At 37.8% G+C, this 144,179-nt stretch overlaps 9 protein-coding genes and 2 long non-coding RNA genes across 17 annotated transcripts; 5 read left to right on the top strand and 6 right to left on the bottom strand.

Moving 5' to 3' along the window:
• Positions 1-16,109: 16,109 nt before the first annotated feature.
• Positions 16,110-18,854, bottom strand: LOC135782476 (uncharacterized). Its single transcript, XR_012336584.1, has 3 exons — positions 18,186-18,854; positions 17,978-18,089; positions 16,110-17,095 (listed from the first exon to the last, which is right to left on the bottom strand). It is a non-coding gene; the product is annotated as an uncharacterized lncRNA (long non-coding RNA).
• A 9,923-nt stretch (positions 18,855-28,777) lies between these two features.
• On the bottom strand, positions 28,778-31,988 carry toporsa (topoisomerase I binding, arginine/serine-rich a). The gene is made up of 2 exons (XM_065254812.2): positions 31,625-31,988; positions 28,778-31,326 (listed from the first exon to the last, which is right to left on the bottom strand). Exon 2 carries the CDS (start codon positions 31,321-31,323, stop codon positions 29,026-29,028), a length of 2,298 nt encoding a protein of 765 aa, XP_065110884.2. The 5' UTR covers positions 31,324-31,326; positions 31,625-31,988; the 3' UTR covers positions 28,778-29,025.
• A 1,386-nt stretch (positions 31,989-33,374) lies between these two features.
• Positions 33,375-35,430, bottom strand: pla2g12a (phospholipase A2, group XIIA). Its single transcript, XM_065254810.2, has 4 exons — positions 34,991-35,430; positions 34,688-34,764; positions 34,395-34,560; positions 33,375-34,178 (listed from the first exon to the last, which is right to left on the bottom strand). The coding sequence occupies exons 1-4, from the start codon at positions 35,211-35,213 to the stop codon at positions 34,060-34,062; spliced, it is 585 nt and encodes a 194-aa protein (XP_065110882.1). The 5' UTR covers positions 35,214-35,430; the 3' UTR covers positions 33,375-34,059.
• Positions 35,431-36,366: 936 nt separating this feature from the next.
• ndufb6 (NADH:ubiquinone oxidoreductase subunit B) lies at positions 36,367-39,866 on the bottom strand. The gene is made up of 4 exons (XM_065254811.2): positions 39,586-39,866; positions 39,344-39,436; positions 36,720-36,764; positions 36,367-36,528 (listed from the first exon to the last, which is right to left on the bottom strand). The coding sequence occupies exons 1-4, from the start codon at positions 39,763-39,765 to the stop codon at positions 36,457-36,459; spliced, it is 390 nt and encodes a 129-aa protein (XP_065110883.1). The 5' UTR covers positions 39,766-39,866; the 3' UTR covers positions 36,367-36,456.
• Positions 39,867-40,622: 756 nt separating this feature from the next.
• Positions 40,623-70,177, bottom strand: mxd4 (MAX dimerization protein 4). Of its 3 annotated transcripts, XM_073814419.1 has the most exons (8): positions 70,050-70,147; positions 69,941-69,967; positions 69,414-69,513; positions 66,246-66,275; positions 62,393-62,607; positions 53,781-53,895; positions 52,945-53,104; positions 40,623-45,894 (listed from the first exon to the last, which is right to left on the bottom strand). In XM_073814419.1, the coding sequence occupies exons 5-8, from the start codon at positions 62,470-62,472 to the stop codon at positions 45,719-45,721; spliced, it is 531 nt and encodes a 176-aa protein (XP_073670520.1). In that variant the 5' UTR covers positions 62,473-62,607; positions 66,246-66,275; positions 69,414-69,513; positions 69,941-69,967; positions 70,050-70,147; the 3' UTR covers positions 40,623-45,718. The 3 variants fall into 3 exon arrangements, with proteins under 3 accessions (XP_073670520.1, XP_065110887.1, XP_065110888.1); XM_065254815.2 differs by lacking the exon at positions 62,393-62,607 and having other exon boundaries at positions 69,941-70,177; XM_065254816.2 differs by lacking the exon at positions 62,393-62,607 and having other exon boundaries at positions 69,414-69,510; positions 69,941-70,177.
• A 5,992-nt stretch (positions 70,178-76,169) lies between these two features.
• pdcd4a (programmed cell death 4a) lies at positions 76,170-90,991 on the top strand. Of its 2 annotated transcripts, none has more exons than XM_065254808.2 (12): positions 76,170-76,404; positions 76,560-76,633; positions 81,479-81,778; positions 82,014-82,111; positions 82,642-82,755; positions 82,982-83,203; positions 83,385-83,482; positions 85,260-85,374; positions 85,544-85,651; positions 85,884-85,994; positions 88,995-89,134; positions 89,229-90,991. In XM_065254808.2, the coding sequence occupies exons 2-12, from the start codon at positions 76,588-76,590 to the stop codon at positions 89,281-89,283; spliced, it is 1,407 nt and encodes a 468-aa protein (XP_065110880.1). In that variant the 5' UTR covers positions 76,170-76,404; positions 76,560-76,587; the 3' UTR covers positions 89,284-90,991. The 2 variants fall into 2 exon arrangements, with proteins under 2 accessions (XP_065110880.1, XP_065110881.1); XM_065254809.2 differs by having other exon boundaries at positions 76,171-76,404; positions 89,232-90,991.
• A 5,797-nt stretch (positions 90,992-96,788) lies between these two features.
• Positions 96,789-107,505, top strand: gpank1 (G patch domain and ankyrin repeats 1). Its single transcript, XM_065254806.2, has 5 exons — positions 96,789-96,886; positions 97,302-97,593; positions 103,133-103,407; positions 106,028-106,137; positions 106,346-107,505. Exons 1-5 carry the CDS (start codon positions 96,833-96,835, stop codon positions 106,791-106,793), a joined length of 1,179 nt encoding a protein of 392 aa, XP_065110878.1. The 5' UTR covers positions 96,789-96,832; the 3' UTR covers positions 106,794-107,505.
• A 143-nt stretch (positions 107,506-107,648) lies between these two features.
• On the top strand, positions 107,649-109,685 carry LOC135736151 (ecto-ADP-ribosyltransferase 4). The gene is made up of 4 exons (XM_073814418.1): positions 107,649-108,290; positions 108,481-108,553; positions 108,675-109,399; positions 109,504-109,685. Exons 1-4 carry the CDS (start codon positions 108,229-108,231, stop codon positions 109,604-109,606), a joined length of 963 nt encoding a protein of 320 aa, XP_073670519.1. The 5' UTR covers positions 107,649-108,228; the 3' UTR covers positions 109,607-109,685.
• A 1,238-nt stretch (positions 109,686-110,923) lies between these two features.
• On the top strand, positions 110,924-118,771 carry kcnip4b (potassium voltage-gated channel interacting protein 4b). The gene is made up of 8 exons (XM_065254807.2): positions 110,924-111,147; positions 114,241-114,365; positions 114,471-114,540; positions 116,594-116,664; positions 117,138-117,245; positions 117,409-117,513; positions 117,588-117,650; positions 117,740-118,771. Exons 1-8 carry the CDS (start codon positions 111,060-111,062, stop codon positions 117,785-117,787), a joined length of 678 nt encoding a protein of 225 aa, XP_065110879.1. The 5' UTR covers positions 110,924-111,059; the 3' UTR covers positions 117,788-118,771.
• Positions 118,772-128,639: 9,868 nt separating this feature from the next.
• On the bottom strand, positions 128,640-132,531 carry LOC141282090 (uncharacterized). Its single transcript, XR_012336660.1, has 2 exons — positions 131,717-132,531; positions 128,640-131,444 (listed from the first exon to the last, which is right to left on the bottom strand). It is a non-coding gene; the product is annotated as an uncharacterized lncRNA (long non-coding RNA).
• Positions 132,532-134,033: 1,502 nt separating this feature from the next.
• On the top strand, positions 134,034-140,539 carry synpo2b (synaptopodin 2b). Of its 4 annotated transcripts, none has more exons than XM_065254805.1 (3): positions 134,034-134,165; positions 137,309-137,411; positions 137,516-140,539. In XM_065254805.1, the coding sequence occupies exon 3, from the start codon at positions 137,593-137,595 to the stop codon at positions 139,561-139,563; it is 1,971 nt and encodes a 656-aa protein (XP_065110877.1). In that variant the 5' UTR covers positions 134,034-134,165; positions 137,309-137,411; positions 137,516-137,592; the 3' UTR covers positions 139,564-140,539. The 4 variants fall into 4 exon arrangements, with proteins under 4 accessions (XP_065110877.1, XP_065110876.1, XP_065110873.1 ...); XM_065254804.1 differs by having other exon boundaries at positions 137,309-137,421; XM_065254801.1 differs by having other exon boundaries at positions 137,309-137,424.
• Positions 140,540-144,179: the final 3,640 nt, after the last annotated feature.

Below are 144,179 nucleotides of genomic sequence, written 5' to 3'. Positions count from 1 at the left end.
CCTGCTTCCATTTCCGACAACAAAGATCATTTTCGAAGTCCCCTGGAGGAAGAGAGAGCTGACCAACTTTCTGAGTCAAAAGAGCAGCTGGAGTTAACAGAGCGGGTGAGTTTGGGTCACTTGAGATGGGTGCCAGAGGTCTTGCATTCATAATTGCAGAAACTTCTGCCAAAATGTTGCCAACATTTCATGAGTGAGGTAAGAGTGACTGTTTTGAAGTAACATGGAGTCTAATATGCGACGCGCTACTCCGATAAGTCGCTCCCACACCTCTCCCATATGGGACGGATGAGGGGGATTAAAGATCCAGCGACATCCTTCCTCGTTCAAGTAGTTCCTTAAGTTAGGCTCCTCTACAAGCATTCCTAGTTCCTTACAAGCACCTTTGAAATTTGTGCCACAGTCTGATCTGATTTGGTTTACCGGACCCCTTATGGCAATAAAGCGTCGGAGGGCATTGATAAAGGTGGATGAATCAAGAGAATCGATTAACTCAAAGTGCACTGCTCGAATGCTTAAACAGGTAAAAATTAGTACCCATTTCTTGCTGTTGGCCAGACCACCTCTGGTGTGGCAAGAAGCAACCATCCAGGGCCCAAAGACGTCAAGGCCGACATAAGTAAAGGGTGGATCAGTGGCAAGTCGATCCAAAGGAAGATCTGCCATCTTCTGTTCGACGAGTCTTCCTCTGAGTCTCTGACAGATGATGCATTTATGAATCACACTATGAATACATTTCTTTGCCCCTATGATCCAGAATCCTGCATTTCTGATAGCACCTTCTGTAAATAGGCGACCTTGGTGCCTGACACGTTCATGAAAGTGTCTGGTGATCAGAACGGCTATGTGGCTTTTTCCTGGAATAATAGTGGGATGCTTTTCTCTTTGTTCTATAGGAGCATGCTTGAGTCTGCCACCTACCCTCAGTAACCCATCTTGGTGAATGAAAGGGTTTAAGGTTCTAAGTGTGCTTATTTTTGGTATCTCTTTCTCTTCAGAAAGGCGAACAAACTCCTCAAAGTAGCTCTCCTGTTAGATACATCGTAAGACCACAACTTCTGCTTGTGAAAGTTCTTCAGTAAGTGTTTGGTTGCAAAGATCCCATTTTTGCAGGTAGCTTCTGACTGAAACTTAGCAAGTTTGAATGACTGAATGACATGGATCAAGTTAGCTACAGCTCTTAAAAGACGTTTCCAGCTGGAGAAGCGTTCAAAACGATGTGAGCCAATCTTAACAGGAAAGTCTTAAGGTGTCAGATTCGTTAAATTGGAATGCACTTCAACATCCAAATCTGGATCAATTAAGCTGTATGTTATTTGGTCTTCATGAACCTCCTTGTCAGGTTGAGAAAGAAAGGCAGGCCCAGAGAGCCATGTGGAGCCATTTAAGTCTGAGGCAGACACTGAACGTGTCACATGATCAGCTTGGTTTTGACTTGTTGCAACATAATGCCACTGTTCTGGCCTTGTAGATTTCCGAATCTGAACTCTGTTACACACATATACATAAAACCGTCTAGTTTGGTTATGGATATACCCCAACACTACTTTACTGTCAGAATAGAATTCTACTGCATTTGCTGTGATGTCCAACTCAGTTTGAATGAGTTCTGCCACTTCTACTGCCAGGACAGCTGTAGTGTGAGTGGACAATGGAGCCAGCTTAGCCTTGCCTAGAACAAACCCAACATCACATGAACCATCATCATCCATCACTCTCAAATAAGCCACTGCAGCAATCGCCTTTGTGGAAGCATCTGAAAAGACATGTATTTCAGTCCTTTGAGCAAAAGACAGAGAAATCTTTGAGTACACCCTGGGTATATCAAATTGAGCTAGATCCTGCAAAGAGTGTTTCCAAGCTTCCCATTCAGCCTTCCTGTCTACTGGTAAAGGGGCATCCCAGTTCTTTGTGTTAACTGTCAAATCACGGAGAAGGAACTTTCCTTGTATTGTGACTGGCGCTGCTAGTCCAAGAGGGTCAAAGACACTGTTGACAGTTGCTAAAATACCTCTACGTGTAAAAGGCTTCTCTCCGGCATCAACACGGAAAGTAAAGGTGTCTGCCTTAAGATTCCACCTCAGACCAAGGCTCCTCTGAATAGGTAGTGTATCCTTTACCAGATCAAGATCCATGAGGTCTTTCACATGATCCTCAACAGGAAAGGCTTTCATTACTGCAGGACTGTTAGAGGCTATTTTATGAAGCCTCAGGTTTGAACTCGCAAGCATCTCCTGAGTTCTTTTCAACAAATCAACTGCTTCCTCAGCCGAGGGCACTGATTTCAGGCCATCATCCACGTAAAAGTCACGCTCTACAAAAGCTCTTGCATCTTTCCCAAACTCAAGTTCTCCATGTTGAGCCGCACAATGAAGTCCATAGATTGCTACCGCAGGAGAGGGACTATTTCCAAAAACATGGAATGTCATCCTGTACTCCATGACCTCCTTAGAGGGGTCATTGTCCTCAAACCACAAGAAGCGCAGAAAATTGCAGTGATCCGCTCTAACCACGAAACTATGGAACATCTGCTCAATGTCGATGGTAAATGCCACTGCCTCTTTCCGGAAACGCAGCAAAACGCCCAGCAAGGAGTTGTTTAAATCTGGCCCAGAGAGAAGTACTTGATTCAGAGAAAGGCCTCTGTACTGGGCACTAGAGTCAAAAACAACTCTGATCTGTCCCAGCTTACGATGGTGATAGACACCGAATATAGGCAGGTACCACACTTCCTCATTTTCCTTTACAGGTGGGGCTAATTCAGCATGACCTGCATCGAAAATCCTTTGCATGAATGTCACGAAATATTCCTGCATTTCGGGCCTTTTCTTTAGTGTCTGATGGAGTGAGTGGAGACGTTTCATGCTTTGTTCCCTATTGTTAAGTAGTCGTTGCCGTAGATTACGGACAGGAAGAGGTGCTACCCAGCTGTTAGAGCTGTCAATGAACATGTCCTTGTCCATCAGTTCCATGAACACTCGATCTTCAATGGAAAGGCCTACCATTTCATCATCTTGTGTCCGTTCAAAGATAGCATTACCTAGTGAGTAGTCAGGGCAGGTAGATTTTCTCTTTCACCTGTATCTGGTTAGGACACGGATCACATACACAAGGACATCCATTGAGGAGTATGTTTGTGCGGAACACATCGACTATGCTAGGTTTATGTGCTGACCCCAAGCAGACATTTCCAACTATCACCCAACCGAAGTCGAGTTTTTGAGCATATGGTGCTTTGTTCGGTCCATTGAGCAGTTTCCTCACTTTGTGGACTTGAATGATGTCTCTCCCTAAAAGTATCAATATTTTGGCAGATGGATCAATCTCTGGTACCTCGTGAACAATAGATTTCAGGTGAGGGAACTGCCGTGCAATGGCAGGAGATGGGATCTCAGAATGATTATCTGGCATTTAATTACACTCTACAAGTGTTGGAAGTAACACACATGTCTTTCCATCTATAGAAACAGCTTGAAAACCAGTGGCTCTCCTTCCTGAAGTTTCTGTTACCCCAGCACAAGTTCTGAGAGTGTATGGATGCTCAATGCCTTTCACTTTAAATAGATAAAAAAAACTCGGGTCTAGCCAGAGATCTATTACTTTGCTCATCGAGCACTGCATACATCTTTACCATAGCCTCTGGATAATCCTCAGGGTATACTCCTATCAGGCATATCTTAGAGCATGATTTGGGTATTGGACTGTCTCCACAAATCTCTGTGCATCGTGAAGTGACATTAGCAGGAGAGCTTTTATCCTCCTCCCCGCCATGATTTGTTGAGGAGTCTTTGATTGCCCACGGTGGAGGACCAGGATGGAGTGCAGACACTTGCTTATCGCTCTCACATTCATTGCATTTAGTTACTGCCTTGCAGTTCTTTGCCAAGTACACCGTTGAAGCACAGCACCTATAGCACACATCATTTTCTCTAAGCAGCATTTGCCTTTCCTCTAAAGTCTTTGCTCTGAACCCGCGGCAATGTCTCAAGAGGATGGGGTTTGTCCTTATGAATAGGACACTGCTTATCTACATCAATTGGCTCATTATTGGAACTTCTTGTAGAAGGAGATCCTGCTGGTGATGCCACATCTGTCTTATGAGTGTACACGGCAATCCTTCTTTGCATTTGGCTTTTGACCAGTGATTCTGCTTTGATCTGGGTTGTGCAAAAACTTGGATCATTGCAAGCATGTGCTTCTTGACAGACAAAGTCAGTTAGAAAGGAGAAGGGAGGGAAAGTAACGTTATACTTCCTTTTGTACTCAGAACCAGGGGCGATTCTAGGATTTTCATTTTAGGGGGGCTCAGCCCCCAGTAAAGGTATGATTAAAAAAAATATTATTTGACTATTAGGGTAGGGTTGTATACTACTAACCTTATTGCAATCCACTATTCCATTGTATTCCCTGTGTTTCATATATGGGACTAGAAAAATTTCAGTTGGGAATGGAGATTTTTTTACAATGAAGACTTCCTGATTCATTATTCACTGTGCAAATACACGACACACGTTTCCAGAACAAACCCATCATTTTACTGTTTTTACTGTCATTTTATCTTACAGGTTAATATTATTAATTGATATTGTGTAACCACTGTGTTAATCTGGAAACAAATTTATACAGATCTAAAATATAGAAAAGGGGACTGACCAACAAGTGATCTTCCTTAATACTGAGTTGTCAAGATGCATTATGATGTGGTTTTCAGGACAGGGTTTAGATTAATCCAGGACTAGGCCTTAGTTATATTAGGATGTTTATGTAGTTTTGACAAGCATACCTTACAAAAATATTACAGGTGTGCATCTTGAGACAAAACAATGTGACTGGTGGTTTTTTAAGATATGTTAGTGCAAGCTACTTTTAGTTAAGAACTAAAACTCAAACAGGCATTTTAGTCTTGAACTAGACTTAAGCCCTGTTTGGGAACCAGCCCCTATATGTCTATACTGTAAGGTGAACCCTCAAAAACTTACTAGGAATACATAATGTATACTACCATACCACAGACAAATACACAGTTGGCATACACTTTTTAATAGGAAGATGTTCAAATGTTGAAATGTTAATATTTTAAATGAAACAAACATAGGCTATTTAACAATCTATACTTTACTTATATTATTAGATTAAAAAAAAAACTTATTTTAAAGAACTGCAAATTGTGAGGACTCTGCCATAATCTGGTTTGGTAATTATATCTAGTTGTGTATGGCAGGGTCCTGACAGTACAATGTTTTGTGTGGGAGAGCGTGGTTTTGATATTGTCATATCAGACCACGTTTTTCCCATGTCTTGTGACTTTTCCCCGCTCCCTTGTATTCTCTTGTCATTGTGTGTTATTTTTCCCCGCTCCCTTGCATTTTCCAGTCTTTTATGTCTTGTTTAGTCTAGTGTTCTGTTTTTATGTATGTATATGTGCATGTGGATGTATGTAGGTGTGTATATATGTATATGTATATGTATATATATATATATATATATATATATATATATGTATGTGTGTATGTATACATGTATATATATGTATGGATGTTATATATATATATATATATATATATATATATATATATATATATATATGTGTATATTGTATGTATGTGTGTATGTTTTTATATATTTGTATATATTTATATATATATAGATATATTTATGGTTTTGTCTTGTGGGTACTGTGGTTGTCTTGTGTTTGTATGTGTTTTACTGGTTCACTTGTGCTTCCCTCACAGGTGTTCCGGTTCAGTGTGATTGCCTCCTCTCGTCTTCCTCACCTGTTGCTTGTTATCCTCTCGTCTGATCTGTGTATTTAGTCCCTGTGTGTCTAGTGTGTCTTTGCAAGTTCGTTTGTCAATGTCAGTACTGTGTATGTACTCGCCCGTTACTAGCTTTGCTAGTTTCTAGTTTAGTCTTGTTGTGTGCTTTTGATACGTCTAGTTTGTTCATTTATTGTTTCCCTTATTCTGTACTCACTGCTGCCCAGGAATCATTCTCTAGATACTGTTTCTGTGATCGCTGACTGTTATAGAGACTGCTTTCTCCATCTTCCTGTTTAAGGACTGCAGTGCTATCTTCCAAGTTGTCCACTGCTCTGCTCTCCTCCTCAGCTCTGACTGCCAGTTGGTTGGGCGCTGTCCAGCGTACCCATTCAGGGCCTGCAGCCGCGGTCCAGCTTGGCTGGTGTATTCACCGCGGCATTGGTTCATCTCACCCTGTTTTCCCTCAGAGGATCATTTACCCCGTCAGTAAGCAGTGGAACATTTTGTGGTGTTGTGGAATTAATTAACTGTTGTACTATACTCTCTCCCACCGTTCGTTTGTCTGGCCGGAGCCCGAACGTGTGTGGCTTGTCTCCCCAGTGTCTGTGTGTGCTCCTCGTCCTAGCCGTCTGCCTCGGAGTGGCCTTTGCGCCCAGACGTGCCATTGTCTGTTTACATTTATTTTCTGTTAAATAAACATTTTCTGTTATCCGCACTGGGATCCATTTGCCTGTTTTCCCCCACCCTAACAGTACGAACTTGCCATAACTGGATCCCGCGGAAATGGACCTATCCTGGTCTGACTACAGAAGCTGCCAAGCGCATGTCCTGTTCGGCCTCCGGCAGAAGGGGGCCAATGTGAAGGATTTCGCTATGGACTTTTTGAGATCTGCCAAGTACTCCGGCTTCAACGAGGCAGAGTTAAAGGTAATTTTCAACAGCTGCCTCGACAAGCCCCTCACTACGGCAGAGCAAAGAACCCTGAAACCCCTGGGCTTCCCGGATACAGTGGAGTACTTGATGAACCGTGAAGAGCCAGGGGATTCTACTGACACCTCTCATCCTGTCCCTTTGCCTTCCATCCCGGAGGGCTGTGTTGTCGGGGTGATGACCCAGGAGTTCTCTGCGCCCTCCACATCGAGTCCGGTAAGCTCCGCCCTGCCAGTCAGCCTTCGGGGTAAAAGAGAGCGAAGAGTGTCCTGGGAATCTGCATCGGAAGGGTCTTCTACCGAGCCGATCGTTCCCACCACACCACTTCCTGCCATCGCTCTCACTGCACCGCGCCCAAAGAAGAAGAAGAGGAAGAAGGGCTCCTCTGCTCTTCAGCCAGCTGCCACCCCTCAGTCCTCTGATAAGCAGCAGCCTCTGCCTTCGCCGGTGCAGCCTCAGCCAGGGTCTATCCAGCCTGTGACGTCTCCGCAGCCGCCCGCTGCGCTCCCTGTCAATGACCCTGTGTCGTCTCCGCAGCCGCCCGCTGCGCTCCCTGTCATTTATCCTGTGTCATCTCTGCAGCCGCCCGCTGCACCCCCCGTCATTGTCCCTGCCTTGTCTCCGCTGCCGTCCGCAGCCTCCCCTGTCATGATTCCTGTCTCGCCTCCGCAGCCGTCCGCTGCGCCCCCTGTCATTGTCACTGTCTCCATGTCGTCTCCGCCGCCGGACGTGGCGTCCCCCGTCATGGTTCCTGTGTTGTCTCCGCAGATGTCCGCTGCACCCCCTGTCATTGTCCCTGCCTCGTCTCCGCTGCCGGCCGCAGCGCCCCCTGTCATGTTTCCTGTTTCCCCTCAGCCGTTAAACCCTGACCTTGTTGTTCCTGCCTTGCCCCAAGCTGTTTCCTCCCCACGGAACCCTGTTAGGCCTGCCCGGCCTCCACGCACCCAATCCGCAGCTACTCCCCGGGGTCAGAGGTCTCGTCCTGTACCCAGTCCCATCCCTCCTCCTGTGAACGTTGTTGTTCCCCCGCCCCCCCTCCCTTGTTTGTTGTTCTTGTTGTCCCACCCTAACCCTCTAGTTGTTCTATCTTGTCTTCCCTTGTTGGTGTTTGTCATGTTTTCGTGGGTGTTGTCCAGTGTCCAGTCTGTCTTGTCCTGTGTCTCTCCTTGAGGGCCGCCAGGTGGCGTCCCTTGAGGGGAGGGTCCTGTGAGGACTCTGCCATAATCTGGTTTGGTAATTATATCTAGTTGTGTATGGCAGGGTCCTGACAGTACAATGTTTTGTGTGGGAGAGCGTGGTTTTGATATTGTCATATCAGACCACGTTTTTCCCATGTCTTGTGACTTTTCCCCGCTCCCTTGTATTCTCTTGTCATTGTGTGTTATTTTTCCCCGCTCCCTTGCATTTTCCAGTCTTTTATGTCTTGTTTAGTCTAGTGTTCTGTTTTTATGTATGTATATGTGCATGTGGATGTATGTAGGTGTGTATATATGTATATGTATATGTATATATATATATATATATATATATATATATATATATATATATATATATATATATATATATATATATATATATATATATATATATGTATATATATATATATATATATATATATATATATATATGTATGTGTGTATGTATACATGTATATATATGTATGGATGTTATATATATATATATATATATATATATATATATGTGTGTATATTGTATGTATGTGTGTATGTTTTTATATATTTGTATATATTTATATATATATAGATATATTTATGGTTTTGTCTTGTGGGTACTGTGGTTGTCTTGTGTTTGTATGTGTTTTACTGGTTCACTTGTGCTTCCCTCACAGGTGTTCCGGTTCAGTGTGATTGCCTCCTCTCGTCTTCCTCACCTGTTGCTTGTTATCCTCTCGTCTGATCTGTGTATTTAGTCCCTGTGTGTCTAGTGTGTCTTTGCAAGTTCGTTTGTCAATGTCAGTACTGTGTATGTACTCGCCCGTTACTAGCTTTGCTAGTTTCTAGTTTAGTCTTGTTGTGTGCTTTTGATACGTCTAGTTTGTTCATTTATTGTTTCCCTTATTCTGTACTCACTGCTGCCCAGGAATCATTCTCTAGATACTGTTTCTGTGATCGCTGACTGTTATAGAGACTGCTTTCTCCATCTTCCTGTTTAAGGACTGCAGTGCTATCTTCCAAGTTGTCCACTGCTCTGCTCTCCTCCTCAGCTCTGACTGCCAGTTGGTTGGGCGCTGTCCAGCGTACCCATTCAGGGCCTGCAGCCGCGGTCCAGCTTGGCTGGTGTATTCACCGCGGCATTGGTTCATCTCACCCTGTTTTCCCTCAGAGGATCATTTACCCCGTCAGTAAGCAGTGGAACATTTTGTGGTGTTGTGGAATTAATTAACTGTTGTACTATACTCTCTCCCACCGTTCGTTTGTCTGGCCGGAGCCCGAACGTGTGTGGCTTGTCTCCCCAGTGTCTGTGTGTGCTCCTCGTCCTAGCCGTCTGCCTCGGAGTGGCCTTTGCGCCCAGACGTGCCATTGTCTGTTTACATTTATTTTCTGTTAAATAAACATTTTCTGTTATCCGCACTGGGATCCATTTGCCTGTTTTCCCCCACCCTAACACAAATATAAGGTGAAATGGCCATAAAAGCTTGATTTGCACTTTTGATCCAGTTTTTTAACAAAAACCAAGTTTTATAAAAGGATAAACTTCACAATCACCCGGTGAAATTATCTCCCTGATGCGTTCAGAGCAACAACTGTACATAAAGCAATGCATCACGCCAGCACCTGACTTTAAAACATGTAAAGTTAATCAGCAATAGATGTGTGCTTTTAATGGTAACTTGACTGACCTGCTCCCTTCTTGGCGAATATTTCTGTGATTTTGCAGCATCTTGCGTCTATCTCTCTCTGCTTCTACTTTGCGCTGCATATTTGTTAGTTAAAGCCAAAAAGGCAGCGGGTTGCTGCCATTAGGTCATGTGGTGACATTTTCGCACCACGATTGATTGACTCTAAGATTTTAAGAGGTCCGTCATTCATTCTTATCATATTATTTCACATGTCAACCTGAGCTGACTGCACAGCAGGTCAGAACAGCCGCCAGTCTGCCCTGCACACACCTTGTACTCCTGATGTTCGCTCTGCTTGGCCCCCCTGTGGATTGAAAAACGCGCTAAATCCATGCTGACTCAGATCAGGGGAGGAGCCGAAACTTGATGCAGCATGCCGTCTGTCATGGGTGAAACCAGGTAAGACAGGATGAGGCAAGATGCAGATTCAAATGCAGTTTATTCCAGACATATAAAAGTAAACAAGGCCAAAAACAAAGAGCTAGGAACACACTAGGGACAGCGACATCATACAACAAACCACAAACCAAGAGTGAACAGGCAGGTTATAAATGCAAGACAATGACCAATGACAGAGCAGACACAATCAGTAACTAAGACAACAAACAAGGGGAAGAGCATGAGAACAATGAGTAACCATAGTAGCAAACAAGGGGGCGGAGACACTAATTAACACAGGGAGAAGGGCATACATAAACACCAGTCAAACACAGGTACACAGAGACATAAGTATAAACCAAAACACAAGTGTAACAGAACACAGGGGACACTACGTTACATAGCCCCCCTCAAAAGGGCGGCTTCCAGAAGCCCACCATAAAAACCCCAAAGAATATAAGTCCAGGTGGGCGGTAGTATGGAGGAGGACCCGGGGGAGGGATGGTGGGCCAAGGCCATGACAGTCCAGGGGCAAGGGCCAGGGCGGAGCCGCGGGCGGAGGCAGGGACCAGGGCGGGGCCGCGGGCGGAGACTGGGACCAGGGCGGAGCCGCGGGCGGAGGCTGGGACCAAGGCGGAGCCGCGGGCGGAACAGGTAGCCAGGGCGGAGCAAGCAGCCAGGGAGGACCCGGCAGAGCAGGCAACCAGGGAGGAGCCGGCAGAGCAGGCAACCATGGAGGAGCTGGCAGAGCAGGAAGCCTGGGCAGAGCAGAAACCCAGGGCGGAGCCGGCAGAGTAGGAAGCCAGGGCAGAGCCGGCAGAGCAGGAAGCCAGGGCGGAGCCGGCAGAGCAGGAAGCCAGGGCGGAGCCGGCAGAGCAGGAAGCCAGGGCGGAGCCGGCAGAGCAGGAAGCCAGGGCGGAGCCAGAGGCCAGAGAGGGACTGGATACCAAGGTGGTGCTGGTGGTATCAGGAACCTGGGTAGAGGGAGACAATAGGCAGAGGCCCTCAGGGACAGGTTAGACAGGGCAGGGAGTTCAAATTTGGCCCTCTCAAACCAGGCAATAAGAGCAGGGAGCTTGGGGACTAGTGTTGCTTTCGTCAACGAAAAGTATGACGAAATATCCTCGTCAACGAACCTTTATCACGTGACGAAAACGAGACGAGACGTAACGTAAATGCTGGTCATGTGACGAAAACTATAATAAAATATTGTTGACGAATAAAAACGAGACCAAAAGTGGTTTACTAAATAAAAACTATGCTAAAATGTGTCTTCATTTTCGTTGACCAAAACGAGACGAGACGAAATGTTATAACGTTATTTCGTCTAGCCATCTCCTGGCACCCCGCCACAAAATACGTAAACGTACCGCGAGAGCGATTAGAAAGCATGCAGAGCAGTCTGTTCTCGCGACGCTTTGATATCATACGCAATGCGTTTGCGCAGTAACACGCGTCACGTCACGTTTGATGGCCAGCTGCGCCCGCGAATACACCGCCGCATCAAGTCTTCAAATGGAAATGAAAAGTCCAAAATGAAACCTGTGCATCGTTTTCAGGTGAGTTCATAAGCCTGTTAATATGTATAGCGTTGACTGCTGGCACCGCGAACTTATCTATGTGATTTAAATAATATAACAATGTACCAGTTTGCATCTTCAATCGTTTAAATGACATGTGCTGCGTTGTGTTTTGAAGCATGGTAAATATATATATGCTAAAGACGTTGTTTTATAACTTATATGCTAACAACAAGGGTCTGTGTCCTTATTTATTATTTGAATTAACTAAACTTGCTTAACTGCTTGAGTGTTAAATCAATCAAACAGCTGTATTATTTAGAACATAAACCATACATACAAACTTTTGCTTTTGTTAATAGACATCTGATGTTTCTTAAAGCTGGCTTTTAATTTATTTACAAGAAAGATATTTAGTAATTTTCCAAAACTGCTTGGATTTATACTGACACATAAAATTAGCTTTGTCACATTATAGTGCCATTAGCTACACAAATACAGATATACTATATTGCATATTTGTATAATTGTAGTTTGTGTTGCTGTCAAAATACAATTATAAATGGTAACAATAGCATTTTAATAAAGTGCTATAGCATTTTAATAAAGTGCTATTCTCACACATAGCATACTATAGTTGTGATTTTGTTGTTGTTTTTTAACTAAAGGTGGCACCACCGTAAAAGTCAGCTTATGGCACCCATCTGACCAGCAGTGGCCCTGTGTGTGTGTTTCTGCTTAGACTACTCTGTTTTGATTATGTAGACTTTAATGTAGACTCTTTACCTACAGTCAAGTCACTAGCCGTTTCTCAATATGCGTTCTTGTCTGTACTTGTGTTCTTGTGGACTTGTGAAACGTCATCAGTCGCGGCCCAAGTACTGTTCCAATTCAAAGTTCGCATCAAGCCCAAGTTCACATAAAATCCCCGGATGTGTTCTTGATCCGCCCATTTTATCGAGGATGGATCAGATTAGACTTGTGTGGACTTATGACAGCGAAGTTTCCCAGAATGCATTTCGCGTCAGGAGTTCGTTATTCCGAGTCTGAACTTGCAAGTTCGAACTACGAAGGACACAAGTCCGAGTTCGGCGTACTTGGTTTTGAGAAATGGCTACTCACTCAGAGGTTAAATAAAATTAAGTAAAATATATATCTTCAAATCAAGTAAATTCCAATCAGAGCATCTTCCATGTCTGAAATGGATGTATTCTTATATCTATAAGGTATAGTATAACAAGATAACTTTGTTTAATGGGTTTGGCTAAAAGAAAATTTTGGTTTTGTCTATACTACTGGTAGGTACTTATACTATATTGACTGGGTTAAATAGAATTCCATTACTAAAAAGAGACTAAAATACATTTTTCATTGACTAAAACTAGACTAAAAATGTCACCAGTTTTCGTCGACTAAAACTAGACAAAAATAGTCAAGGATAATTCTGACTAAAATAAGACTAAAATGCCCAGACTTTTAGTCGACTAAAACTTGACTAGACTAAAAAGAGTATGAACTGACTAAAACTAATAAAAACTAAAATGTCAGCTTGACACAAAGACTAGACTAAAACTAAAATTAAAACAGGCCGCCAAAAACAACACTATTGGGGACAGCCATCTTGTGACAGGCAGAGAGTTCAATACTGGCCATAGTCTTGGTGACAATAGAATGTCTCTGGAGCTTAGTGGTGACCACACTACCTGACCAAAGAGGCACAGATGACTCACTCGGCTCAGGGGAATCAGAAGACTCACTCGGCTCAGGGGAATCAGAAGACTCCCTCGGCTCAGGGGAATCAGAAGACTCCCTCGGCTCAGGGGAATCAGAAGACTCCCTCGGCTCAGCGGAATCAGAAGACTCCCTCGGCTCAGCGGAATCAGAAGACTCACTCGGCTCAGGGGAATCAGAAGACTCACTCGGCACAGGGGACTCACTCGGCACAGAGGGCACAGGGGACTCAGAAGATTCAACGGGTTCAGATGACTCAGTGGGTTCAGATGACTCAGTGGGTTCAGATGACTCAGTGGGTTCAGATGACTCAGTCTTAACAGGCATCACGAAGCTGGAGACCACAGGACGAGGAACCCCAGCCACCCGTACAGATACTAACGGGGCATCCACCAAGCTGGCGATGAGACCTCGGAACCTGGGCAGTGCTGGAGAGTTCATAAATGCAGTTTGGTGAGGAGGAGTGGTTGTGGCAGTCATGTTGTAAAACGGTTTGGGTATGGGAGCCATCTTGACAACGGGTGCAGGTGGAACTACTGCACCTTTAACAACTGGTACAGTGATGATGGTGGCTTTTTGACAAATCGGAGCTGGTATGATTGTGGCAAACTCAAAAACTGGGGCAGGTTTAACAACAGCGAACTGAGGCATGGAGTGGGATGAAGTGGCGGCCATCTTGAGCACGGGCGCTGACACAGGGGAAACAGGACTCGGGAGAATAGCGTCCGTGCTAACAGTGGCTCGCTCGGTCGTGGATTTCTTCTTCCGTCGCCGGGGTCGTGAGCAACGCGAGGGAGTAGCATTCACTGGCACGGAAGACTCAATAGGCTTATGCACAGGGACAGCGGACCTAAACTCAAGTGTCTCTGGCGTGAATCGTGCATACCTCCCGCTACGCTTGTCCACGTAATGAACAAAATTCGAAAAACTCCATCTGTTCGAGCCCAGCCATTTCCCAAAGCGGCAGAAGGTCGTCCAAACAGTTGTTAAATGCGTAGTTTAGCTCCGTAGCACTGTAGCCCAAACCAGACACCAATGTCAAAAAAACTTGAGCGAGACTCCTCACAGTCTGCCCCCGCTGACGGAGGGCGTCTAAGTCCGCTGCTCTGTCCCACCACTCCTGCTCCGTGGAGGGAGGACAAACCTGAATTCGGACGCTGCCACCACGCAGCATAGGGACACTCCAAGGAACTTAGAAAAACACGTGAGATGAAGAATTGCTGCTGGATCCTGAGTGATGGTTTGTTCTGTCACGGGTGAAACCAGGTAAGACAGGATGAGGCAAGATGCAGATCCAAATGCAGTTTATTCCAGACATAAAAGTAAACAAGGCCAAAAACAAGAGCTAGGCACACACTAGGGACAGCGACATCATCCAACAAACCACAAACCAAGAGTGAACAGGCAGGGTATAAATGCAAGACAATGACCAATGACAGAGCAGACACAATCAGTAACTAAGACAACAAACAAGGGGAAGAGCATGAGAACAATGAGTAACCATAGTAGCAAACAAGGGGGCGGAGACACTTATTAACACAGGGAGAAGGGCATACATGAACACCAGTCAAACACAGGTACACAGAGACATAAGTATAAACCAAAACATAAGTGTAACAGAACACAGGGGACACTACGTTACATATAAAAGTAAACAAGGCCAAAAACAAGAGCTAGGAACACACTAGGGACAGCGACATCATACAACAAACCACAAACCAAGAGTGAACAGGTAGGGTATAAATGCAAGACAATGACCAATGACAGAGCAGACACAATCAGTAACTAATGCTTAGTTCACACTACATGATTTTAAGCCAGATTTAAGCCCGATTTGCAAATCGTTCGCTCGCCGACAGGTCGGGGTGTGATCGGGTGCAAATCGCGGGGGATTAGCGGGCGATCGACGTTCGCCAATCTGTTGGTATGAAAGAGCCAACAACGCATCGAAGACGCTCGCAGACGGCTCGCAGACGCGTCGCCGACACCAGAAAAATATCTAGCTTGTTAGATATCTGGAGCTGTCGCGCGACTCGACCTCCTATGATGTCACGAGCTACAGCCAATCCGACGAGGGGTTGACGTCACACGGAAAGATGAGCAGCATGTCACCAAGAAAACATTGAACTCAGGCATAAATGTCTGTATGACGTTTCACATATATTTACCACAACTGCGCTGAGAAAAAGAAACGGTGGAGAGAAAGAGCAAACGCTGTAAAACAGCCAGGTGAGCAAATGTTATTATTACATTATCTAAATGTTATAGGGTAAAATGTAAATTAATTGGTCATATTTCCATATACATGCATATTATAGAAGCTAGCGTAATCCTATTTTTGGGATATGTCTGTAAAACATTATAAAGTGTATAATTCTTTTTACTGTAATTCTGTTTATTGTTATATATTGTGTATTAGAATATATTCAGTTGCATTACAATCTGCCTTTTGTACCAGTCGAAAGAGCTTGTAAACAAAGGAATAAATTATCATATTTAGTTTGAATAGACAAATAAAATAAAGTGTGGAGGTAAATATTAACTGAAAACATTGCATTTATTTATTGATTTTAGACTTTACTGTTGCACAAGTGGACTCACAAACAACTCGGGATACATTAACTTCATTTGGGAACCATGGCTTTGGAATTGAGGAATATTGAAGACCCAGTTCTCTTATCACATCTCAAAAGAAGCATAATGGTGATGATATAAATGCCCAGGAGACTGACAGAAGCGGATCAATGTTGTCACCTGAACAACCTACCCTATGCATATATCATGCATGACATGTGCGGTCCGGGCGGTCCCGATGTGTTTTTGTTTACAAACTATTGACTTTACTATGTATTACATTTATCAATAAGGTGATTAAACTTGTTGAAGGGTTTAGATTGAATTTCCCAGTGCTGTTTCATGAAATAAATGGTCTATCGAAAGTAATACATTTAATGCAACAAAGTATAAAAGTATAAAACACATTGTCATATTTTACAAAAAACGCCAATATGAATAGTGCTTTATAGCCTTGCATTGTTGTTTGTGCAACTTGAAAACAATGTAGTACATTTGAATGTATATTATGTGGACAGACAAAATATACATTGTTAGAACACGTGCAGTGCACCACATTAACACAATTAAACATTACAAAAATCCCTATGTAGAGCCCTTTTAAGGGCTGGGTGATATATAAATATCGTAATATAATTGTGTGTGATTGGCTGTTAGATTAATCCACATTGAGTAAAAATACCCAGAGCTTATCATCACAATCCCCATAAATTTTATCATGATCAGATATGTGGATGTTTAGCGCCGTAGTATAGAAACATTGTTAATGTTCTGTGAATAATGAGTGTGGATCACGAAATAAAGTTAGTATAAGGCACTTAATTGCAACATGCAGATTGCCTTTATTTGTTACATTCCTGCACCTTTTGATTTGTATGCAATTAAAATTAATTGAATAATAACACAACAATAAACAGAATACTTAAAACAATGAAAAAGTGAACCACATAGTGTTCTTTACAAATACAGGACTTTAGAACACACAAGAAAACGAATGTCCTAAACTGACAATAACTGGCTTTAATCTGCTGTTTGCAGGGATAACTCTACATCAGTTCCTTTTAAAATGTGTTGAACTTGCCAATAAACACTACACGCTGGTGAGACAAAGTAGTCCCGCATCAGATTGCGTTGCACTTTTGCTGTTGCCATACAATTGCGATGTGAGGTGGTGTTCATCGGTTGAAAAGCACCCGTCCCACGATTCTTCCATTGCCCATCAACCATGTTTTGGTCAGCAGTCTGCTACAGCTGGAGTGGTAGCAAGTACCCCAAAGCAATGTGGAAACTGCCACTTCCTTTCGAAGTCCACGGCTATGCCGCTCTCCTTCCGTTGATGGTGTCTAAAACAATAGGACACACCAAATGTCACTGATTAAATTATTATATATTCAAGACTACAGTTTCCAATGGATTTATTTGCATAGTTATATGTAGAACAAACACCTTGGGTCTCATTTATAAAACTGTGTGTAGGATCCTTACTAAAAGTCTATGTATGCACAAAAGCCAAAAATGGCATACGCCAAAAAATACAGACAAAGCAATGTTCCCTTTCTGCAAGTGTGCGTACATTAATTATCTTCTGATCCCACCATGCAAGCCTATTCTCCCATTAAGTTTTTTTTTTTTTAAAGATCACAACATTTGTGTGGTAACTGGCGTACGCATGTTTCCAGAACTGTTTTGTGCATACGCATGCTTTATAAATGAGACCCCTTCTTACTTAATCCATATAAATAAGTATAAAGATAAACTAGGGACTAAACAACATGTAGAATAACAAATATTACAATATAAGGTTTGGAAGTAATTTTATATTTATTGCTGTATTAACATAATTCATGTTTATACACAAAATACTTTAATATACACATAGTGTAAGCTCAGATAAAATTATGAAATTAATGTATACAGGTATGTATAGACATACAAATAAATATTACTTGTGCTTTTCGGAACTATATCCCTGTTTCTAATAATAGTTTTTACTAAAATACTTTTTATCAAAGACAGTCAACTGCTGATGTCCACAATGTTATGGGTGTTCTTTTTTTTAATGAAGTAGTATATATATATATATAGATAGATAGATAGATAGATAGATAGATAGATAGATAGATAGATAGATAGATAGATAGATAGATAGATAGATAGATAGATAGATAGATAGATAGATAGATAGATAGATAGATAGATAGATAGATATTTTGTAATAACCCTACCTTCAAGAAATCGTCCTTTATAACCTGGTACAGAACAGGTATCCAAAACTATTTGTGGGATGGTGCTGGTCCCCCATCCTGGACTTGAACCTGAGTGACTTGAACGTGTCACCTGCATGACACCAAAAAGTTCAAAAACATACCCAGACAGAAAAAAACGTAATGACAACATTCAGTTCATATTCGTTTGAAATGAAATCACACAAACCTGTTGCATAGAATCGCAGGGTCAAAGACAAACGCTCTCCAAGTCATGCTTTGCGAAGCCTGTCCTATTCTATTTGAACGATAATTAAATCAAGAAACACAGCTTTTAAACACAGTAGACAACACGTTGATATTTTAAATGTGATCATAGCCAAACATAAGCATGCAGCTATATTTCCTATATAAACAAGCTGTACTCACCTCCAACTCTTAAATCCCTGCTGTCCGCGTGTGGTGTTGATCCACCTCTCCACATACACATCTCTTCATTTTTTTCTTTTGCGGCTTTGCATCGCGCAAACGGTTTGCAGCACGAATTTCTGTATGAAGTCTATATATACAAACAAAAGTTTTGCGCGTCGTCTTCATTCTTCTTCTGTGGGTTTACTGGTGCGCGTGTTGTTTCGCGTCATTTCCGGTTTGTTTTATCGCGTGATTTTTCGTGACAAAACGTGGTTTGTGGACAAGGTAGAATCGCCGGGTGATAGAGTTGTTCTCAACTCGTGTAGTGCGTTACCTCCTGTTGTGGGGCAGTCACGTTATGTCGTGTGGTGTGAACTGATCAACAACGTGAACACTCCTGATTTCACAGAGAGCAAGTCATGTAGTGTGAACCGCACAGTTCGGACCAACGTTTTAAAGTCATGTAGTCTGTACGAGCCTTCAGACAACAAACAAGGAGAAGAGCATGAGAACAATGAGTAACCATAGTAGCAAACAAGGGGGCGGAGACACTAATTAACACAGGGAGAAGGGCATACATGAACACCAGTCAAACACAGGTACACAGAGACATAAGTATAAACCAAAACACAAGTGTAACAGAACACAGGAGACACTACGTTAGTGATGGGAGAAACGAAGCTTTTCGAAGCTTCGAATCAAATGAACCAATTGCTTCGAAAATTGATTCAGTTTTTCGAAGCAGTTCGAAACAGCACACACGCTGGCGACCCCTGCTGGTCAAAATAGTGTAGAGCAGATATGGCCAAACATTTTAGACTTTTTTTTACAAAAAAATAGCAAGATTTTTATTAAAATATGTTTAAAAAAATTATTTAACTTAATTAAGACATAGTTAAAAGTTTATTATGTGTTTTTTGTTTTATTTAGGGCAAACAAATCATTAAAACGAACTACCCTTTTAATTATGCACATTTTTGTCATTAAATCTGTCTATAAACAATAAATAGACAAAATGGCAGTGTAATTAGTCAGAAGGATAAATGTTTTATGAACTTTTATAATAAAACTGACCCGAGTTCACCGAAACATATTAGACACTGGTCATGTGATCAACTCCCCCTAGTGGTGAATCGTCGGATTTTCGAAACGTTTCGAAACAGTTATGACGTAATGAAGCCTCGTTTGCTAAAATCACGTGACTTGGGCCAGTTTGAAACACGCTCCGAACCACTGATTCGAAACAAAAGATTCGTAAATGTTTCGAAGCCTCATGAAGCAGTGCTTCGAAAACGACCATCACTACACTACGTTACACCGCCTTTTCTAAAGAGTTTTTAATAGGGGACTGAAGCGATCACAAATTAATGAATCAAATATTTTTTAGGGGGGCTGGGCAGAATTTGACTCCCTTGCTCAGAACCCTGATAAATCCATTTTTCCTGCAGGTGATAAGGTAACTTCTCTATGATAGGATTGACTCCTCTGGCTGTGTCCAGATAAGAAAGCCCTGTCAAGTAGCCTTCAGCTTTAGCTGACTGAATCTCAAATAGCAGGTCTCCAAACTCTTGTAATTTCAGAGGATCTTGTTTACTGATTTTTGGAAATTTCTCAATTTTGTCGAAAAGAGCTTTCTCAACTACCTCAGGGGAACCATACATCTCCTCTAGACGGTCCCAAGCCATTTTCAGCCCAGCGTCAGGATATCTTATATTCACTGACCTGATGCGTCTTACATATTCAGCTGACTTACTGCCCAGCCACTTAATCAATAAATCCAAATGTTCACTAAAAGTGAGTTTAAGCCCACTGGTAGCATTTAAGAAGGAAGATTTCCAAGCCCAGTAGTTTTCTGGGTGGTCGTCAAATTTGGTGAGTCCACAATTAATGACCTCACGATGGGCAAGAAACCTTGTTAAATCACTCATTTCAGCCTCTCTGTGGGAAAGTGACTGCACAGGAGCACTAGCATTGTAATTCTGTCCAGTGGGCCAGTAGTTAACTGGGGTGTATAAGGCGGACTGGGGGTTTCCAATCGTGATGGCATTTGAATTGAAGACTGAATTATTGGTCATATCAACACAGTCAGGTGGAGTACTCTTTGGAAATCTGTTCGTTAAAAGCTTGTCTTGACTACAACAATTTACGAAATTAAGAGGTGGGGTAGCTAAACTTGTTTCCTCGGGAGGAGCAACAATGGAGTGATTTGAGTGCTGCTCCACATAATCACTGGTGCGCTGCTTAGTGTCTACAGGAGGAACGATATTGTTGGTGGAACGATAACTGCCTTCCTCTAAGCTAAGCTCTCTACAACTTCCTCCAATATTTTTGCTCCAGCCTTAGCGACAGCAGACTCCTTTTCATGTTCTAGTAATGCCAGGCTGCCTTCCATGCGAACCTTTTCTACTTTAATTTCTGTTTCTTTCTTGACATAATATGCATGTGTACGCTCTGCCTCAGCCCTAGCTCGCGCTTTTGCTGCAGCCATGCTAGCCGAAGTCCTATTAGACCTTTTAGACGATGTTGTTAAGTGTGTAACAACAGACCTAGTTTCCAGTGCATTCTCAGTCTCGGTTTTTCTCTCGTCCTCCATGACATATAATGCATAAATAGTACCCTTTGCGTCAATAAGAATGAGATTTGAAGAAAGATTTCACATGAGAGTGGACTCCATAGCTTGCTTAGAGAGGAAATGTCTTTTCACTATTCTGCCCCGTTGCAAGTTGCACCTCGACAGATAGCTAAACAGGTTGATGATGAAGTAAAGTTGAAACCAAAGAATTCCTTTTTGGTGTTTTACTTGGTAACTTCAGTCAAAACAACGTGGATTTGTGAAACTACAATATAAAAATAAAAGCATACATTAAGTACAGAAATATAAAGAATAAATATGCTTATTTTACATGAATAAGATAATCATGACTCCATCAGTTGAATATATAAACAAACTGTCTGTAAGCATAATACAGTTCTATGCACAGATAGCTGTTAGCAACACAAATGCTAAACTAACTTTAATTACAATGAAAAATTTATTTGTCAATCTAGTTAAGTAATCATCTTTAAATGTATGTATTGTGAACATAAATATGAACACTTACAGACAATGGCCTCTTTAGCAAGAAATAACAGAAGTAAAATAGCTTTCTATCAGAGACTGGAGAATCTGCTGCTGCTGCTGCATCATGCTGTTCAGAAATGAGAAACTAAAATGGCCGCCATGACCTCTGACCTATATCACATGATGCATCTTATCCAATGAAATAAACTCAAGGGCTGAATCCGAAATCGCATACTTACTGTGTAGGTACTGAATTTCACTGGGTACCTACTTAACGTGCGCTAAGACAGTACCTACTTTCTCGTTAAGTATGTACAGCATTCGCCATGTGGACGTTATCATGCGACATATGACGTAGTAGACTTGTTCGAGTTCATGCGGAACCACAAGAACCGACAGGAGATTGACATCACAATACCGCGAGAGCAACGCAAAATCAGAGTTCTCCGTGTGATTTCAGGAATCGCTCTCACGGTACTTTGATGTCATCCACCTGTTGGTTCTTACAGCAGTGCATAAACTCGAACAAACCTAATAACAGACATGAAAACGTATGCGTGTGTGTATGAGGGACAGGTGCACTAACACCTGATTGCATCAGTAACTTGACAACTCTACTACGGTCTCTGTCAGTGTTACAGATATATTACATAATTTTGTAGTGGACAAAAATAAGTAAAACAAGCAAATTGTAATTTAATATCTATTGTCAGATGACAGCTGTGCTTGAATACAAACTAGACAATGCAGGGAATGTGATTATATACATTTTAGTGAATCAATCTTTTGTATTTACTTAAAACAACAGGAAACATGAATAAAAAATGAATGAATAAAACCATCACAATAAATTAAAACATATAGAAGTGAATCCCATAAGAAACAAAACTTTATTCAAATGTATTTTTCTAACAAACCATCACATATTTACTGTAAGCTCAACACAGCTGTGACAATTCTACAGCTTTATTTTCATGAATCAGCTGAGCACTTTGTGGTATATCCTGGGTCTGTCAGGGTGCTGAGGAGTCCTGTGTAACGTATCGAAATCACCCAATTGGCTGGTCTCCGGTTGATTGCTTTGCTTTCCTGTGGCATGGGAAAGCTGGGATAGAAGTGTCCATCCGATCCACACTTCAGAAACTGGGCGGACTCAGTAGGGCATCCGGGGATTTCTCGCCTACTGCTTTTATGGATGCTGATGCTGAGGATTCGGACGTACTACTCTGTTCACGTGCTGTTTCCCCTACTAAATTTTCAGTAAGTATGCGGTTTCGGACGATACTTAAGTACACGTGCCTCTGAATCTCGCGAGAAATAGTCCAAAATCCCGCTAATTCTCGCCTACCCTTTTACGTATACTGAGGTTTCGGACATACTATTCGTTCACCTACTGCTTTTTGCCTACTATATAGTATGGCAGTATGCGGTTTCGGATTCAGCCAAAGTTAAATGAATAATTTAATAGCCAGAACACTTTAATAGCCAGAACATTCTTTTTAACTATCAGAGTTTCCTCTTTCAACTTATCACATCTTTGACACTTGTTCATTTCTTTACCACTGTTTCCAGATTGATTAACCATTGTCACATTTCCTGAAACCCTCTCAGCTGACTCTTTGTATGGCCTTAACACACTGTATTTCGGCCTGCCTTTTGCTAACCTCACATCCTCTATAAGCAGAGCGGTGTTCCCCACCACAATTACAACATTTCAGCTTTGTCCCCTCTTCGGATTTCCCATATTCATGTACTTCACTTTACACACTTACGCTACATGTCCAAATCTTTGGCACTTAAAGCATGTTATTGGCGGGGGTATATATAATCTCACATCATAGCACATAAATCCAATGTACACTTTTTCAGGGAGCTTTTCCTGATCAAAATAGATCAAAACCAAGAGACTATCTTGCACATTTCCATTCCTGTTTAAGCCGTCTGACTTCATTTACCCTTGCATCTGCTATATTTCTTTTGACATCTTCAACTGATACCTTTACCAGTAATAACTCCTTTTGTGAATTTCCTGAATGCCAAAGAACATTCTACTTTCTTCCCATTTATTATGTTCACTTTGATCGCTTTTGTTTGCTGTCTGTCATCTTTACAAACAATCAACAAGGCACCATTTCTTAATATCTTAGTACACTTTATTTCTCCAATATCTTTATTTAACGATTTTGTTAACTGTACTGGATTCATACCTGCAAATGAGTCTCTTTCATCCAAAAGTTAAGCAAAAACCACATACTCCTCTCGTCCCTTTTCCTCTGTAATCAATCCCCTTTCTGGGTCAGTTTCATCCGTTTAATTTTTTCTTTTATTTTTCCTTTGTTATTTTTAGTTATCTCCCATTTTTCATACACCGCGCCACCTACTTCCATACTTCCTAGGTCACTTCCTGATCCGTCACTTCCCTCCACACTCTCCTGTCCATTCACAGTCCTGCTGTTGCCAACCGCCTTCCCCATTCCTCAACCTCCAAGGCCGCCAGTCGGGACCTTCTCTGCTTCTCTGCTTGTTATGTTTCTTCTCTTTCTTTTTCTTCCTTATACAATCTTCACCAGGCTTAGAGTAGTGTTGTCACGGTACCAGAAATTCAGTATTCGGTACCGATACCGGTGAAAATTCAAGGTTCTCGGTACCAATTCCGGTACCAAAGCAAAACACAAAAACATGGTATTCAAACAAAACACTATTTTTTATTTATAAAGTTAAACAAAAACACACAAATTACTTAATAACACACTTTTCTTATAACATTAAACATTTTTATAAATGTAACAAAATATGCCATGACTGAGTAACACTGAAATAATATAAAATGTAAACAAAACAATGGCATTATTCAAGTACTTCAAGGATTGTAAACATCTGAGTAACTAAATAACATCTTAATAAATTACAAGCATTGAAAAGAACAAAATAAAAATGTAAACAAGTTTCACTAACTCTTTGCTTAAAGTTTCACACCAAACAATACTGGCTTACATTTATTTAAAGAACTTTGATGTCAATTTTCCTTGGGTAACTTTTTTGTCATTTCCAGATTTTTTGAAAGAAACACTAACATATCAACATGTTCCTGAGTCAGTCTTGAGCGTCTTGGGCTTACAATATACCCTGCAGTACTGAATACTCTTTCAGATGAACAGCTTGATGCAGCAATGCACAGATACTTCCTGGCAAACTCTGATAGTTGAGGTAGTGTACCCATATTTGTTTTCCACCATGAAAGTGGATCATCCTCAGAAATGACCTCAGGCATCTGACTGTACACCAAGAACTCACCATTTAACTCTTCACTTGCAGTAAGCTGTGTTTGACTTGAGGATGCTGGTTCTCCTTTTTCTTTCTTTCCCCCTGTATGGTGGAGAGAAGTTGCTTCAGGTCACCCTTATGAAAGGAAAATATATCCAGCAATATATCGCCTGTAATATATTGCAATATATTATTTTACTTTCAATTTTCCAATATATTATATATTGGTAATACATGGAATAATATATTGATGGTACATATATTCTATATATGTGTAATATATTGCAGTATATTGCAAAATATACACATTATTGAAGCTTTCAATATATTGTACATTAAATGTAATATATGTGTTTATATATTTAAAAATGTATGCAATATTATATTTATAAATATCCGCAATATTGTATTTCGATTTATATGCAAAAATGTATTAACAATATATGTACAGATATAGTGTCAGATGTATGTTTACTATATGGTGGAATATATTTCAAATATATGTAAAATTATATGGAAATATACATGAAATATATGTAGATATGTGTTCGATATATTGTGGAATACATTTTAAATATATGTGAAATTAGATGGAAATATATGTACATATTTATTATAAATGTATGCACAATATGTGTACATATATGAGAACATGCACATACAATGTAGTATGAACACATATGGGGATATATACAGTATATGTACATGAAACATATAAAATATATAAATACTTAAATATGCAACCTGCAATATACAAACATTTACACCACATATTAACACAGACTGATGGGTAATCTATCAAAAGCCAACTTTATTTTCTTTTAATCAGGCACAGATACTAAACCCAATTTGAGGTACAGAGCTATATAGGCCTATTAAAACCACAAAAGGTTTTGCATATGTTTAGTCAAAGGAAATGTGATTGGCTTAACATTCCATTACATAACATGAATGTGTTGCATTGCATTTACATAAATTACATTTTAAAAGAGTGCCATTAAAGAAGAAATATACAAAATATAAATTAAAGCAACTCAAATTATCAATGTCCATTACAAACTTTCAGCAGTGCCGTTATACAATGTAAAGACAATATCTATAAACAAAATGCACAGACAATAATGAATAAATAAATCATAAACAAACTTTCAAGAAGTTTTGGGAACCGTGGAAAAGCAAAGAAATAAATTGTCAAAAGAACAGTCCGTTATCCTGGTTAGGAGTCCATCTTGGTTCTTCACTGATTTAAATGACTTATATAACTATGCTTTTGCTCTTCACCTGGTATCTTAGCTCTCAGATTCTACTGTTGATGGATTTTCTGACATCAGCTTCCTTGGCTGTAGGAAACTGTTGTAAGACATTATCTGTGGAGCAGAACAACAAGGATTACTCTCTACTTCCTCCTGCTGCCCCTCTTGTTCACAAAAATCTTTCCTAGCAGATATGCAATAAAAACTGTAAAGCACCAGCTCTGAAAACGATGTACCTTGTAAAGCTTAACGTTTCCTTGGGTAGCCTGCTGACATCAGCCTCCTTCTTCTTCTTCTTGAGTTTTACTGGCAGTTGGCAAACAACTTTTAGGTGCATTACCGCCACCTATTGATTAGGAGTGTGGGTCAGGATCATGGGTCAGGACCTATCTAGCAGCCTCCTTGTTGCTGGTGTCTGTTATGCATCCTGTCCTCTCTTTGCGCCTGAATCTCAGCTTCCTACTTGAGCATTGTGAGCTACGTGCTCTGACGCCTAAATATATATGTTCTTGTTTGCAATATATTTTCTATAATATATATATATATATATATATATATATATATATATATATATATATATATGAATCTATGTATGTATATATATATATATATAGATAGATAGATAGATATAGATAGATAGATAGATATAGATATATAGATACATACATACATACATACATACATACATATAAAGACAAACTATTACATACATATAAAGACAAACTATTACATGTAAAAATATAGTGCCCTTTTTGGTCTTGATTGCAATATATTTTGTATCATATATACATGTATGGTGTATGCATATATTTCAATATATTAAAGCAGATAAAAACAAACTATTACATGTAAAAATATAGTGCCCTTTTTGGTCTTGATTGCAATATATTTTGTATAATATATACATGTATGGTGTATGCATATATTTCAATATATTAAAGCAGATAAAAACAAACTATTACATGTAAAAATATAGTGCCCTTTTTGGTCTTGTTTGCAATATATTTTGTATCATATATACATGTATCGTACAATATTTTGGAAAATAGAAATATTAAATCCCATATATGGGAATATGTTGCCTAATATATTGCATGATATTTTCCAATAAACTGCAATATATTTTTGTTTTGTAAGGGTGTAACTCGTGTTTTTACATCCTTCTACCGGTGAAAGTGCACTGGAACGGCAGTCAAACCCGTGACTTCCCACCCGTGAACTCGTACTAGATCGATGTACTCCCAGTTCAGAGTCGTGGTTTTGAAGTCGTGAGTTACGGGTTACAGGTTGCCTGGAACGCAGCATAAGTAGGCGAATTGGGACTCAGCACGTGTGTTGTGTTAAGAGCGAGTTAAGAGTCCTTTAACAATGACTGTTAAAGACAAATAAGAAAAAATACCCCCTTTGATAATCACTCGCAGCATTTACCGCTTAGTAATCTGTGCAAACACTGCAATTTTTCTTGTGCTACACTAAAAACAATGCAAGGTACTAAATGCAAACTACATACGTGCATTTTGTGTCAAACACAATTAAAATAGAATTATATAAATTCAATATTCGGTTGCACAAAACCCCAAGTATTGCAACATCTGCTTTGTCATGTTTGCAGTGACTTGGAAAACCCAGCTGTATTTATCTCTTAATCCTAGAAATCGTTTATTTTTCAGTGCAGTGTCATGTTGTATGATAGTCATATTAAATTTACCTTTACATGACTGTTCGATGCCATTTTCCTTCACGTGTAGCAGCACCGCTGCTTCCTAGTTTCTTCTTTCCTCCCATTTTATTCCGCTTTGTAAACTTGGATGTGCATTACCGCCACCTACTGTGCTACACGCCCAAATATTTGAATAAAGCACTTAAAGAGCACCTACTTCATTGCTACAAACAACGTTATTTTGTGTATTTGGTATAATACAATGTGTTCACGTGGTTTATGGTTGAAAAAACACATTATTTTCCAAATACCGTAAATTTTTGCAGCTCCAAATTTCCCTGTCTTCATGAAACGTAAAGATTTTGTACAAAACTGTCACTGATTGGCCAGCTAATCTGTACGTTTTGATTGGTCTGAATACCTCTGATGTCAGCCAGAAATGTGACGCTCCTTACCATGTCTGAAAGATTCGGTTGCTAACAGGAATTAACTTAACAGGCTGTGAGACAAAGAGGGAGAAATTCTGATAATGTCGGTTTTCATTACGTAACCAATCCCACGAAGTAGACGGTTCCCTACAAATCTGTGTGTTTTTTGTAGTCCAAGAAAAGAGATTTAGGTTGGAACCGATAACTCGAATCATCGTTTACTTTGGAGTATGTACCTTTTGCATATCATTAACAATGTAAAATGGAAATGTAAAATCATGAATCGGACCATTGGTGCTCTTTAAACATTCTGTAGATTTACATGTAATATGAATGTACACGTTTAACTAATGAAATTAACTTCTGTTAGCATTACATTGTGATCAAATCTGTCCAACATGGTAAGGAGCAGCACATTTCCAGCTGACGTCAGAGGTATTCAGGCCAATCACAACGTACAGAATAGCTGGCCAATCAGGGTCACAGAACTTTTCGAAACCTGGAGTTACAAAAATTGACAGTATTTGGAAAAAAATTTGTTTTTTAAACCATAAACCACACAAACACATATTATACCAAATACACAAAATAACGTTGTTTCAGCAATGAAATTGGTGCACTTTAACTTGCTTTTGAATAACCTATAAACCTATTAAATGTGTTTCAGTAGCACAAGTGGTTTTTAATAGTATATGTTTGTTAAACTCCCTTTGTGAGTCTTTAAAGCAAATATACACACCAAAATACAGTGTAAAAGGCAGTTTATTAGAACCAGTCACATAAAAGGGGTCTGAAAAAAATGTAAACCTTTGAGAATGTTGTACAAAAATGATTCTTCACTGAATTTTAGTCATACAATAACAGACCTATTAGCCATTTAGCATTTCATATATACGTTTGGCATTTATGAAAACATATTTTAAAACATTCATATGCTTTTTGGCAATTTGTTTTAATAACTGTTCATTTAAAGAGGCAAACTCAGTATGATGTTAATCTTTTGGGGGGTGATTTTCTAAATGCCCAATAGAACTACATTCAGTGGCAGCAGATGCTTGTTGAGTTTTTCTAGCACTGTCTGCAATAACAACAGTGGATCTAACAAAACAGACATTTCTGTCTGAGGGTAGAGTAGGGTCTGTATTGTCACTTTGACTGTCAGTTGTAACTGTTATGGGATCTGAGCTATTCGTTCTTAACCTCCTTTTACCCTTGTCTTTTTCTCGGTCTCTTTTGCTTTTCCTCCTGTGTTTCTTCCTCTTTTTGTGATGTTTCCTGCTGTGCCCATCAGACGTGTCATCACACTCAACGTCTGTACTTGGGCTCCTACTTTTCTTTTTGGACTTCTTGTGATGTTTCTTCTCTTTCTTTTTCTTCCTTATACAATCTTCACCAGGCTCAGAATATGATTTTCCAGAACTTTTTCTTTGGTGTTTCTCTAGATGCTTTGTTTTGTACTTTCTCTTCCTGCCGTATTCATCTTGTTGTGACGTGTTGATCCTACAGCTGCTCCTCGAGTGGCTTCTTCCCTGACGGATGGAGGAGTTGGAGCTGAATCTAGAACTACTCCTCGAGTGGACTCTGTCCCGGCGGTCTTTGCTTTGCCTTCTACTTCGTGACCGAGAACGCGAGCGATCATAAACATTTCTGTAATAGCTGGAGTAGGATGAGTGTGTCTCTGTATAATATCCAATGCAGCTCTCTTTATACTGGCTATACGAATGCGAATAAGATGAAGTGTTGTGACTGGTTTCTTTTTCTCGTCTCCTCTTATGCGTACCATCTTTAGATAATGAGTGGTTTCTGCTATGAGAGCAGGAGTGCGTCCTGTTACTACGCGAGGATCCTTCTCTAGACAACTCTCTTTCGTGATGTCTTTTATCATGTTTATCTCTTTGTCTATGGCGATTTGAGGTGTGGACACGTGTGGTGTCTTCAGGTGACCTCCCCGAGGGTCTTTGAGTGACAGACGGTGACTCTGAAGTAAAACGAATGTGTTGGGGTGGTTGAGGACTTTGTGGGTCTCCATTCTCTTCAGACTCTTCTGAATCAGAGGTAAGCTGGATCAGTTCTGGTGTCCTTTCTGTCATAGGCTTGACATACCCAACAATAACACAGTCTTCATCACTGCCTGAGGTATGATCCTGATGTGTCACAGCAGCAACAGACACTGCCGTTTCCTCTACACTACTATCAGAGTCTGAGTCTCTCACATGGAAAGGAAAAACCTGAGATGGCTCTAAAGAGTATGACGGCCCAGGAGTCTCATCATCCCATGCGGTTTGGCTTAAGCTGACCCTAGGAGTGGTAAAATCCTGGGGTCCGGGCACTAAAGAATCACTCTCATCCTCAGAGATGGCAATCACAGAGGTTTCGGAACTGCTGCTTTCTGTTGAGGGGCCAGGCAGGTCATAGACAACATGCCTGTCGTATGCCTCAACGTTGAATGGAGACTGAGCAAAGCTAAGAAACTCATGCAAGAAATGTTCTGTGTGTGACAGCAAGAAGGGCCTAAGCTCATGCAAAACAGCCTGATCATCCAAGTTGTGTCGAGTGATAAGAGTCATGATGATGTGCTGCAGTATGTTGACAAAAGAACCATGCGTGCCGTACAGAACAGTGAGCTCCCGTCTCAACCAAGGCACAAGCCTGTGAAGACAAGCCGGGTTCTTTCTGAAAAACTCGGCAGAGGTCTCTCTGGTGCGGCCACCATCTTGCACACTTTGAACTCGCAGGCCTCTTCTGTATAAGGCCCGTCTGAATTTAACTACTTCCTGTTCACGAAGACTCTGTACAGACCTGCCTTCAGTCTCTGCCCTATGCCTGGCTGCCAACCTCCTCATCATGCGATGGAAATCTCTGTTGTGCCGCTGAGGAAGGGGTCCACTAAGACTCTCAAATATGATCCCATGGTCAGGGGGAGGTGACGTTCGCCGTGGTGCTGGTCTGTGGTCACCTGTAAGTGTAGTGCGATATCTAAATCTTTGGCCTGCCACATTGCCGAATGAGCCATTTTCTGTTGGTCGCAGATCAAACCTTTTGTAGTCATTCTCAGCCTTAATGCTGTGATAGATGGAGTTAAATGGCTGTTTGCATAAAGGGCATTCTGCTTTGTTTTTTGACCACTCACAGATGCACAAGAAGCAAAACTTATGAAGGCATACATTAAGGTAAGATATGTTTTTAAAGTGATCCAGGCATATAGGACATTTTGATTCAGGTGAAGCGTCTTTGATAATGGCGTTGTTTAACGCAGCCCTGGATGAATCTTTAATCTCTGGTGATGCCATAATCTGAAAAAATTTTTTTTGTAGATTTGTTAATTAAAACAAATTACAACTGTTTTCCTGTAAGGTACTTTCACATACACTTTGAGTCTCTACTTAAGTGTCCTTTATATAAAATTAGTCTAAATAAGCTTACAGTACATGTCAGAATTCTTCATGCTTACAAAATAAAAGTAATGATCTGCTTAACTTGTTACACCCAATATTAATTCATGTCGCCTTGTACAAAAATTGATTATGTGAGCATATCTATATCAGTTTTTATATTAATAACAAAAAGTGCAGGATCTAGTTTAAAACTTACCCAGTCGTTTTGTTGAAATTGACGGTAATCATTTGAAATCTATCGGACGCATTTGTCTTAAATCTCCTTAAAAAACATCAATAAATAGCTGCACTTGTTAATAAATTTATTTTATGTAACTTAATCCACAGTCCATAGGCTTCTACGACCTGAAGATATGTTTTAGTTACTAAAAAACTGTGCCGACACTAAGATAATTATGTAGCATACAAAAAATCTATATATTTCAAAAAGCAAATAACATAAAAAGCCACAGGCCCAAAATAAACCCTATATTTTAAACATAAACAACGAATCTCCGTTGGTCGGTTGACAAAAGCACAAAGCACAGCTCCGAAGAGCAATGTTCTTAAACTTTCCGAACTTCCTGTTTCTCAATTTCAAAATAAAAGCCACCAACCGAATTGACAAAATAAAACGAGAAATAATTTCAAGCGGTAAGATTAATAATTTGAAAGAAGAGCAACAATTTATGCTTGTAGAACTTAAAATACCACTGGTTCATTTTCAATAACCAAAAATACTAATTTTAAGGAATAATTGACGACGGGCCGTTGATAAGAATTATAAGAATATATTTCAACAAGAATTGTTCTAAACGTATTTAAGCAATTCCAAACCACACCAATCTTGATAAATACCATTAATTTCATTTTGTATGTAATCATTTATAAACGATATATTATTGTTAATGATATCTTGAAGTAAAACACACCATCTTCAGGTGTGCATAATTTTTATGCAGGTTATGTAAAATATTCCAAAAGGGGTTAAATCCCACTAAAATTCATAATTCAATTCCTTTGAGAAAAATGCAATGCTATAGAATTGCATCAGTTGTGAAATCATCAGGATTCCTTTAGTTTCCAGTTTTCCAGAACTGCAAAAAAACTGAAGTCTCCAATGAGGTGCAAGATGTCAGAGACTTTGCCAAGGTAAAGAATCCTGAAAAATCATCCCTACTAAAAAAATCATAAGATGTGATGGAAAAGATGCTTTATAGACAGATAGGTTGAATTTTGAGGGACCAGCATTACTTCTCCTTGTATCACTGTGTGAAGAATTTATATTCCAAAATCTGGCAAAAAGTTTTGGGAGTTCATTTCAAATCCATCTCCAAACCTAAAAGGTCAGTCTTGCTCATTGTAGAGTAGCAGCTTACACCATGAGTTCCTCGCAACCGCCTTTATTATTGGAGTTAAACTGGTGCTGGTCAACGAGGAGTCACTCTTTTTAACTACATATTTTTTTAGTTTTATGGACAGAAAGGTTGAAATCTGTCTATACATCTATATTTAAAATGAGTCTTATCATGTATTTCACAACACTTCAGCTTGTGACTCTCATAACCTGACATCTTGTATATCTGGAGTCCCTGGTATGTTGCAGTTCTGGAAAATGGTGCACAGGAGACTAAAGGGTTCCTGAAGGTTTCACAACTAATTCTCAAAATCCTTTGCAGCTAATCAATTTCCCACCCTAAGCAGTAAACCGCTGCCCTAATCAGCATTTCTGGTTTAATGGTCACACCTAAATTTAGCACTTTCTACTGAACTGCATCATTTTATTTTGACCATTTTACTTGTAAAAGAAAACCTTTTGAATATAGTGTGCCCAAATTTCAGCCATCATTAACAAATAATATATTACTTATACATGATTATATATACAATATTACTGGTAGTTATTAAGATTGATGTGATTTGAAATTGGTTAAATGTGCTTGGAAAAAAATAACTTTCACACAGTGTATTAAATACTATTTTATTTGTGAATGAAAATACCCATTTATTAATGGTCAAAATAATTGCCAGCATAGTTTATGTTTATTGAAAAACAACATAGAAAGAACATTTCCTTTAAAAAGAAACAGTGCCTAACAGGAATAAGTAAAAATACAACACAGAAGGACTGTGATAAAAGATGGAACATTAATCAATAGTCAGAAAAAAAATTGTGCTTTGATAAGCAAATTGTGACATATTATCAAGATTATAGGGGCTTGACATTTTTAAGAAAATGTTGTGCTACTTCCATAAATCCAATTTCTGGAAGATGTCATAATATTAACTCCAGTTAACATTGCTCAGGGTACACTGAAAAATTACTATTTTTTAAGGTAAGTGGTTGCAATCAATTTATTTAAGCTACATTTAAACAGTTTTTCATTTATTTATTTTGTTTGTTTAAATGTAGCTTAAATAAATTGATTGCAACCACTTACCTTAAAAAATTTAGTAAATTAAATATTTTATTTTCAATGTAAGGTTTTAAACCTTTATTTAAAAAAGTACAGAGAAAAATTCACCTGAATGTCTGAATAAAGTGACCACCATAAACTGCATTTATGTTATATAAAGAACAATGTAGTATTTTATTAACTGTTTTGTATCCTACGACAACACCAAACAATCAGCAGTCTTTATTTCTGATGTTCACAAATCATTCTTCTCCTCATAGTGACAAATGCAAGATGTTCTTTGGCTATCCAGGTAAGGCTTACATCCCAAGTGCATGACAGCATCAAAGAGCAAATTCCCTGCTGATTCACAGGCTGTGTAGACAAAGATTGTACATTTTTATGATATCATAATTCACTCGAACAAGATGGGCCAGCTGTAAAACAAATGTACTGCCTGGGAGTCTGGGTGCAATTAAGCATGGTTGCTTAATAATAAAGATAGTGAATGTAAAATGGCAAATCATAGATTGAATAAACAATTAATGTAAAAAAAAAATGAATGGCAAACAATAGATTGTTTGAATTTACCTTGTATGCCTTTAGACAAGCCCAGTGTTTTTTGGAAATTGCTACATATAGACTCAAGGCAGACCTGGAATTGTTTATCACAGTAACTTTTCTCTTGTCCACAGGTATCATAGCATGCATCATGCTGATTACAGCATCTGTTCATAGATGGGATCCCAATATCAAACTGTGGCCAACAAAAATAAAAAAAAATATTAAGAGGTGGTAAGGTAACAACTCAACTCCTATAAGAAAAACACTCTCTCCCATTACAATTCAATGAACAATATAAAAGTGCACGTTTCCTTCCTCACCTTAAATCCAAATACTGGTGAGCCACATCCATTGGGTGGAAGTGGTTTGTAGTTAGTGCGAGGAATTGGTGTGTACCCTACAAAAAGCAAAACCTTGAATCATCAATTTAATTTAACTAATTTAACTGAAGGTTTTCAACACATTTAACAAGACTTTATCGACCAGACTACATAATGTTTAGATTTGTGGAAAAGGAAAAATGTAATATTGTAAAAAAAAAAAGGACATATCGTTAATAGATTATACATGTCGTTGGTATCTTAAAAAATATCGTTGGTAGTTATACATAAATCATGACCGACCATTACTACACTTGTAACGACACTGTCCATCTGAACCTCCGATCATGTCCAAAGCCAAATTAAGGTATTTGTCTATCTCGTGGATCCCGTTCCGGATTGTTTTCAAAGTCTTTCTCCAGTCTGGAGACTCCGGATCCCGTATATTATTAAATCCATTAGCTTGAATCGCAAAATTCAATAAACCAAATATCAAGAGCAGTGGTAAAGCCAGAGATGATGACATGACAGGACATAGTCCAGCAAATGTCTAGTAACTCTATCTGTAGTCTGTCTTCTCTATTTAATTTAAGTTTTCAAGAGAGAATCCCGAACTGTGTAAAGCGAACTCAAATAATGCCTTTCAATAGCTTTAGATTGGAAAAAAATCGACAAGTGCAAGTGACAACAACGTAGACACTCTGTAACAAGATGTGTTTCATTTTGTTAATACGCATGCGCACATTTTTCCCGCTTACGTCACAGGTCAGAAACTAAAAGCATTCTAAAAGTCTTAAAGAATAATAAAGATAAAATATTATTTTTTAACTAAATTTATTTCGTTTATACATTTTGTTATTTGCGTTAAATGTTCTTTTACCGTGTTTTATGCTGTTTATATCTTGTCAGAATTAATGCAAGATAACTCAAGACACGGCATTTGTTTATGGACGTGATACCAGGGATTTTTTAAATTTTGGAATTGAAAAGAATTATTTAAACAACTTAATATCATTTAAAAATGACTCCCCATCAATTTTTATTGCAACTGTTATTTAATAATACATAATCAAACTTGTCACATTGACACTGTAAGACTGATGTATCGGTTTCATTTAGAGTATTCCTTTTACTTAAAAATATCCATTAATTAAGTATCACACATTTATTGTTACACTGTTAAAAGTTCGATTTAAATGTAAAAACCAAACAACATATTTAAAAGGAAAATTTTAAACCCATGTAAAATCCCCCCATCCCTCAGTGAATTTCCAGCCCTGTTTGATACAAATATCAAATTTTGGACAAGAACAACAAAAGTAAGGAAGAATATGAATATAATGGTAATATTTAACTTCCATAAGAAAATATAAACTCTCCCATTGCAGATCAGTGTACAATATTAAATTTTCCTGCCTCACCTTAAATCCAAATACTGGTGTGAGCCAGATCCATTGGGTGGAAGTGGAACAGTCACATTTTTAATGGGATAAAAAGAAGACTCCAGCACTGCTGGTAGTTATGCCACTGGTCTAAAAGTTATTGATATAATTTGTCAAACCTTGTCAGGTAACATCTACAATCCCATGGCAATAATTTTTTACTGATAACAAAATGCATGCATAAATAATGTAAATTCAGCTTTGCAGTTCATAAACTAAAGGCACAGCAAAAGTATAGACGATCAATAATCTTTATTGACAATAATATACAGAGAAACAATTTACAACATAAGCAGATTCATATTTTTTTAATATAAAATGGTATCGTTAATGATGACCATGGCTCTCTGCTTCAGGAAGATCTGGGACAACTTCACCTGTTTCCAAAATGGTGTCTCCCTGAAAAACACACAGGTAAAAAAACACAGATGCAATTAATGCATGCAAGGAATTTCAGAAAAACCAAATTCAGAAATAAGAATTTGTTCATTGAACTGCACTTAAGGTTACTTAACATGCCATGTAAATATTATAGGGGTAACATTTTAAATGTTAGTGCGGTGATACTGTTTGGCCTATTATATACTTACAGGAAACAGTCTAGGTTTTAACTCGACAATTCCATATGGCATTTTCTGTGAAAACAACATATATTTAGGCATTTGAGCAGTACAATTCAGTATGAAAATAATCAACCCAAGCAAAAAGATATCAAGCCAGCAAGCAATAGCAGTCCTTTTAACATTTCGGTTAAGTATAGACCAAATATAGTCTGGCTGTGAGTAACCCAAATCTAGCCCAAATAACCAATTACGCAAAGTGTTTGGACATAAATGTGCATTGGCAGTGTGTGAACAACACAACCACCCTAAATGAAAAAAAAATACACCCGCTCCTTTTTATTTACCAATAAACCAAATCACTCTCATTAGACATGCCGTTTTGACTCTCTTGTTAATGTGATGTCACAATGATAAAGCCCCACCCACAGCCACTGACTGACTAGTTACTTTACCCAAAAGCTTTTCTAAATGTGTTTGTTAGCATGTTGTAGCACTAATGCGGCTAAAGAAACTATTTTCCCAGACTGTATTTACAGGAATCAGATCTATTTTTAACTGAAAGCAGTAGCTCATTTGCACTTAAAGGTACAGACATGAAAACAGCTTTTTGCTTCCGCCCAAATAGGGCTTGTTTGACATGCTATAATAAATGGTCCGTAGGGTATTTTGAACTGAAACTTCACAGACACATTCTAGTCACATCTGAGACTTATATTACCTCTTGTAAAAATTGTCATTATATTGGCCCTTGAAAGTTCACTGTGGGTAGTTTGTTGAAGTAAACCAACAGAATGCTTAATCTTTCTTTCTTGGGCTATGGTTAGACGTCAATTAGATTTTCACTGACAGCCCAAATTTTGCCTCGCTTTAGCCTAGACGCCAAGGCTGTGACGTCATGTTAGACTGCAATTAGATGTCTTTTAAATGCAAAATTGTTTGCTAGGGTATAGCATAAAGCAGGGGTCACCAATCCTGGTCCTGAAAGGGCAGGTGTCTCTGCAGAGTTTAGCTCCAACCATAATCAAATACACCTGAAGCAATTAACCCTTGTGCATCCTTGACGACATTTTTGGCTTTTTCAGTTTTGTTTTTTGATAACTTTGCCTGCGTTAATGCTAACTGCATAAAATTTGCCACAGGTGTGTATTTTTATTGGAATTTTAATATTTCACCTTCATTTCCTTTAAAAAAATCTATTTTCTACTAGGTACACAAAATACTTCCTCTCAGGACCTTTTGGACAAAAATGTCCCTATTGAAACCCATTTAAACTGCAATTTTTAATCCTGGTGCCATTCAACTATAAAATGATGCAATCTTTGTTGACAGGCTTTCATTTTGTTGGCAAGGCTTCAAAATTTAAATATTTACTATTTTTTACCAGATGGTGCCATTTTTTTAGGTTTGGCATATAAAGCAAATTATCGCTTTATTGTTGTTTTCTGCTGTTTTCGGCTTATGCATATTATAGAGCCAATTAGATATATTATGAAGCTATAATTTTGTGGGTGTGTTGGTAGGGATGTCAGAATATAAATCAAACAGAATTATGTTTCTTGAAAATGTGAAGTAGTAGAAGGGTTTCTGTGATGGTTGGGGTTAGGGAATGGGGTAGGTTAGGGGAATAGAATATACAGTTTGTATGGTATGAAATGCATTACGTCTATGAAATGTCCCCACAAAACATGGAAACCAGAATGTGTGTGTGTGTGTGTGAATGAAAAAATATATATTGTACTGAAAATCACAAGACTACAACCGCTGCAAAGGAGGTGTTGTTTTTTTCATAAAAAACAACAGTGGCATTGTGTAAACAAACCAGCATTTGAAGGGTTAAAATTCTGAAAATAAATGAATGTTTGGTCATTGTGATTAGAGCTGATGCTGGATAAAAAATGGCATCAGTGAAAGTGGAAAAAAATATGAATCTATAATATTTTTATGACACTTTTTTGACATGGACATTTTTGTCCTTTATGGACCTGAGAGGTAACTTTTTTTTAAATCTTATACTGCATAAAAATATGAATGCATAAAAATTAATGTTGTTGTTAATCATTGATTATTACAGCCTTGGATATGTCAAAGAAAAAAATCTGCTTAGCATTTAGTAAATTGAAAATAATAAAAAAAATTATTTTTTTCATAAAAACAGCAGTGGCATTATGTAAAACAAACCAGCATTTAAACGGTTAAAATTCTGAAAATGAATGAATGTTTGGTCATTGTGATTAGAGCTGATGCTGGTTAAAAAATGGCATCAGTGAAAGTGAAAAAAAATATTTATCTATAATATTTTTAGGACACTTTTTGGACATGAACATTTTTGTCCCTTATGAACCTGTGTGTAACTTTTTTTAATTGATGCACAAGGGTTAAGGTGCTTCACGTCTATTATACGTATTTTTATAGTAGTAGTTGGTAGGCCACATGCAGTGTTTATGCATACTGCGACAAGTTCAGATTCGTCCAAAACAAGATGATAAAGATAGATGGGGTATGTGATGGCTGACTAAAAAGTTAGGTCCCTTCTGGGTCAAAGCTCAATAGCAGATAAACGGTACCTACATAACGATATAAATTACTCTGTTCTGTACAATAGAGGAAAGCAGATGTGTGCCTGTAAACAAAAAGACAGCGGCTATACTTACAGCGACATGATACTTCATGTAGTAATGCACAACCCATGCTGGAATCAGAATGCGCGTGATGGCAAAAACACTTGCATTATAAGCTTTAAAAGTCTGGATGCAAAACAAAAAGAAAGAGAGACAATGACATATTATAATGTTACTTCACATATACTTTCAGTTTAGTGAATTTTACCTATAAACATTATACATGTTTCAATTTAGATGTGTATTCTGAGTTTTACAGAATGACATAAACTCACGTATAGCCTCCAGAGTGTCTTGGGCTCCAGGAATCCAGCCCAGAACCGGGCGATTCGGCCGGGTGCTTTGGGCGCAGTGACGGGCTCTCGGGGGCTTAGCTCCTGATCTTTTAGCCACTGTCGCCGAAGCTTCACCAACTGCTCATAGCGGAGTTTCTCATCCGCTGTGTATCCAGGCATCGTGGCTTTACTGCTACTATTTAAGTAAAGCTGAGTTTACAACAATGACATCTAAGAGGACAAACCTCCCAGAGTGCAACGCGAACATAAAGAACTCCACAAAAATATCTACATTTTTCACAGCGACACCTACTGATCTGGAGGGAACCACCCGACACGTACAGGCTTTGCGAAACACAAGTCATTTGAGGACCCGTAGGAGCAGACGTATCGGCATATGACATTCAAGTACTGCGAGAGCGATTTGAATCCTGTGGTTTGGACTCGCTCTCGCGGTACTTTGATGCCGATTGCTCTGCGCAGTACCGCATAAAGTCAAGATATTTACAAGTCATAAATATTTACCTATACTCTGTTGTTTACAGAGTTGTATACTACTTAAGTACTTTTACTTTCTACATAAAAGTAAATTTTCAGGAATTCGTATTTTATTAGTGTTTGTCTTTGGAAAACATACATTCCAAAGCATATTATCATAATTTTTACTCCACTACATTTCATAATTTCCAGTTTTTGGTTTATATTTAATATTTAAGTACATTAATCATCTAGTACATTTTTTTATTTTTACTTAAGTAAAAAGTACTTTTGTACTTTTACTCAAGAAAGTAAAAGTAGGCTACACAATTTTTATTTAATTAGGTATTAAATAAATTTTAATATGCAATATAAAAGGAATACACAGTATGATTTTATGCTTTAGAATGTAGTGAAATTTTTTTTGTGAAGTAAATTTTTTCCCAAGACAAACACTCTGATAAGCACAGATGCTTGGAAATATAACTAAAATACTATACACCTCTGGTTGTTTCTGCATTGTTGGACGGTTTAAGAAAAATGACTCAGTGGACCCAATATGTATAAAATATTTTAATTATTTATATTACAATACAAGAATACATAATTACCTTAAAGTGTGGTCTTAAAACATAGCCAGCACCAGGTAATATGTGCACACACAGACAAACACACAAAGAAAACCTTTCTAATATAATACAACTTTTAAATGCATTTTACTCATTTTCATAAGGAAACCTGTTCACACGTTTCCAGCACAGAACCCTCAATTCTCAGTCAAACAATGTTACAAGCTCTGACTTTCCTAACCAACAGTTTCTCTTTTACCAAAATGCAAGGGTCCTTGAACTATGAAAAACTTCTGACCTGGATAAACACAAAACAAACAGGAGCAGGGAAGAGGCAAACTGAGGCAATCTATATATTTATATAAATATATAAATCTAAAATTACATCAAAGGCCTCACAAAATCTGGAGGGGGTCAGAAAAAAAGAAGTAAAAATATCTCTATGGCAGGAATCATTTTGTTTATAAAAGTTATTTTAGTGCTTTTATGTTTATACAAAAGGTACTGGTAATATTTTATATCTATATTTTTTGGTCACTCTAATAAAATTTTTTTATATACAGAATACACTCCTTTCTTTGTCCCGTCCAGCTTTCCTACTGCACTGACTTTATGCTTTATTGGAAGGCTCTTTATTTTATCCCAGCAAACAAAAATCAGTATCACCACAACATAGCATAATCGGTTTCAGCTTACTTGTTGATAATAGTTTGATAATAACTTGTTTTTTGTCAGAAAAGATATTAACATTTAAAATCATTGTACACCCTGCAATTTCCACATAATTTATGCCAGTCTGACATATACTCATTTTAGTGTTTAAAATCTTTTTAAGACCCTGCATACTGGATAGTCTCTGTAACAAGTGTTACTTTCATCACAAATGACTTTTAGCCTGACTCCCATGCAAAATATGTGGCATGATATTTCTTGCGTTAATTGAAAGTTAAAATCATATAGATATTCTATAAAACCTCAAGTGTAACCCACAATTGCAAATCTGTAAACTTCCAACTACACCACATGAATGAGAGGTTCTGTGCAAGCTTGAGTTTTTTTGTCAATTGATCAACACACAGGTACACATTAAAAATAATATTTTGCTACAATAGTCAGGTATATCCATGACATAAATGTAAACTCTTCATGAAAAAACATTTTGCTCCATTTTTCCACTGTTTGAAAACAATGGAGAGGTAAAAATCAATATAAAAATAAAATGAAACCTCAATAAGTTGGTCACAATATGCACCATAGTATTGAATCAGTGCTGCTTACCAATATACCTAGTCCCCACCCCATTGCAAATATAAAAGCTATATTTCATATTGCTGTATCTTAGCTCCTATGGGGAGAAGATCCAATACTATGATCACCGCTATCACACAACAGAAACTACTACTGGTGGCGGGGAGAGGGTGTGTCGAGCTGCCATTAATGATTGATTCTGATGCTCTTCTCCCAAGTTTCTCCACTTCATATTTTTGAAATACAAAACAGGCTTGAGGAAAATGATATTGACAGATATTCAAAAACATAAAGCAAAGCCCAATGAAATAAACTGGTGATGAGAGTTATAATGATGAGCTGCCATGTGAGGAGATGATCAGTGTCGTGTGTCAGGAAAAAAGACAGTATGCTTTTAGAGAATAAAAAGGTGGAGCTTAGATGTGACCAACTGATGGTTAAACACACTCATATTTTCATCACTATCCTGAGGCCTGAGGATAGAGGTTGTGAAGTGGCAAAATTGGAGGGATGTGTCAACATGACAAGGAGAGAAACAGATATATGACAAGTCACCAAGGCACACGAAGAAAGTGGGAAATCTAAGGGATAAATGTTAGAGCCTGTCCTTATATTCTGTCATTTTAAAAATATATAGTATATACTCTTTTTTTATCTTTCAATCGAGGAACAAATATAATACAAAAGTTACTATAGAAAATATAAACTCCACTTGTTAACATCACTTTTAGTGAACAACACATTTGGCTTCTTTTTTAAATGTACATTTGTTTGTTGTCTTTTTTTAGCTGTTATCAGTCAAGCCTGCTTTGCAGACTGGGTCTCTTTGCAAAGTGTTGGAATTTCCAGCTCTAAAAACTCTCTTTTATAAAGACTACTGAATATTGCACACTGATTGTTAAATATACTGCTGTAGAACCCAAGCATGAAGGCTTGTAAAATTATTGCATGTTAGAGAAAGACACAATTAAAAGCAATGTTATTCTGTGGTAGTACCAACACCTTGACAAAGAGCTTTCACACCACACTGTAACACAAAACAGTTTTGACTTGTCTGTTTCAGTGCTGAGTTTAAAGACACACATACGTACAAAGCAAATTAACTAAGCCCAAAGTGCTTTACAATCAAAGCAAACTATATTTTTGATAAAGTTTAGGAGCATCTGACAGAAGATCTGGGGCCGGTTGCACCAGTTGTGTGTAAGCCTTACGTTAGGCTTAGCTACGTCCGACATTGTGAAAAATATTTACCCCTGTTGCACCATCTGAAACTATGAACAGTTGCAGCTATTTCAGCTTGAGAAGCCATTTGCGTTTACTATGGTTAAAAACGTACACTTACTGCCGCCAGCTAAGAGATGACAAATGAGAGCTTTTTTCACAAACCTCATGTTTAGCAGTGCGCTCTCCCTCAAGATCAAACACAACCTGCAAATTAACTTAACGAAAGCCTTTACCGTTTGCACAAAAGGTAATAATTTGCAGATTAATTCTAACAGCTCTGTATTAAAACGAAATTAAATGAAAGCTTTTAATAAGTTCTCTCCTGTGTCTTTGTAAATATGTTTATATTTTATGATATAATTTATTGGTGCATTCTCTTTGCCATGCATGAAAGCACACTGCTCGCGTATCATGTGCATTAGAAGCGCCAATGTCTCATCACATTTCATTATTTTTATTTTTGCCACAGAAACAAGTCAAGCCTCAGACATGCGCTATGCCTAGATGGTGCAACAGGTGTAAATTCTTCATCGGACTTAAATCGCATTTTAGGTCCAGACTAGACTTACGACCAGGTTACGCCCACCTGGTGCAACAGGCCCCAGAGGTGTGTATTCCAAAAGCATCATTAGCCAACTATCACACAGCATTTTGGTCCCAGAAAATTATCATCTTAAAATTAGCAGAGGCTTCTGTGTGAACACAAACACGTCCCGAAAATATTCTGGGATCGCTCCCGTTAAGAGGACCGAGTAACATTGCCGTAACATACACGGAAAGAATTGTGTGTGAACAAGACGCAGAAACAATGCCATAAGGGGAGTGCCGTAGTGAGGACGCATGTGTCTTTGCAACCAGAAGTTATGGTTCAACTCTTTAACACAGGAATTTAACTCTTTCACCGCCAGCGTTTTTAAAAAAAGTTGCCAGCCAGCGCCAGCGTTTTTCATGATTTTCACCAAAGTTTAATGCCTTCCAGAAAATGTTCTTCTTTAAATATATAAACATACAATATACCAAATGAAAGAACAGACCCTCTGCTTTCAAACAAAAAAAAACCGTTTCATCCTACCTTTAGTGGTTCTTTTGCAATCAGCATTTGAATATGGGTAGGTTTTTGCAAAAACACCATATTTTGAGCAAAAAGCAGATATAATTCCATTTTTATGACGGACTTTTCATAGAGATCCCATTCAGAGCGATCTTTAAAACAGACACGGACATGCAGCAGCTTGCCATAGGGCAATACTTCCGGTTTTAAAAAGTTGCGCCACCTGGTGGATAATAGCGGTATTGCGGAAAGACGGAAAATCTCGTCATTGGCGGGGAAGCGTTTTCTCTTAATTGACGAGATATCTCGTCAATGGCGGGGAAAGAGTTAAAGTCAATTCAACATTCACAATGAGAAATGTCGGACACTGAACTGAAGCAGAGATCAGGGAGCTCGTCACTATCCGCGCTGAAGCTGAGATCAGTCACCAGCATGACAGAACAGCGCATCACACACTCCTTATGACCTTGTCATAAACAAACATGCACGCGTGTGGTATCTCAAAAGAGAAATCACAGATAATTAGCAAACTTCAGATGCTGTGAAAAACCTACCAAGTGCAGGACTTTAAAGGGACACTACACTTTTTGAAAATAGGCTCATTTTCAGCTCCCCTAGAGTTAAACATTTGATTTTAACCGTTTTGTAATCCATTCAGCCGATCACCAATTTTAGCATAGCTAATCACAATTCATAGAATCTGATTAGTCCATTAGCATCGCGCCCTTAAAAAATAACCAAATATGATATTACGCAGTGCCCGAAAATAGTCCCCTTGGTAACTTTCAATAGCAGGGGACTATTTTTTTATACTTTTAATTTTCCGGCGGTCTTAGTACCATAAGCAGTGGCAGGCACATTTTTTGAATGATTTTCTATGGGCAGTGAGCGTTATGCGGCAAACACCTTGGCCACATCTCGCGGCATGCATTTTTGAAGGACCACTCAAAGCGGAAAAGCACCCGATGTCATTTGCGTTCTTCCATAGTTCAATCGAATAAGGGGAGAGGCGGGCCATCCATTGTATTGACAGAAGTTTACCGTTGTTTGGAACAACTGGAGACTCCAATCACTTACTGTCTCCTGCGTGTCTGTGCACCTCTCACCCTCAATCACCCTCGAAGAGCGCTCATGCTTCAATATTTTACTGAAAGGACAGCTGCCTCTGTCGTTGCCTAGCAATATTAAAGCTGTGCCAAATCAAAGGCAGTATGGGCCTTGCATTCACAGGCATTTAAAACACGTTTGGTCTTAAACCCCATAGAAGGTTGCTGCCTATACAGACAGTAGAAAGCCACAGTTTCTTATACACAAACAGACAAGTCAAAATTGCATAACTACACTAAATACGTTACCACTAAAACCGCAGATTGCTTGTCAATGCATTCCTGTGTGGTGGGGGAGGGGGAGGTGGTCTAATATAAGGTGCTGTAAAAGGTTAGGAGAAGAAAGAGTTCTCTAAGGAGTGGAAATCACGTGAGAAGGTTTAGCCAGGTGCTTCCTGCCAGCTGGTAGAGGCTGATGTGCATGTTGGAGGAGAAACACTGTTGCATTATGGCACAGACTAGTAGATATGAGCCTGCAGTCTGTGGGAATGTGAATGGTGGCCTCCGTCACTGGAGCTGCTCTGCAGACTGTAGTGGTCTTCACCATCGCTAATACTGTCCAGACTATCAATCTCGCCTGGAGTGAACTCCATACCCTCAATGTCAACGTCCACGTCCACGTCCACGTCCACCTCTGTACAAACAGAAAAAAGCTATTGGAGGACTGAAGGAATATATTGTATAATTGTCAACTTAATCAATAGCACAAATATACATTAGCTTACTGCTAGACACCACAGATAACTTGGACTTGGCCGTCAGTAGGTATATACGTACAGCAACATGTTTAATGTAAATAAACAGTATTTACTTTACAATGGTAGCAGGTAGGAAGGATAAAATGCAAAAATTTGAAGGTTGGACTACTTTTCTAGAACTTTGGTTATGCATTACTATTTTGTGTTTCCAGTAAATAGCCTTTGCTCTGTGTAAACAGTGCTTTAAAAATTGTTACACTGAGTACCTTTCCTTGTATCCTACCAAGCAAAAGCACCAACCACTGTGCTGCCTTTGCCTATCTGCTAAGCTTTCACTTAAAAAAATGCAGCATGAAGTTAAAACAACTTGGTTTGGCAAGACAATTTAACCTACTTTTTACAGTTTTGACTTGTGATAAGTTGACATAACTTATAAAAACAAGTTGAAATTGTTTAACTTTATTTGTCAAGTTAAAGTAACATAAAAATATATGTTGACTGGATATGAATGCTGCTTTTTTCTACAGTGTGTAGTGTGAGTAGAGTAAAAAGTACCGGTCTTTATATTTACTTACTTTAAAGTACAAAGTAGCTCTTTGAAAAATACTCATGAGCAGTGTTGGGCAAGTTACAGAAAATTAGTAATTAGTTACAGTTACTTCTTTTAAAATTAAGTGAATTACTCTACCAGTAGGGCTGTCACTTTTTATTAGATATTCGAATATGCATTCGAACATGACGTGAAATATCCGTATTCGAACTATAAATAAACCATCCGGTTTTTAAAATGCCATGGGTAGCGCATTTTTTACAGTAACACCTCGTAATAGGAAGGAGGCTGAGAGTGAGACCGACGACGGCAACTGTGCGCAAGAGAGGGAATCAAATTGGACCAACATGAACCTCATGTGCATGTCAAGATAGAATTATAGTTTGTATATAAAATGAAACATTATTGTTTATAGTGTTAAATATTATAGCAGAATAAAAAGGTTGTGTTAATATGTTTGCATTATGAAATTAGCATGTATGAAGATAATTTCTTCATTTTTACAACGCAATGTAAACTTTATATTAAACAACAACAGCATTTGTCTTGTAAACGGAATTTAAAATGATCATGTGCTGATTGTCGTGCGTCACATAGATGACAGTCAAGTGAGATCTGCTTAACTTAGCGGTAAGTTTAATTTCATCTCAAATGCGGGATAGGCTATGTATGTGTGCTTGTTGTCAATGAGATTCTCAGTGGGCATCACTTTTTTGTTAGATTGGTTATGTACTGCATTATTTTAGTAAAGTTTCTTATACAGATGGACTATTTTACACGAAAGACTCTAATACAGGGTTCCCCAAATCTTACCCTGGAGGGCCGGAGCACTACAGAGTTTAGGTCCAACCCTAATCAAACTTACCCACCTGTGATTTTCTAGTGATCATTAAGACCTTGAGAAGCTTGCTCAGGTTTGTTTGATCAGGGTTGGAGCTAAACTCTGCAGTGCTCCGGCCAGGGTAAGATTTGGGGAACCCTGCTCTAATATATCACATACTTTAGGAGCCTAGTTTGCTTTAGATTCAGCCTATAAATATTTTTATTAGAAATTATCTTAATATGTAAGCTTACTTTATTTATGTATATCATTAAGACCATAAAGACAAATATTCTGTATGTTTACATTGAAAATAAATAATGTGTTATAATTGTGTACGGTCTCTTTAAGAATGTGGGGACTGTGAAGCTTGCGGTAGTGCGCTCTTTGGAATACAGTGGAGTTGCACAGTTTTCTTTTCCGCATCCGTGAAATTTAAGATTTAAGATCAGGATAAACAAGATTAAAGGAAGATATTTAATCAGTTAACGGAGTATGTGGATTGTTTTGTCGGACGGACACAGAGCGAGTGGATTGTTTTGTTGGACACGGAGCGAGTGAAACCATAACTGAAACTAAACGCGCACTCACACATACTATGGAGTTTTAACAAGGTTGTACAGGGCAGGATGCATATTTTACCGGAAAGCAACAATTGCGGATGTAAACATCTGAGAATATATTAACAGATCTCAGATTTATTAATTTTGTGGACTACAAATGCAAGTTGATGTCATACTGGGATTGCTTGGCAAAGATCATTTAAAACATGTGATTGGATGGCGTTATGACTCACACACAATAAAAAAAAAGGTATGTTGTCCCGTTTAGATTTTTCATGTTCATTCTATACGCACCGTCGGCCATGATTAAGTTTAATGATTCATTGTGCCGCCCACCATGGTCCTGTCGGAAATGTGTTGTCTGCAAGTGTAAATTTTTTACAAGATAGAGTAACGCGAGTAATGAACTTATTTAAATTTCAGTAACTGTAACTGCGTAACTTGATTTTAAAAATAGTTCGTTACATGCTTGTTACCGCTAAAAGTAGTGGAATTACAGTTACTCCCATCACTGCTCATAAGTAGAGATTATTATGATTATAAAAGCTATTATGACTAAGACAGCACCCTGCAGTTTAAAATATAGCTTATATCAGTATCATTAGTGCTCGCAAAATTTCTAAATCCTAGTAGTAGCCATATACCTAAATTTTGATTTGCTAAAGACAAGGGAAGACGACAAGCATGAATCCCAACTGTGCGGAGAGGTTTGGCAGCCAGGCAAAAATTCAAGGACCTGTGGCTAACATTGTATACATTCATTTTACACTGATTTACTTGTCATTTTTCCCCTAGATATCAGAAATAAACTGTAAAATCCCTCCGTTATTGACTCTATATGGAAGTCTACCAGAAATTGTGTTTTAGTCCACAAAAAACATTTGTTTATGTTGTTACTGCTGTAACAGTCTATTCATGAATATCAGCTGACATCAGTCACATCTCAAACTTGTCTTCTGCCATTTTGAGTACCTGAAGTGGTCGCAAAAGAACTAGAAGCTATGCCTTCAATATGTTGTGAGCATCAAAATCGCTACACTAAAAAGAAAAAAATAAGTTACAAATACTACTATTTTTACAACACGAAGGCGCGACACAACATGATACTTTTCTTGAAGCATCACCTGGTTCTCCACACATGAACTCGAGCATTGAGAACAATGTTTGTGTACTCGAGTTTACCAAAAAGAAAGGTTTTGAACAACTGACTTTGGCTGTTTTGGTGTCCGCTCGCCGCCATCTTGCCAGTCAAGATGTATCGACCTCCGGATGCAATGTAAGTAGGGAGGAGAGTAAAGATGGATAGCTCCTAAAGCATATAAATGCACAGATAATTCGTTGTTTTATCATAATTGAAAAACAATATTGACCTTCTAGTTGAAAAAGGAGCCTCATATAAATTTATTCATTCACATTCAGAGATGGTGCACGGAAACCAAAACAGCCAAAGGCAGTTGTTCGAAACCTTTCTTTTAAATAAACTCTGTGTACACAAACAATGTTCACAATGCTTGCGTTCATGTGTAGAGATCCAGATGATACTTCGGGCAAAGTTTCATGTTGTGTCGCGCCTTCTTGATGTTGTAAAAATAGCGGTAGTTCAGTAGCAGCGGACAGCGGCTGGAAGAATGCATCAGGGATCGAGTAGGGATCACACCCTAACGATGATATTTTTTCGAAAGTAGTAAGCTGGAAAAAGAGCGGATGACCTGAAAGGTCACATGACTGATATTCATGAATAGAAACAAACCATGTTGTCACACATCATTATTATGTTAAGTAGGGCTGCTCGATTATGGGAAAAATCATAATCCCGATTGTTTTGATAAAAATCTTAATCTCGATTATTTAACACGATTACTTAAATGACTGTAAAAACATGTATTTAAACATGGGCTTGACATTCACTTTTTTGCTCACCAGCCAAAGTGGCTAGTTGTTTTCCGAAGTTACTAGCCACTCTGCATTTTCACAGGCCACAATTTTGTTGCTGGTAAAATAAATTTTATATGATTAAACTTGACTTTGGCATCCTAAAATGACTTTAATTCGAGCAAATTTACTTGGTTTAGCTAAATTAGATGCAGATTGAATCTCAAATGCAGTCTGACCACCCAAATTAGGACAACATTTATTAGCTGGTATATACCAGGTATATCAGTATAGATCATATCATATATTTAGGTGCATAAAAACAGTCTAGTAAGCCATAAATAGATTTACATTGAATGAATATATTAAAAGTGGAGCAGGGGTGTAGAAGATTAACTGAAAAGATAAACACAAAACCCCTCGACAACCACTTTAAATGTTTATTAACAACAGCAGTCAAGAAATGTACATGAATTTTACTTTCAACTTGTTTATGCAGATTGTATTTTATATGCTTGATCATGTTTTCAGTTAAAAGTGATTTAAGACTTTTAATGACAACTGTCGAGAGGGCATTATTGTTGCCCAAAGCAGCCTACATTAAAATGATGTGCGAACCTCTCAGCTGGCGGGTTTCCTTTGATTTCGTGTACATTCAGGTATGTGCTGAATTTCTCTTCGCTCTTGTACTGAGAATGTGCACGCAATGTATATCTCTCCAATCACTTCCATGAAATTGTTTTATCTTTCCCGAAGTGTGTATGCGCTCAGACTGCGTCCTCTTGTGCATTCGCAAATCCATCACCTCTCACGCGCTCTCTCTCGGAGGTGGCGCTTTGGTCCTCAACGCTCCGCTGAAACAGTCTTTGGGTGTTGCGCTCGGTGCAGGGAGTGCTCATGGGAGTTGTAGTTTCCCAGTGTCGAATTTTGCATAACTTTTAAGAAAACTACAATAAAAAATTTATATTCAACCAGCCAAAGTGGCTAGTGAGATTGGCTGTCTTACCCGCCGCAGCCGAAATCTACCCGCATTTGGCGGGTGTTAATGTCAAGCCCTGCATACATTCAATGCATTGTTTAGTGTTGCTGCAGAAGGCTACACGTGTCAAAGCAGTAGTGTTTAAGTGTTTAAGCAGAACGCGATTCACATTTTAAACACGATCGCTTGAAATGCATATAACTTTACAAACATAAACAGGATTATTACCTAGTGCTCTGACTTTAAACAGATGCCGGAGCGCGCAGCTCTCTGCACGTGTGTGAGAGAGAGAGAGAGACAGAGAGCGGCGCCACGATCCAGCTGATAATATTTTAAACGTGAGCGATAGTTTGCATCCGCTCGCTTGAAAAGCATAAAACTGAACAAATACATGAGGATTTCTACTTTGTGTGCGAGGCGCAGCTGCTTATGACGCGCTGGATTAATGATATAAAACGAAATAACAGAAATGCGGCACACTAATTGATCTCCCTCGATTATCTTGTTTTTGCAATCGAAATGTGCAAAAATCGAAATTGAAATCGAAAAACGATTAATTGCACAGCCCTAATGTTAAGACAGCTTTACTTCACTTTGCGTTGTGCCTAATATTATAAAGCAGCCTCTCGTACCTTACTGTTTACATAAATATGCCTGTTTTACACATTTAGTATCAGGTGGTCAAGCTTTTAGCCATGTACCTCATGACTGCACAGACAAATCGGCGTATAACATCAAAGTACTGCGAGAGCAGTTTGGTCCATATACTTCGGCTCGCTTTCGCAATACCTTGATGTCATGAGCTCATCAGTCTGCACTAGGGGTGGCACGGTCCACAAAACCCTCGGTTCGGTTCGTATCACGGTTCTATGGTCACGGTTCACGGTTCAGTACGGTTCTTGTTGTTATTTTTTCTTTACATTTTTAACACTCCAGAAATGTTTTATCTTATTAATATATTAATTATCCATTATTTAGGATACAGTATTAAAAAAAAAAAGTTATATCATGTAATCATGCACAAACTGAATTTGACTTTAAGCACATTATTGGGACCATTTCTGAGGAAAGCCAGGTGAGATTTTGATAGAGCAAGAGGGAAGACATTGATGATTTCAACATGCTTTTCATTTATTTGGCAAAAAAGAGAATGTGTATTCCCATCTACATGAACTTTATGTGCATTTTTAGCACACAAAGATAACTTGCATTTATTAAAATGCCAACTTCAGTGTAGCTCTTAGGTTTATAACTGAGAGGCTGCTTTAATACTGAGAGTATATGTGGACGAGAGAGAAACATAACGTTTGCACCTGTAATATTTAAATCTCTTTAAGTCTCTTTTGTCCACTTTTGACCACTTCTGTCCTGATTACTTTGAGGGGAAATTTCTGAAATAAGATCGCGCAACTTTCACACGCTAGCAAAATGAAACTACGCGGAAATCAGCCGCTTTAATTGTATCAATGAAAGGCTAAAAATAGCGCTGAATACGAAAAGACGTAAAACTTTCAGTACCTCAGATTAGACAAATGGTTGTAGAGAAGGCGATCTCCTGTCGCTGGCGCATCCTCCAACTGCGGGCAGACTTCCATTTCTCTCCCACTTGTCATTTCTACACGTAACATAACCCGCAGTACTTATACTCCAAACCAGTCACCTCTTCTTTCGCGCGAAAGGGAAACACGCTATCTGAGGTCACATACAGGGCATGAGACTACATTGCGCATGCCATGAACCGTTGAACCGTGCGGTACACACGCGCTCCGAACCGAGACAAGCGAACCGAACGGTTCGGATTTTTTTCATGGACCGTGCCACCCCTAGTCTGCACAGAGCTGTGGGAAGTCGCACACACCTTTGCCATACATAATTGAAGTGACTGAATATTCTTTCCTACCCGATTGCGACGACAGAAAACAACACGTTTAGAAACGACAAGTCGAGAAAAAGTAGTGCCGTAAAAGTACCGTTACAGCACTTCAAATGTACTCAAGTAAAAGTACAAAATGTTTGAACTACTTTATAATTCCTGTGAAAAAGTACTCTCTAGTTTCTTTTCTAATTCCAATTTTACGCTCACCAGGTGAATTGTACAAGTTAGTAAACAGACACTTTGCTCTTTGTTCAAAGATTCTAGCCTTCTAAAGCTTTTAACAGATGCACTGAAAACACAAGTTAAAATGGTGAACAGTGTTGTACCTTGCTCAGAGTCAGTGGAGATGGTGGAGCCCATGCTGTCAGTACGAATGCGCTCTAAGCCCTGCACAGAAAGCTGTTCCAGACGTCGTTTAAGGTAGCGATGTTCTCTCTGCAGTTGCTCTTTAACATTTACAGCCTTTTTGTCCTGTTCCTCCAGCTTCTGCAAAGCACATGTTTCCACTGATCAAATCACAAAAGACACAAAGACACCAAACTGCATGACATGCATCATCAACGTACATTCATTGCAAGAAATCCACAATCTTTGAATGTGGTTAAAAATAAATAATAATCACATTAACGCCCTCTATGCAGCATTACAGAAAACTATACACGTTGAGCTAAAAAAACAATTCTGAGTCAGAGGAGCCATGATACTGGGCTCTCTTTGTTTTTTAGATGTGCATTGACATTTTGTTAAACACTTTCCATTTGACTAAAGTATTTATATGGCAGAAATATAAAATGAGGCCAGACATGGTTCATTATTGTTTTGATATCAGGGCTTAAGCAAAAACTGCCTTGCCTTTTTTACACACTTTTACCATGGATATGACCTAACAAAACCTTGACATGCTAATGACTCACATGCACTTATTATGTGAATTTATTAACCTAAAATAGAGATGACAAAAGAACTATTATTTATGAAAAATAATTTCAAGAGAAGGTAAACTGCCATCCCTGTTGACGGGAATCGTGGATCATCTGAGTTGCAACAGAAAGACAAATAAGCTTCCTTTCCTGATTACTTTCCCTCTGACTCTAACTGTGCTAAACTGCCGTAAACTCTTATGTGGAAAGAGAGATCCTCATAAATATGATTTTTTTTGTACCTTGATGTGCATTTTGGCGCGTTTGAGCAGGCTCAGTGTGGTATGACGGGTGCTATCAGGACCCAAAGGCACAAGCTGTTTCAACTGCTCCAGGTACAGTCGCAGTTTGGCACGTCTGCAACAAATCAAAGAACAGGTTGGGGTACTAGACTATTACATTGGGGAAAAAATCAGGGTGCTGGTATAGTCATGGCCTGCTACCACTAAAAAGTTTTAAGTTTGTAGCCTTTCAAGCAGGCGTGACTGAGGAACTGGATTACTAAGGATTCGCTATTGTGCCATTATGTAGAAGGTCTGTCTTTGTGATTTATATAAAGGAAACCTGTTTCCAAGACATTGGCAATTAACCTCTAGGCTCAAAGAAAATTTGTTGACTTTCGTAAGACTGTTACTCATTTGTTTATAGTTGTTACTAGGACAACCAGAATTAGGAACGCCTCCTAATGACTTAATCGAAAGAGACTAGTAATGAAATACTATTTTATGATTGAAACTGCATGCGTGCATGTGGTTTCTCGAGAGAGAAACAGATAATAAGCACAAAAAATTAAAATAGTGCACAATTGTAATTACATTACACGTCATGTCACGCAGTAGCGGCTCCTGGCTATAAATTTAGGTGGGGCAGATTCTGGGTCGTATCGTAGTGTGTACAACTAAACTACCCTGAAAAAATAAAGGCTGGATTTACTTAAAAATAAAGTGCATAATTTTTGCATCAATTTCTTAAAATAAGTATTACATGGAATTTTAAGCAATTTATGCAATTGCTAAAAATTTCAAGTAAAACTTACTTTAAAAAGTGGATGCAAAAATGATGCACTAAATTTTTAATAAATCCACCGTTTTATTTTTAACATTGTATGATTTACTGCTAGGGGTATGAGTTTACATTTAAAGGAATAGTCTACTCATTTTCAATATTAAAATATGTTATTACCTTAACTAAGAACTGTTGAATCATCCCTCTATCATCTGTGTGTGTGCATGTAAGCGCTGGAGCGCGCTGCGACGCTACGATAGCATTTAGCTTAGCCCCATTCATTCAATGCTGCCCTTTAGAGATAAAGTTAGAAGTGACCAAACACATCAACGTTTTTCCTATTTAAGACGAGTAGTTATACGAGCAAGTTTGGTGGTACAAAATAAAACGTAGCGCTTTTCTAAGCGGATTTAAAAGAGGAACTATATTTTATGGCGTAATAGCACTTTTGGGAGTACTTCGACTCGCCTGAAAAGTCCGCTCCCCTTCTCACTCTCATAATGGGAGAGGGAGGGTGTTACTGCGCAAAGTCGAAATCCCAGGATGTCCTTCGAAAAAGAGTAGGGGTGTGCCCCGGCATCCTGGCCAAACTTGCCCATTGGCCTACTAATCATCCCTTCATACTAATTGGCTATATCACTCCGTCTCCTCTCCACTATTAAGCTGGTGTGTGGTGGGCGTTCTGGCGCAATATGGCTGCCGTCGCATCATCCAGGTGGATGCTGCACATTGGTGGTGGTTGAGGAGATTCCCCCATTCATATGTAAAGCGCTTTGAGTACTGAGAAAAGCGCTATATAAATGTAAGGAATAATTATTATTATTTATTATTATTAGATATCAGTATAAAGTTGAGTTTGTGGCAAAACCTGTGCTTTTTTTGTTTGAATTTCCAATTTTGTTAGTTTGGGAACTCGTATAAAGTCTGAGACGCGTTGTGTTTGTCTGTTATCACATGTGAAGTGTCTCAGAAGATTAAACCCTCACTCTCTGAATTTCCATAATTTAATGTCTGCATGTTCTTGCTTAAGAATTACAGCTTCTGTATCATTTCTATTGCAAAGAATTGGACAAATATTAAAAATTAAAAAGGATTTATATGTTTGGCCAAAAGAAAGCGTTTTCTTAATCTAAAGTGAAAGTAAAAAATCATGAGTCCGCTGGCACCCTCTGCAGGCATTTGTCATAAAACATAATGCTGGTTTTTATAACATATGTTGTTGTTTAATAAAACCATGTGTTTACTTGGTGTTTATACTTTATTTGCACCAATTATAATTGCATCATCATTTTCATTCAGGTCTAGTTTTATTACCAAAAAATTATCACATTACTTCATTACCAAAATATACCTAAATAATTGTTAGGGACAGTCATAGATTAGTAAAAACATTTAAAAATTTCAGTTTCCCATATAATTCTACCATTGAGGATTTCTTAAAAGGTATAAAAATATCATCTCTTCTCGTGAACCCAATTTCGTGTTTTGTCTTGTGGAATAAGTGTCTTGTCACACCCCTACAAAAACCACTGGCAGTGTGAATGAACCAAAAATCAAATGATACCCAGACTGACACATCCATGTATTTTGTCATCTCTGTGTGAAAAGGGCCTTAGTTTAGATCAGGGGTGTCAATCTCATTTGTAGGCCGGATGGTAAATAATGTCTCTAACGTCATCACTGGCGGCCATCTTGTCTCAGTCAGCTCGCTCATTCGTAGCATTGCGTTTTCATGGTGCATGTACTTTTAAATAACCATAAATTGCGCAATTTTTCTACAGATTTTTAAATGTTTTTTTTTTACAAACGTTATTAACGTGGCTGTAATGGATGCTTGAACATGTTTCATGAACATCATTCATAAGTTTGCAGTGTCATAGGTACATCTCTGACGTTTATAACAAACCAAACAGTTTGAAAATTGGTAGAAAATTGAGCAATTTATGATTATTTAAAAGAACATACACTATTAAAGCACAATGCTACGAGTGAGCTAGCTGACTGAGACAAGATGGGCGCCAGGTGCGGACATCGACCTCCATTGGCCAGCAGCGCGGGTGAGACATCTAGCCTTTATTATACATATCTATGGGTTTACTGGCCAAGCAGTTGCTTCTTTGGCAGTTGAGCTGATATTGTGGTTACAAGCATGTATACTGCCTACCAGCGGCCTGCATGTAGGTTTGCACGTCAACATGGACGACGAAGCAGAAGTATATGAAAACTGATTTATATTTGTAATAAGAAAAGAGTCCTGACCAGCCACAACATTTATAAGAAAGCGTTTCTTAACTAGAACCCACTGCTATTCTTGCATGTCGCCATTGCAGCCTGTTAAGGCACAAACTGATTCATGGGCATTTCATATACACGCCACGCGGCTGCTGCTTTCTCTGTGTCTGCGGTGAAGAACAATGGCAGTGGAAATGGCAAAATGTTGGGGTGCACGAGGACCTTTAGGGTCCATCTACGCTCTGCCTGAATGGGTTTTTAAAATATGTATTTCATAATAAATCATCACACACATCACAGGATTGGACACCTTTGTGGGCCGTTTTTGGCCTGCGGGCCATATGTTTGACACCTATTGTTTAGATCATTATGATACATACAGTATTAAAGGCGGAGTCCATGATGTTTGAAAGCCAGTGTTGATATTTGAAATCGCCTAAACAAACACGCCCCTACCCCAATAGAATCTGGACCTTCTGTTGATAGACCCACCCCACACATACGCAACCCGGCATTTGATTTGATTTGATTGGCTATAAGTGTGTTTTGGTAGTCGGCCCGTCTCCTTTTCCAAACCGTTTTTCAAACATCGTGGACTCCGCCTTTAAGGATAAAAATGCCTAGCAAAAAGTCCAGGGGACGAATTTATAATCTATATTGTAAGGATTTCAAAAACTGCTCTTAGTCAAATAAACAGTACAAGTAAAATAAGGGCTCAGCAATTAGGATTTATTCTGCCAGACTATCAGACTAGTAGTTCAAAATTGTACTTTCCCTGGAAACATTCTCATTGGCTATTTTTAACTAGACATTATACAGTATTACTGCAAATCTGTGATAGCTTTAAATTGAACACAGAATTGATGGGAAATGGCATTCAATCCATGTGATTTCCAAGACTTCCACAAGTCATTCTCTGAATTTTGACAAAACCTTTCTCTCTATCTATGTCAGTCTCCTAGATAACTTACCGCTTGTTTAATTCAGCAGAATTCACAAAACAATTTTGAAATTAAAACCATTTTCAGCGCATCACAGAACACCAAATGTGATGCCCTTTCTTTCTTTTTTTCAAAGACACACACGCACATTCTGGTTTCCATGTTTTGTGTGGACATTCCATACAGGGCTCCAGACTAACTTTTTTCACTAGGAGCACAGTGGCCCCCAGCTGAAAATTTTAGGTGCCTACCAGAAAATTTAGGGGCACACACCGTAAATCAACATGCTAACCAAATATTCACATTTCTACTAATTTCCACTGTATTACTAATAAATACTTTAAATGATAGATGCAGAAAGTACAATGTGCTGTTTCAAATTCAGTGACACATTTTATTGTGCACTTTTGGAAAAAAAGGTCAAATTTACTGGTTGCACATGTGCGACTGGATGTAAAATTCAGTGGCACACTCTCAAATTTTAGGGGCAAAATGCCACCATTTGGGGGCAGTCTGGAGCCCTGCCATAGATGTAATGGATTTTATACTGTACAAACTGTATATTTTATTCCCTTCACCTAACCCAAACCATTACAGAAATTTTTTTCCTACTTTTAAGAAACGTCCTGTTTGATTTATTAGCTTGTTTCCTCATGGGGACCTCAAAATGTCCCCACAAGGTGTACTGGTATTTCTATCTTTATCACAACGTGATAATTACCAGGTACACACAAACACATATAACTGCTGACATATTTACTTGTTATTGCCTGAATGTCTGTCAACTTCGGTTTTATACTGTCTTTAGGACAGTATTTTCAAAACACAAATAACATCAGACCTACAAGACTTCCTGTTTAAGCTGTTAACCACTGGAAAACGACAGCCTAACAAATGAGCACATCAACACCACAGCATCAAAATGGCTAAATAATAGAGATCTCTCCAAAGAGAGAAGAACAATACCTACAAAGATAATTATTAGCCGCCACAACCTCTTCTTTATTTTCTTTATTTATCACTGTGCAAAGAGACTTCAAATACTCTGGTTAATTTGGTCATACAAATAAGACTGATAAAATATACATAAGACAAAACTGTGGAATGTCTACTTTTATTTGTGTATACTCATAAGTACAACTAAACGTTGTGCTTTTTAAAAATAAAGAAAATATACATGGTCATCTCTCTATCTGCGAACCTCTTTCTGATATGTGTCAATAAAACAGACTACAACAATCAGCGTCCACACCAACAGACTATAAAGTTATGTTTAGTCTAAGCTGGTGCTTTACCTTTTCTCATTTAAAGATGTGAGCCCTTTAAATCAAATTGATTGAGATTGACCATCATTTTTATTCCTTTTGAGTGACATTTTCACAGACTACCGATTAGCTCTCTTTGTGAAGCTGCTTTGCTTCTAAGACACACAGATGACAAGACAATATGCACTAGATTCACGATTTACCATGCACACAGAGTTTGTAGGTCAGTGGTTAAATGTATAGATCAGCATTAAAACCACGTATGACTCATTCGTCTAGAGATTTTAGTGTATAGTTTAGTATCGTTTTGAGTGTAATCTGCTGTAGAAAATCTTCCTATTCTAATAAATAGAGTTGAAATAAGTGGAATTTAAACAGCACCTATTGAAATCATGTTTTTTTGGACTAAGTTGTAAACCGAGTTCTGAGTAGTCCTTCAGTTACTTCCGTAACATGTTGGCGTGGACATGTTACACATTTGCATAATGTCAGCCTACTGGCTAAATGTTGATGCAGTATTTAGCTGTGGGCTCACTTATTTCACAGCCTTTGTTTATCGCTCATAGTTCTGTTGATTAAAATTCAGCAACACCCGCTTTATGACAAGACAACTGACAACTGTGCATTTCATTATGTAGTGATCAGCACTACGCCCTAACAATCCCATTAAAGACTTCATCATCTGCTGTAAAAGCTATGCTGTGTAATACACAGATAATGTAAATGTGTATGGGTGTGTGTGTGTGTGTGTGTGTGTGTGTGTGTGTGTGTGTGTGTGTGTGTGTGTGTGTGTGTGTGTATTTGTCTGTGTTTCTAAGGGCCTGTCCACATGGAGACGCTTTTAACTGTATACTTATATATTTTGTATCGTATTGGCATTTCATTCAGACAGAGCTAATTTTTTCAAACTGGGTCCCAGAGTTGATAAATCTGAAACTGATAACCTTGCTTGTTCGTGTGTACAACCAATCTGTATATTTTCGCCTTTTTCAAACACAGATTATGAAAAATACACAGAAAAAAAATGTGAACGTTTGCTCATCATCTACCATTTCTCTCTGGATTTATCATCTGATCTGATCATGAATTTACGCATGACACACACAGTTATTTATGCTGGCAAATGACCTCAGTTTTTAGCATGGATAGTGGGGAGCTTCATGATCTCTGCCTTATTCCAGTTTGCAGACATTTCTCTTCATGAATGTTGATCTGTTTTTAAAATCCCGATGTTACAGAGCTGAATAACTTGTGGCGATGACATACACTTCCTTACTACGACATGCCCCTTGCGGCATTGTTTCTGCCTTGTGTTCGCACAGGACATTTCTTGAGACGTCGCCGTGTTGGATAGGGAAAGCTCTGGCTTCGTGTGGATGTGGCATAAATCTGTGTGAATATCGCTCCGCATGTTAGACTGATGCCTTTTTTACCAGCTGAGAAGTGCTTGTGCATTTATAAACCCACCTTAATTGAATGTTCACTTCACTCTTAAGACCTCTACATGTTTCCTCTATTTGAGATATACAGTATCACTGTCGAGAGCCATTTCAGAAAGTGGTGTGGTCAAAAACATCCATGGCAGCCACATGTCCCCACCGTAAATGATGTCTTTGTATGCAACCAATTTCAATGCAACAGTGAATTTTCTATTTTAAGTGCCATGGAGGAAGTCAAACATTTCAAACAGCTAGAAGAACGGCCCGACTGATGAGAAAAAGTGAAAACATTGATTCATGCGCAAAAATAAATTAGAAGGCTTTCAGATCTCACATCCACACCCTTACAACTATTTATAACAGCTTTACTGTATAAACATTAACTGCAGTATTTTGACACAAACTTTTAGATTCATATTAAGTGGAATATAAATTAGGGCAGTGGGCCCCCCTTTTGTAAAGAAAAATATTTCCAACCCACCCAATCCCACACCTACGTGCTTCCTTATAAAAACCCTCTCAGATATATTAGGGATGCACCGAATGTTAGGCAACCGAAATTATTTGTCCAAAAATAGCAAAAAATCAAATTTTGAGTGTTTTACTAACTGTGAGACAAGTTAGACATATATTAAAGATTAGGGCTGTGACACTTGTCATAACCATCACACCACACCACGGTGGTGCAGCGCCATCTCGGTGGTGAAGTGTGACCTGCGGTGGTTTGCACGTCACATACTATGAAAAATATAAATCTACAATCTCACCCAGGGAGATGTCTGTAAGTTCGTGTGAACGCAAACGGCCAGCAGACTCAGAGTAAATTTGCAAGGGGTGGCAAAAATGAGTCAAGATATTCTCTCGGTCATTCAAGATTGCGAAAAAGTTTCAATCTGCACTACCAGTACACCATCAGAATGCATTTTGAACTGGGTGTTGTTTCACGGATGGAAGTGCTACAATAAGCACGCACATAGGCGCCTTTCCTGTGGGTGCTCCAGGGCTCGGCTCAAGCACCCACCAAAATGGCCAATCACATATGCTCACTTGTTTCACATTTGCTTAACATTTTGCATCTAAAATCACATGGAAAACGTGACCGTGCTGCTTTGGCGCTCCAGAGCGTCTGCCATTGCTAAGTAACCTAAGCATTGCTTGACGTGGTGATGAACACCCACAGGCAGAAAAAGAAATTGGCGCCTATGAACACGCATGTTTGTTAAGAAACGTATATTCTCGTTAACATTTTTACACTTAAAATATGTATCCATTATACACCGATCAGCCATAACTTTTTGACCACCTGCCTAATATTGTGTTGGCCCCCCTTTTGCCACCAAAACAGCCCTGATCCGTCGAGGCATGGACTCCACTAGACCTTTCATTCAGAACCAGCTTTGAGGACAATTGTAGATGATGTATAAGAAGCAGAAAAAATGGGGAAGCTTTAGGATTGAAGCAAATTGTCAAGGGTCAAATTGTGATGGCTACACTGGGTCAAAGCATCTCCAAAACTGCAGCCCTTGTGGGTCGTTCAAGGTCTGCAGTGGTCAGTACCTATCAAAAGTGGTCCAAGGAAAGAAAAGCGGTAAACCAGAGACAGGGTCATGGGCGGCCAAAAAAAGTGAATGCTGTTTCTGATAGAAAGGTCTGGGGGAGTCCATGCCTTGACGGGTCAGAGCTGTTTTGGTGGCAAAAGGGGGACCTACACAATATTAGGCAGGTGGTCATTATGTTATGGCTGACCGTTGTTTATAAGCCTATATGCATCAATGCGCGCATGCACGGTCACGCACACACACAAATACATTCTACAACCACCGCGGTGAATTGCTGCATTACCATCGCGGTGGCAAAAATACTGACACAGACTTATTAAAGCTTTTGATGACATTAGTGAGATACAGAATATGATTTATATATTTTCTGCTTTAGTGCAGAAACCTGTGATGTCTTTATATCATACTTCTACCTGTGTCGACGAGTGTGGAACACAAGATTATTCGTGTCACTGATCAAACCACCAATCACAGGTGCGAAGACATCAGTCATTTGCCTGTCCCCAAAGTCACAAAAGTCAACTTGACGATGTGAGTGTTGTGCAGTTGCCCCCTTTAGTTTGGGAACCACTGAATTAGGGCAAGGAGTAAGTTCACTACATGTTCCATTCCAAGAGATGACTTAAATCTTTTAAAACAAGAGCAAGACAAAAGGACTACAACATACTGTAGGTTAAGAAACATGAAACAAACATTTTCAAATTTAAAGTACAGTTTATACAGTAATAAGGAGGTAATATTCATAGGGGCGGTTTCCCAGACAGGTCTTAAATGTTAGTGTTGTAGTGTCTTGATCGAAAACAGCTTGCTCTGACATATCTTAAAATATTTCAATGCGAGTAGTGTGTCTCAAGATGTACACGGCTCATGTTTATTTATAAATTATGCTTTTAAAAATGCCTTAAATATAGGGGTGCACCGATATATCGGCCGATGATGCTTGCTATGCTTCTCAATGAATTACGGTGAAATGCCGCTACACCCAAAAGCCGGAGGGCGCTCTCATGCAGAAACTCAATATGGGCTGCAGAAGAACCATCACACATGCAGCTATGGCTGTGTCCCAATTCAAAGGCTGCGACCTTCTTAGGACGTAATTTAAGACCAATTGCGTCACAGCAGCGCGACTTGAGGCTAGTAAGGCCGTCCCAATTCAAAGGATGCTTAGAATGAAGCCTCAAAATGCGTCCTCATTTCTCCGCGCTGATAACTCTTTCCCCGCCATTGACGAGAAAACTCGTCAATTAAGAGAAAACGCTTCCCTGCCAATGACAAGAATTTCCGCAATACCGCTATTATCTACTAGGTTCCGCAACTTATACAACCCGGAAGTAGCGCCTCATGTGAAAGAGAAAGAGCTCTGTGTATATTTTAAGGATCGCTCTGCATCTGATCTCTATCAAAAGTCCTTCACAAAAATTTTATATCTCAGCATTTTGCTCAAAATTGGGTGTTTTTGAAGTAACCTACCCTTCTTTGAGAGGTGATAAAAAGAACACTAATGAAGGTAGGATGAAAGTTTTTTTTGTTTGAAAGCAGAGGGTCTGTTCTTTCATTTGATATATTGTATATATTTTCTGGAAGGCATTAAACTTTTGTGAAAATCATGCAAAATGCTGGCGCTGGCTGGCAACTTTTTTTTTTAAACGCTGGCGGCGAAAGAGATAGGGGCTGGACACACCAAAACTTTTAAACGCGGCTGAAAACGCCTTGAGGACGCCGAATGCCAGCTGTTTTTCAGCTGAGTGCCAGCTTTCTTCAGCTGAGCACTTTGGTAGCTGTGATACTTCAGCTGAGAGCCGGTTGGTTGCTGTGGTAATGTCCCGCCCCTCCTCCACTGTGATTGGGCGGCCGTGTGAGAACTGACATTGACGAGCGGAGCTTTTCTACCAAAGTTGAATCTCTTTCAACTCTTGACGCTCAGCGCCGAGCGCGGAAAAACCGCCGAGCGCCGGTTTTCAGCGTGGAAAAAACCCGCTAGCTGCTGGCTTATTTGAAAAATGCCGAGCTTCCATTGGAAACAATTGAAAACATGCGCCGACCGCGGGCGTAAAAGTTTTGGTGTACACAACCCCTTAAGGATAAAACGAATTAATCCTTAACAGCCGAGGATATCCCAAGAGTCATTGCACGTCTGCAACGGTTGCATATAATGGGTGGATAATCTAAAATAAACAATTAAAACCTTTATTAAATAAAAGTGTATTTATCAAAAAAAAATTATTGTCACTGTTTTAGTATTATAGTATAGTATAGTATAGTATAGTTATATTTTGTGTTAATATTATGATTTTTATGTTGCGTATATTTCTAAGGTTGATTGATTTGATATACTGTTTAAAAGTTTAATCTACATCCACGTGTCATATTTTCTAAAATAAATGAATATTTTTCTGATTTCATATTTATTTTAATAAGTCAGAAACGTCTCCACTGTGCCCTGCTGACAGGCGCAGTGGGCGTGTGCAGCAGGTGACGCCAATTATGGGTCCTCCGAAGGTTAAACCGTCTCATTTCAGTTCTCTTTGCGAACTTCTGAGGCTTCCACCTTGAAAGACTGAGTGCTCACCTTTAGAGGTCTCATGCTTATTAGGTTGCAGCCCTTGAATTGGGACACAGCTTTCGACACATAGCTCCAGGAAATGGCTTAAGGATATATTTATATAGCTGTTCTTCAAACCTTGGTATCGATAAGGACTTACTGATCAAAAGCCATAGTACATGAAATAGCTGTGCATAATATCGGCTGTGCGATTCAGAATAGTTATTGGCCAGGTATCACTAGTGTATATCGACATTTATCATTGCAACCCTACTTAAATATCCTAATTTAACTAAGGCCTAGTCCTGGCTTAAAAATATCCCTGTCCGGGAAACCACCCCCTAATGTTTAACTGAATAAAAGTAACTATACACAACATAAATTCAATCATGTAGTCAACCAACATTACAATTTTAGAAGGCCATGTATGTCAGCTACCCTGAAAGACTACAGTGACCTAGGAAAAACCTGTGCTAAAAGGTTTCATTTAAAACATCTATTGCCCACTACAGTACGGCTAAGTGTAGATGACAAAAAAACTGTTATATTAATTATGTTAGTGATAATACAAATCTTTGTTTAGCACATTTTAAAATTGTGTTATAATGTTCCAAACAGAAGACATGCATGAAAGCAAACCCATGAGAGGTCATACATTTTTGTCCTTTTAAGTACGAAGTGTTTTGGGACAATACACAAAGCAGTGTCAATTAAGTGTAACTTGACTGTATTTGATGACCACACGACTACCCTCTATAACATATTTACCCCACAATAACTTTTGCCCGGCCTCAATTGCCTTTTTTATGGGAAAGTCATGAGATTTAACGAGAAAATACCATAAAAACACATACGATATAGCAAGGGCATCATTTTACAATAGTTGGAAATGAAAAATACTCTACACAACTACTTCACCACACACCTGATCTGCAAATCAATATATCTCATACAGTAGATTTTTCATTAAAACACTAATCCTGACTGCACTGTGAAAAATCAGCGGCAGATATTTGTTCACCAATACCAGTGTGACATTGTAAAGTCACCCTAATGATATTCTGACTTCACAATCCAATCACAAGCAGAGCTTCAGTGCACATCTACTGTAAAGACTAAACTAAAAGACGTATCATCTGAAAGGTAGACCCCCTTTTGTAAAAATGTACAAACATTTGATGAACCTGCCTGCATGATTTTCCTGTCTTCCCTGGTGCTCTGCCAATGTTTGTAATGTTTAACCTGAATCAGAAGCTCTGATCTGTGGAAGGACATGACTGAACATATTTCTCACCAAACAGTAGTAATCAATTCCTCAAACTCAAGCATGTGACTAGCAAATGCAAAAATATTAGCACAAAGGATCTATATTTCATGCAAGAATTACATTTATAGTCATCCTTGATAACACTGAAATCATTACTATTAAAAATAAAATACAACAATATTTTTATGTATTATACCTGTTAATTATTACAGCCACAAGTATACATGCAAATCTCCTACAGCATCTTTTATTGATTTTTTTTAATGTAAAACCACTTTAAACTGATGGATCATGGGACTGGTATCCACTTTTTTGTCATACGAGCTGTTGTATGTGTAGTGTTTTATCTTCTTTTAGTGATTAAATATGAAACCACATTTAACAAAGATTAATAATCCCCTTAAAAACAGATTTTTTAAACTGACAGTTCAGTTGAAAAAAACAGACAAGCTCTTACCTGTGTTTTTCCAGCTCATTATGTGATGACCTGAACAGGAAATAAACAGAGGAAGAGATGAGTTTGCTAAAAATGTACACTTGTGTGTATATATATTTTAATTATTTATTTATTTATATTTATTTTTTATTCATTTATTTATTTTAATTTAAACTATCTGTATGCCTGTACTATAAAACAGGCAAGCCCCAAGAGTGTGCTTTATAGTAAATTAAAAACAGCTAAGGGGCACTGTTTTGCACAAAGCTACCTATACCGTGGCGGAGCTAGAGGGGTGTCCGACATCTGACTGGCCACCCAGGGCTACTTTCACTTCCTCCAATAATTCACTTCCCGTTAATCGACACGTTTATTTCGACATGTGGCACCGTAGCACATTGTTCGAAACAAATATTAAGTCAATATTAATGTGTTACAAATACCACAAAATTATTTCATCATAGGCTGTTAGATTGTATACAGTATTTGTCTTTCTGTGGACTGAATAAAGCCTATGCTTATAAAATAAAGACTTTCTGTTTGCACTGTTTTTGACAGTGATATTTTTACTCTATGATGATCAGATTCACTGTGTTGGACTGGACCCAATAGCGCATGTGCACGGAGATTAAATCAGTTCATGTTTGCGTCTTTTTTACTTAAACAAACAAATAAGCATAAACACTTGTCAAAATTACTAAGTATCACAGTAAACAACTGATTATGCATTTGGTCTTATAAGCCTAATAAAAAGTACCAGCTAAAGTCTCTGTCAAGTTAAATAACAAAAGAAGAAGAGAAAATCATCCAAAAATGTTTAGTGTAAGGCTTTGCTATTTGAAGTAAGTTAACGGTTTATCAAGGATTTCCTGAACAACTTTACTGAAAGTTACTGCCCTTAACGAGACCTTTTGCTTAAGACAGTGCATTAGCTGTGCAAAACAGTAAAGCTTAAAAATTTAGCCGTGTTTAAATCTATGCTAGTAATGCATGCTGTGTGCAGCATGGGAATATTTATCTAATGTGGGTTAATGTGAAGTAATCAGACATCATGGGATTCATTCTTGCTTTTTTGAGGCAGGGTTACACATCGTTTTTATTCATCATGGACAATGGACCCCCTTAATTAGCCTTGGCCACCCCATTTATAAAATTCTAGTTCTGCCACTGCCTATATAACATATCTAAATAAATGTTTGTTAAACCTTAAAAAACACATAAGAAACATTACAAGAAAAAATGGAACATCCCTAATATATGATGTGATCGATCTGCAGACTCGTTTGCTTCAATATGTGCTGTTAAAAGTAAACTATAAACATACGTGAAAATATTAAATTTGCCTAAAAAAAGACAAGTGTAAACTGACCGTATGCACGCATGACCTAAATAGTTTCAGCTGACATGACATATCACATTTAGTGCCACTTCTCTCTTTCAAAGCAGATCTTTTAAAATGCAACTAACACAAACAGCAGCAGTCTCTGCCTACTTGCATGGGAATATATCAGTAATTAAAACATTTACTAAGCATAAACACAACATTGCAGATTTTGTGTCAAATATCCTGCACTCTCACTAGAGGCATAAAAAACTCAAAGGTCAGTGTCTCCCCCTCACCGCCTGCAGTTCTGCTCAGATTCTTACATTCTGAAATGAATGTAATCGCTTAAATTCACTGTATGTATTAGCCCTACTTCTCCCAACATCACTGCAAATAAAGAGCTAACAGCATGCACTCAATGACGCAGAGGAAATTCAGCACGCTACAACACGTTGCTATTTTAGACCAGAGTATGAATGCTGGAGTGTAGGATGGGGCAATACATTCTCTCCATGCAAACAAACAATATTGGGGGGCTGCATTTAGTGCAAGAAAAGAAAAGAAACATATATATCATATACTTAACTGTTAATCATATGTTAAGGGTGCAGGTGCATTTTGTAGATCACTACTAACACCAAACAGGATGGCAAAATAATTTATTTTCAATCAAATTAAAGCAATTTCGGTCTTCAACTGCTCAGACAAACTTCAACTGACAAAGCAGAACAATGTTAAAAGTACCACAGATCCACAGTGTTTATACTATAAGGAAACCAGCTTGTCTAAAAATACGGACAAACAGGGGGTAAAGCCGATTATTATGTTAAAAAATAAGGCTAACAACTGGCCTACTCATAGCTTTATTACTATATTCACATCAGCAAAACAGATTATTATAATTAAATGGCAATACCAGCCTCAATAACAATGGAGCTTACAAGTAAACAAGTTAATTCTTTTCTTTGTTTTTCTTTAGAACAATGCCTATACGTACATTTAAGCAGTAAACACAAAGGTTATTTGGTTTCAATTGTATACTGCCACTCAAATTAACCAAGGCCTCAATGCCAGATCTCTAGGTAAAAATATATTTTCATAATTTCCCTGCTAAGCACGAATTCCCTGGATTCCCTCAACTTTCAGTGTTTTTATGCTTAGGTGGGGGATGGTTGCTTTACTTTGAATGTCAAGGGAAACTGCAAGAAAAGGAGCCCAGCGCAGCAAAACAGACCCAGGGGTCAAAGCTCTCTCTAGCAGCTGACATGGGTCTTTTCACCACCACACCCAGCAGTGAGTGTTTACCACACCTAAAAGACAGACACTACTGCAATAAATAACATCTATGACGTGTGCATGTTTTACAGTAATGTACCTATATGACCTACCTATACACATAGGTCAACAATATAAAATCGTAATGGCATTAAATGCCATAAACATTCCTTTAAAACATTTTTTTAACTATTACAGACAACGTGTTATAAAAGATGTTAAATGTGTTTTTGTATTTTGCATGCAAACTTCAGTGAGGGGACATGCTTATTTAAAGAGGCAGAATAACTCGTTTTAGGAGTTAAAAGTCAGCAAGTATTTTTGAAAAGAAACAAAATACAATTGTCGTCTTTACACTTAAAATTCAACTGTTTTGGTTAATGAAGAGCGTTATTTCTGCACGAAAACGTTTAAGTTGAAGAGAGTGACAGCACTGTAAAAGGGAAACCAGCTACAGAAAGTTGATGGTGTACGCGTGGCAATGTTTATACACAGCCAAGCCCAACAACAAAAATGGCGATTATGTAGAACAAACATTAGTCTATTGAAAGTATCAGTCTATTGAGATATCGTCTAAAAGGTGTTGTTACCTGTTATTGTGAGGTTTTCTTGAAATTGGCGAAGATTTACTTTTCTTTCTTGAGAAGTCACTATCGTAAGGTAAAACCGACGCGTAACCGTGTTCAGCTTCTAGTAAGAAAGCAAACAGATTAAATGTATATACATTTATGATCTGGTGAATGGCAATGGAAAAGTTTTATTTTTTTATGTCAATCAATTCAATAATTTACGAAGTTTAATGTATCAACATACTGTAAAATAAACAACCAACCCCACAATTACATTTTCCTTGTGAATACATTTGACATTATGAAAGAATGACATATAACGTTACGTCATCTTATCCAAATTACTTAAGATTTAATTATTATGGTAGTAACCCGCAAGAATAATGTCATGCATGTAGAATGTAACGTTAGCATTAAGTGGCTTTTTAACTTGACATGAACTACAGTTGATCAGCAGGTCGGTTTTTAAAAGTATCAGAGCCGCACAACAATGAAATAATAAAACTACTAGTGTATTTTAGTAAAGACAGACAAACATCATTTTATACCTCTGTCTCTTCTTTCCAAATACTCTGCTGCCTCAAGAAGGAGAAGAAGAGAGTTAAGTTCCATCTTGGTAGAGTTATAGAAATAAAAATACAAAAAACGTATACACACAAATGATTTAAAATAAGTGAAGCAAAACAAAACAAAACAAAACAATGATGACGCCAGATGTATGCAATTGTGCTCAATTCTGAGTCGAAGAGACTCCGAACAGAAATTATTGCAGACTGAAAATAAACTAAAATCTGGAGATCGATTGATGGGTCCTTCTCCCAATCAGACAATAGACAAGTATGAAAGGCGGGACCTAAGGACATTTATATCCAATCAACGACTTCAAAGAGAAAAGTTCACTGGAAAAATGTTGACACCTTGTGAAATGTCATATGATTGGTTAGTCAGTGATAGTAACAAGGTTGAAGCCATGCCCTAGCAACAGTGCGTGTGATCCACCCCCTTAATCGTTCATTGGTCTGAGGTAAGCTTTGCTTCCCGCTGATTGGCCAAAGAAAAAACGGGGCGTGTTATTACGTGTAACCTTTTTCGCTGAACTGTGTTGGCAATGGTAAAGTTGTCTCTGGAAGAGCTCAGCGAACGGAAACGGGGTGAAACGGGGTTTTGTGATAGTTTGATTACTGCTTTATTTTACACTGTAAACATATTGCTTTTCAGCGGTTAAACCCAAGTTGTTAATTAGTTTTAACAGCCATCAAGTATAAATACAGTTAGCCGATACCATACTAACAGAAATGAAGTCTAGGGTGCGGTCCATTTTGGGGAGAAGTGTTGTGCATTTCTAAAGTTGTAGCTTTTCAGAGGTTCAAAGAATAGACTGAAATCTATTCAAAACTTACATTATTAGCAAATATTAGCAATAAATACATGGTTTACTGCAAGCCGGTGAATGACTGTTGTTGTAAATAGACTGTTAGTTAATGGGCCAAACTTTTACCATAGCAGGGTTCCTGATAGTGTAATGTGCTTTTTTCATTGTGTCTTTTTGAAGAGGTTGTTTTGAAGTTAACTATGAACAGTGTTTGTTGCTCTAATTGTAAACAACCCCAGATTAATCTGATTTATACCAGACTACTTTATTAACCTTTGGGGAAAATTGGTGGAATGGTAGATTGAAATATGGCAATGTAGTATATACCCAGCTGAAAAATGACACTGTTATTAGTGGGTGAAAGCATTATAAAAAATAACCATACTATTCAATAATCTAGGCAGAGAATACTTAAAACTTTGTAAATGGTCTGCCTTTCATTTTTGTAAAGTTCTGTGAATTATTTTGTAGGTATAGGCCTATAATCTTTCAGAAGCAATCAATGTGTCATATTGTTTATAAATATTGACATAGCAGCATCCAGGGAAATAACCCCTTACAATTTAGGTAAAACCAAGTAACAAATCTACAAATTTATTTAATTTATTATTGAAATAACCTAGAATTGACTCTGATTGGTCCGTTATTATATTTAATGATCATCAGGCAGATGATTCATAATAATCACTGATGTCAATGATCATATGGGAAGCTGGAACATGATGCTCCACATTCAGGTAATCGGAAAGACAAAAACAAGACAAGTAACTTTTATTTTTTAAAGATAATAATAAACTATAAATTGATATTGTTATATATTGTTGTAGTGTGTTTACCTTGTGTTCTTCAGTGTTTATCTTACTATGTCAACTGTTTTTAGTTTTGTCTTTGCAGAAGCTTTAAGACGATATTTACTCATATATTTCATGTCTACATATTTATTAAATTAGGTATGTAATGATGATATAATGCACGTTTGGTTCTTAAATAAATATTTTCAGGGCCTGATCACCCCTTCAGAAATTATTTGCTAATGATGATCAGCACATGGACAATTCTTAATTTATTTTTTATTATTTTATTTACATTGCTTTCATGGTTCTAGTTCTTATATGTCTCTGCTATGGATCCATCAGAAATGGAGAGCAGCTAAGCTAATTTTATTTTATTCTTGTTAGCCTATTGACTTTCAATCTGTCTAAGTTAGAAAGAACATCATGAGCTAAGGTTTATTATTTGAAATAACACAACTACAGATCTATTATGTTGTCCAATCTCATAGATCAGTGAAAAGGGACAGTTAATAATTTACGTTCTAGACTGGGAACTGATATGGGGAAGAAGCCTAAGGACAAACAGAGACTGAAAAGAGAAATCGCTGACCTGCACTCACTCTATGGTAAAAAAGAAAAATACACAGCTGTTTCTAATTGGAAACTCAGCACTGACTGCTGACCTACATTCTGCTTGAAATTGAGAGAGAGAGAGAGAGAGCAAATATAGTGAAGAAATATGAAGATTGATTTGTGGAACTAAATGGCTGGCAAAAAGAAATTATTAATTAACAACTATTTGTCTGATTTATTTGTATATAATTTGTGTCTCTTAATAGACCATTATAAAGGACTGATCTGCTTTATTTTATTGACCAAGTATTAAAGGCACAACCCGTAACTTTAGCCACTATGGGTCTCTGGTTTAAACAAATTTGCAGGATACTTTAAATATCTGTTCATGGATTGATAAACATTTCCTGCAAAATCTAACCTGACAGCAGTAACACTTTACAATTAGGTTGTATTAACAATACTTCTGCTGTATTAATATTAGTTTGTGTTAATTTCAGTATTTATTAATACATTTTAAAAAGTAAAAGTTGTATCTGTTAACATTGGTTAAAGGGGGTTATAGCGTGAAAATCTGACTTTTTCCATGTTTAAGTGCTATAATTGGGTCCCCAGTGCTTCTATCAACTTAAAAAACATGAAAAAGAACAACTCAGTAAACCATTCTGTGCAAGCATGTGAAAAAATAGGTTCTTCTGTTTTCTCCACTATTTACAATAATACGGCCCATTAAAGCAACACTATGTAGTTTTCATGTAAAAATGACTTACAGCTCCCCCATGTGGTTGAAAAGGGCAACAGTGCCTGGTATCAGACACTCTTCCGCAGGCAGGGGGAGGGGTGGGGCTGTGTTTCCTACCCTCCACCGCCACTTTCAGAGTTTGCTTGTAGCAGCTAGGAGGCTGCTCAGGTTGCAGCAACAGTACAATTTGTCCAGTTAAAAGTTGTTCTATCACTGAAATAATTTTAGAGACATTATTTAAAGGTCGAAAAACTACATAGTGTTGCTTTAATATTTAGAAATTTGATTATTTGATCAAATATATATTGGACATATAGGATAATTTGCATTGGTTATTCTCTGCTTGTAAATGTTTTTATTGTGCTTTCAAAATACATTTAATAGTAATGAAAGGCTTGTAGTTGTGCAAGTTTTTGTGAGTTTATCAGGGGGTGGGTTCATTCAATCAGCAAGGTCAGGATGTCTTTTTTCCAACTATTTTTTGTTACATGACATTCATAAAAGTTTCAATGTGCAAAGATGGCAGCAGGTGTGTATAACTAGAATATAAATTATGATGTTGGCATTTTTGCTCCAGGTAGTCCCCCTTTGCCCTGCTACCCCCTTTTCTGCAGTACATCACCTCACTTCTATCATAGGGTATTCGGAGTCAAGTGGCCTCTCAACTTTTGTGTCTGTGTTTGTTTCATGATATACTGGGAATTCTGTTATGATCACATAATAGCTACAATGTAGTACTGACAATGTTGACTTGCTACATTCATTTTGTCATGTATGGGATGTATAATCTATGCATAGCAAGATGCATCTTGGATTAAAATATCAAGCAGAAACAGTTGGGAAAGAAAAAGTTGATAAAATACTTAGTCGAGTACTTGTGAATGATAATGCAAAGAGAGCTTGAGAGGCCACAGCCTTTGCGTGCCTGGGAATGTGTTTCCACAGTCCACAATTGCAGCTGCTCAAATCACCAAATCAGAGGTGGGGGCTAGTTACCAGACTTAAAAAAATAACAAACATAAAAAATACAGAAGAGAAGTCTACACATTACCAGATATTTCCCTGGGCAAACTGTTACACCAGTGACTAAGAGAAAAATGCATTTTCTAGTTATTAATACTGTATGCTATTGTACACATTTGAATGAGCATCTGGTTGAATGCAGAGAAAATTTATTAACAATTCTTTGATAATGGTCATTTATTGTTTTAGGTTTATTATTGCTTTGCAGTTGACTGTGTGGTACTATATGAGGCAAATATTACAAGCAATTAATACAAGCTCTAAAGGATAACACCACAGTTTTTCAATGTTTTACTTAGTATTTACCTCAACTTAGATAAATTAATGCATACCTATCTTTTTTCAATCCATGTACTTTTAATCGTTGTACAGCTCTTCTTGAATGTGTTAGCATTTAGCCTAGCCCCATTCATTCCTATGGCTCCAAACAAAAGTTTTTATTGTGCCACCACCATACTTACTCGTGTAACTACTCATGTGTCTTTAAAAAAGGAAAACATGGCTTGTGGCTTCTAAATTCATCCCTGTTTGGAGCCATAGGAATGAATGTGGCTAGGCTAAATGCTAACACATTCACGAGGCGTTGTACAAAGATTAAAAGTGCACGCATTGGAAAAAGATAGGTATGTATTAATTTTTCTAAGTTGATGTAAGAACATAGTAAAATATTGAAAAATGGTGGTGTTTTCCTTAAACAGCATCTGAGTCTTGCTGTTAGGAAAATAATGAGTTTAAGTTCAACCTCAAACATGTGAAAATATTTTAACAGTTATCGCAATAAAGGAAATCATGAGGCATTGTACTTTGTAGAAAAAAGGTAAAACACACACACACAGTTATCTACCTTATGTATCTAGAAACAATTTAGAACACACACATTTTACTGGGCAAATTAACAAAATGTTTAAAATAAAATCTTCTTTTAAACTTGAATGTATTTAACTCCCATTTACAATTGTACTCTACATTGCTGTACATGTGAGTTTTGTTTGTTTTTACAAATAGGCAAAATATTGTAAAGCTTTCCTGTACTTGTTTTAAACAGTGAACATTGCTTTAAAATTCTGCACCAGGGGTCTCCAACGTGGTGCCCGCAGGGACCAGGTTCCCGCACAGAGTCTGTGAGGTGCCTGCCAAAGCACATTCTATTAATAGTCTCAATTATAATATTTATTTATTAATTTTATATTAGCTTGGCTTGGTTTACGTGTGTTAACATTTAAAAAACACTAAAACATATAAACAAGTGAAATAAAATAAAATCAACAGGTAAAACAAAAAAGTTTTGAGTAGACTATATCAAAAAGTAGCCCTCTAGATTGTTTTATCCATTGCCCTTGCTCACAAAAAGGTTGGAGACCCCTGTTCTACACTTTATATACTGACTGGTGGGATTGGACTTTTGAACTAATAAGTCAAATAATTCACAGAATTATACTATATACAGTTTTTTTCAACAAATATTTAGCCCGTTCTAGACGGATTAGTAGCTTGCTGGAACTTTCCTAGAATCTTGTGATACAGGCCAATAAATAATTTCAAAAAGGACCTGATACACATAACTGAATAAAACACTGCAAAAAATGTAATGGAGACAGCGATAAATATTGAGATTACAGCGACAGCTAGTGGTGGGCCAAGGACGTTACGCATATTTGGTAAATCGCAGAGTACTCTACACACACTGAAATCTAACTTTGATTGGGCGTAATACTTAAATAAAGCCCATTTATTTAAACTGTTTTTCTTTTTAGTGTGATATTATGTTTTACAAACACTTTTATAAAAAACAAGTCACATGCCATTGCTAGAGGGAACAACTGTTTTTGTCTGATTGCTTAAGTTTTGAAAGCTCACTAGCGCAGGGGCCAGAACATGTGGAGAACCAATATGTGGATATATCAGTTGTTATATCAATCATACCAAAATGAAAACAAGTATTTCAACAACCCAATTTTAACTCTCCGACAATCTCCTCCTAGGTTCATGTGGGTATGTGATTGGACGTGTTTTTTCTCTTTCCATTTGTCCACCACTCCCCTTTCCTGCAAATATGTGAGGAAGTGATTCAAGAAGTCAAATTACGGCGAAGACTTAACTCATGAAAATTCATTAAATGCGTCTGATCGACGATCCGTTATGTGTTTGAAGGCGCGAATTATATGTTATATATATGCGAATTATATGTAATTTAATTCATATTTATAAGGCAGTACTTTTCAACAGTGATCACGTCCATCACGTTCAACTTTTACGTAATTAATATGCATGAGCTTTACGTCACGCATCTCGTGACGTGTACTGAGCTGTCTGAAGTTGAAAACACAGTTCATGTTATTGCTTCCACTCTGCAACGTGCGTGCTGCACTCCTTATGCAAATTATTCATAGTTTTGTTTACGTTTCTTGATTTTGAGGTTGTTAAACACAATCATTATTTTACGTATTATTTTATTTTCCTCGAAGACGGTTTAGCCTACCAGCACACTTACTGCTAGATTTAAACTGACAACAGAGCCTTCAATTTAAGGTGAGAATAGGCTTAATACAGCACATGCACGATATCGTTAATTAAAATGAACCATACTATTTCGTCAGATCCAGTCTAGAAGTATGTCGATAATGTAAAATAAGTGATTTTGCACGTTTGGTGTTGACGTGGATACTTGTTTCCGTGATCTGCAGGCTTAGGAGGACGGTAAACAAGCGAGTAATGGCGACTGAGATTGAAGCATGGACTACTGGCCCACAAAACGATGGTACGAGCATTAATACTTTGATTCTAATTAGCTGTTAGGCCACTTGTTTAAGCATTATCTATGATGACTTTGGCTAATGCTTAAAAATATTTGTCGTTTAAGCTGTCGTCTTTGTTGACAAGATGGGCTTTTACGTTAGTTGCAGTCCTACTCCACCATGTGGTCTCATGGAAATGCTTGCATGTAGTGTTGTGTTTGTGGTATAAACTCTTAGAGGAAAAACGGAACGTTTACCAAATTACACATTTCAAGATTTCACTGCACAAAATTTGTGTCTCTTTAACCAAACAACTATTTCATGCAAAACCTTCATGCGGAGATAAGGTGCTTTTCTTGGAATTTTACATGTACACATACACTACGCTCCTTAGACGAGAAATGACCATTACACGTGTGTTAATCTGTCTTCATCAATGTGATAATGATAACTTAAATGGAGAAGGAAAAGGCTGTTAAGTGTGTGAGAAAGGAAAGTACGTACTTTGCAGCGATATAAACCAACAGAGAGCATCTTCGTTATTAAACCCGTTTAATTTTTGTACGACATTATCGTGTTTTATATCATAATAGATTAATGCCATAAAACGTCTTTGTTAACATTTGTTTAGTATTTCAAAAACCACGCCTCCTCGCGGAGATTCCCGGATGTTTTTTTTCTTGCCATGTGTGTTTCAAGCAACGTGGTTACGTTTAAACTGAGATAATTTACTAGTTTACTGCATGTTTTCCTGAATAATTCGCAGCATAGTGAGCATACTACATATTGACTGTAATTATAAAAATAGGAGTGTGTGCTAATAATAAATAATTTAAACGGTGGCATGAAGACCATAAACCACATAAACCATTGTCGTTAATACGGGCATAAAGAAAACAATGTAATTTTTTTACATAAATAGTGAGTGTACTTTGACACTATGCTGTTTCAGTTGTAGCTTGGCAAAATTTAATAAATCATTTATCTGTCATTTAATGTCTTCGATGAAAAATGGCACAATGGAGCTGGAGGGCCAGATCATTATTATTAATGTAGATCTATAGGTTATCCCTTGTAAAAGTTCTCACATTATCCCACATTTTTGTACAATCAAACTAATTATGAACTATAGATATATTTGCGATACATAAATGCAGACAATAATGCACTTCTCTAGAACTATATAAATATAATATATAGTTATAATAATATACATAATGTTTTCAGCGGATGTTATCATGCACAAGCAAAAAAGAATGCAACCATAAGGCATTTATATAATAAAAAATATTCTGGTAATTTTACACATTGGTGATGTAACATATGAGTTTTCATTTAACATTGTGTTATTAGGAAATAATGTGTGTAAATGTGTGTAAGATTGGAAAATGTTTACTTATACAGACTGACACTGATTTCTATATTTTGTTGCTTTTTATCATCAGGTCACTGTTCAGAAGCAATAACATTAATTTCTTTATTAAATTACTGAATTGGATTTTTTAGTTGGGCAGGCTTCACCACAAGCCTTAAAAAATAGTAAATATTCTAATATGACAATTTTTTTATTTGTTTTTGTTTATCAATTTATGATACAAAGTCTTAATGAATAATGTATAATGCCCAGACTAGAATATCAAGAAAAATATAATTAATGGGCTGCACATAATGGTTTAAATGTTGTTTTTAACAGATTTATGAAAAAAAATCCAGCCAAAGTCATTATTTTATGTTTTACTGTTTTCTAAATAAAATCTTTTACATAATGTAAAGAACATTCTCAAACTAATAGGTAAAAACAAACTCTGATTATTGGACTTTAGCCTGATTTTCATAGGCAGGGTCACATTTGTACTAAAATATATCCGTCACATGTTCAGTACTTAAATAAGACAAAGTTGAAAAAAGATAAGACGGCTTCCATTTATCATGCAAATGCTGATTTTTGACAGTTAAACTGTTGGTTAAGCACACCCACCACACCTCCCTTACTTTGAGCTTAGTACACAAAATGAAGATCGACATAATACTTATGTGACTTTCCAGACAAAGGTTTTCAGAATTCTGGTGGTGTGGGAGACAATACAACTGCAGTTTAGCTGTACAATGCATGTCTAAATTTCTTTACAGTAGGCACTATAATTATGTTAAAACTTAAAACTCTGATGTTAAAACCTCCCCCAAAAGTTAATTTTGTGCATATATATTGAGTACAACAGAAGAGATCAGTGTGTGTCACACCCAAAGCAAGGCATCATAAATGTTATTATCTGTTAGAGTCCTTTTCTTCCGTTTTGCAGTTATTAGACAGGAGACAAACACCTTGACCGGATTCTGTATCCCATTTCCTTCTGACCAATTGTTCATGACCACCCACCCAGCACTGGAGAACATTTAGGCTGCTTGCTCCACTTCTTTCTCAACACAAGTGTATTTACATGATGCTCATCACCACTGGCATTTAAACACATCAGGCTGGACCTAATGCACCTAGGTTGTGTTGCTGCAGTAGCCCTTGCACTAAGGGTATACCAGAGTATGTTTGACCCCAACGGACCCCATGGTTTGTTTGGCTAATGTGATCGCTCCATACTGTACAAGGGTGTGGTATGCTTTGCTAAGGTGGTCTCTGGTACGGTTCGCTTGATTTGGGGGCGGGCCATGGACACCGGAATGTGAAACTTTAGCTGTCGCTGTAAAACACTCTGATATTTGGAGGATAAATACTTATAGCCATGTGTCACCAGATCCCAAACGAACCCAGATAACAGAAGTGTGTTTGACACCTTGTGCACTTTGCCGACCGATCGGCTTATGATACCTTAAGAGTGACTGGAGAGCAGACTTCTTTTATGCTTTTAAATTTCTCTCGTGGTTATTCAATGTCAGATGCCAAACGTTCTGCATAGCGCACATGATTTCAAGCACACCTAATAAGCCATAAACTCATAGTTGCACATTTCTTTCAGTTTTCTTCAAAACAATCGCATCTTTTAAAGACGTAAGCATACTCGGGTATGGATCTTAAAGTTTAGTTTGAGTGCAGACGAGTGAGGAGTGGAGACAATATTCTGGTACGGTTTGGTTCAGTTAAGTATGATGTGAGCTCACCCTGATGCAAGCATGGTCATTTTATTTGTCCTCTGCCTATAGCTAGTATTTAAGACAGAGGGTATTTATTACCATTAAGGCCACTCCTACTTTGTTTTTTATGTGATCTCCACCCCACCCAAGCAGTCTTCACATAGCCATATGTAGGCAGGCTTGGCAGGAGCAAGAGTAAGGCATCAAAATCAGCTGTGTCAGCTTATCTGCTTCCTTATGTTGTTACACTCAGTCCTGTGCATATCATGATTGCTTTTGTGCAGTTCAGTTAAAGCAGATGCAAACGTTGCAAAAGCCAAGAATGTAAAATTCCTAAATCTTAGATCATATGAGATTTATTCAAACCTAGCTCTCGTTGCATTCACTCTGCGTTCACTCTGCCCTGTTTACAGTTCACATTTTCAATTTTTTGTGCTATCGGTCTGTGAAACCTCAAGGTGTGTTCACATTGGTTTTTACAAACCTCTGAAAAAAATCATATGTAACAATTCTGAATTAAGATCTTTTAATATAGGGCTTCTTTGGTGGCATTTATTTGCTTTATAAAAATGCAAAGGCAGCTAAAATAATTTTTTTCCTAGAATGTCCAAGGTTTATCAGATGTGATATGAGACTTTACCAGCTGTGCTGGAAAGATAAACATTAATGTTAGGTGGAATAAAATCACTTGCACAATGCACAACTTGAAAGAAATTTTACTGCGAACATAATTTAAAAAAGTGTACCTATTGGAATTGAAACAAAATGAATGGTTTTGAATGTTTTTCACTAAAATAAAATTTTGGGCGCTTTAAATGTACTAAAAGATTGTTTTCTTCAGTATCAAGTATCCATGCAGTGTTAATGGAAAGGTATGTTTTGGTTAAAGTAAAGGTTCTTAACACATTTTGGGTTTACTTGAGACCCACATTTGATGTACAACACCATGCAATATGATTATATATCTGCTATATCTGTATATGCAATATCACTCAGGGGTCTACAACCTTTTTGTGAGCAAGGGCCAAAACAATCTGGAGGACTACCTTTTTGATATCTATTTGTTTTAGAGGTTTTACTTGCTGATTTTTTTACTTGTACCATTGTTTAAAATGTTAACATACATAGAAGAAGCCAAGCTAATTTAAAAAGAAAATGTAATAAATAAATAATAAAATTAAGAATAATAACAGAGTGTGCTTTGGTGGGCATCTCACAGACTCCATGCAGGCTGTGTAGTGTTTTATATGTTTTATACTATTATGATATAGTTTTAATATCTCATATCACTAAAATAATCACAGTATAAACAGATTCTTATGAAAAACTTTTTCTCATTTACCTAAAATTTGACTGCAGAACATTTGACTGTACACACAGTGAAAACTTTCTTTTGTAAACAGACTTTTACAAAATATTAAGGTAAACAAATTCGTCTCAAGCTTGTCTCTTTTTCTTTTTGCTTTCTTATTATAGTTATCTAAAATGTGTCAGCTACTTTACACTCAGTCATATCCTTTGACATTTTTACTACATTTTAATTTTAAAATAAAACCATCATCACCTGATGTCAGTGCCTGGACACAGTGAAACTTCTGTCACAGATTCTGATAACATCTAATAAGCATTCCATGAGTGCGTATAGCAAAGGCTATTGTTTTGTTCTAAAAACAGAGGCTACAGGTTGTAGGTGTCTGGATGCTTTTGGCATTAAAGTGTATATCCACACAGCTACTAAATGGTTGTGCATGTGTGTTTGTCTCTTCTGTCTATGTGTGGTACAGGTGTTTTCTCATTGAAGCAAGATCTGGAAGAGGAGGATGGGTCATATGGCAGTGAGGATCTAAACGAGTTGGAGGTAAATGGAAACTGGACCCCACAGGAAAAGGCCTTGCATGAGGCCAGACTAAAAGCTAAGGCTAAGCGCCGCTTGCGTAAATCATCCTCCCGAGACTCCACCCGGGAATCACTGTCGGAGTCTGTTCCAGGAGAACCGTCTACTGATCCAAACAGTCCCAAGGGCAAAAATGCTGTAAATGACCGAAAGTCAAGGACGGGAAAGGGTAGAGGACTGCCTAAAAAAGGTGAGGCTGTAAAATAACATACGTCACCAACTACGTCTGTATGTAAATGGTTGCTAAATGCCTGTATAATCGAACTTTATGAGCTTTACGTGACCTGTGTCACTGTACTACTAACTAAGGCATACTGAAGAAGTCTTTAAAGTCCATATAAATGTGTGATTTTAGAATAAAAATTTCTTAGCAAGGTCCTCCCCTTGCTTGCTATCTTTTTTACATCGATTTCTCTTTTAAATAGGTGGAGCAGGTGGTAAAGGTGTGTGGGGGGCAGCGGGTATGGTGTATGAGCTGGAGGAGCCTGACTCTAAAGACCCCAATTATGATGAATCTGCACAGGTAAGAAAACACCTGCCTTTCAGATGTACAGGTTGCACTATGAATACCGGTACTTTAGTCTGCATGTATGAGGGTATTTAGTATATAATGTTTATTAGCATATAATTAGGACATAAAATATACATGTATGGTATCAATAATATATCAATAAACGGTACCTAACTTAATATGTAATGTATAACAAGACTCCTACTTGACACATAATTTTCTAGCATAGACAGAGCTTAGTTTTATCTGGATTGTGCCATGTATTTTCCATTTTGTTTGAAGGAACTTCACCGGGGATCTAGGAACTTGGATCGTGTATCACATTCTTGAAGTTTTTAATACCAAAACACTTTGTCCTGTTCCACAGACAGCTCTTTAGTCTTTAATACAAATATAAATCTGCTGTTTTGGTTGGTTTGATCTCACAAATTCAGGGATACAAATGTTGTTGCAAAGTTAATAATATATTTGTTTTCATGCGTCTCCTTTAATGGTAAACGTTAAGTTGTTGTTCTAGTGACAGACTCTTGTGTGTTCCTCAGGGTGACACTGTTTATGCCACAGTAGTACCAGAGCTGGATGAGAGAGAACTTGAGAAGACCATCAACCCCATTGTGCAAGAGTACTTTGAGCATGGAGACACCAAAGAGGTGGAGGTGAGATTTGAGCTGAAGCTGATAAGCTTTGTTTCAGAGTAGAGTAGGACATTTGGGATGTAATGTTTGGTTGATTTTCAAACAGATGTACAATTAGTGCATCATGCTTCTGAGTGCAAATCAATTTGTGCACTGTCTGATATTGCGATTCTGATGGGATTCCATAGCTCTTCCTAAATTGTTAATCTAAACCTATATATCTGCTTCAATTTTTTTTACCTGACAGATGCTGCTCAAAGGGTTGAACCTGGGCCATCACAAATACGAATTCTCCTCTCTGGCAGTTTCCCTGTCTCTGGAAGGCAAGGCCAGCCACAGGGAGCTCACATCACGGCTTCTGTCGGACCTGTGTGGCAAAGTGCTATCTGAGAATGACATGTCACGTGCTTTTGACAAAATGCTTAAGGAGCTGCCAGACCTCATATTGGATACACCTGAAGCCCCACAGGTTGAGTAATGCATAAAAAATAATGAATAAAAAAAGATTTTTTTAAGATCTTGTAATAAAGCTTTTATTGTGTACACTGCCAATAAAATATTTGGGCATCATAATTACTGTTTTCCATATACCCTTCAGATCAAATGTTTTTTTTAAACTTATTCTCTAACTAGTGACATCCTTTTCTCAGATGCTTGGTCAGTTTATTGCACGAGCCATTGCTGACCATGCTTTACCTATGAATTTCCTTGACTGTTACAAAGGCAAGGTGGACTGTGACCATGCCAGGTGAGCTTGATGTGAAGTTGATAATCTTATCAGTTATTTATTGCTTGCTTGTGTACTACATCAGTTCTATGGTTGTTTACTAGCAGTCCTGTTTTTTTATTTTTAATGGTCTGTTACATGTGACTTATGAACAGTAATTAATCTTTAAACCACTAAACTGTTTCACAATTTCAGACATTTGAGAAATATTGTTGGGGTCACGGTGGGAAATTAACATCTGCAAGTATAGAAATGTATGTGAAGTGGATAGGAAATCAAATTTTCCTTATCGGCAGCTCTGGCGAGGAATGTGTTTCTTACAGCTAAATAATAATTTTTTTTCTCAAAACTGAAAATCGAATGCCAACCCACCGAAACAAAAATTCGAATAATTATGCATTCTGGTCCAGCCCTATCATCAATCGATAAAGACTAAATGGTTTGTTGTTATAGTTCTGCGTAAATTCTATGGCGTAGCCTAGACAGTGTTGGCTACGTGGCAGTTTTCACTCATACTTCTGCATCATCGTCCGCGTCTGTGCACTTACGCATGCAGACTGCCAGTAGGCAGTATTCACGCATGTAACCCACAGTAGCAGTAAAACAGCCAAAGAAGCCGGCGCTTGTCCAGTCAACACTCCAAAGAAAAAGCAGCAGCAGTTTGTTGTGTATGATTTGAGAAGATTAGCTGTGATGGAGGTAAATGGACAGCGACTGTTGTTGCAGCTTAATTTAATCACTCCTCAGTTTGACTCATTTTAGTTTTTACCGCCATTAGCGGAAAACCGTATAAGGACCTGACGGGAGGGGTTCCAGCGGACCAATCACAGCGCTTGTGGTCCACGCAGAATGAACACGTTGTTACAATTTTGCAGAGATGCACTTCAGGCTACGCAGAGCTATGTATAGCCTACGGCGTAGAACCTACGCACGACTATAAAACGTACTTTTAAAATCTCTCTATACAGAGTCGCATGCTGCCCTTGCAAACATGTGGGGATGTGCATTAAGTACATTTTTTTTTGGGGGGGGGGGTGAAATTTGAGCTTAAGAAGCACAATTTTTGATGCCATGTTTAATTGTTAGTCAGAAGTATGTTGTTGAATTGTGATTTTAGCACATGATATTTGTCTTTCCCCATTCAAGTAGATAGGACTACTCTGGCATGACTGAAATAATTGCCCAAAGGTATTGCAAACATGGCTGCCTAGTAGGCCTGCATGATATTGGGGAGGGAGGGGGCTGACATTGCAAAAAAAACAATGTAAATTGCAATATATGAGAAATACTGGAAGACTTCAGAGGAGGATATGAAAAGCTTTGCTTAAGAGACTTTAAACTTCTGCCTTGATTTTTTTGTATAGTTCATAAATTGTTTACAGAGGATTTTGTGATTTCTGTCTGTTGTTTGAAACTGTTCTCATATATTGCAACACACTCTGTAAAAAGGCATCCAAAATGGTTTCCTTTTTTAAATAAATGTTCTGGGTGTTTTGCTAAGTAACTATTGCAGTGGCGCACATTGCGATCTTGAACAGATATATTGTCCAGCCCTACCGCCTGGTGTTGTGGCTTTCTTAAAGGGACTTTAATATTACCCATGTTTGTGAGCAACTTTGCTTATATTGGAATACTTCTCCTTAGAGGTTTCTGACTGTTTTGCAATTGCACAAGATGGAAATGTCCTGTGATTAAATACACAGTTCATCTTTTCTAATGTAGGGATTTAATATATTTATACCCTTTTCTTTATCTTCTTCTGACTCACCGTACTTCTGACTTCTCTTGATTGTGTTAGAGCTGCACTGGACAGAGCATCTGTTCTACTCTCCATGAAGAGGGAGATCTTGCAGCTTGATAATGTGTGGGGAGTTGGTGGCGGCCAGAGGCCTGTCAGACATCTCATCAAAGAGGTAAGTTTTGTCATTATGTAAGGAAATGTGAGATATTTTAAGAATGATAAATGTGTCAGAGCCTAGGAATTATGTAAATAGAATTAGAAAAAAGAACAATTTCACTTTTGCCTTATACCACAAATATATCACAGATTAAAAACTTGGGAATGGTTATGTTGTTCTACAGATGAACCTGTTGCTGAAGGAGTACCTGGTATCAGGTGAGCTGTCTGAGGCAGAGCACTGTCTACGAGACCTAGAAGTTCCACACTTCCATCATGAACTGGTTTATGAGGTAAGCTTAAACATGTAGAAATATTGGCGGCAGAAGTATTGACTGATCTCATTTCTCAGTGCCTCTTTTCGAATAGCTTCAATACAAAAGCTTTGCATATGTATTTATTACTATTTATCTTAATTGGTACCCTCTTTGACAGTTACAGTTTTTTTGTTTTCATGTTTCTTATTTTTCTTTCTCTTTCGGTCGCATTTATTTCTCTCCCTTTTTCTCTTGCTTTTCGACATAGGCTGTAATAATGGTACTGGAGTCTACAGGTAACACGGCATTGCAGATGATGGTCAAACTTCTCAAGGCTTTCTGGCAAACTGGCCTAATAACTCTGGACCAAATGAACAGGGTTTGAAGAAATTACTTTTTTTTTACTATTTTGTAGGTGAATGATCCTAAACTACTGTAACAATCCAGCAAAAAATGTCTAAAAGAACATGAAATCACTATACACTGTCATGCATGATTCTGGGCTTATTGTAAACTCATCTTTGTTTCTTCATAATATGCAAATAATCTACGGACCTGTTTATAGCTGGTTTTAAGATGCATTTTGGTTGATTGGATCACAAGTGGACAACACTAAGTACAGGGGTAAACGGAATGAAAAATGTTTGGAGCTTTGATCAAATTTGGAGGTAGTCGAAACTGCATCTGTTTGAACAGACACAAAAAACACGTACTCTTTGCCTATTGATATAATGTGTGTTTGGCGTGGTTTTTATGCTGTCATTGTTAAGGAGCCCCTTTTACAATGCTAAAAAAACGTTATTTTGTGTATTTGGCGTAATGCAATGTGTTTGCATGGTTTATGAACCATTCTAAAAACACATAATTTCTCAAATACTGTACATTATTGTTGCTACTCTATGCTCTGCCTTTCTAAATCACTTCAATTTTGTACAAAGCTCATCTTTCTGAAGAGCGCTTTGTGTTCCAAATGGCCAACTATTTACCATACTTGAAATATCAGCTTTAGGGCTAATCTATCGACTAATTTATCGATTAATCGATGATTTTAAACGAATAATTTACTACCAAAAATCAACAAACATTCAGTCACACATTGCTAAATCATAATGTTCTTTTAAAGGGACAATCCACTTTTTAAAATAATAGGCCCGTAGAGTTAAATAATAGATTTTTTTGGAATCCATTCAGCCGGTCATCGGGTCTGGCTGTACCACTTTTAGCATAATCCATTGAATCCGATTAGACCATTAGCATCGCACTCAAAAATGACCAAAGAGTTTCAATATTTTTCCTATTGAAAACTTGACTCTTCTGTAGTTACATCGTGTATGAAGACTACAGAAGCTCTTTAAAAATAAAGTGGCTGCACTCCACCTCTTTTATATTTTTGTTTCATTTTGCAAGTGTGTGAAAGCTGTGCAAGCTTATTTCATTAGTTGCTCTAAAAATATCTGGGAAAACCCTTGCATAAAGATGTGCAAAACTGTGTGCAGCATGTCTGCTAACATCATAAGCAGCGGTGCTATGACATAATTTTAGTGAACGTCTTAAAGAGCACCTAATGTCCAATTCACGTTTTTAAATTTCCTTTGGTGTGTAGTAGGGGTGGCACGGTCCATGAAAAAAATCCGAACCGTTCGGTTCGCTTGTCTCGGTTCGGAGCGCGTGTGTACCGCACGGTTCAACGGTTCATGGCATGCGCAATGTAGTCTCATGCCCTGTATGTGACCTCAGATAGCGTGTTTCCCTTTCGCGCGAAAGAAGAGGTGACTGGTTTGGAGTATAAGTACTGCAGGTTATGTTACGTGTAGAAATGGCAAGTGGGAGAGAAAAGGAAGTCTGCCCGCAGTTGGAGGATGCGCCAGCGTCGTATAAGTTTCGTGTGTGGAAACATATTTTTATTTCATGTTACTTATGATGACAGCGGAAATAAAACAATAGATAGAACTGCAGTCTATGGGTTGAATATGCTCCAACAGCCACAGGAGATCGCCTTCTCTCCGACCATTTATCTAATCTGAGGTACTGACAACAATGTTTTACGTCTTTTCATATTCAGCGCTATTTTTAGCCTTTCATTGATAAAATTAAAGCGGCTGATTTCCGCGTAGTTTCATTTTGCTAGCGTGTGAAAGTTGCTCGATCTTATTTCAGAAATTGCCCCTCAAAGTAATCAGAAGTGGTCAAAAGTGGACAAAAGAGACTTAAAGAGATTTTAATATTACAGGTGCAAAGGTTATGTTTCTCTCTCGTCCACATAAACTCTCAGTATTAAAGCAGCCTCTCAGTGATAAATCTAAGAGCTACACTGAAGTTGGCATTTTAATAAATGCAAGTTATCTTTGTGTGCTAAAAATGCACATAAAGTTTATGTAGATGGCAATACACATTCTCTTTTTTGCCAATTAAATGAAAAGCATGTTGAAATCATCAATGTCTTCCCTCTTGCTCTATCAAAATCTCATCTGGCTTTCCTCAGAGATGGTCCAATGTGCTTAGTCAAATTCAGTTTGTGCATGATTACATGATATAACTTTTTTTAATACTGTATCCTAAATTATGGATAATTAATACATTAATAAGATAATACATTTCTGGAGTGTTAAAAATTTAAAGAAAAAATAACAACAAGAACCGTACTGAACCGTGAACCGTGAACATAGAACCGTGATACGAACCGAACCGAGGGTTTTGTGAACCGTGCCACCCCTAGTGTGTAGGTGTGTATTAGTACATGTTAACGGTATGCAAAAGGTACATACCCCAAAGTAAATGATGGCGCAAGTTATTGTTTCCAATATATATCTCTTTTCTTGGATTACAACAAACACATGGATTGTAGGCAACCATTTACTTCCTGGGCTTGGTGATGTATACAAGACCAACATTATCATAATTCCTCCCGCTATGGACTCACAGCCTGTAAGTTAACTGCTGTTAGCAACCGAATCTTTCAAACACTGTAAGGAACGTCACGTTTCCGTCTGATGTCAGAGGTATTCGGGCCAATCACAAAGTACAGATTAGCTTGCCAATCAGGGACACAGAGCTTTTCAAATTTGTGCATTTCAGGAAGAGCATGAAATCTGGAGCTACAAAATGTATGGTATATGAAAAATAATATACCATGCAAACACATTGTATTATCACATTGTATACCAAATACACAAAATAACCTTGTTTTAAGCAATGAAATGGGTGCTCTTTAAACCTGTAATTTCTCCAACTCGTGTAATAATGCCTAGCTCATAGGCCAGTTGTAAATGGGAATGTGTCTCTCGTCCACTTATAATCACATTGACCAAAATTCACTACTAATACCAGATGTAAACAGCCTTGAAGATATTGGGATATATATATCTGTATTTATACCCAGGGCTTTCAGCGCGTATATGATGAGCTTCCAGAGATCAGCCTGGATGTGCCACATGCACAATCCATTATGGAAACCTTTGTGGACCTCTGTTTCCAGGAATCGGTCATCACTAAGCAGCTTAGAGACTCCTGTCCAACCAGGTCAGAGACTGCAACCCTTTGATATGGCAATTTCCTGTGTTTTCTTTGCCTGTAAAAAGTAGAATTTACTTGACAGATCTGTTCTTTTGTCCAGCAGGGGGCGCAAACGATTTGTGAGTGAGGGCGATGGAGGTATTGTAAAAAGCTAGAAGATTTGGAAGAGCTTTGCCAGGCCCCTGATGCCGAGCAGGCTGGCATCTCCTGCACTTCCCTGGGTATCTGTCCTCACTGTCATCATTGCTCATTGTCTTGAGTACACAGAAATATTCAGCCTCAAAAAAGCTATCAGCATGTAAAGAACAGCTGAGAAATGCTGTTCTCTCCTCCTCTATACAGGCTTTGTTTCATTTGTGTTTTTGTGTTTGTGCAGCATGAATGCTGCAGTGAAAGGAAGGAGTGAGGGGAAATAAGCAGTGGCTTCAGATGGCCATGAAGTACAGTTTGGGTTGAGGGATTAATTTTGCTTTATCTTTTTCAGCTTAAGTTGCTTTTCCCTTTTTTGTGTTCACTTGTTAGTGTTCACAGTGGTCTTGAAATATTTTTTCTTTTTTGCGAACTTATGCATAAAAAAAAACATGAAGCACCCAAAAAAACGAAGGTATTAAAAAGTTGTATTATTAAAAAATGAAGCGCTTAAATCAAAATCTGGGGGGCCAACATACAATATTTTACTACGAGATTGGGTTAGATTCTTTTGGCTTTCATTTTATTGCATGTTTAGCTGCAAGATTTTCTTTTTTTCCTCAAATTATTAATAATAGAAGTGTATAAATAAGCCATCCCCATGTATACAGATATCACAAAGTTCCAGGATCTTTTTTTGGTTAACTACAATTCTTTGACTGTGACACTTAATTGTGACTATTTGTTAAAAAGTTTCTTGTTATTTTAAGTTGAAATTATCTCGGTGCATATTCATGATTCATTCTCACTTCATATCAAGATGTTTCTGGCTAGTTAAGGTTCCTACATCTAGAAGGATCTCTGTATGTTTAGCTGCCGAAGAATGGAGGAGAGCGCTTTACCACCACATGCTCAAGCTGACAACTGTAAGACTGCTGAGTCGATATTTTACATTTTCATTGCAGTCTAGTTTTGTACCCTCTGTTTGATTATGCAGTTGAGAACAGTCTTTTGTATTCCATCTTTGTTTCTGTGAACAAAAAAAATGAGTTCAATCGTTTCAAAACAGTTACAGTTTATAGTACAGCTCACATTCATTATGATTTGGAGTGTTAAGCTTAATTTAAGCAAAAGTCTTGTTTCAGTCAATACTCCTTATATCAACTGGAATAGGAAATGGTTAATTTCAACCAAAAAGTGCTTTTGTACATGGGATCTGTTGGTTCATGGGGACACTTTTTGCAAAGGAAAAACATTTTTTGGTCAACCAAAACTCAGACTCCAGCAATGAAAATACACTAATTATTTCAATAAAATTTCAAAATGTTCATATAAATGTTTTCTTTTTATGAATCTGTACATTTTGGGGTATTGTCATCACATTTTCTGCAAATATTTAATGCCACCCATAGTACACGTTGAAAAATAATCAATTTAGTTTTTTGCACTGACCCTGTATTAAAAAGAATGCATGTGTGACAAAGGTGTTCGTATAAATCAAAGCAATTTTCTGTGAATTACTGAAAGCAGTAAACAGTTAATCATGTAAGTAAATTAAAATTCAGCTTTAAAAAGTGCATTTGCATAAAGCAAAAATGATATGTCCTATGGTTATGTTCCTATTTATAAAGTTGTTTGAAATAACACACAAGCATTCAGTTTAAGGTACAGTATGGGTTTTTAGCGGCATCTCGTGGTGAGATTGCGAATTGCAACCAACTTCAATTTTAAAAACGCCATGAGAAGCAATGGTAGTTGCCACAGGGCAAAGGACGTCTGAGACAACATAGGAAAGAAATGCGCTCTATAGTACAGTTCAGTCCATTTACTGTACAAACAATCCCTGCGACTTCCATGTAACGAGACCATAGTGTATGTTGATTAGAATGGCTCATTCTAAGGTAAAGAAAACGATACAGTTATTACGTGAGGTCTATACACCACCATACAGTTATGTTTTATATTGCATTTCTGTCAAGAGATCCTTTTAAAAGTTACACATTGCACCTTTAAAGCTCACAGAACATGCCTTTTCTGCTAATCTTATGTTAATCTTGAGTACCTATATAGTTTTTTCAAAAGACAGATCAGCTGTACTGATTATTTCTGAATAAGCCCGAGCTTAAACCGTTAAACAAACACATGCACAACTCTGCTGCTACCCTGGGTAAACAAACTATATCCATTGTTTAAATAGGGCTGGGTTCTTTGGGAAGATGAACAAGTTTAAATTTCCTTCACAACACACTTCTTTGGTGACGTTAATTTCAATGTAAGCTGTGCGTGTGTGTGCACGTGTGTGTGCTCGCGCTATTCCGGTTAAAGTGCCTATATAAGGACTTCCACTGTACTTCCTGCACTGAAATTACCCATATAAAAAGTAAAGCAAGATTGTTATGTATGATTCTTTCATGTTCGATATACTTTCCGAAACTTCTAAAAACCCTGGTGAAGCACATTATGTATAGATGTACTCTGTCATATGTCCATCTGCTTTTTTGACACTTTGCCAGTGTTTAGCATGAGGAATCCAACTCTTAAACAATGTTAATAAGTCAGAATCAGTATGTAATATTGTAATGATGTAATAGAGAGATGATGTAAACAAAAGTTTATGACACTTACATGTTTTGTCTAACAAATTAATCTTCACAGATGAATACAGATTTGATACATTTTGAAATTTGAATGCGTTTACTAGAAATATAAAAAGCACAATTGACTTCAAAATTCATAAAGTTATATTCATCTGTGAAGATAAACTTGTTGGACAAAACATGTTAGTGTTATTTTTGTAAAAAAAAGATGACGTTTTTAGTTTTAATACAAACACACTTTTTAGACAGGAAGGGACCACAATCTACTTAATATTTTAATGTAAGCAGCCACGTCACAGGAAAATAATAAGTGAACAGTGTCCCAATGTGAATTAAGGGTCCTTAGTTACGGTCCTTACCAGTGCCCGAACCTGCAAACTGCCAATTTGGAGATTCCATTAAAAGCCTTTAGATGGCCTCCCAATGCATCCTTCTTTTCTCGTGAAATGAAGGATCCATCAGATTTTCAATGCGTGCCTGGGACGTCTCATTACTTTAAAAATAAACATTCATAAATGTAGTTAAATAAAAGAGTATATTTTGCAAATTAAAGGTCCTCTGAGCCACTGTTTTACTAATATAAATGATGTCATTAAAGGGACATTCCACTTTTTTGAAAATATACTCATTTTCCAGCTCCCCTAGAGTTAAACCTTTGATTTTTACCATTTTTCCATTCAGTTGATCTCTGGGTTGGGGCAATCAAGACAGTTATGTTCAAAATAATAGCAGTGTACCAATAAAAGTGAATAAAATGCAAAAAATTTAATTTCCATATATTTCAAATGTGTTGAAAACATTACACATTCAATTACAAATCAAAGCATTAACATAATTTACAAGTCTGTCTTGTTCTTTTAAAGGGAAGCAAATTAAATGAAAAGGAAGTTGTTCAAAACTTAAAACTGAAGATTTAAACTTCACTTGGAACTATTAAATTATTAATGTTTAGTTGCATAACCATTGTTGTTGATAACTGCTGCACATCTGTGTCAAATCAAGTCAACCAATTTCTGGCACCCAGAAACAGGGATTTCAACCCAGGATCCCTGTCAATTTTTAGGTTTGCATCAGAAAAATGGGGTAGAGATCAGGGGATTGAGCTGGCCACTCCATAACCTCAATCCTTTTTGTCTGGAACCAAGATTTTGCCCTCTTGCTTGTGTGTTTGGGGTTGTTGTCTTGTTGAAACACCCATTTTAGGGGCATTTCCTCTTCGGCAAAGGGCAACATAATCTCTTTAAGTATTCTGATGTATTTAAACTGATCCATGTTCCCTTGTATACGAAAAAAAGGCCCAACACGTCAGTATGAAAAGCATCCCAATACCATGATTATTTACAGTGTACTGTGCCTTGAATTCAGTACCCGAGAGTTGCCTGAGGTTCTGTTGATAACCACTTGACCTGAAAATAACTATTTTACTCTCATGAGGCCACAAAATGTTACGCCATTTTTCTCTGGGCCAGTTGATGTGTTAATGTGATTCTGCTTATGTCTTTTTTAACAGTGGTGCTTTACAGGGGCTTCTTGCAAACAGCTTAGCTTCAATCAGATGTCTTCTGACTGTCACAATACTACAGATCATTTTAGATCATCTTTGATCTTTCTAAAGGTGATGAAAGGCTGAATCTTTGCATTCCTGACTATTCTTCAATCTGTATTAACCGTATTTGTGCTTTGGGATTTTGTTGCCATTTTAAAGCATTTGAGATCATTTAAGCTGAGCATCATAAACTTTATGCGCATTTCTTTATACATTTTCCCCTCTCAAATCATATTTTAAAATCAAATTGCGTTGTTCCTCTGAGCAATGATGGAACAGTCCATTTTACTTAGAAATTCAGCAGCAGATATATTTTATTACAATGGGTGAAACAATTAGCTTCCACTCTTTCCTAATAAAGGACAAAAAGGAGATGTTTTTTTTTTCTCATTTTCCAATTAAATTTAACACTGCTACTATTTTGATCATGCCACTTTAAATAAAGGAGTCTATAACTCAGAACAAGTAGTGTGGATATCATTACAAATGGGTCTATTGTTTTTCTATTACACTACTACATCTAAGTAAATCATTTCCAATGCAGAAATATTACTACTACGAAAAACTGGTTAATCAGTTTACTGATGTGGCACTGCTATTATTTTGAACATAACTGTGTATGTACAGATGTCACCTTGGCTACAGCAGTTCATTGGAACAAATGGAGCTGCCATCTTGAAACAGTGGAGCCCTGCATCAGCGTCATTGTAGGCAAAGGTGTAATGGAAATAAAATCACCATAAATCGTCATGAATGCGATTTTCTGGTGTTTTTTTTTGGGGGGGGGGGCGTTCCAACAATCAGACATGTATGTATTAATATGTATTAAGCATTTTTTTCTAAATATAGTGTTTAGTGCTAGTAGGCCTAACATCCATATGCATCATTACCTAACTACTTTCTATGACGAGACCCCTGTTCCAAGATGGCGGCAGTTTTGACGCATGCTTTGAATAGAACCCCAAGTGTATATATCTATGGTCTGGCGCTACCACTTTGAGCATAGTTTAGCACAATCCATTGAATCTGATTAGACCATTAGCATCGCGCCAAAAATAACAAAAGAGTCCTATTTAAAACTTGACTCTTCTGTAGTTACATCGTGTACTGAGTCAGACAGAAAATTAAAAGTTGCGATTGTCTAGGCCAGGAGTGAGGAACCCTGGGTCCTGGAGGGCCACTGTCCTGCAGAGTTTATTTCCAACCCTAACCAAACACACCTGAATTTAATTTCCAAGTAATCCTGAACACTTGAATTAGATTTTTCAGGTGTGTTTAATTAGGGTTGAAACTAAACTCTGCAGGACAATGGCCCTCCAGGACCAGGGTTCCCCACCCCTGGTCTAGGCAGATATGGCCAGTGTTGGGGCTAAAGCATTACAAGTAATGCGTATTACGTAATAATACTACTTTTCTGAAGTAACGAGTAAAGTAACACATTACTTTATAAATGTACACATTAATATTTGAGTTACTTTTAAAAAAAGGAATGCGAGTTACTTTTCAGTTTAATTAAATTAATCTAAAAATAAAGTAATGTACTGGATTAAACTGAACATATTAACATATAATTACGCACTCTGTGCGCCTGAGCGGGGGTATTATTGCTTGGGCATGAATAAAAAGCCTTTAAAAAAATTTTATTTACAGATTCCTTTTCAAGCTTGCCTTTTTATTTTAATATTGTCAGTCTTGACTCAAGATTATATTGAAAATGAAATGTCAAATCATCAATTTAATTTTATTTTTTAATTTGGCCGGAATGATGCTTCATCACGTTAAAAATGAAAATGAAATAATGTTTTAATTTTTATTTTAGCATTTAATTTTCAAATTTGGGACATATTTTGCAATTTTATTTTTATTTTATAATTTAATTAATTATTTTATAATTTAATTAATTAATTTAAAAAAGACCAAAAAAACATTCCATAAGCGGGAACAGTTTGAGTTAAAAACAGAGATGGCAGGGCAGAGCTTGATATTTTTGCGATCATAAAAACACCTGCAAGGCCTGAAACATATGAAGCCTCTGCCAAGTAAGAAAAAGTCACTTAAAAGTCTATGAAAAGTAACTAAGTAACGCAATTAGTTACTTTTTGGGGGAGTAACTTAATATTGTAATGCATTACTTTTAAAAGTAACTTTCCCCAACACTGGATATGGCTAGGAATTATACTCTCATTCTAACGTAATAATCAAGGACTTTGCTGCTGTAACATGGCTGCAGGAGGCGCAACAATATTACGCAGCAGCCTGAAAATAGTCCCCTTAGTAACTTTCAATGGCAAAGAACTATTTTCGGGCAGTGCGTAATATCACTACACCTGCTGCAGCCATTTTACAGCAGCCAAGTCCTTGATTATTTGCCAGACTGAGCGTTCTTTATCTGCAGTGCATTTCTAGATAGCTCCAATGCCGGTTTTAGTTAGTTTTGCATAAAAAATATTTCATGTATGTTTTGTGGAGTTATAAAATGTATTATAAAAATGTACAATTTAAGCTCTTTGTAACAACTTTTTTTTCACTATGATAGTAACTAATTTTGACTTTAAACTTCCAAGTGTATGCTTTCAAATGAGACGAAACTTATGCTTTTTTAGTGCAAAGGCTTCATAAACTGTTTCTATTTTAGTTTGGCTAGTTTCTCAAAAGCGGGGATTCAGGTTAACAGGTTTTAATCTGCATCAATGTGTCATATTCTCTAAAGAAATCTGGCTCCAAATTTATTTTAAAGGTCACGCAAAATAGTGTACAAGCAGCAAAATCTGTCGAAACATTTTACACTTTTTACAAAATAATAGCAAGATTGTTTTAAAAATATGTTTTTAAGAAAAATAAATTATTTAATTGAATTAAGACATAATTAAAAGTGTATTCTGTGTTTTTAGTTTTATTTATGGCAAACAAAACGAACTCCCTTTTTAATTATGCAAATTTTTTGTCATTAAATCTGTGTATTTAAAAAAGTAGAGTAGTGTTATTAGTCAGAAGGGTGAATGTTTTATGAACTTTTATAATAAAACTGACCCAAGTTCACCTACACTGGTCATTTGTGATCAACTCCCCCTAGTGGTGAATCGTCGGATTTTCGAAACAGTTATGACGTAATGAAGCCTCGTTTGCTAAAATCACGTGACTTTGGCCAGTTTGAAACAAGCTCCGAACCAATGGTTTGAAACAAAAGATTCGTAAATGTTTCGAAGCCTCATGAAGCGTGCTTCGAAATCGACCATAACTACTGTAACACAATCACTTCAAAACCACGGAAAGAACGGGACCTTTAAAAAGTCCGAAATGTCTCAGCTGTTGGTTGTGTGTGTGTGTGTTCCTGACAGACGTGGTGGGGAGGAAAAGCGAGTGACGTAACGCAACTCGCTCTTTGGACTGGTCCCGCCTGTCCTATCGGGGGCGCTAATGCAGTAAAATCTGATGTGCAATACAACATTAAACATCATAAGAAGAAGGAGGGGAGCAGAAGCCAGGGTATGTTTATGTAACTGGAGTGAATTTACATTTTGTTTGTTTTACCTTGACCTATTCACACGTGTATAAGTCACACATCTATCCTATACCGGATAAGTATTGATTTTTGTTTAGTTTAATTAATCCAAATTTATGTTTTAAGTGCGGAGAGAATAGCTTCGTTTCTTGTTTCTCAAGTCGTTCACCGCACAGTTTCCTGTGCCTTGTGTTTGCTTACACTACCTTTGAATGTTGTACACCATTTGGCTCGCGTAGAGTTCAATACTTAATACCCTTATATAAGGTATTTTTAGTAGAGCTTTTATGTCAGTGTTTGTTTCGTCTCCTTACGTCTTACATTAGATGTATAATTGAATCAGTTTTGCTTTAGAGTGTTACTATTTTAAAGGCTCATTGTACTTTTTTTTTTTTTTAGTCCATTGGATTCTGGAAGAAGAGTAGGTGCATAACTTTTCAGAAGTCTCTTCCAGAAATAGCAGAAACTGGAGATGTGAAAAAGATGAGCAACCTTGCAATGCGCAGCCCAATGTACTTTACTAAAGCCAAAGAAGAGGAAAGGCTCTGGATAGAGGAAAAGAGAAGAGACACCCAAAAACTCAGTGGAAAGGAGGCTAAAGACTTTTACCAAAGCCTTCTACAGGAGAGTGATGCAGAAAATCCAAGAGAGCGACGAGCGGTGAAAACAGGGAGGGTGAAAAGAGCAGCAGGTAATAATGTGTTTAATAATACATAAAGGCCTTGGTTAGATAAGATGTTTAAGGATCTTTTATAAACATGCCTTAGAAAAGATTTTACTGATGTGTATCTTGAGACAAGTCAATGGCACTGGGGCACATTTTAAGATCTGTCATTGCAAGTTATTTTCAATTGAGACGTTTCAAACATGTGTTTTAGTCTAGGACTACCCTTAGGCTTTCTCTGTGAAACTGGGAAATAGTAAATTAAGAAATAAGAATGGCGCTGGTTTAGTGCTGGGTTTTGATTCAAATTTCAAGAATCGATTCGATTCAGATTCTCAAGATCTTGAATCGATATCATTATTCGATTAGATTCGACCCGATCCGATCTTCGAGATTTAGATAAGTGTTTCTGTAAAAAGCATTTTTTCCAGCTGTTACCTGAATTACAGTTTTCAAAACAACCGCTTGCTGTTTTACGTTACTGACCGCCATGTTCATTGTTTTAATGTCCTTCCATGCATGCGTGAGTTCAATGTCGCGTCAAGTTTAAGTTATTAATTATTAAATCAATCCTCTGAGTTACGGATTGATCTTTAGAAATAAATATGAAAAATCGATTCAGAATTGGTGAATCGATTTTTTCAACACAGCCCTACACTGGTTCATTTGTTTTTGTGTCTGCCAAACCCAATAACATAAAATAAAAAAGTATTATAACACCATTTAAAGGTGGGGTGCATGATCTCCGAAAGACAATGTTGACATTTGAAATCACCTAAACAAACATGCACCTACCCCAATAAAATCTGGACCTTCTTTTGATAGACCCGCCCCAAACATATGCAACCCAGGTAACGATGTCGGTTAGTAGACACGCCCCTTACTGCTGATTGGCTACAAGTGTGTTTAGGTAGTCGGTCAGACTCCCTTTTTTCACAGTATTTTTTAAAAATCATGCACCCCGCCTTAAATAAACTGAACTAATGGATTATGTTCATAGTTTTGAGATCTTACACACACTGTTGGGTTGTTTACAGAATAAATAACAAAATTGCACAATTACACAATAATAAAATGAAAATGGCATGTCCTCTACTCACTAAAGCTTCTTTGTCTGTTCACATGAGATGTTGGGTTTAAAGTAATAGATCACCAAAAAATGAAAATACACTCAGAATTTACTAACTCGCATGTCATCTCAGATTTTCACTTTGATAATTTCATGTTCTCCCAGCTCTTTCTCAATGCTAAGGATTCTGTTATCTTATGTTGACATGTCACCTGATATGTCTGCATTGTAAGGTGCTATTTAATTTAGGTTAATGCAGGAAATGATGTAGACAATAGAAAATTAACATTAGGTTTTTTATTAAAATATCTATTTATTTTTGTACCTAAAAATTAAAGTATATATTTAAGTAATATCGCTTGAGTTGGAGTGTGATATAGCTTTATATCGTCACGGCTGTAATTAGGCCAGAGGCCGCAGGCTGAGTGCCGGAGGCAATCACAGCCGTGATGATATAGAGCAGTGTTCTTCACTCCCAATCCTGGAGAGCCGGTGTCCTGCCGAGTTTAGCTCCAACCTTAATCAAACAAACCTACCTGTGATTTTCTAGTGATCATGAAGACATTGATTAGCTTGCAGGTGTGTTTGATTTAAGGTTGGAGCTAAACTTAGCAGGACACCAGCTCTCCAGGGTTGGGAGTGAAGAACACTGATATAGAGGTATATCACACTCCTACTCGAGCGATATTTCTTTTGTACAACAGTTCGACGGCACAAGTTTGAAAAAGAAAACTAGAAAACAACAATGGGGTGTCTTTAAAAGCCTCTTTTGTGTGGAACTAATTTCTTCCGCCACGGACTTAAAGCTCAGAATGACAATTAACAGGCTGTTTGTTTTCAATGTCAGAACTCAATAGATATAATAGCCATTTCTTATTATACTGTTTGTGGGTCACAAAATGAAGTTTTAAGAGAGTTCAGGTGAGAATATAGATGTATAATATTCAAATATGCAATTGATTAGTAAAGATAGCACACATTCAAACATTTGCTTAGAAAAATTGGACGTATACGTTCCAGACTGACCAGCGGGTGTCAGTGTTCACCTACCCCATTGACCACAACCTGATCTCGTACACACATAATTTTCCGCTGGCTCTGACGTATCTGTGTCTGATGGTTAAAATGAGATTTCATTTGTTGTTGATAGATCTAACCAACTTTGGTCTCATGAATCTATTATTTGTTTCTTTTATTCATATTAAATCTCTCATTTGTCATTGTTTTGGTGGAGGTAAAAAGTTATTTCTATTACTCAATTATACTACGATAAATTGCATGCGATTGTCACACCCATTTCGTCATTAAAGCCGGTTCCTTGATTAGTAATTAATCGCCATCACCTGCTTTAAGATGGAGCGTCATTTACTACACAGAGCCGTAATTCACTGACAACAGGGAAATATCGCATTCATAATCGCAGCCGATTCATCCACGATTATGAATGTGATATTTCCCCGCTTGTCAGTTAATTCCAAACAACGTGCACCCTTTCAAGGAAGGAGACGCGTGCAAACAGACGCTCCAGGTAAAGAGAAAATCATTGTTTTTATTGCTTTATTTGCCAAGTGTATTTAAATTGTAAAAATATATATATATATATGTTACATTTTAAAGTTGCCCGCCAGCAAGTTTCACAGAATGCCTTCCAGGAACATTTTCTTCAAATAAATATAAACATACACATATATCAAATGAAAGAACAAACCCTCTGCTTTCAAACAAACAATAAACAAACAAAACGGGGGGAAATAAACTTTTTATCCTATCTTAATTTTTTTCTCTGTTTATAAACTTCAAAAATACAAAATATTTATCAAAAAGCTGAAATAATTACATTTTTTGTAAAGGAATTTTGATAGAGATCAGATTCAGTACGATTATTAAAAACATACACTGAGTGTAAAAATAATAAATATTTTTTTGCTTCAGTTTTGTTATAAATTAGGTAAGTGGATAATCATCAGCCATCTAGTGGATAATCGCGGCATTACAGATTACCATAGAAACTCATCAGGAACACGTTTTTTTTCATGCAAATGTTTTCTCTTATAACTCGTCAGTGGTGGGTAAAGAGTTAAAAGGAATCCGGCTGACCACTTCACCCGATTAACGAGCTAGAGTACTGATTGAGACACAGAAAGTCTTTAAAGCAACACTATGTAGTGTCCATGTTAAAATGACTTACAACTCCCCCATGTGGTCGAAAAGCGCAACAGTGCCTGGTATCAGACACTCTTCTGCAGACAGGGGGAGGGGCGGGGTTGTGTGCTCTACCCTCCACCGCCACTTTCAAAGTGTTCTTGTAGCAGCTAGGAGGTTGCTCAGGTTGCAGGAACAGTACAATTTGTCCAGTTAAAAGTTGTTCTATCACTGAAATAATTTTAGAGACGTTATTTAAAGGTAAAAAAAACTACATAGTGTTGCTTTAAAAACAGCGTTTGTGCAGCTTAATTTGTGCGCGTGTGATTTTCTGTTGGCAGCTTTTTACAGTCACAGATAAGACCGACTGAACAGTAGGGCTGTCAAAATTGCTCAAAAATGACGTTCGAATATTCTCCCTAAAAAACGCACGAATATTCGAATATCTGGTTGCCCATTTTTTTCAACGACGTTAGACGCATTACGTCAATAACAGGACAAATTAATATAAAGAGACATAACTACTTATATAGGTAGTGTTTAAACATATTTGACAAGGTATATTACATACACAAAACAAGTAAATCAAGAGACATCAAAATGATATGGTACCTCGGTTACATTGCTTGACAAAACTCCCTGAAGCCTGCTCCATCCACGACACTGATCGGTCTCATGTCCTTACAAATGAACGAAATTAATTTCTCCGTTATGACCTCTTGTTGTGTTTCATACAAATAGCTTGTGGCGGCCGATGCAAAGTGTTAAGACGTGACTGTTTAGCTGGAGTTCCCCACATTGTGGTCTCGTACACACTGCAAACTTTCAGGAGTGACAACCGCATTTAAATGTGAAAATATGATGATGGACACGGAGATAACCATAGCAACGGTCTGCCGTCTCACATGCTTATCACTCACAGCTTTGATGAAAATAGTTTAACAGCATTATGTTTTGCAATAAACCTCCGTCGTGTCGTTGTGTATTGTACGCATTTATGAGGCTGCGCGCGCTCTTGCAGTGTTGCCAGGTCCTCGTCTTTTTTTGTACTCTCATACCATTTTAGCCCTTAACCGTTTATGGCTTTTGGCTCATGAAGCGATCAAGTTTTTGGTGTTGTTAAAAGGTGCCAGTCCCAATATTATGATCTTTGAGGTAAAGCGTTTGGATTTATTTCGGTTTATTATTGGATTTTTCTTGTTCGCTGTTTTTTTAGTGCAAGATCTGGCAACACTAGTCAGCAAACGCTTGTGCCTCTGTCATTCTCTGTACCGCGCATACAGAAGACTTTTCCCCCTTGTAATAATTTATTTCTTCAGAAGAGAGACCTGTCATGTCCACGATGCACGTTTTAACACTTTATTAACTAGTTGTTCATTTCGGTTATGTAGACTATGCAAAGTTTCTGTAAACGCGGTTGTCACTGCAGTTTGCGGGAGTTAATGCGGTTGTAGAATGCGATTGTCAGTCCCGTAAAATATGCTGTGTGTACAAGATGCCATGCTCATTTGGGTGCACATTTTCGAGATGTGACATCATGTTGCTAACATGGTTGAATGGTATGCTAACAACTTTATCTCGCAGCTCAACAATTTTACCTCCTACCGACCAAAATCCAAAGTACTTCCAGACATAGCTTTTTAGATTTTTGGGGGTTAAAAACGCTTTCTCTGCTGCGGTCGACTTTCTGCCATCTTCCATGCAAGACGCGTCAGTGTGACTACTGTGACCTGTCCCTGAACCAGGCGCATTAGTGCGCCCACTTACAAAGCAGACAGCCACGCCTCTACTACCGCGGGCTTTAAAAAAATAATAATAATTTATTCGAATATTAATTTTCATATTCGAAATTCGTTTTTTTTAACTATTCGAATATATATTCGAATTTAGAATATTCGTTTACAGCCCTACTGCACAGCTCAAGTGCTTCATGCCTTCCTCACTCATTCATGACCAGTGGTGGTCAAAATGGTGAAGCGGTTACTGTGACGATACTGGTAAAATACATCACCGCTATCAGCCAATCAGAATCTATAACCAGAAAGAACTGTTGTAAAAATTTCAAATATGTCCACAAAAAGGAATCACAATTGCAACTAAACACGCATATTCATCAACCATAAGCAGTGCAGAGTGGATCCTAATAAATTATCTAAACGTATCTGTTATTTTCCAAAAATACTTGGGGCCCTTCTTAAATTGAATAGCCAAAGGGCAGTGGTAAGATATTTTCAGCTAGACTAATTTCAACGTTTAAATGTGTCTGTAACAAGTTCAGTTTATAATGATTGTGGCTGTTGAATACATGCAAACTCTACAGTTTTCTATTAACCTCCCGTTATGTTTTGACATTAGGACAAAATCGAAGAAGAGGAGAGGGACGAAGTTTAGAATCTACTCCTGTCCAAACAGTTGGTACCTCACAGCGTGATGGGCACAAACTTCTGCGATTTGCCCAGGAAGGCAATACTCAAGGCCTTAAGGACCTTATGAGAGATGGCTGTGATGTAAACTTCCGTGATGATTTTTACTGGACAGGTGTGATGTGTGCTAGTCAGGCTGGAAAGACAGAGGCTGTTCGGCTGCTTCTGCAGCATGGAGCTGCATGGATTGGTGTTGTGGACAAACAGGTGTGTGCTCTTTCTCAAAATGTATTTTTAAATAAAAGTCCACTCGTTATGTTTGAAGGTATTTTTGTCCATACTATGTTTTACATTAAACTTTGACATTTTGTCCTAGCAAGGACCTTAATCCATTTCATCCACTAAATCCACCCAGCCCAAGTTTACCATATCGCTACTTGCATATGATTATTTTTCAGCACACTTCTGAAGGATGGTGCTTAATAACACATTAAAAAAATATATTATTTCATAATTGTAAAACATTTATAAGCATACAATATATATTAACTATGTATAGTCCAAAACAAAGCCCTTAAGCTGTGACTATGTCAGTAGTTCCCAAACTAGAGGGTGTCACGACAGGGTTGTAAGGACAGGACGCAAACGCAAGGTTCAAAATGAATAACATTTAATTATAAAACACGAGGGCAAACATGGTGAAAGCAGGAACACAGGAACATAAACACAGGAAACAGACAGGGTATCAATGACAATAATCCGGCAACCGGTGTGACAGAAACAAGGCATATAAATACTAAGACAATTAAACACAAGACAGGTGTAGTGTATTGGCGTAATGAGTCAATATTCCCATCAAAAGGAACATTGATTTGTGTACTGCGCATGTTCTATTCGCAAGGAATCTTGGTCTTTTGAGTAGAGGAACTTCTTGTATGCGCCAAAATACCCGCAGGGAGTAGAGGTAAGCATGGCGAGAGAGATGCGCCACACTTTTAGAGCGAGGAGGAAACCAATTGCAACAACCGCGTTTTTCACGTTAAATTAATATATAGCTATTTTTGTTTTTCAAAGCATACATGTATAATAAAGGCCAAATAGATTGTCAATAGTTATGAGAGTAACTTGCTTTTTTTGTGTGAATTTGAATTCAAAATGTAATACTATGCTATTCATATTTCGTTAAATACAGTGAATGAATGAAAAAGTTAAAGATGACAGAATAACTGTAGCGTCGTCTGCATCTTGATTCAGTTTCTAAGATTAAAATTACTTTAATTTAACTGATCAACACAAATACAAAGCGGCATAACTGATTGCTTACCAGCATTAAAACCACTTAGAATAAAAACCTTTGGTTTTTTCTTTGTATACAGCGTCCGCTCCGTGGATAAGGATGTTGCAATAACGCCGGTGTAGGCTACTTGTTATTAACCGACTGAATACTTATACCTGACATTTAGATATGAAAGTTTATCATCAACAGTACCTGCGTGAAACATTATAAACATTGATGATCATCTCGACTGTTTCTGCACGTTCTCAGTCCGCTTAATTAAAGGCTTTTCATTCTATCCGCGTGAGGTAAACATTTTTGTTCTGTACTTTTTTACTTGCATGTATTTCTACATATTTTCGGCAAAGTAACACTCAGGATATGCTGTAAGTTATTATAGATAGCATATAAGCTTGTTCTGAAAGGATGACAATTATAAAAATTATCCATCCAGCTTAATTTAGCCAAAATAATGATTTATTCGTTTTCATACTTTATAGATGTTAATTTATCTACTAATATATTATTGAAAATGCCATAAATAAATATTCATTGCCTTCTGTAAGCTATTGCATTCGTTTTGTACATTTATAGGTGCATAAATACTGTCTAATTTTTAATTTCTTTAAGACACGGTTGTGTTCTGTATTTACCGATGCTCTGTAAATATGCACTTAAAAAACCTTCTTGTTAGAAAATCGTTCTTCAATTAATTTTTTTTTTTTTCAAAAATATATTTAGCTGAAGGCTAGTATAGCTTGTTAATCTTTTTCTCATAAAAGGAAAGACATGTAACTTAGCGTACCCTGCTTCTACATCGGTGCAGCTTGTTCTGGATTTAAATAATAATTTTATTTTAGTAAATGAAGGCGGTAAAACCGCATTGCGCAATAGTGAGCCACGCAAAATCACCGCATTTACCTTTTAATCACAGTTTACATCGGGACATTGCCAATTCCATGTATACAGGGGTAACTCTCTCTGCTCACGCATGTAAACGGGTTATTCCGAATGTTTCAGAAACCCGAAACCCGACCTTAACCTGACCATAACCCAAATATTTACAGCATGTAAACGGAGTGTCCAGGTGAGACGGATCAGTGCAATACACAAAACATGACACGGACTAGCCGTGACAGAGGGTGCAAGATGGGGCACACACAAAAAGTCTGAGAACCATTTGACAAAGTTAACAGTCTTGCTCTCTTTCTTTGTTTGGTCAAATTTTGGCCTGGTTTCACAGACAAGGCTTAGCTAAAGACAGGACTAGGCCTTAGTTAAATTAAGTTGTTTAAGCATTTTATAAGCATGTTTTAGCTTTTATAAACATGCCTTAAAAAGTTGTTACTGGTGTGTATTTAGAGATAAATCAATGGCACTTGCATATTTTAAGATCTGTAATTGCAAGTTGAGACAGCTCAAACATGTGTCTTCGTGTAGAACTAGCTTTAAACCTTGCCTGTTAAACCGGGGTTTGTCTTCGTATTTGTGGAACTGGAAAGATCATGAATCTAAACATCATTTCTCCCCCAAGATCATTTCTGTTAAAGGATCTGCTATGTCTTGTTAGAGTAAAAGCTCAGAGCAATTTTATCTCATTTGCTTTATCAGGGCAGAGATGCACGGGATTTGGCCATGCAGGCAGGTCACCATGATGTAGTGAGAGAACTGGAGCATTTTGGTGTGTCAGAGAGTACTCCCACTGCAAATGATGCAAACAGGTAAGATCTTGAGCAGTGGTGTTGAATCATGTCTACAATTCACTTGGAGAACTTCACACATTGTTATTTTAACATTTGGCAAAATTACATAAATTTGAGTAGGTGTTCTGAGGCGAACATGTTTTGTCTTGACACAGAGACAAAATCAAACGATTCCATCTTTATTTAACACATTGTCTAATAACTTTTTTTGTGTTTGTTTCGACAGTGGTCGTTCTCTGTGGTGTAGTGTGTGTGCTGTACATTACACAGACAGCACTCAAACACACAACAAGTCCACGCTGCATCAATTCAGTGAGCTTCGTCCCCCACCCACCCCTCAATACTGCCTGCCCTCCTCTAGCACCAGCTATAAAATGATGCTCCGCTTAGGGTGGGATCCCTTTTCTGGTCTTGGACCTGCCCATAGCGGCCGGAAAAATCCAATCAGCACGGTACTTAAGAGGGATCAGAAAGGACTTGGATTTGGAGTGACTCCACAGCCTAAAGTGACTCATTTCCGGGCAAAAGATTCTCAGGCAGTGAAACAGCCTAAAGAGAGAAGATTAAGACTGGAGAGAGGATCAAAGCTCAACAAAAAAGAACTTAAAATGAAAGATGAGAGAGACAAGGTCTGGGAAAGGGACTATCGCTCGTCGTTTAATATTAACCTCTGACTTGTTTCTTTTGACCTCGGACCTTATGTGCTTTATGATAAACATTTGATTGCATAGTGAAAAAACTAGTTTGTCTGACAGCAACAGAGTTTATTGAGTCATGTTAACGGAACTATGCAAAATTGAAAAATATTTTGAAAAACGGTTTTAGGTTTGACAATAAATTAATTAACTAATTACTCACCCCTCCTATGCCAAGAGAAGCGACAGTGGGTTCTGATTTTTACAAACGGTTTCTATTTCTGTGATGTCATTGCTGACAACTAATTGAGATCTCATTCAAAGACAGTTCTGCGCATTATGAATATTAATCATCCAACATGGACGAGGAGAGGCTGATTGTACATTTAAAAGGAAAAACGCATAACAAATCCCCCAAGTTTCACTAAAGGAAAGCCATATAAATTAGAGGGATGCATCTTCTCTCTGTGTGTGCGTGTGTGCTGGAGATGCTCTACACCCCTATTTGCGTTCAATATGGACCGCCAAATTGCCTATCCCTATAATCTTATTGTGTCACTTCTAGTTAGGACAAGATGCAGCATTCTCAATGAGTAGACTTGTTGAAACAAGATGAACTATGATGGTGAGTTCAAATCAACTCCAGAGAGTTTACATGTAGATTAAACTACTTTACTGAACTACTTGACTTAATGTTAACTTAAAATTTCACACTTTTGTTTTAAACATATATAAAATGTATAATAAAATACTTGTGTTTGTTTGTTTTGGATGAATTATCCCTAAGGTGGAGTATTTTATAGACCAGTTTACATAAACATGACTCGTACAGTAAGGAACTCTATTGTCTTATCTCATACTTTGTCAATTAAATTCAAATTTACCAGTTCCAAAAACCATGACTTTCTTTTGTAAAATTAAAAAGAAATTGTAGAATGTCAAAAATGTTTTGCAGCTGGTAATTTCTATACAATGAAAGAAGACAGTGACAAGTGACAGTCAAACTGTTAAAGAGAACTGTTAAAAATCTTTAAATGTGCACCATTGTTTGTTCCTATACAATGAAATGATCTTTGATAGTTGGCTCTTTAAAGTTGTACTACCAAAACACTGTTTTTAGGGACATTCATTGGAAAGGAATTTAGGTTATGCATCCTGCACAGGGGAAAAATAATAAGACCGTGCCACGTCATGCACCATCAATAAATCTCTGCCTGTCATTCACAAACTGCGTTATTGGTCTTGCACATAATACCCAAAATTATATGTGTATTCCTTTATTACACTAGGTAATTGTTTCCTCCGCATGAATTATTGTTTTGCCTCTTCAAACCATTAGGGAAAATGTTTGGACTGGTTAGCTTTGCTTACTGCTGGTTTCCGAGATTGAAACCGCAGGAAGGAAAAGGCAGAGCTCTGCCCTGATAAGGTTTCCTGCAAAATCTTTGGCAGTCAGTGAACACTCTGCAGTTCCATGGTCTCTGATCATCTGATTCTGTGTTTATCAGCCTTTAAAGTACCAGCCATCTTAAGACGGTAAGTTCAGATTTTTTTTACCAAACATTTTTCTGAAGCCAAGAAGGTTGGCTTTGCCTCATGTTATGTTGTTTCATGATTTCTTTGTGTAGATACATGCTTTTTATACTTTTATTCAAATTATTTGATACACATACATTCACCAACTTTATTTTTTAAATCTTTTTTTCTTGCATTATTTTTTATCTAGACAAGTTCGTACACCAGCTGATACAATGGGAAGCATGCGATTTCCTGCATTGGTCTTTGTACTTTACTACAGTGTAAGCCTGTTATATACAACATATCATAATTACATAACAAGTGTTTACACTACTAATCACAATTTGTGGGGTTTAAAAGTTCATTTTTGTAACTTCTGCTATGATTTGATCCCAATTTCAGAAGGTGCTATTGGCTATAGCTGATGAAGTGATAAAATTAGACATGTTTCCTGAATTTGTGGATTACAAAAAATGTGGGGATAAGATGCTTCAAAGAGTCATAAAACCAGGAGGTCTGCTGCAAAAAGAGCTCAACAACAATAAAGATTTTAAGTCAATGTGGAAAGCTAATGAAACATGTGGGAAGAAGATTCCAGGTGGAACACAAGAGCACATGGCTGCATTGAAGAGCTATGCAAAAGCTAATAAAAAATTTCTTAAATCTTTCAACACACAACTTTATAACAAGGGCACGAACATCACAATGTACCAAGATCAGTTTTCCTTCAAATCTCTTCACTTCCTACTGACAGATGGCATGCAACTTTTACGCAAAGAAAACACAACGTGTCATAATGTGTATTATGGCACAGAGAAAAAGTACAATATAGCGCCTGGAGATTTAATCAGATTTGGGAGATTTTATCCAGCACAACTAGAGTATAGTCTTGCAAATGAGGATGCAGTAGACAGCGATGGGACCATTTTTAACATCACTTCTTGTACTGTGGTCAGTCTTGATGAAAGTGGGTGTAAGGCAGAGGAAATCGATCTGCTAATATCCCCTGAGGAAGCTTTTGATGTTGAAGACATCAGGAAAGTTGGCCCCAAAGATGAAGAAGTTACAATGGTCATCTTAAAGCCATCTGCTTCTCACAGGTCCTTCGACTGTAGCCACCTGTTCAGGTAAGCAGAGGATAGTAGTAAAGGCTTGTTTATCATATAAATCTCATTATGGCTGAATTTTTATGATAAGCTGACTTTAAGTTGCTCTTTTTCTTTGTCTAAAGCTCGTCCACATCTGATGAATCCTCTTCTAATTTGCTGAGGTCCAGTTTAATGAACGTGATGACTCCCTTTTTGATGGTGTGCATATACACACTGGCTCTGTAATATATAAATGATTCTGTATTGTCTTGAAGATTCCTAAAAAATTAAAGCATCATTCCTTTTCTTTAAAAAATACCCAGTTTTCTTTTGTGTTTTAAAATGACAATTTTTAATACCATGTTGTTGTCTGGAACTGTTTTCTAAAATTAGATATAATATTTGGAATTTATATTATGCATTAATTTTCCAGTAGGCCTGTCACTATTTGCCACAGTTATTACATGATGACAGTTTATACCATTTTCAGTATTCACCTGGGGATGGTGAACTTGACAGACAAAGGTCATGTCTATCATTTAAAGTTGTTTTGCAAAATGAGCTTTGAATTTTAATTGTAAACTTCTAAAAAAATCATCCAAATGATCACCATATTACTTGATTACCAATATATAGCAACATGCCAATATATAGGCTTATCAGGATAATTATAGTTTGATATGAATTCTTAGTTATCTGAACAGAATTTTTGCGTAAACTATTACTTTAAATGTCTTGGGTCTTAGGTCTACTCTTTCCCTAAAGCTTGATATTGCCAAGAATATGAACAAAATAAACTTACAAATGCATAATGTTAATATTCTGTATGTTATGTTAATATTATTTTTTTAGATGTGTCTAAAGCGCTTTACTGCATTTTTTCAGTTAGAGGAAAAAAATATTAATTTCATCTATATCTGATATGGCTGTTTTATAATTGGTATATGTACTGTATATCAAAACTAATGCCTGTCAAATTTAGTAGGAGTTCATCTGCATCCATCAAACATCCATTTGGGTTGAAAATAACCCAGCATTTTTAGAGTGTATGTTTTCTTTTTGATATGGACCTTTGTGTCAGAAATAAAGTTACATAATAATAAAACAATCAATAATGACAGCCCTGCATGTTAATGTGTATGGCTTCCTGGGTAGAGACACTAGAATACAGCATATTAATGTCATATTATTACTACCTAAAACCCACAGAGGGCGTTATTTAAAAATAAGTATGCTGTATTTATTAAATCATTATTACTCCTTAGTGTTTCATATTTTTACTGTAAAACACTAGACAACTAGTCTTTATAAATAGGTAGCTAGAAAGCAAATCCACTGATGGTCTTTAAACAACGAGTAGATGTATTAGATTTAGGCTATATGAGCAAAAAATATATATTTATTAATTTATGTTACAAAAATAATCGGAGGGTGGAGAGAGGGTGGGTGCGTTTTTATTGAATAATAGAAAAAAACACCGATTAAAGAGAGAGAGAGAGAGAGAGAGAGAGAGAGAGAGAGAGAGAGAGAGAGAGAGAGAGAGAGAGAGAGAGAGAGAATGGAAAATGATTCGCTCACGCTCTTTTACACCTTCCAGCGTCACTAGCCACCCTTGAATCTCATGCAAAGCTCAAATAATCAAAACAATCCTGACTGAACATTATACTCGCATTTGTGTCCATATCTTAAAAGACTGACAATGAGCAGCCGGCGGCGACGATGCAGGCGTCAGTTGATCAAGTTCACTCAGCATATTGCTCGATTGATCACAGGAACTCTAAACTCAGGTAAACTCATGCTCATCACTATGATTCTACCGTGCATTTTTTATTTTAATATACATTTTATATTAAGCATTATTTAATAAGGTAATGTTTGGTAAAATCTTAATAAATGTTTTTATGAAGTGATCGCAGAAAGAGAAAACCGGCTTGGTCTCTTACACAAACAGGCAAAATAAGTTCAAGTAACTATTCTAAATTTTTTTAACACATTTCTTCAGCTCACCAATAATATGCTGGTTTTAAAAACCTAGTTCAAAAGTGTCTTAATTTTTTTGTACCTTTTATCTTCCACATGGCTATGAAATTATTAACATACTTCTAAATAGCTCTTAGTGTATAAGTAATACCAATAAAACCTTCAGATAGATTAAGCTCAACTCTATATTTTAAGGGTAGATTTTAAACAAAAGGTTTAACCTTTGTCTTAATGGCAGGGCGAGTTACATGTTACAGTTATACAATTTAAGTTAGAATTCCTCTTAAAAACATTGTGATGTTTTCCAGATCAGAACAGCTTTTATTTAAAGATAAAAATGGTAACAAGTTGTTGGCAAAAAGTATCTGCATTAAAATACAAATGAAAGTAACACAGGTCAGAAACCAATCTCACCATAAGTTCTGAAACAATTCTATGACAATGTGCATTGTTTGTCTAACTAACTTTACCATTACACCATTCAAAATAATACATTTTTACTCTTTTCACACAGTCATTTTACTATCCATCCCTTATACTTTCTACATTCCTGAAGGCTTCTATTACATATTTTACTTAAGAATATTTAATATGAGAGTTGTAGATCTATCTTGCTCAGTAAGTTCAGAGCTATGTTTATACCCATAGAGTCTGGCTTACTGTTGTAATACCTCAGATATAAATTAAGTCTTTATATGAATAATACACACATATACAACAAAGATAAGCAAGACACACCATATATATGTCAGCCAAAGTAGATGAAGTAACAGATCATATGTTTTCAATTAATGGCGTTATTGGTGGATTAATTTTCATTTAAGTTTATATTTGACACTGTGAGGCTGGTAAGTTTAGATTGTAGTTTATTTTGATTTAATGAAGTTATCATTTTAATTAGTTGCAAAAAATCATATTCAGTAATCTGTTTTCTTACCTTATATTTTCTACATATTGAAATTGCAGTACTTGTGAATCATTAACAGTCTAAACTCTGTGGATGAGAGTTCTAATTAATTTCATCTTCCCTTGGCTATGCTTCATGTCCTTGTGGGACTAAATATAATTACACACTCCATCATTCCATAGCCGACCATAATACATTGATGATCCTTTAATAATCCCATAAATTAAGCATTGCAGACACCAGTATCTTTTTTTAGTTGAAATTATCAGCCACATTTCATCTGGCTTTTAGGTTCATTTTTGTACATTTGAGACCAGGGTTATGGCACAAGGTTCAAGTATATAGACAAATATGTCAAGGATAATTAACAGTTTGTAACACAAAATTAAATCCATCTGGATTGTTTTTAAAAACATGTTTCTCAGGCCACCAAAACCTTTTTAGGTTTTATAAAGTTTATATGGAGATATAGAGTGCCGAGTTTCAATACTGAACTCAAATTTACAAGTAAAACACCATGTTGTTATGTCGAAAATGACTTACAATTGATTTAGTTTTATAATGCTATTTCATATCAATTTTTTAATTAAGCTTGATACCATTAGGCATAGCATTTTCCCTGATACTGATCTTACATCCAAAACTAGACATTGTAGATATGGCACACAAACAGCTTTCATTCTCTTGTGTTCCTGTGTAGTGAATTGTGCAGGAGCAGGTACTGGAATTTTTTCTGATTTAGGATTGGTTTGTAAAACTTAATCCAACATTAAGTGGTTATTTTGGCAGCTAAAGTTGATGTACTCCAGAGAAAGCTACTGTAATCCTGGTTTAATCTAACCCTTGTCTTTGAAACCAGGTCTAAATGTTGTAAAAAAAGGCTTGTTGTGTTTTCTCACTGTTCACTGTACAGTCATTTTACACTTGTCACTTAGGATCTTTCCCATACATCACAAACATCTTATTTCTACTTTTAAATGTGACCTTGCTGGTTTAGGTTCTTTTCAAATAGTTGTCTATGGTTAGAATGTGAAAATCATTGTCATAATTAAAATGAATAGAAATTTAGGAGACAGAAGCAGTCTTGGCTTCCAAGACTTAAAATTTTGCTATCATTGTCTTTATTTTCTGTAAATGTTGTTTATTCGTTACAATACATGGACACGGATGTTTAAAGGTAGGGATTTTCTTCCGAACATATTTTGTAAAATACTCTTCAACTGAAGACATTGACCTAACTAGCAATGTGCAGGACATTTTTCATGAGAAACTGGGACAGGTATTTCAAGTGCCCTAAAGGAGACACCGCTCAGTGTTGCTGCTGTCTTTAGTTACCTGATGACCTGCTGAGGCACCGTAGTGAATATTTAATAAAATACACTGAAATAGGCCAGCAAACCCTCACTTTAATGAGCCTTTTGTGTAATGAATATGACCTGCACATATTTAAGAGCTGCTAAATGCTGTTACAGTAGTTTAGAAGGGGCTTTTACACAAAAATTCTTTCCTGATGCCATATCATGAGCGTAGTGTGTTACTTGACAGCTGCTCAGTTAAACTAAATGTTCACACGTTTCTGCACATATGGCTTCCTTGCATCAATTGCTTGAACAGATTATTATGAAGTAGAGCAGAAGATATCCCCAATCCCCCAGACGGGGGGTCCGACGATTTAATATTTCTAGGCTAACCCACTCAAATCAGAGATACTGTGCACAGTTAATGCCATGTGAAAGAAAACATAGACCTCACAAAGCGAACTATAAATGCTACTCTCTTTTCATTATTTAAGACAAAGGCAAGCGTTTGTGTAATTAGTGGCACTTGACCTGTCAGTGCCAGGATTCATAATTAAAGATAAAGGTCTTTGTGTCAGTGGCTTGTTGTTTCACAATGATGATGCAGTCTGGTCACTATCAACAGAAAAAAATGATTTTCCAAAAAACAAAGTCATTTGCCCAAATAAATGATGGCAGCTGTGCCTGTGCTACAGATAATGAGGACGAAGACCAGGAGAGCACAACGGAGCAGTACCACCGCGAAAATCTGGAACAACTGCAGTCCCAGACCCACTTTACTAAACAAGAGTTACAGCTACTCTACAGAGGATTCAAGAATGTGAGAGTTCAGTTGCACACACGCTCCTGCTAGTAGATATTAAATAATGATATTGACATTTTAGTGCTAAGAAAATATATTTTTGTCTGGTTTTGTTTTTGCTAGGATTGTCCGAGTGGAGTCGTGAATGAGGACACATTTAAAAACATCTATGCTGTGTTCTTCCCAATGGGAGGTTGGGTATCTCTTTGGTGTTGTAACATTTGTGTCCTCCTTTTATTGCCTGGAGTTAAACCCGCTTCTAAATACGTTGTCTCCTCACTCTGGTATGATTTTTCACACAATGTTATGGCATTTTGCTATCTTAGGAAGACACCCTAAGACTTATGACTTTTTTAACAGATAGTAATATTATAACATATGAAATATATGAAACTAGGAAGAACACATTTTTTTGTAAACAAAAACCTTAAAAAACATTTACAAACCAATTATTTAAACAGGTTTTATTTGTAATAAAGCAGGCACTTATAGATTTTTTTTTAATATAGGGCGCACTCACTTTATCCAAACTAAATCAAGTGTGTTTGACCCCCAAAGCTTGGTTCGTTTAATCACTCCATACCATTCCAGGAAACGGTTTAGTTAACCTTGCCCTGGCCGGTTTGCAAAGGTGGGCTCGAGCAGGGTTCACTTGGGCTCAGGCGGCGAATACGCAGTGTGATTGCAAATTGTGCCAGGGCACACTTCAAAAGGAGAGAAGTCAGTTGTGCGAAAGTCATTAACTTTTGCCTTTGTAAAATCCTTCTAATGTATGCAGGACAGTTATGTGAAAGTCTAAGTGGCGCAAGCCAAAGATCGACTTTGCCATAAGTGGGCTGCATGTTGTAGCGTTCCAAATGACTTGAATGGAAGCCCCAAACTTAACATTACGATGGGCTCCAGTGTTGAAAGAGCTTACTTCCTGTTTTCTTCAGAACAAAATCGCACCTAATGACGAAGGTTCAGTGTTATTGCGTACTTCTAAGGAAGTAAGTAAGTGTATAATGTAAGTGTGCTCTAAGATGCAATTGTTTTAGAGCACTCTCTTAACATTGGAGTCTATCGTAATGTTAAGTCTGTGTTTTTTAATTCTGAGTTATTTTGGGCACAATGAAATATAGCCCTCTCACATACCTGTCATATTGATTAGTTGATCTGTCGCTTGGGCATCTCAGACAGTCACGTAACCCTGCTACTGCATCAGAAGGTTTTTACAAAGGCAGATGAAGGTGAGTGGTTGCACTCGGGCGCAGTTTGGATAATGTGAGTGCGCCCTTAGGGGTGGTGTCCCGCACAGAGCTTAGGCTGTTTTCATATTGGGGTTGTTTGGTGTGGCCCGTGCCCGAGTGTGAGTGTTCCTGCTGCGTTGGTCTGGTTTCACACTCACTCGATTTAATAAAAACCTGGTTTACTTGTGTAATCTCATGTCATCGCCAATGCGCACGTAGAATAGAATGTAAAAGACGATGCGGCTCAGCATATTATTATTATTTTTTATTTGTTGGTGTTATCATGCACAGCAGAGAGAGCGACAGCTGCACATATGTGTTTTGGAATGCGGAATTCATCAGTTGTCATGGTAAAAGTGCATTGTAGAAACGAATGATCAACGTCATTGGCTAAGAAAACACATGCACAGGTTACCCCACTTCCTGGATAAATGAGGTGCTTTCACATTCACGGGAACCACGTCACAGTTCCATTGCAACCCAGCTCAAACCACCTCAATTAGGTATCTTGAGTTCAGTACCCCTATGCGCTCCCAGCTTCACATGACAGCTTTGACATTACAAGTTTTTCATGCAAACCATGCCCAGTATCGCACTAAACTGCCAGTGTGAAAAGGACCTAATACCCAATCCCACAGTAATACCTGAAAACAGCTTGCATTGACATATCTAATTACACGGGCCTGTAGAATGCTTTATTCTGATTGGCTAAGAAATGTTCCATGGGTGTTGATTCTTTTTTTGTGGCACTCTGCTTCGCATTGTGCCGCATGACCACCTTGGGTGTGCATTATTTTCGAATAATTAAACGGCCTGTCGTCTATTATTTCTGACATATATCAGTGCTATTGTTTTATCTCAAAATGCACACTGTAGTGTCTATTTCTAAGGTGAGTTTGTAAAAAATAAATGTCCTAATATAACTAAGGCCTAATTCTGACTTAATCTAAACCCTGTCTGGGAAACTGCCCAAATCTCTGAAACCAGTTTTTTCTGATTGTACTATTTCTTTTTCAGATGCTTCAAATTATGCATATTTTCTCTTTAATGCATTTGATAAAGATCAGAATGGCTCTCTTAGTTTTGAGGTAAGGATGTTTAACTTAACTAATTTTCTGAATTTCAGATAGAAGTACTTTAGGTAGAAGTGGTGATAGCGCAGGGGGTGAAGATAGCGAACCGTTTTAGGTCTTTTGGTTCGACCACTGTGATACACCATTGTGTCACTGAGCAAGACACTTAACCCCTAGTTGCTCCAGAGGCGTGCGACCTCTGACATATATAGCAATTGTAAGTCGCTTTGGATAAAAGCTTCAGCTAAATGAATAAATAAATAAATATATAAATAAGAAGTACTTTAGATAGAAGTTGCTACACAATAGATAAAGTTTTCATGTGTTTTATATATATATATATATATATATATATATATATATATATATATATATATATATATATATATATATATTTATCTTTAACACTATGTAGGTGAACAATAAAAAGAATATACTATATAGAGAGAGTTGATCTCTGTTAGAGGGTTATTTCTGTTTTTCTGCAGGAGTTAGTTTGTGATCTCTCTGTTCTATTGAGAGGCACTACTGAAGAGAAACTGAACTGGGCTTTCAATTTGTATGACATCAACAAAGATGGAAACATTACCAAAGAGGTTTGGAATTAACAGATTATTTAAATCATAATATGTAGTTTGAGGTTCTCCTAATGTAAATTTTTTTAGTCAAAGACAATGCCATATTTTTGTGGAATTCCATCAATAATGTCTGAAATGTGAGTGCTGTCTACTGTGTCTGTTTTTTGTTTGTTTGTTTCAGGAAATGTTGGATATATTAAAGTCTATTTATGATTTGATGGGAAAATCTATCCATCCGCGGCTTAAAGAAGATGCAATACGGCAACACGTCAAGATGTTCTTTCAAGTAATGCTATTACACAGAATGCATATTCATTCAAAATTGTAAAATACCTGCTCATAATTTTTTTCTCCCCTCAGAAAATGGATATAAACCAGGATGGTGTAGTGACTATTGATGAATTCATTGACTGCTGCAAAAAAGTAATGTTCATTTAATCCTTCTTTTTATATGTTTATTCATTAGAACAGATATGCATATTGATACCAATGTTGGTTCTTCTGGTTTGTAGGATGAAAATATCATGCAATCTCTTAAGATTTTTGACAATGCGGTCTGAATATCAGACAGGATTTCCACTACCACCGCTGGATATCATTGGTTATCACAACACTCGTTAGATATCAGCTGTTTGTCTTTTTTGAACTGATTTTGGATTCCGCAGTATTGCTATAACTTTCTGGAAAGTATGGATATTTCTGTTGTTTACTCTAAATCCACTTAAAGTACTATATAGCAACTATGCAGAACAGCTATAGCACAACTACTGTATATGGTACTAATCTACACCGTGCTATATTAAGCTTAAGTGGTTCCCCTATGATTACAAGCCAGTGAACCACTTTTTGGGATATTTAGTACCATTTTTTGAGTGTTATTTTTAATACTCTAATTTCAAAGGCCAAATGAAATTGAGAGCTCATTGGTGAATATATGTTTGTTTGTAGAGGTTTACGTGAAAAAGTTTAAGTGTAAAAGAACAAATTTACAGTACAGTATGTGCAGTGTTGTAGAACGGCAGCTGCTTTCAAAAACAACATAGGTGATTTATTTATTGTTTATTTATTGTGGTGATCAATTGTGTCCCAATTCAGTAGTTGTATCCTCCGAGAGCTGCATTCCAAGACTGAAAGCATCACAGTGGGACCATAAATGCCATTCTATTTTGAAGCTTAGATTTTTTAAATGTATTATTTTTTCCCAGGCTGATAGAAAGGGCCCATCCTGTAATTTATTATGTGCTGATGACAACTAGATTTTCTAAAAACATTTCAAACCTATTTATTGTAAGTAAAAGCATGTAAGTGCAATCTTGTAGATCATTGATGTAATATTTGAAATATCAAAAGTATGTATTGTACAAAAGAGTGGTTCCTGTCAACTATTTTATATAATGTTTTTAGATGAATAGCTATTACTCTGTTTGTTTACTTCTGTCTTTGTTTAAGGTTGGTTAATTTGATATACTGTTGCGTAGTTTAATCTACATTCTATTTTGAAGTGCAATGTGAAAAGATCTATGAAATAAAAAAATCTGTCTCAATATTAGTTTTTCAAGTCTTTAATAATATAGAATGCTTTGTCCTGATGGATGCAGTGCGTGGGAACAGCAGGTGACCCAAATTGGACATTTCTAGGCTAGATCATCTTTATTTGGTTCGACCTTGTAGTCTTGACTTGCCTGTCGAAATTCATGTTCTCAGAAGGATCCAGCCTTTAAATCGGGACACATCTATAACGTTTTCTGAATAAACTGATATGGCATCATTTCTGTTTTATGCACATTTATGAATATTTTTCAAAATATTAAAAAAGCTTTTTCAGAAAAACACTTTTTTTTATAAAAATGGACCCTAATACACTCTATACTTGGGTACCAATAATAAGATTGTAAGCTTTTTGTCTTTTTTTTATCCAGTATATGGCCTATAATGTATGGGAGACCAGAGTTAGGCATACTAGATCCAACACTTAAGCTAGAGAATGAGCAGATGTCCCTATAAAACTCGGAAGTCATGTCCCACATTTTGGTAGGCATGGCACCTTCTAGCCTATGTCCTATTTTTTACAAGGTTATAAATCATACATATATCCAGTACTGTCATAATACTCATGAGGGGAAGATGAAATGAAGACCCAGGTGCAGTTTATTAAACAAACAAAGTAACAATACTCAACCAACTCTAATTAGACTAGTGCTTTGATTAGTTCAGTCCTCTTTGTTTTCTTAGTGGTTATATAATTGTCACAATCCTTGTGTCTCCCAGTCTTTATTTTGAAATTCTGTTGTCGCTGTTTGTAGTGCTTTTTTCTAGTTAATTTGTCTAGTGGGTTGCGCGTTGATTGTTTCTCAGGTGTGTCTAGTTAGCCCTGATTACTCTGTTTATACCCAATAGTGCAGGGTTCCCCAAATCTTACCCTGGAGGGCCGAAACACTAGTTTAGGTCCAACCCTAATCAAACTTACCCACCTGTGATTTTCTAGTGATCATGAAGACCTTGATTAGCTTGCTCAGGTGTGTTTGATCAAGGTTGGAGCTAAACTCTACAGTTCTCCGGCCCTCTAGGTTAAGATTTGGGGAACCCTGCCCTAGTGTTTCTTTTGTCCTTTGTCGGGTATTTGTTGAATGTTGGTTTCTGGTTCCCTGTTCCATCTGCCTATATTGAAATAATATTGAAATTAAAAACTCAAAGAGTTGACTATTTCAACTTTAACCTCTCACTGCCATGAACGCGTTCTGTATGATCGACAACAATGACACAGAAACGTCTTTCCGCACTTTCCCTGTTATCTAAACTGGTTAGGGACATTTCAAAAACATCATATACCCTCAAAATCCAGAAAAATGCCGTTGTAAATTGTTTGAGGATTTGTGTAGGATCACTGCCTTTTATTGTTCAGCACAAGCAATGTAACATTACACCAGTGAGCAGGTAACTAGATGATGTTAAAATGCTAAGTGTTTTGTTTGACAAAAGAGAACAGTTTCATCTATACAGTTTCCTTGTGAAATATGTAAATTGCTAAAAAGGTTTAATTCTTATAAATTCTTATAAATTATTAAGTAAGGGATTCTTGTGTGATCAATTGTGTGAGTATGTGGCTGGGGGGGGGGCACATATTGGGCTGTTGCCCAGGGACACCACAAGGTGTTAATACGCTCATGACCACACACAGGACTTTCTGGACCTTGTTCCACACATTACCCAGATTGGCCAGTGTTCGCAGACAAGATAGCAGTTTCAAGGCACAGGAGTCTAATCAAGGCACTGTTATCTAATCTAGCAGCTACTCCACTGGTGTCCATGCAAGCAGCTGGTGTCCCAAACATCCCAAGTCCAGTGATTCCAAGTTCAGTGGTCCCAGGGGTATCCGAGGTATGTCCTCTGCATTCTGTGCTTCCTGTGGTTGCAACAGCTCTGTGGTGTGTGTTGTCTACTCTCTGTTCCCATGGTCTCTGGCCCCGCCGGCTTCTCCCTGGCTCCATGCTCTACTGGCTGCATCCTGGGGTGCTTCTCAATTCCTATTTGTGCATCATCGTTTCCTTTCCTTGCTTCCTTTCCTTGCGTCTTAGCTTCACCCTTAGAGGACGAAGGATATTAAGAATTAAGTGAAATGGCATATCCTCTTTTCCTCTGTATGACATTCACTCTGTTATCAAATTATCAAATTATATGTTATTAAAAACCCCAAATAAAGAAAACAAGAAAAATAAAGTTAAATACATACTTGAGTTAAGAGTTCATAGCCTTACTGCATTAAAATAAAGACATTCTTAAAAGTGCTGTAAAATTAACATTGGTCTATACCACTAATCATGTATATACCCTGCTGAAAAAAACAATAAAACCATTATAGAAAATTCTAATGGTTTCCTTTAAAATACAAATAGGAACCATTAGCTTTTACCATTTAAACCATTACACTGTAGTGTGTTTTGGGCCATATTACATTATAACCAATAAATTTCCCAATAAAACCAATAGAATTGTTGTGATGGTGTCTATTGTTTTTTTTTAGCAGGTCTAGATCGGTCGTCTATACATACCAGGAGGAGGAGATACTTTCTTCACGTTTAGTTGATAAAACACTTCTGGTTTATTTTGTTTTATTGCACGTGTTTCTGTTCTGTGTACCTTTTGGATTTACAATAAACTTTAAGCTGCATTTGCATTTTCTTGAAACAGCAATGCTTGTAGCAAATTTGTATCGGATAAATATTCAATGATTTAAGTTTTTCAAATCAGAGCTCAACGAGGACCTCTGCTGGTGAATGTGGGGGAAAGCGCTATAAAAAAACTGAATGAATGGAAAGATGAATAAAGCCAAACATTAAATACATGAGAACAATCTGTACCCTTGCATACTAGTGACTCAAAACATTAAAGATTTTATATTGTGGATGTGGAAATTTCCATGTTTTAAACAAAGCATATATAGAGTATGTAAATGCAGGTGCAGACCCACACAGTCATAGACATATTATTTATTTTCCAGCTTATTACACTACTATACAAAACGATATATAGAATATGACATGACTGCTGATTGGTGCCTTTATCTTGTGCACGGCAGAGAACCGATATATGCTACCATTAATGATAAACTTAGGCATAACAAATAAAAAATGTGACACTATACCAAGGGTTCACTCAAAACAAGGTCAGAACTTGCCACCTGTAGCTGGAATCAGCTTCCAGAAGAGACCAGATGTACTTCAACAGTAGACACTTTTAAATCTAGATTAAAAACACATCTGTTTAATTATGCATTTAACAAAGTGAGCACTGTGCTGCTTCACACTGACTGCACTTTTAACTCCTCTTTTAAGTCCTGTAACTTTTATTCCTGCTTTATTTTTTTAAACACATTTAAACAGGTTTTTTTTATCACATTTCTTTTCTTTTAATTGTTATTTTAAATGTTTCTTTTTTTACTTGTTTCTTTTTTTTTCTCTTAGATTGTTTTCTTATTTCTATGTAAAGTACTTTGAATGACCTCTGTGTATAAAAAGTGCATTACAAATAAACTTGCCATGCCAAGGAATTGCTTACACATAATATCTTTCAGTCTACCACACTCTCCACATCAGTCAACATCTATGTGGGGACGTTGGTTTTGGAACTGTGGGTCCCGATTTACTTGTGGGTGGCAAAGTGAGATAAGTCATGCAAAGTCCCTTGGCTGCAGCCAATTCATGATTAGCATTGAAAAAAGATTTTAATATGATATAGGTATTTTGGTAATGCAATTAAACTTATAATTCATTCATTAAATTTCAAATAAGAGCTACTCTCTTTTAAAAGTGAACAAATGTTTGTTTTTCCCATGTAAAAATATTGTGGTGGTTCCTAAGATACACCTGCTTAAGTGAGTCAAGAAATAAAAAGTTTGGGAACCCCTACATTAAATGTCTGAGGTCTAGAAACCTGAGCTCACCAGCTGGAGAATCATGAACCGGCACACTATAGCAATTCCTTGATAAATCTCTGCTCACGTTAATACACTGGTAAAAAATGTAAGGAACACTTTGAAAACACATCAGATCTCAATAAGGAAAAATATCATGCTGGATATCTATACTGATGTTACAGGCATCATTACGTTCTCCGCGCCTTCTCCGGACCCTTACATGTATGTCAAGTGTGCTCCGTGTAAACCTGCTCATCTGTAAAAAGCACAGGGTGCCAGTGGTGGACCTGTCAGCTCTGGTGTTTAATGGCAAATGACAATCTGGCTCCACAGTGCTGGGCAGTGAGCACAGGGCCCACTAGAGGACGTCACCACAGACATGAAGTCTGCTTCTGATTGATTAGTCAGAGATATTCACAATAATTGCCTGTCTCCTGGAAACCCCTCCATGCTCTTGAGACTGTGCTGGGAGACACAGCAAACCTTCTGGCAATGGCACTTGCTGATGTACAACCTCTGTAGGTCCAGGAATCATCTCATGCTACCAGTATTGACAATGACCCTAGCCAACTGCAAAACTAGTGAAAAACAGTCCTGAAAAAGTATGTGGCCTCCTTTCAGTTGGAGACGATAACTTGCATTATCGTAGACTTTGGGATTTGTAACTTTGCAGATTGTTAACATGTACTAACACACACTTACAAGCCAAATGAAAGGTAAAATCATAAGGAATTTATGTGCTCTGTAAATAATACATAGAGCAATCAAAAGGGTATTCCAACGCCCCCTTTACTGGCTGTTGTTTACTCTAATTGTGCCTCTTTACACATTCATCTTAACAGCAGCTCATCAAATATGAATAAAAAATAAAAGTGTTAAGTAGTGAAAGTCATGCTTTATGTAAATGTGGTTTTAAATGCGTTAAATTGTAAAATGTATGAGCAAACACTGTATAATTTACTAACAAGATCTGATGTCCAGCAAGCAGGATCATACAGTGGAAAAAATTAACAGCATGGCTGATTGGCTGTCATAAGTGCTGCCTTGTATGCATGTGTCAACTCATATCAAACTATCAGATATCAAAGCTATTCTGTCATGCGGAGATATTTACTTGATCAACATGTGTCTTGTCAGTCAAAGGTCAGCCTGTTAAAACCAGTGTCGAAACAGTTGTCTATCAATAATAAGAGTGACAACATGTTTTTGCCGCATGACATAAAGTACATGACAACTAAATGCTTTTCTCAGATAAAAATATTCTGCAATCAGTAATATATATTTTTAACTATTGTAAAACGTAGTCAGACAATGTGTACTAACAGAAGAACTAACGACAACTTTAATTAAAACAGTTTTTGTATTTGCGACATAAATGGCAGTAAGACTGTTAGTTCCAATATAAGGCCAACAGAGCACACACTATGGAAAACAGCCACCCCACTGTTGTGTTTGGCTTCCAGGACACAAACACAAGTTTAACATTAAGACTCAAACACTGAATACCATTCCTTTTAAAGAGAACAGAGGAACAGACAGCAGGATCCCTATTGAGGAAGAAGAATTAATCTCACTGTGCTCTTGTGTGCATGATTCATGTATAAAATGTAAGGTCAGTTTATTACACTGCAGTAAATGTACTTGTAGAGCACCTGTACAATACTATAAGAAATGTATTGTATACCTGTCAGAAAAATGGTCAAAATGGTCCCTGGCTGTCACTGGAGCGGTACCCTTTCAAAAAGTACACATTTACATCTAAATAGTTCATATTTGTGTCCCAGAGGTACATATAGTTGAAGACAAAATTATTATCCCCTTGGTAAATATGAGTAAAGAAATCTGGGAAAATAAATCTGCATTGTTTCTGCATTGTTTCTCCTTCTTTTTTTCATTCACAAAATTCCATGTTTCATTGATAAAAAATTTTTAAAGTGGAGGGAGGGAAATCAGACCATAAAAAAATGTTTTTCTTAAATACACGTTGGCCACAATTATTGCTCCTTTTGTGAGGATACCATTGTGAGGAAGAATTCATGGTAAGTGATCTAGACTATTCCTCCATACAGAATCTCTCCACACCCTAGGTTGCTGCTCTCTCCACTTCAATTCACTCAAGGTCAAGGAACTGGGAGGGCTATGGCAGAACCTTGATTTTGTGCTCAGTGACCTATTTTTTGTTGATTTTGATGTTTGTTTTGAACCAATATCTTGATGAAAGATTTAACAAGGACCCATTATAAGACTTCTAGCAGAGCAAGTCAGTTTTTGACTTTTCTATCTGTTGGTATTTGATATAATCCATGAACCATGTATCTGAATAAGATGCCCAGGATCTCTGGTTTAAAAGTAGGTTCGCAACAATAAAGATTCAGATGTATTTTTATCTTTACACATTGAGTAGGTTTTAATCCCTCTGTGCACAAGTCATCTTGTGTTGTTTTGTTTCATATGGCCGCAGAACCCAGTTCTGTTAAAAGTTCCAATACAGCGAATGAGTATGCTGGAGTTTGTTTTTGGATAAGATCAGAGGATTTCTTAGACTGTGTCCCAAACAACTTGTGGTGATAGAGGCACTGTTATCCTTTATTTTTATTTTAAGCTTTCTGACCCCAAGATTTAACTGATTTCTGAAGTTCTCCATCTGTGATCCTTGGAGAGTCGTTGTCCACTCAAATTCTTCTTCTTGCTAAGCATTAAGACTATATAGACACACATCCTCTTTCTGGAAGATTTGCAACTTCTCCAGTCGATAAAAACGTCTTCATTATTGCAATTATTGTGAAAATAGATGTTTCTATGATTTAACTATTTCCTCAAAACCACTTTCTTTTGTTGAACTAAACAATCTTTTGCTGGACATCAGATCATTGTTTTTACCCATTGTGATGAAGGGATTTGGGCTTTGTGTTTTACTCATTTTTACTCTTGTGAAACTGGAAGTTATGATTGGACATCATCATGTTTATAGTCACCTTGGTGTGCTAAGACAATGTTAATAATAATTGTGTCCAGTGTGTATTAAAGAAAACATTTATTTCATAGCATAATTCTCCCAGATTTCCAGATTTTCACACTCTACAATTTTTTTCTTTAACTTGAGAACAAATGTATTGTTAAAAGTTTGTGTGACTAAGACTCAAGAAAACATGCTTAACCTAAATCTAAAAATTGTAATGCTATTATTTATTTTAAACCTGTTTAAAGAGTCATCTAGTCCCCCCAGTGAAATTCTACAATTTCCAGCTCTGAATATAAGTACCTCAAAGGTACATATTGGTACCAAATGTATGTATACATATCTGTAGCTAAATGTACATATTAGGACCTTCTTAATATTGTAGGATAATGCAATCAGATTAAACTTTACTGTGAATGTTTTAGATATATGTTTTTGAATCACATTAAGGTCTGAAATGTTTCAATAAGCACTGATACCCGAATCGGTTCATAAGATTCCAGAAGCCAGCTGATTCACTTGCCTATATTAGGGCATTGTTATGCTGTGCTTATGGGCAGTCCAACATTACTTTGAGGTTATGGGTCTGGAATAGAACAGATTTTGTGCCAAGACATGTTATGAATGCTTATTAATGCTTGGTTATTTGACTATGTCCATGTGCATACCCATTCATTGTCTAAATACAGAACAGTGAATTCCATAGTTAAATAAAATGGTCAAACTATCATGTTACAAAAGTTATATAGCTACAGTGTAACATGAAAATATAACGTTTTTTGGGGCATATTGTTTGCTAGAATTCAGGGAAAATCAGGTAATGAAGACAAGATAGGCTACAAAAGTAATTTGAAACATTGATACAAGCACACATAAATGCTACACAAACACACATGTTTCCCACTTCCTCTGTGTGCTTCCTGTACTGGAAGTTATCTGTATTTATGTACCATTTTTTTTGGTTGAGCTTAAATTCTCTGGTTCCTTGGCAAAAACCCAGATGTACAGTCATAAAAATAAAGTTTCCAAAAAGCTCAGGTTGTTAGGTTCCATAATGAACCTTTAATAACCACAGAACCTTTCAGTTTTGCAAAAGGTTCTTTGTGGGGCAGAAAGGTTTTACAGACTACTAAAAATATGAAAGGTTTTGTCCTTTTGAGTACTGTGGGCTAAAAATTATTTGGAAAACCCAAAAGATTCTTCTATGGCATTGTTTTTTTGTGTGACCAAGTGTGCTTGGTCAGACAGAGCATATTTCTAAAAATATATGTGTGATTAATGCAATATGTCTAATTAATGCAATTATCTAATCAACCAATCACATGGCAGTTGCTTCAATGGATTTAGGGGTGTGGTTCTCGTCAAGACAATCTCCTGAACTCCAAACTGAATGTCAGAATGGGAAAGAAAGGTGATTTAAGCAATTTTGACCGTGGCAAAGTTGTTGCCGCCAGACGGGCGGGTCCGAGTATTTCACAATCCGCTCACTTACTGGAATTTTCACACATAACCATTTCTAGGGTTTACAAAGAATGGTGTGAAAAGGGAACAACATCCAGTATGCGGCAGTCCTGTTGGCCAAAATGCCTTGTTGATGCCAGAGGTCAGAGGAGAATGGGCCGACTGATTCAAGCTGATAGAAGAGCAACTTTGACTGAAATAACCACTCGTAACAACCGAGGTATGCAGCAAAGAATTTGTGAAGCCACAACACGCACAACCTTGAGGCGGATGGGCTACAACAGCAGAAGACCCCACCGGGTACCACTCATCTCCACTACAAATAGGAAAAAGAGGCTACAATTTGCACAAGCTCACCAAAATTGGAAAGTTGAAGACTGGGAAAATGTTTCTTGATTTCTGTTGACACATTCAGATGATAAAGTCAGAATTTGGCGTAAACAGAATGAGAACTTGGCACACTTTAAGCCCCTTAGTGCCAATTGGGCATCGTTTAAATGCCACGGCCTACCTGAGCATTGTTTCTGACCATGTCTATCCCTTTATGACCACCATGTACCCATCCTCTAATGGCTACGGATAATGCACCATGTCACAAAGCTCGAATCATTTCAATTTGGTTTCTTGAACATGACAATGAGTTCACTGTACTAAAATAGCCCCCACAGTCACCAGATCTCAACCCGATAGAGCATCTTTGGGATGTGGTGGAACGGGAGCTTCGTGCCCTGGATGTGCATCCAACAAATCTCCATCAACTGCAAGATGCTATCCTATCAATATGGGCCAACATTTCTAAAGAATGCTTTCAGCACCTTGTTGAATCTATGCAACGTAGAATTAAGGCAAGTCTAAAGGCGAAAGGGGGTCAAACACAGTATTAGTATGGTGTTCCTAATAATTACAAAAATGTATTTTTCACCAATATATATTTTTTATATTTTGAAATATATTTTCAAAATACATATATTTTAAAGCATTTATATTCACTTTGCATTGGAAGAAAAACTTTGTAAAACCTGTAAAGATATCAATTTGAAAATGTTAAAATTAAATAAATTTTAGGTAACGCTTTAGATTACAGCCCGGAAAGTACTGGGTAAGTACAGCGAATTTACAGCGTATGTTTCTGTAATTATAGTTTACTTATGAAGTACGTACGTGTAATTATAAGGGAACAATTTATAATATTTGGGGAATAAAGGGGTAACAACCAGGAAAAATACAAATAATATATGCAGTAAAGTACTGCGTAAGTACAGCGAATTTATAGCATACATTTCTGAAATTATAGTGTACTTATACAGTACATACATGCAATTTTAAGGGAACAATTAATAATATTTTTGGAACAAAGGGGTAACAAGTGCCACTTTAATTTACAGCCCGCAGATGTTGTATTTACTCTTTAACTACGTGAAACAAGGGGGTAACAAGTGCCACTTTAATTTACAGCCCGCAGATGTTGTATTTATGTCACAGGTAGGGGTGGACCCAGATGTAAATAAGGTCACGCCCCTTTCTCCACCTCGAGGAGATTCCCAAAGCCACCCCAATGACCAGACACACAAGGTAAGCATAAAATTAAAATATCCTTTATTAAATTACTTAAAAATATTAAATAGGGAAGGGGAAAAGGGGAACTTAAAATAATGGCCACTCTAGGCTCTCCTCCACCACCACTGTATCTTCACACGGCCCATTCTCCTCATGTTCATTCTCGTTTTCCTTTCTCTCCACAGGCGGCCACTAAGACACAAAGACACTGTTACTTGGACTTCGAGTATTTCTCACCGGCTCTGCTGCTTACAGCTCTCTGGGTAGGTATCACGTTCACAGTCTGCTCTCCAATTATTCACTCTCGTTCTTCTCTCTCTCCACAGGTGGCCGCTAGGACACAAAGACACTGTTACTGAGACTTCGAGTATTTCTCACCGGCTCTGCTGTTTACAGCTTTCTGGATAGGTATCACGTTCACGGTCTGTTCTTCGATTATTCACTCTCGCTCTTCTCTCTCTCCACAGGTGGCCGCTAGGACACAAAGACACTGTTACTGAGACTTCGAGTATTTCTCACCGGCTCTGCTGTTTACAGCTTTCTGGGTAGGTATGGTTTCCTTCGTAGGTCAGCAGAGGGGCGAAGGTCACACACCACCTCACCGGGTCGAGCGCTGCCCTATCTCCACTGCCCGTAGGCCGATCGAATCCTGGACAGGGGCGCCCCTTTGTAGAGACCGCGGGGGCGGCGGACCCTTTCGCCTCTGACTCTGCGACAAAACAGACACAGGTAAGTTCACACCACGAATGTTTCCAATGGTTTACTCACGGTCACGGACAGCTCTTGGTCTGTGTCCCTTCGTACTCCGAACAACACACTACATATGGTAACAGTAATTTCTGAGGTCGTTGGCCTCTCCGTCCTCTGCCCAGTAGAAGAAAATGGATGATGCGGGGCTTCGTCTACAAGACACACAGCAACCCACAGCAAATACACAGCACCACTCCAACGTGCAAAGATTAATTACACAGTCTCACTCACCACACTATAAGTGCACCACAACAAGGGAAGCGCCCGGTGTCCTCCACTGCGCTTGGGCTGAGATAGGGGCGATGGGAAATACGACCACAATAAAGTCTCGTTGCGGTGGCTGTTTGAATTTGTACTTCTAACGGCTCGCCCACCACACTATTGTAGGGGTAGGGCCGCCCTCCTTCTCCTGGAGGTTTCCAATGGTTACACAAATTAATTTTTGTAAGTTACTCCACACCAAAAGGGTATACTCACGGCGAATAGCCTTTGTTTACGTTGTACCAGAAGGTCAATTTTCTTCCTGCTTTACTCCTTCAGTATTGGTTAGAACAAAGTTCCTTTTTACCCATAGGATTTTCCTGTTTACTCCAGCAGGTCCACAATAACGACTACAACGAGAGAGAGAGAGAGAGAGAAACACAGACAGCCACCACGTCCAACAATGAGCACAGCTCCGTTTCTCAGCACACACTAAGCCCTGTCAGCACAATGCTCTCTTCGGGGTGCTCCCTTTCTCCACCCACGTATCGCCTTTCTTTCACCCCAGGCAGCTCCTGTCTTCTTTCCGCGCGCTCCAAGCGCAGCCCGGATCAACAGAGCCTGCGGGCTCTTCAAAAGGTACGTAGTTCTTTTTCTGCATTAGCAGAGGAGCTTTCCCCGTGTCAATCCCCCTCTCGTGCCCGAACTCTCGAACTGTGATTTAACTGTGCTTTAAATACTCCTTCATGTACTCCAGTTGTCCAATTGCCCGGCGATCTTTTTAACTAGGCACAGCTGTGCTCAATCGGCTGATTACAGCCTTCGCGAAGCTGCCGGATGTCCGGTGTTTCCGTTCTCCGGTCTGGGCGGAAACATCCGGGCGGAACCAAAATTTCCCGACTTTTGGTTCCGCCCAAAAGATAGTCACCTTGTGACATCCTCCCCCGCCAATCCGTTCTCGTCCCGAGAACGCGTTGTTTGGGGACTGATAGAGCGGTGATGGGAGCTGATCTTAAAAAAAATGTGGTAGGCCATTGGGGGACCTTGGTCTCAACCCGAGGTGGACTGCCGACTACGCCAAATCTGTCACAGGTAGGGGTGGACCCAGATGTAAATAAGGTCACGCCCCTTTCTCCACCTCGAGGAGATTCCCAAAGCCACCCCAATGACCAGACACACAAGGTAAGCATAAAATTAAAATATCCTTTATTAAATTACTTAAAAATATTAAATAGGGAAGGGGAAAAGGGGAACTTAAAATAATGGCCACTCTAGGCTCTCCTCCACCACCACTGTATCTTCACACGGCCCATTCTCCTCATGTTCATTCTCGTTTTCCTTTCTCTCCACAGGCGGCCACTAAGACACAAAGACACTGTTACTTGGACTTCGAGTATTTCTCACCGGCTCTGCTGCTTACAGCTCTCTGGGTAGGTATCACGTTCACAGTCTGCTCTCCAATTATTCACTCTCGTTCTTCTCTCTCTCCACAGGTGGCCGCTAGGACACAAAGACACTGTTACTGAGACTTCGAGTATTTCTCACCGGCTCTGCTGTTTACAGCTTTCTGGATAGGTATCACGTTCACGGTCTGTTCTTCGATTATTCACTCTCGCTCTTCTCTCTCTCCACAGGTGGCCGCTAGGACACAAAGACACTGTTACTGAGACTTCGAGTATTTCTCACCGGCTCTGCTGTTTACAGCTTTCTGGGTAGGTATGGTTTCCTTCGTAGGTCAGCAGAGGGGCGAAGGTCACACACCACCTCACCGGGTCGAGCGCTGCCCTATCTCCACTGCCCGTAGGCCGATCGAATCCTGGACAGGGGCGCCCCTTTGTAGAGACCGCGGGGGCGGCGGACCCTTTCGCCTCTGACTCTGCGACAAAACAGACACAGGTAAGTTCACACCACGAATGTTTCCAATGGTTTACTCACGGTCACGGACAGCTCTTGGTCTGTGTCCCTTTGTACTCCGAACAACACACTACATATGGTAACAGTAATTTCTGAGGTCGTTGGCCTCTCCGTCCTCTGCCCAGTAGAAGAAAATGGATGATGCGGGGCTTCGTCTACAAGACACACAGCAACCCACAGCAAATACACAGCACCACTCCAACGTGCAAAGATTAATTACACAGTCTCACTCACCACACTATAAGTGCACCACAACAAGGGAAGCGCCCGGTGTCCTCCACTGCGCTTGGGCTGAGATAGGGGCGATGGGAAATACGACCACAATAAAGTCTCGTTGCGGTGGCTGTTTGAATTTGTACTTCTAACGGCTCGCCCACCACACTATTGTAGGGGTAGGGCCGCCCTCCTTCTCCTGGAGGTTTCCAATGGTTACACAAATTAATTTTTGTAAGTTACTCCACACCAAAAGGGTATACTCACGGCGAATAGCCTTTGTTTACGTTGTACCAGAAGGTCAATTTTCTTCCTGCTTTACTCCTTCAGTATTGGTTAGAACAAAGTTCCTTTTTACCCATAGGATTTTCCTGTTTACTCCAGCAGGTCCACAATAACGACTACAACGAGAGAGAGAGAGAGAGAGAAACACAGACAGCCACCACGTCCAACAATGAGCACAGCTCCGTTTCTCAGCACACACTAAGCCCTGTCAGCACAATGCTCTCTTCGGGGTGCTCCCTTTCTCCACCCACGTATCGCCTTTCTTTCACCCCAGGCAGCTCCTGTCTTCTTTCCGCGCGCTCCAAGCGCAGCCCGGATCAACAGAGCCTGCGGGCTCTTCAAAAGGTACGTAGTTCTTTTTCTGCATTAGCAGAGGAGCTTTCCCCGTGTCAATCCCCCTCTCGTGCCCGAACTCTCGAACTGTGATTTAACTGTGCTTTAAATACTCCTTCATGTACTCCAGTTGTCCAATTGCCCGGCGATCTTTTTAACTAGGCACAGCTGTGCTCAATCGGCTGATTACAGCCTTCGCGAAGCTGCCGGATGTCCGGTGTTTCCGTTCTCCGGTCTGGGCGGAAACATCCGGGCGGAACCAAAATTTCCCGACTTTTGGTTCCGCCCAAAAGATAGTCACCTTGTGACATTTACTCTGTAACTACGTGAAACAAGGGGGTAACAAGTGCCACTTTAATTTACAGCCCGCAGATTCTGTACTTACTCTGTAACTACGTGAAACAAGGGGGTAAAACATTTTGACTTAGACTGTAACAACACAAAACAGTAACTACAGAAAATACACTCTTAGAAAGGATGTGTTAATTTTTTTCACATCTTTGTGTGTTAAGTTTTTAACACATTATGTTTAATTTTAACACATTATATATCATTTTGTGTTGATTTTGTGTTAAAATATAACACAAGTTGTGTTAAAATATAACACAAAATTTGTTGTTTCCATAATAACACAGAGATGGGTGGATTTTGGGACAACGCATTTAGTGTGTCGTCCCAGAATCAACACTAATGTGTTGTTTTTAACACATTTGTTCTAAGAGTGTAGTTCTAGTTTTGCTTGCTTTGTTTTCACCAAAGTTGCCTTGCCTATTTTTAATTTTGCTTGATGACCCAACAAATTCCTGTTCTCTTTTTCTTTCTTAAGGTAAGTAACCTTTATTGAAAATTCTAAATAAATTGTATCGTACTAATAAATAGCATAAACACATTAACTGAATTTTAAGTTTTGTTTAGTAATCTAAAATACTTACTGCATATATTATTTGTATTTTTCCTGGTTGTTACCCCTTTGTTCCCCAAATATTATAAATTGTTCCCTTGTAATTACACATACGTACTTCATAAGTATACTATAATTACAGAAACATACGCTGTAAATTCGCTGTACTTACGCAGTACTTCACTGCATATATTATTTGTATTTTTCCTGGTTGTTACCCCTTTATTCCCCAAATATTATAAATTGTTCCCTTATAATTACACGTACGTACTTCATAAGTAAACTATAATTACAGAAACATACGCTGTAAATTCGCTATACTTACGTAGTACTTTCCGGGCTGTAATCTAAAGCGTTACCAAATTTTAACTGGAAAAATATACTTATAATTTTATATTTATATTATATACTTTATACATTTTATAGAAATGTTTATATATTGGCCAGAAAAATATATTTTTTGCCTTATGGGTTGTAAAATTAGAAATATTTTTTAAATTCAAAATGAAGCTTTACTCTCTACAAAATATATTTTTAACATATATTTAAAACATATTTTGCACCAGAGAATTTTAATGCAGGCAAAAGTCTGCAGTTTGAACAGAAAAACAGACTGAAAATAAAATAAAAGACCAAGTCTGATTTCCCCTGCAGTGTGAACAAAGCCATGGAGACAAAAATACTAAAGGGCTTTTGCTACTTTGAGTCTATAGTTTGATTTTCTCTGTTGTTACATCGCCACAATCCAAAAAGAATTTTATGCAAGGATTGCTTGAACTTAGAGGAGGAGAGAAGAAGATAAGGAGGAGGCAGAGGAGGGAAAGATATTGGACCTCTTGAGTGTCAAGTGGAATTCAAGTCCAGGGTGCTGAGCAGGCAGAGTGGTGGAGTGCTGCCTACCCTCCTTAACGGAACTCACCAGATGAAGCAGGCACCAAGCAAGACATGCACGTAAGACCTAATCCAATTCTGTTCTTCAATGGTTGTCTTTAGTCCGTAATTCTCTATGTTTTCCCTTTTCATCTCCTCTAAAATGTAGGCTGTTATTCAAGGGTTAAATGATGTTCCATGTTTTAACTCACTTCTGATGAGAGAAATTGAAAAATAGATAGCAATACCTATTTCAAGACATTTTAAATATTGCATATGTACATACTGTATATTTAAATTGAATACATATGATCTTGCATATGATGTATATGATACTTGTTTGCATATGCATGTCTTGCAAGTTAGAGTGCCTTGACCAAAATAACCTACCAAGTCTGGGATGGGGTTTACACACTGGCCTTCAGTTGGTTTACTAGACAATTTCTTGTATTTTGTGATTATGACACATTACATGTTTTGTTGCTAGCTGTTGGCTGGTCTGTAATCTGCTATTAAGCCATTAGAGGTGACAACAGAAAGTGACTATATTGTATCTGCTATGTCCGTTTTTTCCCTTAAATTGGTCATTAGTACTGGTAGTTAGGGATGGGTGAGCAACGTTATACTAGACCAGCATTTAAGAGCTACATATATAACAGTGTGTCACAGCAGTGGTCCCCACGCCACTGCTTTGACAGACACCAGCATCTGTCAGTAGAGATTTGTCATATGATCCAAAGGCATAATATTCTCTCTCTCTCTCTCTCTCTCTCTCGCTCTCTCGCTCTCTCGCTCTCGCTCTAATACTTTTTTGCTTTACAGTCTTGTCAGCCCACCACAAAGTTAGCTCTGACAGTCTGCATAGATACCCACTTTAGCCAAGGGGTTTTATGACCTCTTGCAATGTTTGTTCACCTTAAAAAGCTTTTGGTGAGTCAGGGTCCTTTGGACTAGTTACCTAATAGATATGGGTAAGCATAACAAAATGTTGTGAAGATAGAACTATAGATTGTCTGGATTTAAGTGTAAGTTTATGCTCGTTTTCTCCAGAACATCTATACATGTAAGTGAGGTATTAAGAAAAACAACTGTATTTTGATATATTGTGTTGAATCAGCTGTTAGATAGTTTTAAATTTGGCTACAATGTTAATGTATCTGAATAGTGAATTAACCTAAAGATGGGTACAGTCTTATTTTTAAGTTTTATCCAATAGCAGTTGTTTAACAAAGCTCTGAGCTGAGGCTTGTTTTATAGACTTTATACTGACAAATTATATAAGTGCTCTTCTTAAAAGAATGATACATAAACCGCATTAATTCTTGAATTACAATTTTAGAATTAGTTATATATTATACAATATCAAATTTACCTATCAAAGCTTGTTAATAAAAAACACTATTTAAGAGGGGAATTATTACCAGTGATAATTGCTATTGATGAATATCAGTCATGTGACCTTTTACGTCATTCCAGTTGTCTGCAGCCATCTTGACCAGGCTTACCAGGCTTTGTTATCTTTTACTGTCTATAATTCTTACGGATACGGGAAATGGCTACGAAAGACAACATTTCGCACCTCGACTGTCATGAAAAGAAACGCTACTTCAGGGCTCCAGACTAACTTTTTTCACTTGGAGCACAGTGGCCCCCAACTGAAAATTTTAGGGGCGCAACCAGAAAATTTAGGGGCACACACCGTAAATCAACATGCTAACCAAATATTCACATTTCTACTAATGTCCACTGTATTACTAATAAATACTTGATGACAGATGCAGAAATTATAATGTGCTGTTTCAAATTCAGTGTCACATTTTATTTTGCACTTTTGGGAAAAAAAGGTCAAATTTACTGGTTGCACATGTGCGACTAGATGTAAAATTCAGTGGCACACTCTCAAATTTTAGGGGCAAAATGCCACCATTTGGGAGCAGTCTGGAGCCCTGTTCTTTAAAAAATATCTTGGTTAGGGTGTGATGCCGACACGATCCCTGATGCGTTATTCCAGCCGCTGTCCGCTGCTACCGCACTACCACTATTTTTACAACACTAAAAAGGCACAACACAACATGAAACTTTGCTAGAAGTATCACGTGGATCTCTACAAATGAACGCGAGCATTGAGAACATTGTTTGTGTACACAGAGTTTACTAAAAAGAAAGTTTTTGAACAAATGACTGGCTGTTATGGTGTCCGCTCGGTGTCTCTGCCAGACATTAAGAATCGATTTCTGAATGCGAATAAATGAATCTCACAAAAGGCTTCTTTTTCAACTAGAAGGTCAAGTTTGTTTTTCACTTGCGATAAAACAACAAATTAACCCTGCATTTATATGGAACTATGCTTTAGAAGCCATCCATCTTTACCCTCCTCCCTCCTTACGTCGCATCGATATATCTTGACTGGCAAGATGGCGGCGAGCAAACACCAAAACAACCAAAGTCAGTTGTTCAAAACCTTCTTTTTAGTAAACTCTGTGTACACAAACAATGTTCTAAATGCTCGAGTTCATGTGAAGAGACACAGGTGATTCTTTGAGCAAAGTATCATGTTGTGTCAAGCCTTCTTAGTAAATAGTATTTTGATGCTCAGAACATATTGAAGGCATAGCTTCTAGTTCTACCAGAAAGACTCGAAGATAGGTTAAGAATTGATACGAGTTTATTTAACAGTGGTTAGCAACCAAGCTGGAATGTAACACAGTATAGTTCTTTGGCGTAGGCCCCGACCATAGTTAAAATGCGGGGGTCACGGATTCTTGCAGTTCCTGTCTATAGACAAAACCGACCTGGTGATGGTTGTAGGGAGGGTGGGTTGTAAATGCTGGCATCAGTATCTGCGAACGCAAAGACAGGTGAGTATGAGGCTTAAATACCCTCAGTATCAGGGGTGATTGATGCGCCTTGTGAAATGAATGACGTAACATTCAAGTTTCCTGGTAGGATTTACGCTACGCTAAGCTAACATTTCTTTTGCGACCACATCAGGTATTCAAAATGGTGGAAGACAAGTTTGAGGTGTGAGTGACGTCAGCTGATATTCATGAATAGATGACCTATGCATGTTCATCTAGACTGTGAAACTGAATACATAATAGTCCCACATAATATTATTTTGCTTCTACATGCATTAATGAATGAATTTGCAAATATTTTGTTTATTGTGTTCATGTTTTTCAAGCTATTCCCTAAATTTCACTTTTCTAAATTCTCTCTCACAGGACTAAGGATATACTGTAAGAAACTTTTACTGCTGGAGAAAAATCTGAAAACTAGGGGTGCTAACGTGCAGAAACCACTGACAAAGGACAAGCAAGTCACATGGTACAGGAAGGTGGTAAAGGAAAATTTAAGACAAAACAGATTGTAAACTGCAACAAAAGTAAGGACTTAAGATACTGAGTCAATTTAATAAGTTGTTTTTTTAGGCTCAGAACCAAGGTGCTGCTTTGAGCTTCTAATACAACAGAGAATCCAGAGACCAGCAGAGTATAACCTTGAAACAATGGAGCATCTTCCACAGACAACAGGCAAAGGAGTCTTGATGTTTGCTAAGAGACGTCAAAGGATGGATGAGCTTTCCACAGAACAAGAGGAAATGAGACAAAAAGGCAAAGCAGTGGATGCAGTTGTGAAATGTGAAGCAGAAATTGCAAAGCCTTCTCCACAAGAAGAACGTACACAAATCCCACCAGATGCCCATTTTACCCAACAACAGCAGTATCGAGAGCAACAAATTTTGCAACACCCAGCAAACGGTTTGAATGATCCAGATCTATACCAAGGTTTGAATGTCTCCAGACCCCTTGTTCCAAACAGAACCGCTAAGCCTTTCCTGGGTGGACATATTCAAGGCCAAAAGCATTTTTCAACAGTCAGAAGTGTCTCCAGTCCAACAACTAGGAAAACTGAAAACATTTTCAAAGTGCCTGTTCCAGTAAACACAACCCCACAACTTTGGTCACCCACAGTGGACATAATTGCTTCACGTGATGAACGTATAGCAATACCTGCAATCAGGACAGGGATCCTGCCAGAATCCAAAAGGAGAGGAGTAACCAAGTCAGATTTGAAAGGAAAGCAGCAGTCTCAAACAAAAGGTCAATTAATAGATTCGGTTCCAGAAGAAGATTTTCTCAGTCTGGGTGCTGAAGCATGCAATTTCATGCAAGCTCCAAAAATCAAGCAAAGAAACCCTCCACCGGTCCTACCCAAACCTGTAATTAACACCGCTCATCCACCCTGGTCCGCAGAAGGTCGTGGCTCTCGCAGTGCCCTTTCAGCATCAAACTCAAGACCAGCTTTTATGGATACCCAGGTCAAGAAAACAGCCCAGCCAAACCCACCACAGCCCATGAGAAAAAGTTGGACCTCATTGCCATCTCAGCCAGTTGCCACATCAAAAAAGACTTTGCCTTCAACCCAGATACCAGCTGTGTTTCAAGCAACCAAGACTACGCCTGTATCACTCCATGCTGGTTCTTCTCAGTCTAAAATGTCATGGACTAAGTCACAAAATGAAGCAAACTCTGTTTCTTCCTGCCCACCACAGTACAGGGGCACGTACGGTAATGTACCTAAGGGTCCATCAGCTTTTCCGAAAGGGTATTCTGATGCAGGTGCTTGCGAAGGGCTGAACCTCAAAGGAAAAGGTGCTGAACTGTTCGCTAGAAGGCAGACCCGAATGGAAAAATTTGTTGTGGATGATAAGACTGTGCAAGCTAACAAGGCCAGATCTCCTTCGCCGCCACATTCTATGCCAAGCTTGTGGAAATACTCATCCAATGTTCGTGCCCCTCCTCCAGCATCCTACAATCCGATTTTGTCCCCTTTATATCCCCTTGCAGCAGTTAAACAGCCCCCATCTGCAATTAGTCAAAAAACTCACCCTAAAACAATCAAGGAGAAAGCCAAACCACCAGCCAAGCATCTTAATACTCTAGATGTCATGAAACATCAGCCGTACCAGCTAGATTCCTCGCTGTTCAGCTACAACTCCAGTGCAGAGGCCACGGAAACTAGTTCCAGGTTGTGTGCTGTTTCCCCTAGCGGGATTAAGCAAAATTCTGCTCAAGCCCCCGTTGTTTTACATGCCCAGTGTCCCTCTTTTGAGCCATCTGCAATGCTCGAATCCTCCCCAAACAGTATTGCTAAAAGTTCAAAGCCCGTTAAGCAAATTCCATCCAAAGCAAGTGTAAAGGTAAGTGTTCCAAACCCCTTTACTTATCAGTCTTCATCAAATCAGGTCATTACTGCACCCCTAGCTGTTAATGATGGTCCCAGTTACAAAGGACTCTCCAAAACCTCTCTGCCTCTGAGTAGCCCGGGGGTTCATGTGTTTGTGAAGTCTCCTCTCCCTAATAGTAATGAATTTTTTTCACGATGTGCATTGCCATTGGCTCCGAGACCAAAGTTTTCAGCCAAAAAGTCATACACTGGAGGAAAGCAATGGAAATCAGTCATTTTACAACATTAATTGATTAAAAATGATTAAATATTTTAAAAATTGCACAAGATAAGACATATCTTCATGCATTTTAACAGTTTCACTGTTTATAAATACATCAATTGAATAATATACATACAGTAATTTGACCAGGATTGTACCTAAATATTAATACAAAGATGCAGTAATCTTCTTTTGATACCCTGGCTGCAGATACCTTCAAAAATATCTAAAATGTGCATCTTTTTAATATACAGTTTAGTGTCTGCTGTAATTTTTTCTCTGAAAGACCTTCCAGGTCTTGTGTTTTTGGATAGCCTGAAAGTTTTCATTGCTTTCATAGTTTTCAAGTGCAATAGAACAAATACAGACATGTTCTGAATTTTGCTGAATATTAATGAAATTCTTGAATAATGTCAATGTGACAAGAAAAGCATTTTCTTTAGTTTACTTTTTGTTTTTCGATCTAATTATTTGTATTGTTATTTCATTGTGATTGATTTCCATGTTACATATTTATTTTTTAATAGAGAAAAAGCATTGATAAACCTTATACTTTCTTCCCATTCTTGTGTAAAGAAATAAGAAGTGTCTACCTGAAAACAACATATTTATGTGAAACACATTCATCGCATTATGTCAAGTGAGCCTGAACTGTAAACTTGACATTCCATTGTGTTGCCTAACCAAGCAATGAAATTAATTGAATATGTGTTATTTAAAGCACCAAAGCAAACCATATTATTTTGATGGGTTTTAGCCACAAATGTTTAGGTCAACATAGTAGAGCTCCACTTTTACATGTTTTACCTTGCAAATGATTAAGCACTTTTTTATTTCATAGTTATTAGATATTTCCAGATTGTATAATGTGAAGGGTTTTACACTGCATAGCAGACACTGCTACATATAACTCCTTGTTTCTTTCTCTTACTTACTTTTTATGTTCTGTCAGTACTATTGCACTCTTGGACTTTCCTTCAATAAATATCACCTCAGCTCTGCCTGCCTGCCTTCCTTCCTTCTTTTTTCTAATAGCTACTTGCTTTTCTGGTAAACAAACCACAGCTCTTTTACTGCTATTTTCCTGTTGTTCACAATACTTGTTAATAATGTTGTGTGTGTGTCAGTAAACGTACACAGCAAAACCTCTAGTGTTAAATTAACACTGCTATAATCCACTTCCAGAGTAATAAAAAATTTACTTTCTAAATATATATATTTTTCAGAGAAACCATCAAAACACTGCTGTATTATGGGGTTAAGAGTGCAAAATTAAGTCTAAAAATGACCAAATACACATATGAACAGGAAAATTATTACATCATGGTACTAGTATCAGCACCAACAAGCAAACCATATTATTTTGGCTTTTTTGGCTGTTATAAAAACAATAAAATCAATGGTCAAGTGCCCATCTTAAGGAAAAACAAACTTTTGGCCTCTGCACTTTATCACTTCATTATCTCATTAACGCCAACACAAAATCAGTTTATATTTAGTGTATACATAATCCACCCCATCTGGGTGTGGATTACTAAATCTCGGTTTCCCAGACAGGGTTTAGATTAATCCAGGCCTAGGCCTTAGTTATATTAGCAGATTTTACAAACATAGCTACAGTAACAAAAAGAAAACATTAATGGTGTGCATCCTGTGATAAAACAATAGCACTTATATATGTTAAGGTATGTCAGTGCAAGATGTTTTTTCAAATTTAGACTCAAACATACATTTTATGGATAAGCCCTGTCCAGGATACTGCCCATAAGAGTGTTAATTTAACACTGGGGGGTGTACATGTACTACAATAAACTTAAAATTGAAAACCAATTTTTTGTATAAATAATAATATTATTCTTTATTCTTTACATTAACCTATATATATATTCTTCATTTCAGTTTCATTTCAGTTTCATTTAAGCATTGTTGCTTTTGCACTGCTTATTTCACCCTGCCACATAGCTAATTTAAAAATAGCTTAAACACCGTCATCTTTGCAGCGCACAAGCCCTATTAAGATACTAAGTCTGCCAGCCTAGGTAATCTGATCCTACAAATTTATAGACTTTAAACAGAAAGGTAAATTCTGAAATAGCACCACACAAAAGTCACAGCTGACAAAAAATGTCCTTAAAACAATGCTAAAATGCAACAGTGCTGTCAGGGAAAGGCACCAAAATGTATGTATTTGAAGCTAATAAACAATAATTTGTTATATGCATTATGCATCAGTGTTTTAAGTTCCCAAACTGAAAATGTAGGCTAAAGTCTAAAGTTTCAGGCTTAAATTCACATGGATTTCAAATTTTTGACCTTACTCAGATATCAAGGTTATATTTTCACAGAATTTTCTTTACACTCCGTAGGATGATTTTATGCATAAAACAGTAAAACTGAAAAAAATGACTCGTGTCACATTTTTGGGAGGGACGTAGACTGTTTGTTGGTTAGTTTGCACAGTTTTTATCTATTTTTTTATTAACTGGTGGAAAAGACATTTTTGGTAATTAATGTCAAATTTATTTATTTACAACAAAAGTTGTATCAAGCAATTCTGACAACCATGGGAGAATATGTGCACAGGATATGGGGTTGGTTGGCACAGTGACAAAAAACTGGTTTAAAGAAACATCAACGGGAAAACATTTTAGTTATTAAATTTTTTTATCTCTTTAATGTCATGATATCAATGAGTGGGGATCAAAAGGGGGGACAATTAATGACAGCTTTTAGGACAGCTTTCAGATTTTTACCCAGACATTAACTTCATGCCAGCCAACCAACCTCATCTCCCCCTCATTAATGGAACAGTCTCTAAAGGGATTTACTGACACCGTCCAGATGAGGGCAGTCTAAACACATGTCATCATTTTTATTTTGCTCAGGGTTAAAATCTTGAAAGAAATCTTAAACAATGTTTTTTTTTTCATGTAATAAACTAAAGTCATCACTTGTTGATGCTGTTTTGTATTAGTACTAGAGAGAGAGAGAGTGTGAGTCTCATTTCTGTCTTTATAATGTCCTTCTTTCTCTGTAGGAAATTAACAGGAGCAGTTTGTTTTTTTCCCAAAGACAGTCCTCTTTGCCTCCCTCTTCACCTATATCTACTCCAAGTGTCCATCCCATGCGAAAATCACTGACCAGGCAATTTTCATGGGTGGAACAACCCAAACAACCAATCTCTTCCTGGGAAGAAGTTGTTCAAAGCCCCTTTGGTCTGGATAGGGTCAAACTTACAGGTACAACTCATAGAAAATCATTACCAGCAACAGTAGCAGAATGTAACCAAGGAGCGTGCTTTGGGACTTTTGGTGGTTCACAAGAGAAGATGACCATAAGATCTGGTAAATCCACAACCCACAGCTTTTCTGCAGTCCCCCAAAATCCTGTCTTATATGGGCTCCCTTTTCATCCTGAAAAGCATCTGGGGCCTGGCAACGGGTACAATAAGAGTAATTCTATGCCCAGGAATTTTACATTTCGATGTGATGCACAATCACATAGAGTCAGTCAGAAACTATGATAAGTTATGAATATACACAGTACACTCTAAAAAATATTTAACCCAGGGCTGGGTAACTATAGGACAGAACACATTTCTGGGTTAAAATGATCCAAATAACAGTTGGGTTAAAACAACCCATTATTTGGGTCACTTTAACCCTGAAATGTGTTCTGTCCTATAGTTACCCAGCCCAGGGTTAAAAACAACCCAATATTTTTTAGAGTGTAGTTATCAATATATAACTGTGATATGTAATCGCAACTGTTTAGGATAACACAAACTGTTTAGGAAGTTTTTTTTGAGCTTTCAATATTTTCCTGTCATGTACTCATGGAAGAGAAATGTTTTAGATGATTTATGAATGTTGTGAGATGCGGCTAAAGAAAGAGTTTGGAAAATCATTCCACTAGTATAGAAAAAGGAAGGTGAATGAACAGGTATGGTATTATATACAGCGGATAAAATATAAACGGAATATATATAGTTTTGGATTTAAGCAGAACCATACATTATTGGATTGAAGATATTTAGATCACTTAATAAAACATGAGAGTTATGGTTAAATCTCTGTTAATATTAAATATGCTAATGCAATAAAAATGTTTAAATCCAGGGCTGGTTCTAGATATTTGGAGGCCCTAGGCAATTTTTTTTGTCAGAGGCCACTCGCACCCCTCTAATTTTCAGAATAATATGGGAAGGTGTCAAAGTGTTTTTCCTACCCTGTAAGAAATTATTTAAGCACTACAAACGTCTCGGTTACGTATGTAACCCTCGTTCCCTGAAGGAAGGGAACGGAGACGTCACGTCGTGACCGACGAATTGGGAACCGCTCCGCGGGTGACCTATCTACTTCGAGAAACTATAAAAACGCCAATGAACTTGGCATGCAGGTATTTGCATAATGCCGGCGCCGCCCCGCCAGGTGCGTATATAAGCCGCAGGTGCACAATACCAAATTAGCTATATTATTGCTGAGAAGCCGAGCAACAGTGCCCGGCCTAAAAAACAGCAATGGAACAGCAAACTGTGGCGACGGGACGTGACGTCTCCGTTCCCTTCCTTCAGGGAACGAGGGTTACATACGTAACCGAGACGTTCCCTTTCAGTCGGTCACTACGACGTCACGTCGTGACCG

The sequence above is a fragment of the Paramisgurnus dabryanus genome, chromosome 4 (assembly GCF_030506205.2).
Source record: "Paramisgurnus dabryanus chromosome 4, PD_genome_1.1, whole genome shotgun sequence".
Lineage (NCBI taxonomy): Eukaryota > Metazoa > Chordata > Actinopteri > Cypriniformes > Cobitidae > Paramisgurnus > Paramisgurnus dabryanus.
Note: the sequence above shows the minus strand (reverse complement) of the source record. Positions and strands in the feature narration are given on the sequence as shown.

Bases quoted from the DNA above. Each gene is read 5' to 3' on its own strand.
- toporsa (XM_065254812.2), bottom strand. From the start codon at position 31,323: ATGGCATCACCAGAGATTAAAGATTCATCCAGGGCTGCGTTAAACAAC.
- pla2g12a (XM_065254810.2), bottom strand. From the start codon at position 35,213: ATGTCATCATCTCTGGCTTTACCACTGCTCTTGATATTTGGTTTATTG. The intron at 34,765-34,990 runs GTCGGTCATGAT...TGCTTTTTGTAG, and splicing joins TCGTTACAAGTGTAGTAATG to GGTACACACCAATTCCTCGC. The intron at 34,561-34,687 runs GTGAGGAAGGAA...TGTTGGCCACAG, and splicing joins CACCAGTATTTGGATTTAAG to TTTGATATTGGGATCCCATC.
- ndufb6 (XM_065254811.2), bottom strand. From the start codon at position 39,765: ATGCCTGGATACACAGCGGATGAGAAACTCCGCTATGAGCAGTTGGTG. The intron at 39,437-39,585 runs GTGAGTTTATGT...TTTTGCATCCAG, and splicing joins AGACACTCTGGAGGCTATAC to ACTTTTAAAGCTTATAATGC. The intron at 36,765-39,343 runs GTAAGTATAGCC...TTGTTTTCACAG, and splicing joins ACATGAAGTATCATGTCGCT to AAAATGCCATATGGAATTGT.
- mxd4 (XM_065254815.2), bottom strand. From the start codon at position 70,004: ATGGAACTTAACTCTCTTCTTCTCCTTCTTGAGGCAGCAGAGTATTTG. The intron at 66,276-69,413 runs GTAACAACACCT...TTTCCTGTTCAG, and splicing joins AGAAAACCTCACAATAACAG to GTCATCACATAATGAGCTGG. The intron at 45,895-52,944 runs GTACAACACTGT...CTGTTTGTACAG, and splicing joins CTCCACTGACTCTGAGCAAG to AGGTGGACGTGGACGTGGAC.
- pdcd4a (XM_065254808.2), top strand. From the start codon at position 76,588: ATGGCGACTGAGATTGAAGCATGGACTACTGGCCCACAAAACGATG. The intron at 83,204-83,384 runs GTTGAGTAATGC...TCCTTTTCTCAG, and splicing joins ATACACCTGAAGCCCCACAG to ATGCTTGGTCAGTTTATTGC. The intron at 85,652-85,883 runs GTAAGCTTAAAC...TTTTCGACATAG, and splicing joins ATCATGAACTGGTTTATGAG to GCTGTAATAATGGTACTGGA.
- gpank1 (XM_065254806.2), top strand. From the start codon at position 96,833: ATGTGCAATACAACATTAAACATCATAAGAAGAAGGAGGGGAGCAGAA. The intron at 96,887-97,301 runs GTATGTTTATGT...TTTTTTTTTTAG, and splicing joins GGAGGGGAGCAGAAGCCAGG to TCCATTGGATTCTGGAAGAA. The intron at 106,138-106,345 runs GTAAGATCTTGA...TTGTTTCGACAG, and splicing joins ACTGCAAATGATGCAAACAG to TGGTCGTTCTCTGTGGTGTA.
- LOC135736151 (XM_073814418.1), top strand. From the start codon at position 108,229: ATGGTCTCTGATCATCTGATTCTGTGTTTATCAGCCTTTAAAGTACCA. The intron at 108,291-108,480 runs GTAAGTTCAGAT...TTTTTTATCTAG, and splicing joins GTACCAGCCATCTTAAGACG to ACAAGTTCGTACACCAGCTG. The intron at 109,400-109,503 runs GTAAGCAGAGGA...CTTTGTCTAAAG, and splicing joins GACTGTAGCCACCTGTTCAG to CTCGTCCACATCTGATGAAT.
- kcnip4b (XM_065254807.2), top strand. From the start codon at position 111,060: ATGAGCAGCCGGCGGCGACGATGCAGGCGTCAGTTGATCAAGTTCACT. The intron at 111,148-114,240 runs GTAAACTCATGC...CCTGTGCTACAG, and splicing joins CACAGGAACTCTAAACTCAG to ATAATGAGGACGAAGACCAG. The intron at 117,246-117,408 runs GTTTGGAATTAA...TGTTTGTTTCAG, and splicing joins ATGGAAACATTACCAAAGAG to GAAATGTTGGATATATTAAA.